We start from the raw sequence: 142,927 nt of genomic DNA, 5'->3' as shown, positions 1-142,927 counted from the left end.
CATTGTAGCACAAAGGAGTTCGGATCAGCTTACCCTTTTATCGAACCCTCAAATCTCCCCTTCCTCCACCCGTTCCCCAAGCTAAGTGACTTTTAGCTTAATGCCCTCCGATGAAAATGGGAATTTTACAGAACAAGTAGGTGGATTTGTTACCAATATTAAAAAAAATAATAATCTTCCACAGATCAGATGGTGCTGAAAACGAGTGTTGAGTGAGTGAATGTTTCTAAGAATGTGAAGCTCTGATATCTTTGATCCTCTGCCAATCACAAAGACCTCCATTACTGTCGATTTGCAGGATTACTTTCTCAATAGCCAAATTAGACGGGGCTGTCAGATCAGATGTGATCCAGTGAGAGAGTTCTCACGTTGGGCCGGGCTACAGTACAGGGTGCTGCTGCCTTCTCCTGGCTGTGGGCTAGAACACGGTGGCCAAAAGGCTTATTGTGGGATCAGAAGAACTGGAAACTGGAGAGGAGCATGTGCACTGGGCACACAGTTACACCTCCGGTCCAAAGTCTTTGGCCAAAACACTCCCCTCAGATCCATCCGATCCCTCTGGCACAGACACATACAAATGAGTTCTGGCTGGCCCAAGGGACAAGACAGACAAGTTAACACTTGCTTGTGAAGCCATTATATAAAAGCTAAGGGCATCAGCGTCAGGTGAAGGTAAATCGGTCAAGTCAGATGGTGTAACAGAGAAGAGAGGAGGACAAAAGGACATGCCACGAACTCCCTAGGTGGGAGGTGAACCCCACAGAAACCCAAACACATTTAACCTCCTTTAAACAGCAGATTTGCTCTTTCTTTCTTTTTTCTCCCGCTCCGCCCCCTCCAGTTACAAATTCTCCAAGAGAATTGTTTTTTTAACTACATCACAGGGTCTTTATGGCTGTCTGCCAGCCCAGAATAGCCTGACTAGCGAAGCAGCCATCGTCTACTGCGTTGGGTCGGGCTCGGGGCGGCATGTTGTGTTATGGGAGTTCCAGCGCTGAGTGTGTCACAAAGTCCACTACTGCTCCACCAGGGGTGGATGAGGGCATTTGCCACCCAACAGGGGGCTAAATGGGTATTATAAACACGCACAAGCACACACACAAACTACTTGGTCGATGGGGGGGATTGGGACTGACACAATGTTTTAGGCAGCAGGTAGACTAGCGGTTAGAGTCTTGGGCCACTAACCGAAAGGTCGCTGGTTTAAATACCTGAGCTGACAAGGTGGAAAAACTGTTGATGTGCGCAAGGCACTTAATCCTAATTTGCTCCAGGGGAACCGTACTACTATGGCTGACCCTGTAAAACAACACACTTGACTGCTCCTATCTGGTGTACAATAAAACGCCATTTTCTTTTACCTAGTTAAGAACAAATTCTTATTTTCAATAACTGCCTTGTTCAGGCACAGAACAACAGATTTTTACCTTGTCATCTTGGGGATTCGAACTTGCAACCTTTTGATTACTAGTCTAACCACTAGGCTACCCTGCCGCCCCATGACTATGTAGCTGGGTACAGCACACCCACTGATCACAGACGTCAATTCAACATCTATTCCATGTTAGTTACACGTCATTTCAAACAACATTTATTCAACCAGTGTGTGCTCAGTGGGCATTGTTTGGTACTGGCAGTCTACACACCCCATCAGTCCTGTTTTTGTCCAGGGACTCCCAAAGGAAGCTGTTCTGGAGCTGTTTTACCTTTGTTTTGTTTATTCACCATCTCTTGTTTCCAAACGGATTAAGTTTCCTCCTTCCTCCTGTGTGAGAAACACATTTTCCACCATGGATTCCAAACACAAAAGAAGAATGAGCCTGAACAGAAGATTGTATTTCAGCCTTTTTGTGTACAGAAAGGTCAACTAAATAAAAATGTACTGTAATGAATATAGACGATCCAAATCTCTATAGCAACCGCATTGCAGTATTTATGCGGTATATAAACGTAGCTTTTCCACGCAATCAAATACAATTTGTGCCTGTCTGGCAGCCTGGTGTTTGGCACAGAAGGTGGGTGTGACTTGGCCATGGCCTGGCCACAGAAGAACAGAGCTGAATGACTAGGTGCTCCTGGAAATAGTGCTCCCTCTGCACTACCACAGTGGTTACCAGTGACACCCACCATCACCAGACACCAGGGCCCTGCCCTGTACGGGCAAACAGGCTGGATGGCAGGGAGACACAGGTGATTCAGCGTTTTCTTTGTGTTGGAACTCTGTGTACATGTCAAATATAGCTACCTTGAAACTTTCACTGACTGACCACTCATGGTGCTGTTGCTGGAATAGCACTATATTTTTGCGTGTAAAGTAGCTAGATTGGCTAGTTACATTGGGCTTCAAGCCCACAACACACCAGAAAACTCAGTTTTAGGTTAAATTGGTTGAACAAACCCATAAATGCTCAAAGTCATGTTTGTAGTCTGTAGAATTTTGACCATTAACAACATGTTTGGCCAAGGCACTGAACACATTAACTAAGAGACCGCCTTGAGGAGGCACAGAAGGGTTTGGAACCCTGTTCATTAATATAGCCACTTCTCGCTGTGTCTGTACAGAGATTGGTTGGTTACCACTTGCATAGTGGCATTCTACAGTAGGCCTACCCTGTTATTTCTCACAATCCAGTCAGCGTTTCACGAGGAGAACGCTGCTCTTTTTATAATTACGCTGTATGCCAACTATCATTACTGCTTCTCCTAAAGAGCAGTTGGAAGCCGGTCAGAACCTGATGCTGTGGAAATGTTTCTGTGTCTCTTTAAAATGGAAAAAGGATACAAAAGGGAGGTTTTTTCTTTCTTGTTCTAACTTTATCATGGGAGGACATTTAACACACAAAAGTCATACTTACTACTTAAAAGAATTGAGGCTTGATATACCCACTGGCGCCATTTTGAGAATTGAATTCCCCGACTCACTGTGGCCGGTGCTTCGTCAATATGACTTCCGCCAGGTGAGCCTCTACGTATTTCTAGCATCTGTAACAAACGAAGACACAGAGACACAAATTCGAACCCTCTGAGCAAACACACCCACAACAGTTCAGAGAAAAGAATCCCCAGTGCCAAGTTTGAGTTGAGCAGCCAGTGTCATCATCAAGAAGAGAACAGATGGCAGGGCCTCCTCCTCCTCAGCACTAAAGCCAGAGTCAATCTGAGATGTGTTTGCTAAACAGGCTGTTCCTGAAACTTGGGGATGTCTCTTTCCTGTGGACACTTGCCACAGTTTGCTCTGTACATTAGCCTTCCCTCTATTGAGTGAGTAGTCAGTAAATCTCCAGAGCCACTCTGTCTGTTTGCTTTAGCTAAGGTGGACATGGAGTCTCAATAGTTTTGACATCCAGTATGTTGATATTACCATAATAAATTAACAGCAGCCAGGTCCCCATGCTGTTTTGTTCCTGTGCTGAAAGGCCATTAGTCTTCTAAAATGCATTAAGACAGGATGGTGACACATCAACCCTCACTATGCCCATTCCATGTGTAACATTCACTGTCAGTGTGTGTTGACATAAAATGCTGTTGGAAGTGTACTTCACATCAGTCTGAGAATAACTAGGCCAGTTCTAAAATGACTTCTCTGATTCAATGGTCAGCATTGACCCAGAGTGGAAAGATACAGACATCAATCTTAACGACACAAGATCTGAACTCTGAACTTTTTCCTGTGTTCCCAGGTTGGAGCTGCTTAAGAAGCTTCATGCGCTGAGAGAGGAGGAGATCTTCACTCCAGAAACTGGCACCGAACTCGCCAGCCCAACAGACTCCAGCCCTCCATCCATCAGATCTCCAAAATGGCTGCCTGGCTACCTCCGCAGAGACACACCACCCACTGTCATGAACACAGCCCATCTTGAACCTCTGGTACGTGTGAGGCTTGAGGAGGGCGTGGAGCCCCAACGGACAGGGTCAAGAGGTCGTCGCCAGGCCCAATCAGGGTCCCGGGGTGGTCACCACCACCCCCAGCTGATGAGAGTGGGGTGCGCCCTGGGAACCTGCCAGGTTCAGAACCTCAGCCACCGGCTCTATCAGCTGATTGGCCAGAGTGGACGGGAAGACTCCTCCCCCATTAACCCCCGGAGTCCGCATAGTTACGGATGAGAGACTGACGGATACTTCTCCCTCTCTTCTCTGAAAACATCAACACCCCAGCAAACTTCTATCTATAGACATGTATCTCTATTTTATGTATCACAGATAGCCTTTGCATTAGTATTAGATGTAGTCCATACCTTTTTTAGATCCTGAAATGACCATTTCTGTACTTTTTGAATTACATTTGCCTTACTCCTCTGTACACCTCAAAAACGCAACATGCTGTTTAAGAAAAGGAATCTGACATGAATGAAAGCCTCTTAGTTGACGCTTCCCACCACCAACCACCACTGGGAACGAATACCTGTCACCCAGAGATGCTCTGGACATTTGGGTCTCGTCAAAGTCTTTGTGTTTCTCCCGGCCTCCTGACTAGTCAAAGAGCTGCAAGGGGCTCAGTTTGACTTCCTAATCCTGTTAATGAAATAATAAATACCCCTGTCCACCGGTCTTTCTACTTAACACAAGCCAACGCAACTGGACGTGTCTTTATAATGCCTGATGACCTCCACAGCAGCAGTTAGCTCTGGCCCCATTGATCAAACACTTAAACCACTAATGTGGATTTCTACCAGGGCTAGGATCAGATCCCTGTCAGAGGGAATATATTCCTGAAGACCCGTCAAAACGACCCCATGAACCCTTTTACCCCACCCTAAACCCTGCCCCCTTAGATCTGCCAGGACAATTTGAGGGACCATGTTTGACATATCTGGGTTAATCCTCTGATTTACAGACCACCAGCAACCATTTGTGGGCAGACACTGACCTTATAGACACAGACACTAACCTTACAAACACAGACACTGACCTTACAGACAAGAACCTACTGTCCTCTCTCATCTGCAGCCAATGATGTTCCCGACAGAAGCGGTCTGTGGTTCTGTGAAGTATATGTTTCAACAGACCACAGCCTTGACAGCCGCATTCAGCCATCATAGTCAAGTTCAGCAGTGGCTGGATGGAGTTCCGCTTCTGGACTCGTCTAGTAGAGACTGTTTATAGAAAGAGAAAGAAGAGAATACACATTTGAATGACTCAGTTCCTACACAAGATGGAGGTTTTCAATGTTTTTATTATGAATCATTGCAGACCTATTTCAGCGGTGAGATCTATTGGTTGGCTCGTGAACACAGTGAACACTCCCGCTGCCCTTATCTCAGGGTCTGAGTGGGGATATTATCCCCTTCATGTGATTCTTAAGTTCTCCCACTAAGTCTCGACTTTATGTTTACGGCAATTTAACCAATCAGACCTAATCTCTTTAGTAGTGCCGCAATGGTGGCGAGATGGTACACCTCGTCTGCTGTATTTATAAACAAAATAAACTTTGACTGTGCCTTGCCTTGCCCATTGGACCGTATAACTACTAGCTAAAGCATCACAAGTTGCCAACCCAAACCCAAAATCTGCCACTAGCAGTACTGCCTAGGAATATTTAGAGGCTTACTTTGGCATTATCAATAATAATCCGGTCAGTTATGATCCTAATACTGCTAGTAGTTTAGTGTGTACACACCAATACATTACGTTGTATGCTTGTAGTGTGTCAAATGAGTCCAAATTAGCACAGAGTCAACAGCAAAGTTCTCTGCTGTTACATTGTGGCTTTGTAATGACAGACCACGGATACCAAAAGTAAGGGAGCCAGAGTGCCACATTTTAAATCTGGATACGAAATACGGTAAAAAAATATATGCCCCTAGATTCCCTTTTTCCCTTGTTATAACTGTCTCTGAAATGGTGGGCGGATGCCCTCACTAAAAATAACCAAAAACAACCTCAACTCAGCAAGCCATCAAAAAACTAGCCCAACCTTCAAAAGGTGCAGAGCCTGTCGATCTGAAAAAAAAACAAGCCACAACATCTCCATGACATCTTTAATACCCATAATAATCATGCAGCCTGGCTCTTTGCAACACATTCAAATGTTTCATTTTCTCAATGTCAGAGGATTAGAATAGTTTAAATCATCCTCAACGTTCAGACTATTAGTTTTCCAATAACTGATCCAAACTTGCTGATGTTGCTGTTAGAAACCAGGTCAGCAATAAGTCATACATTCATGTATTTATGACTATAACTATGTAACTATTAGGTTACTGTGTCGTAATTAAACAGTCACAGGAGTACCCAAAATCAGCTTAGAGTCTTTTAGGGTCCAGGTTTTTACTGTTTTGTTTTGACCACAGTGTTGCCTAAATGAAATCATTCTAGAACTATTTAAGTTAGTTGGGCAAGTGGTTTAAATTCACCAAATATCTGACAATACTTGACTGTCATTTTGTTTTTTTGTGATCTACATCATACTTTAGTGTGGTCTCTATCCATATCCCCCTTTTATTTTGTTTTTATATTTTTGTATTTTTGGACTGAATCACCATAATTAAAACTGGGGTTTTATTTTATTTTAGATTTAGCTCATTTAATCGTGGAGTGATTCTCTGTCTCACTCTCTCTATCTCACCATCTCTCCCTCTCCCACTCTCTCTCCTTCTATCTCAGTGATGACGGCGACACCAGGTTGCAGGTCATAATCAGTGGTTCATTGGTTCTTTAAGTCTAATCTGTTCAAAGGCTTTGTGAAACACACATGCCATTGTCTCTGCTGTAATTGAGCTAATCAATGTCTCGTGACAGACCATTAAAAGGCTTTTCAAACGATAAGAACCTTGGTGAATCTCTCGACTTCTTAACCACCACTGTCACAAGTGTGTGTTTGTGTCTGACCGGCCACATATAGAATCAGGAACCAACCTTGTGTTTGTTGGATTTTTGTTGGGGTCATTTTGTTTTTGCTGTACTTTTTCTTTGTGTTGTGAATCTCATATGACAGTAATTACACGACAGTGTTGTGTCACTGGCGGGTCCGTAGCCTTTCCTAGCAGCATAGCTGAGTGTTTTGTCTGGGTAAACTGCGTACCACCAGATTATTTACGACCTTTGACCACTAATACCTCCCCTTGTGTGTTAAGAGAAACACTCTCCATCAGTCTCACATCAAAACTAACGCTGCCATCGCCTGCCATTGTTAACTTAACCTATGTCGTAAAGAGATGCAAGAGATTGTGTTGGGTGTTCACGTCTGTATGTGAGTGTGTATGTGACTGTATGTGAGTGTGTATGTGACTGTATGTGAGTGTGTATGTGTAGGTACTTATAGTATAGTCGTCCTAACCAGGGATCTGACACATCACAATCCCAGTCTGTTTTTCCTCGTTCAATATGTAATTATACTTAAGGTCAGAAGCCTCTTATAGGGTCACAGCAAACTGAGCAAAGCACTTTAATGTTGTTAGTTCCTCACAACTTGAATTTCAAACATTGCAATGCTATTTTTAATGACAGATGAGTTATTGTATATGTTGCATTTGATAAAGATCTGTATTAATGTCTTTGAAGAGTTGTCAGTGGAGTGGAGTGAAGATGATATCATGCGCACTTGTGCATATTATATATTATTAGCGGTACTATGTAAGAAAAGTAATATATTTAAGTTATCTTTGTATGTTTATATATGTATGTCACCAAAGACACTATTTATCTCGCATTTCCCACGCTTCTAAAAGGTGACCTTTTGTTAGGAAAGAAAAATAAATCCTAAATGTTCATGTCAGACAATGTCTTTCATTCTCTGTAAAAAAATAAACTACTGTAGTGAGATAAAGTCTAGTGTGTGCCTCTAATTTGTGAAAGTGTGCGTGTGTGTTTGTGTGCGCGTGCGTGTGTCTGCATGTTTAAATTCACGTGTGTGTGTGTGTGTGAGTGCAGTATGAGCAACTCTTCACAACAGTTATTGTTAACATCGATGCCATTGTCAAAACAAAAAATCATGAAGTTATAATCAGAATTAAGTCTACTCTCCACAGAATTATACAAACATTATAGAACATGACAGTTGCCAGCGCTCTTCGATATTACTACATCTTAAAATAAATAGAACTAGAGGTACCAAGAACATACATATTACTCAATATTTCCTTAAAGGAACATAAAAAAACACCCCTTCCTGGAATCTGGTAAACCTGGGCAAAGGTGACATCATAGTGGAAAAATAGATGGGTGAAAGTTCTCTTGACCATGATGCATCAGCATTGATCCAATGTCCTTCACTCTACTACTCCTAACAGCTCGTTAATCATTATTCGTCCCAGTAAACTGAGCAAAATTCAACAGACTGTTACGGTTTTCTTCCGTCGATGGAGAGGCGGACCAAAATGCAGCGTGGTTATTTGTATACATCTTTAATAAAGATGAAAACACGAACAATACAAAACAATAAACGTAAAAACCTAAACAGCCTTATCTGGTGCAAACAAACACTGAGACAGGAACAATCACCCACAAAACACTCAAAGAATATGGCTGCCTAAATATGGTTCCCAATCAGAGACAACGATAAACACCTGCCTCTGATTGAGAACCACTCCAGGCATCCATAGACTATTCTAGACAACCCCACTAACCACAATCCTATGACCTACAAAAAACCCAAGACAAAACACACCACATAAATAACCCATGTCACACCCTGGCCTGACCAAAATAATAAATAAAACACAAAATACTAAGACCAGGGCGTGACACAGACAAACAGAGAACACAGGTATAAATACACAGGGAATAATGGAGAAGATGGGAGACACCTGGAGGGGGGGTGGAGACAATCACAAAGACAGATGAAACAGACAGGGTGTGATAGAATGGCTTATAAATGCAAACTGTTTATGGCCTAAATATTGATTGTGATAAGAGTTACATTTTTTTTGTAGAATTCCACCTTCATTTTTTGCAGTGCTTTATTTATACAGATTGGAAACAGGAGGGTCAGTTAGATGGTACATTTCTTTGGAATTGGTACCAAAGGTAAGGTTTCGTCTCCTTCAAGTTGGTGGCAGCTCAATTGCCTCTAGTTTTGGTGTTACAAAGCACTTCATTTTAACAATGTAGTGGAATCTGCGATGGCATCTGACAGTGTCAGTGTGTTGATCTGGTTTTTGTTGTCAGTCTATACAGTATAACACATTAACATTTACACGCCGCAGGACAGGTCAGCGGGAGAGATGTAAAACTGTACTTAGTCCATAGAATACATCTTCCTCTCACTACCATGGTATGCATCTCACAAATACAGCATATATACTTGGTGTAAATCAGCTATGGGCCGGTGTCAACCACTAACACGAGAGAGGTGGAACAAGAGAGATGGAGAGAAGGGGAGGGTTTGGAAGATCTGAGAAAGGGGGAATAAGAGAGGGAGCTGGGAAGATATAGGAGGATGTAGAAAGATGCACATATGGAGAGTATAGACCCCTTTCTGTGTTTGCAAACATTGCCACATGGGGGCGATGCGTGCAGGTGCTCAATGCCAGCAAAAAAAGTAGCAATTTACATGAGTGTATTTCACACTATTTCATAATTGGATTTTAAGGCTTGTATTAATCCTGCTTAATTGCAAATCAACTGCATTATACTTAAAAAACACTTCAACCAGTAAAATGGCTCTTTGGCTAGCGTTTGCTACAGCGTATGTCAATGAGCGTCAGCATTCTAGCTAGCAACTGTTATTTTAGCAAAGATCCCAACCAAATGTCATCTTAGCGACTGTTCAAGCAATAACTAAAACATCATTGTAAGCATATGAGAACCCCCAAAAAGTATTTTGTTTAGAAGTAATACAAATGTAAATCTAGAAATGGGGAGGAAGGTAAGGAGTGAGTGAGACAGATAGAGAGAAATACAGATACATATCGGAAAGATCTATAGTATGTCAAATGCTGCTGGTCAGGTGATAAACTGACAGAATACAGAACTCTTCTTTCCACAAACACCTGACTAGAACCCCACGTGTCAGGGTTCACCCTCTTCCATTGTCATAACATTTACATTCCATTACATAGGAGTTGCGTTGCAACACACACACACGCACACACTATCAGGCTGAAAAGTAATGTGAAAGTGTATAGGTTTACAGGACTCTGTCAGACACTTTCATTGGGGTTTCTCCATGTACATGTTTTTGTGTGTTTAGTCTTTAAAATGCTTGTTGAGCAAAATAAGAAATTCTAAGTAAATCCTAAAACCTGTAGAATCATGCAACCCAGATACAGTGCCTTCTGAAAGTATTTGCAATTTAAAATGTGTTAAATTGAGATTTTGTTTCACTGATCTACACACAATACCTTATAATGTCAAAGTGGAGTTTTGTTTGTAGAACATTTTAGAAATGAATAACAAATGTAAAGCTAAAATGTCTTGAGTCAATAAGTATTCAACCTCTTTGGTATGGCAAGCCTAAATAAGTTCATTAGTAATTTAACAAATCGCATAATAAGTTGCATAGACTCATTACGTTTTCTATAATAATGGTTAACATGATTTTTGAATGACTAACCCATCTCAAGGTCCATCAATCAAGTAGTGAATTTCAAGCACAGATTTAACCACAAAGACCAAGCAGATTTTTCAATGCCTCGCAAAGAAGGGTTCTGGTTTCTAGATGTGTAAAAAAAAAAAATGTGCACAATTTGGGAGAAATAAGCTTTTTGTGTGTATGGAAAATGTCTGGGATCTTTCATTTAAACTCATAAAACATGGGACCATAACTTTACATTATATTTGTGTTCAGTATATACACACAGGCAAAATCCTAGAGGAAAACCTGGTTCAGTGTGCTTTCCAACAGACACTGGGAGACGAATTCACCCTCAGCAGGACAATAGCCTTAGACTGGCCAAATCTACATTGGAGTTGCTTACCAAGATGACATTGAATGTTCCTGAGTGGTCTAGTTACAGTTTTGACTTAAAGCGGCATGAAAATCTATGGCAAGACTTGAAAATGGCTGTCTAGCAATGGTCAACAATCAAGATGACAGAGCTTGAAGAATTTTAAAAGGAATAATGGGCAAATATTGTACAATCCAGGTGTGCAAAGCGCTTAGACACTTACCCCAAAAGACTCACAGCTGTAATCGCTGCCAAAGGTGCTTCTACAAAGTATTGACTCAGGGGTGTGAACATTCATGGAAATGTGCAAAAATGTCTAAAAACATGTTTTCACTTTGTCATTATGGGGTATTGTGTGTAGATGGGAGAAAAAAACAGTTTTAATCCATTTTGAATTCCGGCTGTAACACAACAAAATGTGGAGTAAGTCATGGGCTATGAATACAGAAGACACTGTATAAAACGACAGCCTAAACTCCTTTAGTTGTCTCAGTTTGCTGTTTTGCTTGTTATCTTGTAAAAGACAAAGCTGCTTGTTTTTGGGGGGCCAGGGTAAAAGCCGGGGTAAAGAATGATTATCCACGGACACTGGAACTTTAGATATAGACTCAAGGTTAAATTAGAGCAACCACACAACTTCAGGGGACAAATAAATGATTAAATTCTATGAACAAAGAGCTGGAACCTGCAAAGGCATCAAACTCTTAACTCGAGCTAACCCCTGTTGTTTACACCCCAGAGCCACAGCATCTGGTATCAAAGTAAAAGTCCTCCGATTATGGTCCCACACTATCACAGTACTGCTATGGTTTATTACAGCTTGTGTCTATGTCTATGTTCGTGTGTCTGTGCGTGTGAGAACACACACTTCTTCTCACACTGTCTTCATTGATATGCAGTAGACGTTGTCAATTCTAATCGGTCCGCTGGCAGTAGAGTTTGGTTTCTAACCTTGGTCTCAAGCTCTATTTGAACTCAGCACTACAGATAACCAAGGAACAGAGATTGGTCTCAAGGTTGAAAGTACTGCTTAATTGCCAACCCAATGCAACTTTGTAATGTCAGTGTTTAAACCTTGTGATTCACTCACAGAGGAGTTGTCATGGGTTATTTTCTGGGCAGTCTCGTTACCTTGCAAGGATCACGTAGATCTCTGTGGTCAAGCATTCTTTCACAATGATGAGAGACAGGCCATCGTCTGAGAGGGCAGGGAGGTTCAGACTGTTAAAAAGAGAGAGAGACGGAGAGGGAGAGGTTGAATGAGATGGTAACTCCGGTCAACTGAGATTAAATGGTTACATACACACACATACAGTATCTCACTTCATCCGGCTTGAAGATTACTACAGGTTTTGATTTGGAGTGCCACTGACATGCTTTCAACAACTTTGTTACAGTGGATAGTTGAAGAGAGTGTAACAAGTATAGCGCATGCACACACACACACACACACACACACACACACACACACACACACACACACACACACACACACACACACACACATCAAGACTCATGGTGTCAGATCTCATTTGCCTGAATCTTACTGACAGAAAGCAGGCTATAACTATCATAATAAACACTCATGGGTGGGAGATGGATATATGGCCTGCTTTAAGCCTTAAGTAAAACATAATTTAACTGCTGTAATCACACATAAATATCTGGACTCTAGTGTGGAAACAAATGTGAGACCGAGAGGCTCAAAGGCCCTGGAAAATCAGCAGCTGCGCTTTTCTCACTTGTGGGAAAACTAAAGTATGGTTTAATGTATTCATGTACAGAATCAATAGTGCTGTGAAGTCATTAGGTCTCATGTGATTGGGAAACACCCTTGCATTTCTCTCTGAATGTCTGAAAGCTACAATTCCATGATGCCACATATCTCATGTGTCTGGCCATGTTCACTAACTAATGTAACACCCTCTGGATACCATGCAGTACCACACCCTCTTACACACACACCAGCCATGGAGGTAACTCACTAGATCATAGTTGCCTCAGATTCCTGCAGGACAGAAAGATGATTGACTGTAATGTGTGGGTGGTGTCAATTTAGATGTCCTGTCTCGGCCACTTCATTACATTTAAAACCCATGGAATCGGCCATATTGAAGTTTGCATTACCTGGAAGTATGTTGTCATTCGAATCTGGTGTCATAATTGAACGTAAGTGTTGCCAATTTAGGTCTATTACATTACACACAATAGGCCAGGTTGGGAGAAAATGGGTGAGAAGGTTCATGCTAGCAGCCCTGGGGAATAATATTCTTGACATGTACTGTAACCAATACACTTAAAACTTTTAAGATAGACTAGGAGTGAAATTCAAATAATTGCCATTTCATTATTAATGGATAAACAGTAGTGTGTGTGTGTGTGTGTGTGTTTGTGTGTGTTAAAAAGCAGCTGTCAGGCATTAATAAGTGGGGTAATTTTAACCTCAGTCATAGAGATGAAATAGAGAAGTATGGAGAAGGGCTCAGCTGGTCTGTGAGTTCATTCACTCCACAGGCATCAGCAGCGACAGAGGAGCGTGACTCCGCACCATGCCTCACATTCTCAGTTCTCTCTCACTCTTGCTCTAACACACACACACACACACACATGCACAAACTTGCACGTGCAGACACACACGCTCTCTCACTCTGTCTGTGCTTCAGACCTTACCTCAAAGTGACACAGCATTCTCTATTCTAAAACCACACTGGCTAGACACACAGTCAGTTCCTAAACCCTCCCCTGAACCCGCGATCTCCAAACCTGGGTGTAGTAGCATACGTGTCGTCTCACACATAGTATCTCTCCTCAAGCAACCTCTTCACCCACTGAAAATGGAAAAGATGACCTGAATAATTATAGGCAATGCTATTACTACCCTGCCACACGAGATTATATTTGAACACAGATAAATTATAATCATTATGCAATGTGTATTTGGATTAGCTGGGTTTGACATTGTAAATAGAGGATATGATAAATATCTATCCAGATTTAATTTAATGTCACATGAACCTCTGGCACGACTGATGAGAAATTATTTATTTCCTTTTCTGTTTAAACACTTCAAATACTTGGAATGTACGTGCTTCAACATTATATTGCTCAAATTATGTCAGGAAACATATTGTCATGTTGTCGTTGGCAATATACCAAATTGATGTAACAGTTCAACAATCCAACTACAAATGACTTACCCAAGGACAAGCACCATTGATTGACATGTTCAAAGCAGTGGAGGCTCCTCAGAGGAGTAAGGGGAGGACCATCCTCTCCTCGGTGAATTTCATAAAAATAAAAATAGTGAAACCTTAAAAAAGTTATTATTTTTAGATGAAACTATACTAAATATACGTCAGCAAATCATTTCTTAAAACACACTGTTTTGCAATGAAGGTCTACAGTAGCCTCAGCAGCACTCTGCAGGTTAGCACCATGGTGTACCCGGAGGACAGCTAGCTTCTGTCCTCCTCTTGGTACATTGACATCAATTCAAAACATAGGAGGATAATGGTTCTCACCCACTTCCACAGACTTACACATTAATTATGGCAACTTCCGGATCTATCAGAGCTCTTGTCCACCCAGTCAAAATATCAGAGAATTAATCTAGCACTAAAAGCACAAGCTACAGCTAGCTAGCATTGTAGTGCATTAAATGTGGTGAGTAGTTGACTCAAAGAGAAAGAAAGACAATGGTTGAACAGTTTTTAACTAATACATTTCTTCCAAAATGAAGGATAAGCAAGAGAGCGAGGAAGAGAGAGAGTGCAAGAGACAGTTATATTTGGTTGTATTTTTTTAAACTTTCACTTTCACTTAACTTTAGCTAGAGAATGCAGCTTGCTAGTTTAGCCTACTCAAACACCCTGCTCAAACAGAGAGAGATGCTATGTTAGCTAGCTGACTATGGCTATCCAACACAGGGACTCTTCCAAGTCAAGGTAAGCTTTTGGTTTTATTAATTTATTGCCACCAGGTCCCACCGATGAAACTGCTAAACACCTGCTCGTCCAACATCTCATTCCAAAATCATGGGCATTAATATGGAGATGGTCCCCCCTTTGCTGCTATAACATCCTCTACTCTTCTAGGAAGGATTTCCACTAGATGTTGGAACATTGCTGCAGGGGCTTGCTTCCATTCAGCCACAAGAGCATTACATCACTGATGTTGGCCGATTAGGTGTTCCAATTCATCCCAAAGATGTTCGATGGGGTTGAGGTCATGACTCTGTGCAGGCCAGTCAAGTTCTTCCATACCAAGCTCAACAAACCATTTCTATATAAACCTTGCTTTGTGCACGGGTACTTTGTCATGCTGAAACAGGAAAGTGCCTTCCCAAACTGTTGCCACAAAGTTGGAAGCACAGAATCGTCTAGAATGTCATTGTATGCTGTAGCATTAAGATTTCCCTTCACTGGAATTAAGGGGCTGAGCCTGAACCATGAAAAACAGCCCTAGAACATTATTCCTCCTCCACCAAACTTTACAGTTGGCGCTATGCTTTGGGGCAGGTAGCGTTATCCTGGCACTTTTAACAATGCACATATTTTAATTGAAATGCATTCCAGGTGACTACCTATTGAGAGAATGCCAAGAGTGTGTAAAGCTGTCATCAAGGAAAATGTTGGCTACTTTAAAGAATCTCAATTATAAAATACATTTTGATTTGTTGAATACTTTTTGGGGTTAGTAGATAAAAGTAAGAGTTGTCAAAAATATATATAGTAAAGAGAAATACATACAGACCTCAGATCTCATTACACTAACTCTACATTACACCACATGGTAAAGTCCAAACCAGCTTACTTAGGGGGGAGGTCCTACTTCACAGCATCTGTAACATGTTGCTCAATGAATGCCTTCCCTCACATTGTTGTGTGTGGAGAATTGACAGATATCCATTTACTAGTGCTTACAATGGTGGATAACATCACCCTCTTATGGTTACTAAAAGTACTACAAGTATTGTCTTCTTGGCAGGATCCCATCTACATCTTTCACAACATACAGTACCAGTCAAAGGTTTGGACACACCTACTCATTCAAGGGTTTTTCATTATTTTTACTATTTTCTACATTGTAGAATAAAACTATGAAATAACACATATGGAATCATAGTTTTATTTCAATTTACTACAAAAAAATGACGTTTTCGACTTTTGAGCTTCTAGTCATGAAATCTATGCAGCCTACTCAATCACTTTTTATAGCTACTGTTTACAGGCCTCCTGGGCCATATACAGCGTTCCTAACTGAGTTCCCTGAATTCCTATCGGACCTTGGAGTCATAGCAGATAATATTCTATTTTTTTGTGATTTTAATATTCACATGGAAAAGTCCACAGACCCACTCCAAAAGGCTTTCGGAGCCATCATCGACTCAGTGGGTTTTGTCCAACATGTCTCTGGACCTACTCACTGTCACAGCCATACTCTGGACCTTGTTTTGTCCCATGGAATAAATGTTGTGGATCTTAATGTTTTTCCTCATAATCCTGGACTATCGGACCACCATTTTATTATGTTTGCAATCACAACAAATAATCTGCTCAGACCCCAACCAAGGAGCATCAAAGTCGTGCTATAAATTCTCAGACAACACAAAGATTCCTTGATGCCCTTCCAGACTCCCTCTGCCTACCCAAGGACGTCAGAGGACAGAAATCAATTAACCACCTAACTGAGGAACTAAATTTAACCTTGCGCAATACCCTAGATGCAGTTGCACCCTTAAAAACTAAAAACATTTGTCATAAGAAACTAGCTCCCTGGTATACAGAAAATACTCGAGTTCTGAAGCAAGCTTCCAGAAAATTGGAACGGAAATGGCGCCACACCAAACTGGAAGTCTTCCGACTAGCTTGGAAAGACAGTACCGAAGAGCCCTTACTGCTGCTCGATCGTCCTATTTTTCCAACTTAATTGAGGAAAATAAGGACAATCCGAAATTTCTTTTAGATACTGTCGCAAAGCTAACTAAAAAAGCAGCATTCCCCAAGTGAGGATGGCTTTCACTTCAGCAGTAATAAATTCATGAACTTCTTTGAGGAAAATATCATGATCATTAGAAAGCAAATTACGGACTCCTCTTTAAATCTGCGTATTCCTCCAAAGCTCAGTTGTCCTGAGTCCGCACAACTCTGCCAGGACCTAAGATCAAGAGAGACACTCAAGTGTTTTAGTACTATAGCTCTTGGCACAATTCTGAAAATAATCATGGCCTCTAAACCTTCAAACTGCATACTGGACCGTATTCCAACTACACTACTGAAAGAGCTGCTTCCTGTGCTTGGCCCTCCTATGTTGAACATAATAAATGGCTCTCTATCCACCGGATGTGTACCAAACTCACTAAAACTGTCCGTAATAAAGCCTCTTTTGAAAAAGCCAAACCTTGACCCAGAAAATATAAAAAAACTATTGGCCTATATCGAATCTTCCATTCCTCTCAAAAAAAAAAAAAAAGCTGTGGCACAGCAACTCACTGCCTTCCTGAAGACAAACAATGTATACGAAATGCTTCAGTCTTGTTTTAGACCCCATCATAGCACTGAGACTGCACTTGTGAAGGTGGTAAATTACCTTTTAATGGCGTCAGACCGAGGCTCTGCATCTGTCCTCGTGCTCCTAGACCTTAGTGCTGCTTTTGATACCATCGATCACCACATTCTTTTGGAGAGATTGGAAACCCAAATTGCTCTACACGGACAAGTTCTGGCCTGGTTTAGAGCTTATCTGTCAGAAAGATATCAGTTTGTCTCTGTGAATGGTTTGTCCTCTGACAAATCAACTGTAAATTTCGGTGTTCCTCAAGGTTCCGTTTTAGGACCACTATTGTTTTCACTATATATTTTACCTCTTGGGGATGTTATTCGAAAACATAATGTTAACTTTCACTGCTATGCGGATGACACACAACTGTACATTTCAATGAAACATGGTGAAGCCCCAAAATTGCCCTCGCTAGAAGCCTGTGTTTCAGACATAAGGAAGGGAATGGCTGCAAACGTTCTACTTTTAAACTTTTACAAAACAGAGATGCTTGTTTTAGCTCCCAAGAAACAAAGAGATCTTCTGTTGAATCTGACAATTAATCTTGATGGTTGTACAGAAAAATTAATCCATGCTTTTGTTACTTCTAGGTTAGACTACTACAATGCTCTACTTTCTGGCTACCCGGATAAAGCACTAAATAAACTTCAGTTAGTGCTAAATACGGCTGCTAGAATCTTGACTAGAACCAAAAAATGTGATCATATTACTCCAGTGCTAGCCTCCCTACACCGGCTTCCTGTTAAGGCAAGGGCTGATTTCAAGGTTTTACCGCTAACCTACAAAGCATTACATGGGCTTGCTCCTACCTATCTTTCTGATTTGGTCCTGCCGTACATATCTACACGTACGCTACGGTCACAAGACGCAGGCCTCCTAATTGTCCCTATAATTTTTAAGCAAACAGCTGGAGGCAGGGCTTTCTCCTATAGAGCTCAATTTTTATGGAATGGTCTGCCTACCCATGTGAGAGACGCAGACTCGGTCTCAACCTTTAAGTCTTTTACTGAAGACTCATCTCTTCAGTGGGTCATATGATTGAGTGTAGTTTGGCCCAGGAGTGTGAAGGTGAACGGAAAGGCTCTGGAGCAACGAACCACCCTTGCTGTCTCTGCCTGGCCGGTTCCCCTCTCTCCACTGGGATTCTCTGCCTCTAACCCTATTACAGGGGCTGAGTCACTGGCTTACTGGTGCTCTTTCATGCCGTCCCTAGGAGGGGTGCGTCACTTGAGTGGGTTGAGTCACTGACGTGATCTTCCTGTCTGGGTTGTGCCGTGGTGGAGATCTTTGTGGGCTATGCTTGTCTCAGGATGGTAAGTTGGTGGTTGACGATATCCCTCTAGTGGTGTGGGGGCTGTGCTTTGGCAAAGTCGGTGGGGTTATATCCTTCCTGTTTGGCCCTGCCTGGGGGTATCCTCGGATGGGACCACAGTGTCTCCTGACCCCTCCTGTCTCAGCCTCCGGTATTTATGCTGCAGTAGTTTATGTTTTGGGGGGCTAGGGTCAGTTTGTTATATTTGGAGTACTTCTCCTGTCTTATCCGGTGTCCTGTGTGAATTTAAGTATGCTCTCTCTAATTCTCTATTGCTCTCTTTCTTTCTCTCTCTCGGAGGACCTGAGCCCTAGGACCATGCCTCAGGACTACCTGGCATGATGACTCCTTGCTGTCCCCAGTCCACCTGGCCGTGCTGCTGCTCCAGTTTCAACTGTTCTGCGGCTATGGAATCCTGACCTGTTCACCGGACGCCCTACCTGTCCCAGACCTGCTGTTTTCAACTCTCTAGAGACAGCAGGAGCGGTAGAGATACTCTTAATGATCGGCTATGAAAAGTCAACTGACATTTACTCCTGAGGTGCTGACTTGCTGCACCCTCGACAACTACTGTGATGATTATCATTTGACCATGCTGGTCATTTATGAACATTTGAACATCTTGGCCATGTTCTGTTATAATCTCCACCCGGCACAGCCAGAAGAGGACTGGCCACCCCTCATAGCCTGGTTCCTCTCTAGGTTTCTTCCTAGGTTTTGGCCTTTCTAGGGAATTTTTCCTAGCCACTGTGCTACTACACCTGCATTGCTTGCTGTTTGGGGGTTTAGGCTGGGGTTCTGTACAGCACTTTGAGATATAAGCTGATGTACGAAGGACTATATAAATACATTTGATTTGATGTAGTAACCAAGAAAGTGTTAAACAAATCAAAATATATTTTGTTACTTTGCACACTCTTGGCAGTCTCTCAACCAGCTTCACCCCGAATGCTTTTCCAACAGTCTTGAAGGAGTTCCAATATATGCTGAGCACTTGTTGGCTACTTTTTCTTCACTCTGAGGTCCAACTCACCCCAAACCATCTCAATTGGGTTGAGGTCGGGTGATTGTAGAGGCCAGGTCATCTGATGCAACACTCCTTCACTCTCCTTCTTGGTCAAATACATAACCTGAAGGTGTGTTGGGTCATTGTCCTGTTGAAAAACAAATGATAGTCCCACTAAGCGCACACCAGACGGGATGGCGTCTTCGCTGTAGAATGCTGTGGTAGCCAAGCTGGTTAAGTGTGCCTTGAATTCTAAATATATCACTGACAGTGTCACCAGCAAAGCACCCCCATACCTCCTCCTCCATGCTTCACGGTGGGAACCACACATGTGGAGATCATCCGTTCACCTACTCTGCGTCTCACAAAGACAGCGTTTGGAACCAAAAATTTCAAATTTGGACTCATCAGACCAAAGGAAAAATGTCCACAGGTCTAATGTCCATTGCTCGTGTTTCTTGGCCCAAGCGAGTCTCTTCATCTTACTGGTTCCCTTTAGTAGTGGTTTCTTTGCAGCATTTGACCATGAAGGCCTGATTCACGCAGTCTCCTCTGAACAGTTGATGTTGAGATGTGCCTGTTACTTGAACTCTGTGAAGCATTTATTTGTGCTGCAATTTCTGAGGCTGGTAACTCTAATGAACAAATCCTCTGCAGCAGAGGCAACTCTAGTTTTGATGTCTTCACTATTATTCTACAAAAATTCTACTAAAATAAAGAATATCCCTGGAATGAGTAGGTGTGTCTAAACTTTTGACTGGTACCGTACATTATACCAACGTTTTGATCCAACTATACAGAAAATAAAGGTTTGATTCGATATATTGAATTAATCAATTGTCCGTATAGGGACATTTATCAGAAGAACGTATTGCAAAACATAAATATTTTAATAGATCTCAAACAAAAATAGGGTTATTATCCAAAGTGGTTAAACAATAGCAGTTCAAAGACTACATGAAAAACAGTGGTCACGGTGAGAGTATGGTCTCTAGCGCCAACTGGCGGAATAATACTGTCTCTCCTCCCTGTCCCTGGCCTGTCTGTTTAACCAGTGGTGTGCTTCTCTGTGTGTGCAGAGGGAATCCAATCTCTCTTTTCAATGTTATGACTGTCCGTTCCTCTAGAACGTACCTGCCTGGTCGGAGGCACCAGCCTGCCCTATGCAGCACTCGGGTCCTGTCTATGGAATGAAAGCCCGGTGCTGAAGCAGGTCTAGGTTTGAGTTCTAAGATCAAGTCTCTGATGTCAGTCTGTGGCCCGAACACTGTGGTCTGGAAGACAGGCCAGGGCCTTGAAGAAGACAGATGGTTCTGTCAGTGGTTTTCGTTCTGGTTCTTGGCTGGATCCTGATCTGAATCTGGTTCTGGCTGTGTGTGGAGGGTCTGGTTGGATGGGGCTGACAGGGATCTGTTTACGGCGGGGTCCAGGGGGGTGTGTGGGGTGCCCCTGTACCAGGCCAGGTGGGAGTGGAGGAGTGCGGCTGTGTTGGGTCTGGTCCCACTGCTTAGTCTCCTAGTGGAGAAGTAGGAGAGGGGTCTGGACCTGAAGACACAAGGGATCAAAGGTCACCTGGATTCTGTGTTTAAAACCCTAAAAGGACAAAGTACAACTATTAGTTTAAGATTATTTTCTTGAGGTCCTGGGACACAACAAGCAAATCCAGTCTAGACCCCATGTTTTGCAGTTTGCTGTAGTTTATGTTCAATGAGTACAGTGTTTATCATTTGGCAAGCGATTGCATCGGTCAGATATTCCCTTACCAACCCAGTTGCTGTTTGAGGTGTGGCTGAACTTTCAATCCTGCACTGGGTCTTCCTGTTGTAAGTCTCTGGTCAGTGTGTGATCAGACCCCAGGAAGCATATTTACAGGTCCAGAGCTCTCTGCAGCAGTTCAACAGCCTCTCTACTCTTTGTATTACTGGGGTCCTGACACAGAAGCCTGCCTCCATTGGGATATTTAAATAGACACAATCGCAAGTCCGCAGCACAGAGCAAAAAACACACAATCGCATGGATCCAAAAACACACAGCAAAGAAAGACACAGATGGACAAACAACCTAGTACTGATTTTATCCTGTGGATTAATGCTGAGGGACAAATAACATTTAGAATTAAAGTGTGAAAGGGGGTGGTAGCACTCCTAATTAGAAGCTGAAAGCACAAGAAACTAAACAGTTTTTATGTTTAGTTTCTTGTGCTTTTTACCCTTTTTTCTCCCCAATTGGTAGTTACAGTCTTGTCCCATCGCTGCAACTCCCGTATGGACTCGGGAGAGGCGAAGGTTGAGAGCCATGCGTCCTCTGAAACACAACCCTGCCAAGCCGCACTGCTACTTGACACACTGCTCGCTTAACCCGAAAGCCAGCCGCACCAATGTGTCTTAAGTAACAGCGTACACCTGGCAACCGTGTCAGCGTGCATGCGCCCAGGCCGCCACAGGAGTCGCTAGAGCATGAAGGGACAAGGACATCTGTAGTGATGCCTCAAGCACTGCAGAGCCTTAGACCGCTGCGCCACTCGGGAGGCCGTTATTTTGGAAGTTACCTGTATATCACAGGAGGCTGCTGAGGGGAGGATGGCTCATAATAATGGCTGGAATGGAGTGAATGGAATGGTATCAAACACATGAAAACCATGTGTTTGCTCTGTTCGCTACCATTCAAATTTCTTCTGTTCCAGCCATTACTATGAGCCTGTCCTCCCTAAGTAAGGTGCCACCTGTGCTGTATATACTTTTGAGGAGAGATGGAGGGAGGAAGACAATGCATAGACTGTAAATAACAGGACAAAATTACATCCTCAATTTGAATGGATTCCTATTAGTGGGGTTATGGTAAAGAAGGAGTTAGAAGAACCAGAACCAGAAGCAGAGGAGAGGTAGGAGGACAGGACATCCGTCTCACCCTGCTGTGTCAGCCCAGACGTCTGCCAGGCATTCCTCCACCTCCACCACTAGAGGGTGCTCTTTACAATACCAGCTCCTCCTGGTCTTCAAGGCAACCTGGAGGTGCAGCACCATGCGGTTCTTGCAGGCTACGTCGAACACAGAAGTCACCATGTTCATTTAAGATTGTCTAGGTTGAGGAATAGCATATGTCATTCACATGGGTTTCACATCTTACTGACGGGAAGCAGGCTATGACTACTATAACAAGCAATGATGGGTGGGAGATGGATATGGCCTGCTTTAAGACTTTAGTAAAACATAAATTAACTCATGTAATGACACTTAAATCCCTGGACTGTTGTGAGGAAACAAATGTGGGAGACCTAGAGGCTCAAAGCCTTTGATATTAGGTCTCAAGTGATCGGGAAACACACTTGCATCTCTCTCTGAATGTATGAAAGCTACAGTTCCATGGTGCCACATACCTCGTGTGTCTGGCCATGTTCACTACCCAGCTAGCACATAATGTTCTGAGAACCATTTGCTTTTTACAGCTTGGTGAGAGTATGGTTGTCCTATGGTTATTTTGCATACAACCTTCCCACCTTCCTACACACAATACCCCATAATGTCAAAGTGGAATTCTATTTTTCAAATTTTGGACAAATTCATAAAAAATGAAAAGCTGAAATGTCTTCAGTCAATAAGTATTCAACCCCTTTGTGTTATGGCAAATCATAATAAGTTAATGAGTAAAAACTAATCTCTGTACCCACAGACGCAATTATCTGTACGGTCGAGCAGTGAATTTCTAACAAACATTCAACCACAAAGACCAGGAGGGTTTACCAATGCCTCGCAAAGAAGGGAACCTATTGGTACATGGGGGGAAAAAAAGCATTGAATGAATGTCTTGAGTCAACAAGTATTCAACCCCTTTGTTATCCCATTGAGCATGATGAAGTTATTAATTACACATTGGATGGTGTGGCAATACACCCAGTAACTACACGATACAGGTGTCTTTCCTAACTCAGTTGCCGGAGAGGAAGGAAACCGCTCAGGGATTTCACCATGAGACCAATGGTTACTTTAAAACAGTTTCAACATTGTATTGATGCTAACCTAATTGACAGAGTGAAAAGAAGGAAGCCTGTACAGAATAAAAAATATTCCAAAACATGCATACTGTTTGCAACAAGACACTGAAGTAATACTGCAAAGAATGTGGCAAAACAATTCACTCTTTGTCCCGAAAACAAAGTGTTATGGTTGGGGAAAATCCAATACAACATATTACTGAGTACCACTTCATATTTTCAAGCATAGTGATGGCCGCATCATGTTATGGGTATACTTGTAATCGTTAAGGCCTGGGGTGTTTTTCAGGATAAAAAAGAAACGGAATGGAGTTAAGCACAAGCAAAATCCTAGAGAAAAACCTGGTTAAGTCTACTTTCCACCAGACACTGGGAGATTAATTAACCTTTCAGCAGGACAATAACCGAAAACACAAGGCCATATCTACACTGGAGTTGCTTACCAAGAGGACAGTGAATGTTCCTAAGTCGTCGAGTTACAGTTTAGACTTAAATGTACTTGAATTTCTATGGCAAGACCTGAAAATGGTTGTCTAGCAATGATCAACAACCAGTTTGACAGAACTAGTGCTAGCTGGGTAAGTACTGTAACACTCTCTGGGCCATGTTCACTAACTACTGTAACACCCTCTGGGCCATGTTCACTACCTACTGTAACATCCTCTGGGCCATGTTCACTAACTACTGTAACATCCTCTGGGCCATGTTCACTAACTACTGTAACATCCTCTGGGCCATGTTCACTACCTACTGTAACATCCTCTGGGCCATGTTCACTAACTACTGTAACACCCTTTGGACCATGTTCACTAACTACTGTAACATCCTCTGGGCCATGTTCACTAACTACTGTACCATCCTCTGGGCCATGTTCACTAACTACTGTAACATCCTCTGGGCCATGTTCACTAACTACTGTACCATCCTCTGGGCCATGTTCACTAACTACTGTAACATCCTCTGGGCCCTGTTCACTAACTACTGTAACACCCTCTGGGCCGTGTTCACTAACTACTGTAACACCCTTTGGACCATGTTCACTAACTACTGTAACATCCTCTGGACCATGTTCACTAACTACTGTAACATCCTCTGGGCCGTGTTCAGAGAACACTTTTAGCAAGTGTGTCCTGTCTTCATGGTGCATGTAAACACGAATTTCCAAGACTGTCCCTGTACTAAAACTGATGTTTCTTATTTGTTTTTGAAGTTACAAGCCTGCAACCTTGAACATAGACTGTTGACACCCTGTGGAAGCCATAGGAATTGCATCCAGGGAGCTAATTTTCAGTATGACCTTATACTTGCCATTCTAAGAAGATGGTCTCTCAAAAACAAAGTTCTGGTTGGTTTTTCTTTGGATTTTCTCCTACTATATCTATTGTGTTATATCTCCTACATTATTTTAACATTTCTACAAACATCAAAGCGTTTTTTTCCCAATAGTACCAATTATATGCAGGTCCTCAGGACCTGAGCAACAGTCAGTTTACTTTGGGCAAATCATTCAGGTGGAAATTGAGAAAAAAGGGGTCTAGCCCTAAGTTAACAGCACCTTCTGTACTGAAGCACCCACACCTCCCGCCAGTCCTAACTTAAAAATTGACCATAGAAGTATAAAGAGGGTTTCCTGCAGGTGCAGGAATGCCCACATGCAGCAATCATCCGAAATGCAGGCTGCAATTGCACCCTTCTCACTTGTTTTGGGATAGGAGGAGGATGCAGCAGAAAGGTGGGATAGTAGGCTTTGTAACATGAGTTTCTGAAACATGAGGTTGTTCTTTGCCTTTATGAAGAATAAACTGAATGAAAGAAAGTACAGGGAGGAAAAACCGACAGGAAAAAATTTACTTTGGGCGGTGCTCACATGGTCATTTATATACATTGGATACTGAAGGGCAAAGGGTCGGTGCTGCTCTTGGCTCCTATTTTCAAGACCTGAGCTATTAATGACTTGAGTAAAGTGTGATATTTGTCAGCATAAAGCTGAGTGACTCACTCATACACTGGTTTTGTGGCTTTAGTCCAAAATAAATATGTTGTACTATAATGCAGAGCTACCGACACATTCTTTGTGATCATCTTTAATAAATACAATTGTTGACCAATTTAAACCGCCCATGTTGTGTGTGCGAGAGGTAGATTGATAGCCTATCTAGGCTAGAGAAAAAATTGTATCCTAATGTTGAAAGGCTGCCAATGATTTGACTGTGTAAATCATGGTGGATAGGTATAAGAAATATCAGGACAACTTCTCTCTTCACTTAGGAATCTTTAATTAACTCTCCAGACGGTAGGCTACATGTTCTCTAGTATTCAGACCTGACATCAGACCGAGCACTTTGCGCTGTGGTATGGATTATTATTATCAAATCATTCAAAACCAATCTCCGGCTGTGTAGACTAATACTGTAAAGCATATCTACATTTACTTTAGAACAAAAATATAGGCTATTATAATGAGTTAGACCTGAGTTAGGCATATAGAAATAGCATACCAAAATCTATTTAGCTGTACTACATAAGTAGTTTTTTTTGTTGGTATCTGTACTTTACTTTAATATTTCTATTTTTGACAACTTTTACTTCACTACATTCCTAAAGAAAATATTTTACTCCATACACTTTCCCTGACAACCAAAAGTACTCTGTACATGTTTAATGCTTAGCAGGACAGGAAAATTGTCACATGCTGAAGTTTAACAAAAGAACACGTGCTCATCCCTACTACCTCTGGTCTGAATGACACGCTAACACAAATATATATTTAGTAAATAATGTCTGAATGTTGGAGTGTGCCCGTGGCTAATCGTACATTTAAAAAAAGGAAATTGTGCCATCTGATTTGCATAAGGAATTCTAAATTATTTATAATTTTACTTTTACTTTTGATCCTTAAGTATATTTTAGAAATGACATTTACTTTTGATACTTAAGTGTATTTAAAACCAAATACTTTCAGACTTTTACTTTCACTTTTACTTTAGTGACTTAATATTAAGGTATCTATACTTTTACTCAAGTGTGACAATTGGGTACTTTTTCCACCACTGCATAGCGGGAATACTAATCTAGACCTACAAATTATAATCGTTGGGAATGCAGATGGGAGACTCCTGATCAGAATACCAGGCAGGCAGCCACTGCGAGTGGAGTTTACCAGTCAAATTTCCAGGGTTAGAGGTTCCAAATTCGTTCAAATGTTATATTTCAATAGTACATCCACCACCACAGAGTGGCAGTAGCTAGCTTTTGTCACAGTCACACACAAATTGTTAACTTGCCAATGCCGAAGAAGATATGTACATTTCCGGATTTCCGGCTATGTCGCTTTGGTCGCCAAGGTTCCACTTTCCACACGTGTTCAACCAGGTGCATTTGTTTTTCTTTGCGAGTTTTATCATATTTCATTTACGTAGCCTACTAGCTAGCTCGACTATTTGGATGATATATCACATGTTATGTAGCCGCTAGCCATAGTAGCTAGCTATAGTAGCTAGCTATTTATCCCAACATTGATCACACTTGTGCGCGTATGTACGAAAAAGTCAACTTGTGTTTTTATATGCACGTATTTTGCTAATCGAATTATGGTAACTAGTTAACGTTACATAGCTGCTAGCGGTCATGACTATCCATGATGTCACATTTAGGAAAGAATGGAAAACATTAATATTGTCTTTCTCTTACAGAGAGAGAAAATAGGATATGCTGCAGCCACCATGCTAGGGACTCCAACATCCACCAAACAAGGGACAAGTGAGAATTCCATGTTGTTTGAGATGTCTCGGATATCCCCTCTTCTATTTGAAGACACTCCTGAATTAATCTCATCAGTGGCACCTGATACAGTCGAGGGATGCAAAAAAAACAAAAAGAAGAAGAAGACTAAAGCACTATCTGAACAGGGATCAGAAGAACCGGCAATTGAGCATAATCAAAAGGAAGGTCACCAGTCGACAGTAGAGAAAAGGGGTGAAGAACCTAAACATAAAGAGCAAACAGTGACCGTAGTGGAGAAGGAGAGGAAGAGACTCAAAAAAGGAAAGCAAGAGAAGCAGCTAAATGTTGTTCACGGTGAAATGGAGGTACCAGATCCTGAGGAACAAACTGGTGAGAAAACAAAGAAAAAGTCCAAGAATCTTCAAACACAACCGGTGGGAGCAGAGGGAGTGACTGCTGATGAGAAGAATATGAATAGCCGGAAGAATAAGAGAAAACATGATGACATTGAGCCAGAACGGGTGATAGACAGTGTCCTTTCAAAGGCTGCAGTAGACGTTTCAGCTGTAACTGCACCAGATGAGGCCAGAAAGAGTAAGAAGAAGCACAAGAACAGACAAACAGAACTTGAAGAGGGAGTGGAAAGCTGTCGGACAGTTTCAAGTACAGCAGAGGATCCAGAAATCATAGAACTGCACACTGAAACAGTCAAGAGTGGTGAACGTATGGTAACTGAGGCAGAGGAGAACGTAAAAGAGAAGAGGAAACTAAATAAGAAAAAACACAGAGAGAGTGAACTGAATGATTGTCCAGATAAAGCAGACCTTCCAGGTATAAAAGAACAAACTGAAAGAAAATTGAAGTCAAAGAGGTCGAAAACAGATGGAGAGTCTGCAGCTGTGGAGGGCAGCGGGAGAAAGAAAAAACAACACAGAGAGTCAGACAAGGGAATGGCCAGTGTCCACTCTGCAGCAGATGTTTTGGATTTAGCTGTTCCAAATGACAACAGGACTCATGATGCTGGAGCAAACGGTGAGACAGAGGAGGGCGCTCATTCAGTCATTGTTGAGACGGGGACCCAACAACACAACAAACCCTGCCTAAAGGAAGAAACTCTAGGGTGAGTAGATGGAAACCTGGTTCACTTGTATTGAAGTGTGAATCTAGCGTATTTTGAAAGAGTGATTTCCTAAGTGAACACAACCATTGACAGTAGGGCAATTCCACAATAAGAGTGATGCTGAGACTCAGATTTTTCATTTTAATGTATGCCCAACAAAAAACAATGTATGCAAAGTTAAACGAACCATACAAATCTTGGCACAATGATGACGTTTAACCATTTCCACTGAACCTTTTACGAAACATTTAAGCTACTTGTTGAACAGTGCAGAGGCAAAGATTGGTTACAGAATGAGTGCACCAGCTGCACGAACCCTCATTCTGTTACCAAACTTTGAATCTGCACCGTTGTTCAACTAAATGTGCTTTTGTACAATTTTCTGTAGAACTTTGCAATCATTGGTTTTTGTTTGACATTTTTAAAGTGAAATCAGAGTCCCCGCATCACTTTTACTGTGGAGTCGCCCAGATGCATTTGCTGGTGAAAACCAGACATTTTGTGAATGCAGTGTACCAGAATATAATTTTGAATTTTCTCCCCTCACTATGCTACAGTGTGGACGACTGGCAGGCTCTGAAGGATCTCAAAGAGTTCATTCCCAACGTTGAGTCAAAGTCGGTTGACGAGATCCAGAAGATGATAAAGTATGATCTCGATCGATTCAAGGAATTCCGAAGACAAGGTAAGCTTCTTCTTCAGTCGCTCATGGTTCAATATTTTTGAGTGTTTATCACGGCGTTATGTAACATTGTAGCAATGATATGTAAGATGTTACTGTGTTTAGAGATGAGACTGAAAGTATTATCATATGTTTTATCATTTTAGACCTAACCAGTTGAGCCCATGTGGAATCTTCTGTTGTTCCCAGGCCTTTCCCTGAGAAGTGGAAGATTCAATGGGCAGGAGAACGAACGACTGAGGAGTAACGTCTACGACTTCCTGTCTCTCACTGGGATTCAGAGTGGCTCTCAGCTCTTCCATCCACAGCGCTTCAAAGAGGAAGAAGCAAATATCAAGAAATTGAAGAGGCAGCACAGATTCCATGAAAGAATAGGTGTGTCGTCTTGTAGCCAGGTTAATTAGATTAGAGAGCTTTCTGACACAGCCGGTTTTTATTCACATTACATCCCTGTTCTTCAGCATTGTCTACAGTGGTCAAGAAAATATGCTTAGGAATTTCCCAGAAAACTGAACTCACCTCGTCCTAACCTGTTGTTCCAGGTGAAGGAATACCCAGGTCTTGGCATCAAGTCTATATTCGTGGGAGGAAAATGTTTGATGGCAGCAACTACAAGGGCAGGTAAGACGTGGCTAGTTACTATAAGGAAATGACCCTCACGGTCACTAACAGCTATGACGGCTCACATTATGTTGCCTCTAAATACAGTGTACGAGAGTATTGTAATATTGAATTGACATTTTCTTTAGTGTTCACAACTGTGCTCTTGTTCTAATATGAACCACTTCATGGTTTGCTAACATTTGCAGACACATTGAGGCACTTTGAATCCTTATTTCCTTGATTTCCTTATCTAAGGTTCACCAAAGAAGAGCTTCACTCTTTGAAAAAACTACAGACGTTGCACGGCAACAAGTGGGCGAAGATCTCGCAGTTGACTGGCCGAAGCGAATCGTCCCTAGAGAAACGTTTTGCTCAAATGTGTAAGTCGTTGGGAACTGTTCGCCGCCACCCCCCCCCCCCCCTTAGTTATTGTTATTGTTGATGAAGCGGAAGAGAGGAATATCCAGCATCGTGGCACATTTTCTTTATCACAGTACATATTCTGCAGTTCTATCACGCATGCAATGATGGCCCAAGGAGATAAACTGTGGTGTGTTTCCAGTAACTTCTTTGTTGTTGTTGTTGTAATATCCCAAACAAATGTGTCAGTTCCACCAAGTACAGATTGCAGCTTTAATATATTGACTCTGACATCCTTGCCGGACATCCTGCTCCACTTATCTTTTTGGGGAAATGGTTGTTAGCTTTGTATGACCTGGGGCAATGCTCCCGCCTTGTTTGGTGTGTATTTCTCAGCTGCAAACAGAGGCGCGTGGGCCGAGGAAGAACTGAAAAGACTAATGGAAGCTGTGCGGAAGCACCTGGTGGGACAGGCAGAGCCTGGCAGTGGACCGGCCACCGTCAGGAAAGACCAGCTGTACAACAACATCCCCTGGACAGATGTGTGCCAGGTGGTTGAAACACGCCACTGGTCCCAGTGTCGAATAAAATGGTGGGCAGGGGGTTTAAGGAGTCATGTTACAAAATAAACAATTCCAATTGAATTGTTTACACAAATGTTTAGATTCAGAACTTTTGTCTGACTGTTTAGACTGTGTCTTTGGTCCTGTTTTTCCAGGTTGGCTGTTTTGAAGCACAAAATGGCATGTGGACAACCAGTATTCAGTGGCGGCACACAATCCTTACAGGGCAAAGTGGATTTGATCAAAGCGTAAGTGTGTTCATTTCCATTCAGTCTATGCGATTTATTAGCCCAGTCTAGTGCCGTTGACTTCGACCTTTCTGAACTGTTCTGATACACAGGACAAAAGGTAGACATTTGGTCCTGATATCTGCATGTGAAACTGTTGCATGGTGAATTTTTATCCATGTCATTTTTGACCTTCAAGGTTGAATGCAATGCAGATAGAAGATGCTGCAGATATCGACTGGGAAGAAATTGCTTACACAATTGGGTAAGAGGTTGTTATTAAACACAGATTGTTGTTTTAGACAATGTGTCATGGATGACCTTGTTGTGTTTATAAAGGTGACATTCTCACCAGGGGAGATTTGTATTGGGTTAGCATTCACTTTTAGGATTGTCTAAGTCTCTGAGTACAACACTGCATGACAAACCCTTTACAAATGTTTTCCATCTTCTAGGAGTGTGGAATGCAACAGTGCATGTCAGTGTGATGTACGTGTGTTGTAATGCAGTGCTATGGGCTAACATTTGTATGTATTTAATTTAAGGGATGTCACGCCGCGCTACATTCAGACACACTACTACAGGTTAAAGGTAGCCAACGTTCCGATGTGGCAGAGCATGTCCTTCTGTGGTAGGTGTAAGCTACTGTCATAAACACTATCCTCTTACTTTACAGGGCAGGGGAGAGGACAGAAAGAGTGGGTCAGGTTCGAACCCAGGCTCACAGCAGTAGTACACAGTACCTGGGAGCCCGAGGCAGCGGCTTAGACCACCTCTCTATCGCTAGGTTTTTAACATTTTGTTAGAATTGTTAAGTGTGAATCACTATGATCAGTTGTTTAGTATTTTTAATGTATTTTACCTTTATTTAACTAGGCAAGTCAGTTAACAAATTATTTTCAATGATGGCCTAGGAACAGTGGGTTAACTGCCTTGTTCAGGGGCAGAACGACAGAATTTTACCTTGTCAGTTTGGGGATTCGGTCTTACAACCTTTCGGTTACTGGCCCAACGCTCTGACCACTAGGCTACCTGCCACTCCAGAAATAAAGGGAGAGGAAATGTTGCTATGTCCCCCTTGACTGTACTATTTAAATATAATGATACTTTGGGGAAGAGAGCTTTGATATAGTCCCAAGTCACACTTATTCCCTATAAAGTGCACTCCTTTTGACCATGGGCCCTGGTCAAAAATGGCACACTATATAGGGACTAGAGTGCCGTTTGGCACGCACATGGTTTGCTGCAACCATTTACATATTTTATTTTCTTTTCAGAGATCATCGACTTCCTCAACAGTAGAGTTCTCCCCAATTTTGAAGAGCGCCTCCAAGTTCTGATAAACTCAGGAAAGATGGTGTCCAGAAACGATCCTCAAGAGCTCTTTCTCCTCTCTGAGATCTTTGATAATGAGGACAGCGACTACTACAGTGAGGTTCAGAACAGTTAAAAACAAAGCACATGGACCTTGCTTAAGTTCCCTGTGGGGGTAGCTGTGTGCCCGCTCTTTCATTGTGGTTAATGACGATCAACTTACTTGTAATTAAATGTTAGTTTGGTTTTCTGTAAGACATGTCATCACCCCATAACGATTACTTTGATGTAATGCATTTTGTGGGGGGGGATATGGTGAATACTCCGGTGACCAGCTGTGTAATTGTTTTGTATTGTGTGTTTGCAAAATCTGACTGAGGGGACATTTTTATAGTCCCTTTTCTTTTTTTGAGAATAAATGTCTCCTGGCTTCTAGTTGCTCTGTCTTGATTGGCCGGTCTTCATCCTTTGCGAGCATGTTTATGAAAATCACTAAACCAAAGCCTCTTAGCGATTGACTACAATTAACAGAGCTGACAACTGGTGTTGAGCATCATACATTTTATTTAGTTATGTGAATGTATTTGACTGCTTCCAATTGTGCTTTGTTGAAGCTTTTCTGTCCACTGTCAGCATGTTTGATAGACATGACATACCCTTGGGGTCGTAGTGGAAACCCAGTCTGCACAAGATTCTCAAACAGGAATATCTGAACTCTGCTCAATAGGGCATGGAACAGAAGCAAAGAAACCCATGTATTACACATGTAATGTACTGCTAAAGAAACATGGGCTAACAGTATTAAGTGTGTAAGAAAAGGAAATTACATTAAGATTCCCTCTTCAAGAAACAGCAATAGCGTGAAGACATATTATCCATCGGCAGTCGAACAGTTGAAAGGAATGGGGATATCCAGCTAGTTGCACAATTGAGTCAAGTAAATGCTTTGGGTGAAGTTGCCACTAGGGGAAACCTCACCCTGGAGTGGTTCAGACACGCAGACCAGCCATGGCCCTTTCAAGGGGATCGCTGCTCCAGTACCCATGGTCCCAGCCCAAGAACCAGCCAGTGAATGTGGGAGGCTCATGACCTTGCTTTAACTTCACTATGGGTGTACTGCTATCCCGCTTGGTAGGGTCTGTCTCTATGTAACGAACAGCTGACCACAGAACAGGAAATAGGCAGGAGGAGTGAGGAAAGAGAGAACAGTTAATTTAATGAATCGGCACATTTAAGTTCCCGTCTGCACTTTTATCAGGTAATTATGTGATCTTGTTTTAAACCCACCATTGCTTACCTGAGGCTATACCCTCCGTCTTCTCCTCCTCATGAGCTTCACCTCCGATCCAAACAAAGATCTGATGGGTACATGGAAAATAGCGAATCAACGGGTGCATTATTAGCAAAAACAAGAGTTGGGCACGTTCAGCAGGATGCAACGTTTCTGAACGTTCAGATCTAAATATGCTATGTAGAACAAACAAGCCCCTCACGTGTGGAAAAGGAATCGCTTTGGTTCATGGCATTTTTACAATGTTCGGCTACTGAACGTGGCCCTGGACAATCCCTCTACTAGTCACCTGTTCCCAGGTGTCCAAGAGCATGACATCATCTGGGGCCAGGTCTTCTTGTGTCATCTCCCCAGGCACCTCTTCAATCTGTGGAAATAGTATTGTGGCATTTTGATAACGGGCCAGGTCAGTGCACATTCAGGAGGACAAGAAATGGTTGCCCACAATTATGTATAAAATGTGCATCAAAGGCTATTTCATTCGCAGAGGAAACTGAATTTGTCCAAATGGATATTCAAATCATGTAAAAAAATGTAAACAGGAATGGAGCAAAGTGCTATACTACAGTTATAACAGGGCAGACTCACAACGAACTGGCCAGTTTTGTTGGAGCAGGCAAACAGGCGTGGTGGATGAACGTCCATTTTGTTTTTCAGTCTGGCTGAGGTACGGTAGTCTGCTTTACCTCCTAGAGCATCCCAAAAGTCATCTTGACACACAAACACATACATACAATTGTGGATCTGGAAGAAGATGGAGCTCATGGATAAGCTTTGTCTTATATCCTCATAATCAGTAACATTCTGTGGCTATTGGCTAAACACCATTTCCATGTGAATTCGACTGCTGACAGGGAACGTACCTGCTTCTTCACCCTCGGCCAGCTCTGAGGCTGAGACCCCTAGACGGTCACTTAGCTTTTGAGCTCCATGTTTCTCACTGTCACTTGTCCCCTTTCCCACCCATATGAAGGAGGATGCCGGGGTCACCAGCACAAACACATCGTTGGAGTTCAGATTTGAGGCAGCAGCATCAACCTTGAGTGGAGAGAGGAAGAGGGGAGGCAGTGAAAATACTGTACACTGGAGGTACTAACTACAGTTCTGCCATGGCAAACGGACTGTAGTCATTTTCACCAAGAAACCAACCATACATCACAATAGCTGGCTACTCAACTATCTACTGGGGTGTATTAGTGTAGTTTCGGCTTGTTTGCTTCCGTTTGGATCCTAGTGAATACACCCCAAGAGTAACCAAATAGGTGAACCTACAAAACATCCTTTATTGAGCTCTTCCCACCTCACCTTCCATCTCCTGTTACTCACCTCTATGGCACGTGTGCAGCCAGCAGGGTTGGACCGCACCTGGAACAGCTGTGTGTCTGCAGCCTGGGCCTGGCCACCCTCTCTGGAGGTACCACCCTGGTGCACTACCATCGGCTGCCCCCCGAAAAGACTCATGAGGTGGGCAGGCTCCTTACCCTGGATCACCCGCACCTTCATTACGGTAGAAACAGACAGAAAATCATAGAGTGAGTCAGATACCTGGCTTTAAACCTAACCTTCCCTCATTTCATTTCATTTTACAGACCAATGCTCTGACCCTGTTGATATCCGTGTCTAAATCCTGGCTTAGGCAGGCCACCAAAAATTCTGAAATTTCCATCCCCAGCTACAACATTTTCCATCAAGATATAACCGCCAAAGGGGGCAGAGTTGCAATCTACTGCAAAGATAACCTGCAGAGTTCTGTCATACTGTCCAGGTCTGTGCCCAAACAGTTCGAGCTGCTACTTTTAAAATTCCACCTTTCCTGAAATAATTCTCTCACTGTTGCCGTTTGTTATAGACCCCCCTCAGCCCCCAGCTGTGCATTGGACACCATTATTGAATTGATTGCCACCCATCTATCTTCAGAGTTTGTACTGTTAGGTGACCTAAACTGGGATATGTTTAGCACCCCGGCCGTCCTACAATCTAAGCTAGATGCCCTCAATCTCACAAAAATTATCAATGAGCCTACCAGGTACAACCCTAAATCCGTAAACATGGGCACCCTCATAGATATCATCCTGACCAACTTGCCCTCAAAATACACCTCTGCTGTCTTCAACCAGGATCTCAGCGATCACTGCCTCATTGCATGTGTCCGTAATGGGCCCGCACTCAAACGACCACCCCCCATCACTGTCAAACACTCTCTAAAACACTACAGCGAGCAGGCCTTTCTAATCGACCTGGCCCGGGTATCCTGGAAGGATATTGACCTCATCCTGTCAGTAGAGGAAGCCTGGTTGTTCTTTAAAAGGGCTTTCCTCACCATCTTAAATAAGCATGTGCCATTCAAAAAATGTAGAACTAAGAACAGATATAGCCCTTGGTTCACTCCAGACTTGACTTCCCTTGACCAGCACAAAAACATCCTGTGGCGTACTGCATTAGCATCGAATAGCCCCCGAAATATGCAACTTTTCAGGGAAGTCAGGAACCAATATACACAGTCAGTTAGGAAAGCTAACTTTTCAAACAAAAATTTGCATCCTGTAGCACTAATTCTTAAAGGTTTTGGGACACCGTAAAGTCCATGGAGAATAAGATCACCTCCTCCCAGCTGTATGAGGCTGAAGAAATACTGTCACCACTGATAAATACCACTGATAATTGAGAATTTCAACAAGCATTTAAAAAAAAATTGTACCCCCTTTTTCTCCCCAATTTCGTGGTATCCAATAGTAGCTACTATCTTGTCTCATCGCTACAACTCCCGTACGGGCTCGGGAGTAATGAAGGTTGAAAGTCATGCGTCCTCCGATACACAACCCAACCAAGCCGCACTGCTTCTTAACACAGCGCGCATCCAACCCGGAAGCCAGCCGCACCAATGTGTCGGAGGAAACACTGTGCACCTGGAAACTTTGGTTAGCGCGATGAGACAAGGATATCCCTACCGGCCAAACCCTCCCTAACCCGGACGACACTATGCCAATTGTGCGTCGCCCCACGGGCCGGTTACGACAGAGCCTGGGCGCGAACCCAGAGTCTCTGGTGGCACAGCTAGCGCTGCAGAACAGCGCCCTTAACCACTGCGCCACCCGGGAGGCCCAAAAAGCTAGTATAATGCAAGTAAAACGAATTGCTTGCTCTTCAACCGATTGCTGCCCGGCCGCCCGCCCGCCCCGGTTACGACAGAGCCTGGGTGTGAACCCAGAGTCTCTGGTGGCACAGCTAGCGCTGCAGAACAGCGCCCTTAACCACTGCGCCACCCGGGAGGCCCAATAAGCTAGTATAATGCAAGTAAAACTAAATGCATGCTCTTCAACCGATTGCTGCCCGCACCTGCCCGCCCGCCTAGCATCACTACTCTGGACGGTTCTGACTTAGAATATGTGGACAACAACAAATACCTAGGTGTCTGGTTAGACTGTAAACTCTCCTTCCAGACTCACATTAAGCATCTCCAATCCAAAATTAAATTTAGAGTCAGCTTCCTATTTCACAACAAGGCCTCCTTCACTCATGCTGCCAAACATACCCTCGTAAAATGGACTATCCTACCGATCCTTGACTTCAGCGATGTCATTTACAAAATAGCCTCCAATACTCTACTCAGCAAATTGGATGTAGTCTATCACAGTGCCGTCCATTTTGCCACCAAAGCCCAATATACTACCCACCACTGCGACCTGTATGCTCTTGTTGGCTGGCCTTCGCTACATATTCGTCGCCAAACCAACTGGCTCCAGGTCATCTAAGTCTTTGCTACGTAAAGCCCCGCCTTATCTCAGCTCACTGGTCACCATCGCAATACCCACCCATTGCACGTGCTCCAGCAGGTATATTTCACTGGTCATCCCCAAAGCCAACACCTCCTTTGGCGGCCTTTCCTTCCAGTTCTCTGCTGCCAATGACTGGAACGAATTGCAAAAATCTCTGAAGCTGGAGACTTATATCTCCCTCACTAACTTTAAGCATCAGCTGTCAGAGCAGCTTACCGATCACTGTACCTGTACACAGCCCATCTGTAAATAGCACACCCAACTACCTCATCCCCATTTTGTTATTTATTTATTTTTACTATTTTGCACCCCAGTATCTCTACTTGCACATCATCATCTGCACATCTATCACTTCAGTGTTAATGCTTAATTGTAATTATTTTTGCCACATTGGCCTATTTATTGCCTTACTACATTTGCACACACTATACATAGATTTTTCTTTTGTGTTTTTGACTGTACGTTTGTTAATCCCATGTGTAACTCTGTGTTGTTGTTTTTGTTGCACTGCTTTGCTTGATCTTGGCCAGGTCGCAGTTGTAAATGAGAACTTGTTCTCAACTGGCCTACCTGGTTAAATAAAAGGTGAAAAAAACATTATAACAATCCGTGACCATGGAAACGTATTCCTATAGATCCAGCGTCTGCAGACAAAACAACTGACTAATATTGTTAAATTCTGTAATCCAGTGCATCTTGATTAAAAATGATCTGGACCGTATTATCGGGGCCAGACAGCGACAAATCAAACGATCCAGTCACCTGTACTGCCCCTCCTCCCAACTCGTCATCTAGCTGAGCAGCCAAGATGGCCGAGGCACCAATTTCATCCTGGCTAGAATCCACTCCTTGCCTGTGAAAAAGGAGTAATTTTCAAGTGCTATTCACATACATTTATGCTTAGGTTATATCATACAGTATATAGTTGGTTTAGATGTGTCTGATACAGTATGTAACAAAAGCCCTGGTGCACATAAATGATGAAGATACAGTAACGATAGAAGGACAATAGCAGTTTTTGCTGTAAGACTATGTAATAACACATAAAGCTTCCAGAAGGATAATCTCCATTGTTTTACCATATGTAGATGACCTGTCCGTTACGCCCTCCATGCTGGTAGTTGTAGAGGATGATGTAGCTGTCTCCCCCATAGAATCGTCCGTAAGTGGAGGGCTCCACAGGCACCTTGTCAGCTCCCTCAATACGCCAGATCTATGGATGTTAACAGGTAAACACAGCTCTTACTAGTAGTCGTCCATGAATGGAAAAAAGGTAACACCCCTTGCAGTTCTTTTCTCAAGGCTTGTTTGTGAGATTGTGACACCTTTTTGGTAGGTGTGCAGGCCCATAGTCATAACCCTTAGGGGCTGTAAGTATCCCTTTTCTGAGGACACAACTATCCTAAACCTTGAAACACAATATTTAAGGTTAACTACCATCGTACTATATGGTGTTTACTCAGGAAACCCCAGTGTCCCCGGGAAAAAATGTTTTCCTTACCTGCTTCTCTCCATTTCCCTCGTCCACCATCCCATGCTGAGCCGCCATGGCATCCGAGTGATGGAGAGTGGAGGCATCGAAGGGCACCTTCTTGATCTTGGCGATTTTGTTGGACACGTAGGCGGTTCCCAACCCCACTGTATGGTCCGCGTCACGCCAGATTTTGAAGAACTGCTTGAACAGAGGGGTCTCCCCATTCTCAGGTAGGATCTGGATCTGGGTGTGTTTCGGGTAGCCCATCTTTGTGATAAACTGTTCGGCAGCACTCATCGCCGCACTTCTCTCCTCTTTGTTAGCGTCCTTACCTGTTTTTATTCCAAATAAACTCATGATTAAACTGCAAAGGCAGAATAACTAAGTGACTTCCAGGCACAACAGTATTCAAAAGTAGTTTCTAATCTAAGAGAACATTAAAGCTTGGGGTTTTACAGTCAAAAGAAGTCATAGAGACCAGCTGCTGAGAAGAAACCAATACCTTTCCAGACAAAGATCATGCCATTGGGGCCATTGTCCAAGATAAAGCAGTCACTTGACTCCAGGGCATTCTGTGAAAACGGGTTCTCCGATGCTACCATATCAATGCCCATATCCCCACTGGCATTAGACACCTTTTGGAAAAACATTTCAATGTAATATTGGTATTTGAAGGTCTGCTCAAAAACTGCTTATTACATAATAATTAACGATTCAATTGTTTAATTCGAAAATGGATCTGACCTTGTATAATTTTGCCAGCTTCCTATTGGACACGTCTGTATTTGTGTCATCTGCTTTTGCCTCAGGCAAATCGGGTTTGGGTCCAAGAATCTGGAATAAGACTACGAGAGTCAGGCATCTCACAGCAAATTATCACAATTATGTTAAAAAGTAACTAACTATAGATGTTTATTGGAAGCATATAAACAGTTGCATGATTTGAAGTGTATAGAAATGAACAAATTTTTTCCGTCCCTTTCTCCTTATTGAAAGACTCACCTCCAGCATCTTCTCACATTCTGCCCCCTCGTCACATATGTACAACTCAGCCCGCCCACATCGTTCATTGTCACGGATATCCTTTGACACCTGAGTGGCCTTCAGCTTCTCAAAGTTATTGGCCTTGGAACCACACCATTGATAGACCTCCTGTAATAGAGACGAGTGAAGATTATCAGTACAGTGGATCAAGTGTAATAGTGTAGCTCCTCTGCCTGTTGACTATGTTAAAGCATACCGCAACGTGTACAAATTATATTTTACATTATTCATGACCAAAACTGTATTGATTTCAAAGTGGATTACTTACAATAACAGCTTACTAACATGGGCAATGACTATACAGTCTTAGCCTACAGTGTACAAATACATTTCCACTAAAATCTGCAAATAATTTCACTAAATTAAATCAGTATATGTTTCCTTGATTTGTACATAATGTAGATAGTTTGCTGTAGAAACTCTTATAGATTTCAGTGAACTCACGTTGCCCAAGTCGAGGATAAAGATGTCTCCCTGGTTGAAGCTGTCCCAACTGACTGCTACCTCTGTGGCTCGGACCACACGCCGACCCCTGACCTGGAGCATACGCTGCACCTTAACCTCATTGGACACCACATGCTTGAACCCTGAAGCCACACCCCCTTTCTAAGGTAAATATTGGGAAGATAATCAGTAAGGTAAGTGGATGAGTTCTTGAGATAAGTAAATACATTTAACAAACTTATTGAAAGTCTTTCAACATTGCCAGTAAAAAGCACGAGCTGACACGCACCCCAAAACGATGGTGGAGGTGCTAACTAACGGAATAGTAAACTGTGTAAAAATAAATACATTATCGCATACTCTATATATACCATATGCTTCCAACAATTTAACAGGTAAACCAACATTTTGGCCCACAGTACCTTCTACCCAGCACACAGTTCCTTCTTGGGTAGAAGGTACTGTGAACACTGTAGAAGAGACTGTGCCAAAACGTTGGTTTACACATTCAATTGTTAGTAGCACACGTAGACTGTGCAACTTCCTTTGTTTCTCTTTACACGCTTTTGAACATTACCATGTACTTCAGTCCAGTTTTGAAGTAGCCTGAAAATGTTCTTGACTCGTAACCCTGCACCTCACGGTACTGAATAGGTTTGCCACCCAGGTAGTCATCTATTTGGATGGTAAAAATGGCTGCTGCTCCACTCTCATCTTGTGTACAGTCATCTCCTGCAGGACCAGAGAAATAGTGAATGGTCACATTTCAAACATTATTTTCACAAATAATGGAATGGATTTCAATTGTAAAAGTGCATAAGCACACATCAGTGGACTGAAATGTACACACACTGTACAGCATTTCAAGAAATACAGTCATTTCCACCTTATCAAGTTTTACCTTGCCAGAAGTGAAGGTCATACTGTAGATGCCCAGAACGTTGCTTGATGGTATTAAGAACAAGGTATGCGTCCCCTGAGTAGAACCCGCCATACAGACTCTCTGGCACGGCCACCAGGTCCAGACTCTCAACTCTCCACACCTGGAGCCCAGGCTTCTTCCCGGCCCTCTTAAACTCAGGATGGTACGCCATGCTATATGGGGCAGGAAAAACTTCCCATTCAACTTTGATACCTGTCCCTAGGATAGCCTGGAATCCAGACCTGTTTTGTGATAACATTCCACTCCGAACTGATAGTTAGGGAACTAGAGTTAGGGATCATGTGCCAGTTAAGAGTTCAAATAAGGTCTGTGGAGAGACACAGCAGTTAAACCAGAGATGTTCTCTAATGTTGATACAAATAACTTGTCTGAGCAGAGAAAGAGATGAGGGAGTGCTCTCATATCTCTAGCCAATCAGTAGCATTAGTCTCATCTTGCCCAAGGGCTTTCTCCATTATCCTCCCCCACACACGATACACTAGGCTAGTCCCATCCCAAAAACAAAGAGGGGTGAGTGAGTTCATTTTGCATGGCCTGGTGCCCCGGGTGGGCGGAGTTTAAACATTTTAGACCATTCCATTGGTCCTTAAGTGAAATCTCCACCCAACCGGGGCACCCTGCCATGCTAAACACTGGCCATTGTTCCAGCTGCCAACATTATTTTTCTTGCCTGGCTACCAATCCGCATCACTCCGGCCAAATGCCTCACCCACTAACATTTCTTCTCCATTATGACCAATAGAGCAGTCATATTAAATTCCGTATGAGTTATCAGGCAATATTTTGTCCCCCCTACAATAAAACCACCTTCTGCATGGATGATGTCATCATGTCAGCTGATAAAACATTATTTTGCCCTGGTTTAATTAACAGATACTAGTTATAGCCTTTGTGGGTTAACCTAAAACTAATGGACACAGATTAAACTTGGTCCTGGACTGAAAAACACTTTAAAATTGAGAATCTCCATTGAAGACCCTTCTTAGTCCAGGACTAAGCTTAATCTTTGTCCAGGAAACTGGCCCTATATCATGCCTAAGGCTTCTCTTACAGTTTATAAACTGCCCAAGAAACCTCTCACGATCATTGTGCAAGGGAGTCATTAATCACGAGATAAGGTACTACTTGAGGGAGTGCCTCATGACTACCCAACATCTCATAAATTAACATTTGAGAAGATAAGGAATTCAATTAAGAAATATTTTCTAATGTAGAAAACAACTGTATACAATTTAAATTGTAACATTTATTCAACATCCTACTGGATGGAACATCTTAACTTTGTTTTAACAAAAACAAAAATCCACAACGACATTTCATTGTTGTTTCTGACTTTCAATGAGGAAGGCAATCAAGAGAAATGGAGAACATAATAAGCTATTCTAAAGTTGTCAACTTTTAATGTCAAAACAAATCTTCATTCAAAACAAAGTAGCCTACCTGGTGTGCAATAATACATAAACGATTATGCGTGTCGTTAGCGGCTGGTATCAAGAGGTTGCTCAGCGATAAAGTGACACGGCGCTTCCGTAGATTGTGCGGGATAAAATGACTGTATGGGCGACTCCCTTCTGCACCAGGTACAGGTAACTGCCAAAATAAAGGAAACATCAACAAACATCGTCTTAATAGATCGTTAGGCCATCATGGATGGCTACGTTTAGACAGCCCAGTTCTGATATTTTTCCAAGTAACATAATCACAAAATATGTTTTTCAAACCTGATCTGATTGGTCAAAATGTGTGAAATAAAGATCAGAATTGGGCTGCCGATGACCCAACAGCTTCAATGCACATTGGCATACATTCTACAAGCGTCTGGAACTATATTGGAGGGATGCTACACCATTCTTCCACAATTTGGTGTTTTGTTGATGGTGGAGGAAAACGCTTTCTCCACCATCAATTCTGGAGGAAAACGCTCCAGAATCTCCCATAAGTGTTTAATTGGGTTGAGATCTGGTGACTGAGACGGCTATCCACAGTAAAAAAAAAATATATATAGTATTCCAATAAAACTATTCTATTAGGATCCAGAAGAAAGATCTATCAGATCAGATTGTATCTTTTAGGAGTCCAATAGGACTGGTTCCAAAATCTGATCGGATTTTCTTTTGGATTCAGGATTTTTTATTGGAATCCTATAGTGTAGTACCCCGTATAATCGGCATATTCAACAGCGTTTAAGAAATATATTACCTTCAACAGTGTTATCTTGTGATCAATCCATCAATGTTTTTGAATTATTGGTGTCGTCAAAAATGTTGCTAACGGGTTAGCAATTATAATGTTTGACATTTCAGTGAAAATACTACTAGGTCTACGATCAGCTTTTGATAAGCGTTTTAACAAAAAAATTGGTCCCGTATTATCGGCATACGGTCCGCAGTTATTGGCCACCTTACTATTTTGTTCAATTACAAGATATATCAGTTTAATTTTGTTCAAAAAAGAGACACCAACCCCGTATCCGAAATGTTTACTAGATATCTGGCTAGCCTTTCAGTAAAAAAATAAATGTCTTGCCCGTCAACTTTTCATTGCGTAGCCCGGTGCGCCTTTCTGTAGACTCTTAACAACGGTTCTTCACCAACATTTTCTTCAGTGTTGTAAACAAACAATGTCTCATTATTTGTTTTACAGATGAATCTTATGTAGATAAAAGTAGATAACAGTTTAATACTAACATATGAGTATGAAAAATTTAGGTAAAAAGTTTGATATTAAATGGTGCGGTCTGTCGCGCAGTCGAATTTTACAATATACAGCGTGTCCCACAAAATGTGTGTATATATAAAATATATTACTGAAAACTCTCAAAACCTAACTTACAGAAATTGCAATGAAAATCGGTGGTCAGCTAGCTAGAAGGGTGTATTTATTCGTAAGACGTACCGTTATTTTCCAGGTCATTTAAATGTTGAGATCGAATTGATTTAATCCAACCGCTAGTGTCCGAAGTGAGTTTTTTTTTTACTAGGGTAAAATGTTTTTTTTTATGGGAATCAGAGTTATGTTATAGTTTTTTTTCCAGCAGGACATATAGATATAGAGACGGATACAGAAAGTGGTTAATTAATGGCACAGACAATTGGCTGAGCTTTGGCTCAAACAGCGGTCACCGAGGGGGCATATCTGTTCCGGAGCCAGGAGTTTAGACCACTACACCAGAATCCACCACACTGCTGTGATTTTTCTATTAGATTATTGTATATACAATCCAATAGGATACGCATAATCCTATTGGATTTGAATTGCATCCTTGTATTGGAATCCTATAGGAGTTTAATGTCCGTGTGCGTGTACGTGTTTGTGTACGTGTGTGCAAGCGAGAGAGAGAGAGAGAGAGACCAAAACATGGATGCAGAGCAGAATTAGGCCGATACCAGCTAATTATCAAAATACAGATGTGTCATGTAAACAAGATTATTAGGGAAATCGTTATTATTGCAAAGCATGTAAACGTTTAAATCAAACTACTACATTCACGTGAATTGTATTATTGCGCGCATACTCAGTACCGGTGTTGAGCCGAAAGTCTACCCCTGCCAGAATTCTCCCTCCCTTCGGGTGAACGCGCACACACGCAATTCTTCATTGCTGCGACTTGCTTGCTAGTTAAGATTTCAGAAGTAATGTCTGCAGTTTAGGTTTTGCTATTTGTTTGAAGTGTATTAGTCTATAAATATATCTCTTTTCCATAATTTGTCATCTCTCCCATGTCTTATTCGACTAGTAGTTGTTCTGAAATGTTTATTGCTTGCTAACATTTTACTCCCTCCTCTATGTTTAATATAACATACATACATTAATTATTCATTTCGGATGCCTACGTGAAGTATTTGACTCTCGTTGAAAGTATTTGACTCTCGTAACAAAATTAAGGAAATTAGAAGGGGGGGCGAAATCCACCCCCCTTAAATCTTGGGACTGCAAGGCCTGGCACACTTCAGAATCATTTTGGTGATCTATCATGCCCTCTGATGTGTACCACAGGAAGTATTAGACTCTAGTCACAAAAGGAAGTGGTTATTTCAGCAATAATAGTTTTCAGAGCCCTGTACTGTTCCCTCAATCCCCCATCCCATCTGCTTTTTCCTCTTATGACTTTTCCTACATTTTTTAAAACTCTTTTTCTGTTTTAGTTATGAAGAATGTAGGTACAGTAGTAAAAATCCAATAATAATAAATAAAAAAGTTGTACTCTGGGTGAAAAAGAAAGTTCAAATATATAAGTCAACATGAGTGCATATCCATAATCACAGTAAACTGTTATAATAATATAAAAAAATACAAATAAAATAAATCAATGTATAATAATATAATAAACAAAACTATGACTGAATGTGCCTCCATGAAGAATCCCTTCCCCAATCGGTCCCTTCGCCCTCAATAGGACACCCCAAGCACGTTCACCATCTCCATCAACCCTCAATAGGACAACCCCAGCACCTTCACCATCCCCATCAACCCTCAATAGGACACCCCCAGCACCTTCACCATACCCATCAACCCGCAATAGGACACCCCCAGCACCTTCACCATACCCATCAACCCTCAATAGGACACCCTCAGCACCTTCACCATCAACCTCCCCCACAAAACACAATAATGATAAAATAATATATATATATATTTTTACACACACACACACACACACACACACACACACACACACACACACACACACACACACACACACACACACACACACACACACACACACACACACACACACACACACACACACACACAGCGATGCCCCCAAGATGCTAAGTCAGAGCCTTGTCAGCTCCATATTTGACTACTTCAACTCACACCCTGCTGGACTCCCTGCATTCTCAGATTCCCCTCCACTGATTTGCACCCTGGACGGGCTCCCTATTGCAGCTCACATTATGTTCAGGATTTTAATTCTAGCCTACAGGGCCAGAAAATGACCAGCTCCTTAATACCTCTCGGCCTGGATAAAGTGATGTACTGTTGTTCTTTCTCTGTGATCTACAATTGTGTCATTCTTGAAGTTGCCTTCTCTTTAAGGATTCAGTGGACATTCACCAAGACTTCGCTGTGTACTGTTGCCTAATTGGTTGAATGAGTTGAGCTGCAGGCATCATAACTGCACAGTCTCTTGCTGTTTGTAAACGCTGATTCAAAAAGCACTTTGATACTGATTTACTTTTGTACTAGGAATACCTGTTGCTGTCACGGTTGTGTGGAGAGACGAACCAAGGCGCAGCGTGATTAAAGTTCCACATATTTATTTACGCGAAACTTCCAAACAAAAAGAAACAAACAACGAACCGTGACATCAGAGGTGCCAGATGCACTAACTCAAAACAAGATCCCACAAATCACAGTGGGGGAAATAGCTGCCTAAATATGATTCCCAATCAGAGACAATGATAAACAGCTGCCTCTGATTGGGAACCATACCAGGCCAACATAGAAATAAAACAACCTAGATTACCCACCCTAGTCACACCCCGACCTAACCAAAATAGAGAATAAAAAGGCTCTCTATGGTCAGGGTGTGACAGTACCCCCCCAAGGTGCGGATTCCGGCTGCAAAACCTGACTCTATAGGGGAAGGTCCGGGTGGGCATCTAGCGTCGGTGGCGGCTCTGGTGCGGGACGAAGAACCCGCTCATCCCGCGGATCCAGCATCGGTGGCGGCTCTGGCGCTGGACTTTGCCCCCGCCCAGACCACGGGTCCGGCCATGGAGCTGGGTAGAACGCCGTGCCCGGACTGGACCTCGGCGCAGAGGAGGACCCCAGGCCATGGAGCTGGGTAGAACGCCGTGCCCGGACTGGACCTCGGCGCAGAGGAGGACCCCAGGCCATGGAGCTGGGTAGAACGCCGTGCCCGGACTGGACCTCGGCGCAGAGGAGGACCCCAGGCCATGGAGCTGGGTTGAACGCCGTGCCTGGACTTGACCTCGGCGCAGAGGAAGGCTCCTGCCATGGAGCGGGACTGGACGCCGTGCCTGGACCGGGCTACGGCGCAGAGGAAGGCTCCGGCCTTGGAGCGGGACTGGACGCTGTGCCTGGACCTCGGCGCAGAGGAAGGCTCCGGCCTTGGAGCGGGACTGGATGCCGTGCCTGGACTGGACATCGGCGCAGAGGAAGGCTCCTGCCATGGAGCGGGACTGGACGCTGTGCCTGGACATCGGCGCAGAGGAAGGCTCCTGCCATGGAGCGGGACTGAACGCCATGCCTGGACTGGGCACCGGCGCAGAGGGAGTCTCCTGCCATGGAGCAGGAATGGACGCCGTGCCTGGACTGGGCACCGGCGCAGAGGGAGTCTCCTGCCATGGAGCGGGACTGGACGCCGTGCCGTGCCTGGACTGGGCACCGGCGCAGAGGGAGTCTCCTGCCATGGAGCGTGACTGGACGGCGTGCCTGGACTGGGCACCGGCGCAGAGAGAGTCTCCTGCCATGGAGCGGGACTGGACGCCGTGCCTGGACTGGGCACCGGTGCAGAGGGAGTCTCCTGCCATGGAGCGGGACTGGACGCCGTGCCTGGACTGGGCACCGGCGCAGAGGGAGTCTCCTGCCATGGAGCGGGACTGGACAGCATGCCTGGAAGCTCCGGAACGTTGACCGTCGCAGGAAGTTCCGGACTGTGGACCGTCGTAGGAGGTTCCGGACTGTGAACCATCGCCGAAAGCTCTGGACTGTGAACCGTCGCCGGAAGCTCTGGACTGTGAACCGTAGCCGGAAGCTCTGGACTGTGAACCGTAGCCGGAAGCTCTGGACTGTGAACCGTAGCCGGAAGCTCTGGACTGTGAACCGTAGCCGGAAGCTCTGGACTGTGAACCGTAGCCGGAAGCTCTGGACTGTGAACCGTCGCCGAAAGCTCTGGACTGTGGACTGTCGCCGGAAGCCTGGTGCGTGGAGCCGGCACAGGTGGCGCCGGACCGGTGACACCCACTTCAGGGTGAGTGCGGGGAGCAGGCACAGGACGTACCAGACTGGGGAGGCACACTGGAGACCTGGTGCGTGGAGCCGGCGCAGATGGTACCGGGCTGAGATGGTGCTCCTCAGCACGCCTGCGCTGCAGCATACTCCTTGCCAAAATCTCTCTCCGATATCTCTCATTACCTTCCTCTATCGACTCTCACACAGGCTCTGGCACTCTCCGCTGCTTGACCGCTAGCTCCGCCGACCACCCATCGTGCCCCCCCGCTCCCCCCCCAAAAAATCTTGGGGTTGTCCTTGGGCTTTCTGTGGGTGCGAACCCTGGCGTCGTCGCGGTCCTCCCTTTTTTCCTTCCGTCTGCCTCCAAGGAAGGATTTCACATCCTCTCAAGTCCAAAACCTCCTCACCTCATGTTCACGCTGCTCGGTCCTTTGTTGGTGGGATCTTCTGTCACGGTTGTGCGGAGAAACGGACCAAGGCGCAGCGTGATTAAAGTTCCACATATTTATTTACGCAAAACTTCCAGTGCCAGATGCACTAACTCAAAACAAGATCCCACAAAACACAGTGGGGCTGCCTAAATATGATCCCCAATCAGAGACAACGATAAACAGCTGCCTCTGATTGGGAACCATACCAGGCCAACATAGAAATAAAACAACCTAGATTACCCACCCTAGTCACACCCCGACCTAACCAAAATAGAGAATAAAAAGGCTCTCTATGGTCAGGGCGTGACAGTTGCTCTATGTTTATAATAAAAACAGTGTTTGTTGTGCTTTACTCTAGCATTGAACAGGTGAGGTAGCCACACTTCTATGAAAAACATACTGTATATTATCTGCATCTCAGTTGTGGATTATAAAGATTGTAATGATACGCTTGTATTTACATGTGTTATTGTGTGATAGTATTTGTGTATTATCTTTATTTGCTTAAACATTACAAAATGCTTCTAAAATAAAATGTTTGCTTCTTTATACTCTAATTTTACTTTCTGTGGCACACACTACTGGTCAACATGAGCTACCAAAATGATTATGAAGTGTGCCAGGCCTTGCAGTCCCAAGATAGAAGGGGGGGGAGAATTTCGTCAGGCAAGAAAATGGCCTTGTCAAACCCCCCAACTCCCTTCTAATTTCCAGAATTGTCACTAGAGTCAAATACTTTCTGGTGCACACATCAGAGTCAAATACTTTCTATAGAACCAACTTCACGTCAGGATAGGCAACTGAAATGAATAATTAATGTATGTGTGTTATATTAAACAGAGGAGGGAGTAAAATGTAGGCAAGCAATAAACATTTCAGAACAACTACTAGTCGAATAAGACATGGGAGAGATGAATTTTGGCAGAGATTTATTTATTGACTAATTCACTTGAAACAAATAGGCAAACTGAAAACTGGATAACTAGTGAAATCTCAACTAGGAAGCAAGTCGCAGCAATGAAGAATTGAGTTTGTACGCATTCACCCGAAGGGGGGGAGATTTTCAGCACAACACCTGTAGGGTTCCTATTGGTCAGTTACCCCGCTGCCTGCCCGCAGCATTTCCGATCGTATTGATGTATTTGAGACCACTCCACTAATTCCGCTTCAGCCACTACCACGAGCCCGCCCTCCCCTATTAAAGGTGACACACACACACTCAATTCTACACAAACACACACCTTTGAACTCATGACCCAAACTCTACATTACATGGAAAGGTCCAAACCGGCGTTGTCCTACTTCACAGCATCTGTAACATGTTGCTCAATTAATGCTTTCACTCACATCGTTTACTAGTGCTTACAATGGTTGAGTACATCACCCACTTTTGGGTCCTAGAAATACTATAAGTATTGCCTTCTGAGAGAAAAGGTCAACGTTGTTTCACAACAGGATGAGAAGCTAAACCATCTTACAAAACATTTGATCAATATTTAGATGCAACCCTACAGAAAACTAAAAAGGATTGATTCATTTGACGAAGTGAAGTCAAATCATTTATTTTCTATACAAAATAGGAGCCATTTCACTCCATTTAAACATGCAAAAATTATATTTGAATTTATATGGAAAAAAATGTAATTTTGACAAATTTCAATATTGAAAAGAAAATAGCTGATTGGTATCAAAAGTGGTAAAAGATTAAACACTCAAACAGTTCAGTGGTCACCATGAGAGCAGTCTTCTTTAGATCTTTCTCTTCTCTCTATTGCTTCCTGGCAGAATAAGACACTCTGTCTCTCCAGCTCTGTTCTCCTCCCTGTCCCTGGCCTGTCTGTCTGACCAGAGGTGTGCATCTCTGTGTGTGCAAAGGGTATCCAATCTCTCTGTTCAACGCTGTTACTGTCCGTTCCTCTAGAACGTACCTGCCTGGTAGGTGGCACCAGCCTGCCCTATGCAGCACCCGGGTCCTGTCTATGGAACGAAAGCCCGGTTCTGAAGCAGGACTGGGTTTGAGTTCTGAGATCAGATTTCTGATGTCACTCTGTGGCCCGAACACTGTGGTCTGGAAGGCAGACCAGGTCCTGGGAGAAGAAGACCGTCGGTTCCGCCTGTTGTTGTGGTTCTGGTACTCCACTGGTTCTGGTTTCAATTCTGGCTGTGTATTGCGGGACTTGTTGGATGGGGCTGACAGGGATCTGTTTACGGAAGGGTCCAGAGGGGTGTGTGTGGTGCCCCTGTACCAGGCCAGGTGGGAGTGGAGGGGTGCAGCTGTATTGGGTCTGGTCCCACTGCTTAGTCTCCTAGTGGAGAGGTGGGAGAGGGGTCTGGACCTGGGGACCTGAGGGGTCAGAGGTCTCCTGGATTCTGTGTTTAAAACCCTAAAAGGACAAAGTTAAACTCTGTTAGGTCCAATGACCTGTAACTTTCTCTTAGATCCTATGAATATACAAGAAGAAAATGTTAGCATTTTATTTTGTGTAGGAGCTGAAGACGGCTTACTGTTGTAAGTCCCTGGTCAGTGTGTGATCAGACCCCAGGAAGTAGATATACAGGTCCAGAGCTCTCTGCAGCAGTTCAACAGCCTCTCTACTCTCTGTCTTACCGGAGCCATGAAATATCTGCCTGCCTGCCATGACACACACAAGCTCAACATATCACACTCTGCGTAGTTGCTAACAGTCGAGAAAAAAAGTGTAAGAATGATTGAGAGTTGTGGTGCTTCTGTTTGAAAAATGAAACAATTACCAAGTTTGACCAAGGTGCCTGCGAGGCTGCATCCCTTTGCCTGAAGACACGGCGATGCGGGGGAACAAAGCTTCATGTCCTGGTCTTTGACGTGCACCGTGTGTTGATACAGCTCCACTGCTAGCCTCTGCCTCAACCTGAACACGTCACATCTTCACCACACTGTGACATTCATATACTGTGACTGACTGAGTAAACTACTGAGGATCGGATGGGAGGAGGAAGAGAAAGAAGAGGGAGAACAATGACAGAGAAGAAACTACTGAGGAGGCAATGGAGGACACAATTAATGACGAAAAAGAGGAGAAGAAAAACCAGAAGAACACTAGAAGAGTAGTCTCACCCTGCTGTGTCAGCGCAGGTGTCGGCCAAGATGTCTGCCAGGCATTCCTCCACCTCCACCACTAGAGGGTGCTCTTTACCATACCAGCGCCTTCTGGTCTCCAAGGCAACCTGGAGGTGCTTCTCAGCACCATGTGGGTCTTGCAGGCTGAGTCTGTCACATATACATTTTTTAAAAATCATGACATTAATCTAAGCTTGCCTAAATTGAGACATACAGTACCAAAAGTCATTCACATGTGTTTAGGTCTAACAACAGCAAAAGACATAGAAACCCCTGTAGATGAACCTATGAAGTATAGAAGTGTCACGCATGAGACTATACCTATTTATGCTATTTAATACACACCTGTGTATCCCACAGAGCAGTGATACAGTGGCCTGAGCACACAGGTGGAGTTTGTGGTGTCCCATATTGATGATGTCACTGAGTATCTGAGAGGCCTCAATGGTTTGGACGTCTGCAAACAGCAGCTGGCAGAGCACACAAAGCAACTGACCTGATAGGGGTGAAACATGAAATACATATCATTTCAGCACACTAAAATAATTTACTTACTTTGTGAATGAAACAATACATCATCAGGTTGATTATTTAAAAACATGAGACCCATAGTGCACCAACTCCCTGGACCCTTTCCAACAGTGATCCTCTCATGTCTCTCAAGGCAGGTAGCGGTGAGAGTCTGGGCGGTCACCAGAGCTGATCTACAGTATGTCTCTGCCTCTCTGTGCTGGTCTGTCTCCACATAGAGCTCAGCCAAAGTCTGCCGTACTGTCAGCAGTAACATCACACTCTCCCCGTCTCTGTCCTGCTCACCAGCCTGAAATGACAGGAAATTGGGAAGCAGAGCGATCATTTCAGCAGGCTGTATGAAAGCCTTTCATAATTGAGTGTGAGTCTATACACTAAGAACATAAAATTGTATTAATAGAGAAATTACAGTGTTAAAGCAAAGTCTTAGCATCGTGGCTAGGATTTAAAGGGACAATCCACTCAAAACTATCTTCTTGTATTTTTTAAATTAGTCCACTGTTGATATAGTCCCGAAATGTTTTGCATGTCAGCAGTTAAGTTTTATTTTGCATCATCATGATGATGATAGCCAGTAGCCAGTATCGACAGTGGACTAATGAAAACTAAAGAAAATAAACGAAAGAAAATAAAGTTTCCCTTTAAGAGTGAGTGGTGGGTCTAACTAACCTGTGTGAGGTTGTTCTCAGCCTGCAGTAGGATCTGCTCTGCTTCCCCCTTCCTGTTCAGACAGAGCAGCAACTCAGAGACCAACAACTCCACTCTCCCTTTCACACCTGGATCCCACTGACAACCATCTTCTACAGGTGGGGAACAAACAACAAAAACAGTCATAATCATCACTGGTCACATAGGATCACTGATGATGACTGGTAGCACATCACTAAGACATCCTCAATAATCAATTTGTTATCAGTGATGAATAATTATCTTTGCCGTTACTTTGGGACTCAGTCATGAAGGCCATGTTGCTGTGTACCTCTCTCTGCTCTGGATTGAATGGAGACAATAGCTACATTACTTACGGATGGTATATCTACAGTTTTAGGACGTTATAACTGATCGCCACTGAATGGTTGTTGAAATATGTAACCATGATGATTTTACCTGTATGTGTAGCAGGAGGGAATGCCCATCGCCCTGATTGGATAAAAGTAGGAGGTTGGCTTCCCTTACCCAGCAGGCTCTGGTACGAGGTGTTGGGGTCATAACCTCTGAGGATCAGGACAGTCCAGTACCTGACAACATCCATTCTCAGCTGAGGAGACTGGCTCCAAGTTGTAGAGAGGTGCTCTACAGTCCTAGGGTCAGATAGTATGTGGATACCGTTATGTAAATAAATGATGGATAAACATGTGAATCTGTAATCTGATAAAAAAGGCTCACCCAGTTTTAAAGTGTTAAATTAAATATATGATGACAGTTAATCTGTGGCTAAACTATTTTACCCAACAGTAACTGTGTGTGCCCCTAGTGTCCTTATGTGTGAAGTATATGTCCATGCTCTTACTGTGGATCTATGAAGAAGGTGTGTAGCTCCCTCCAGGCCTCACTCTGCTCCAGGTGCCAGGGGAGCTCTTCCAGGATCTGAGGCCAGCTACAGAGCTCCCTGCCCTGCCTCTGGAAGAACTGGGCCAGGCTGAGATGGTAGCCCCGTCTGGTCCTCCTCAAGCCCCCTGAACCTTTACCGGGACGGACCCCTACAGATCAAAAAGTAGAAGTCTAAGGAGAAGTGGAAATGAAATGATTGGTCAGTTGGACTCCTTAGTGCAGAAGAGTTCCACTTACATGCAGATACTTCACTTTCATTGTTAGACAAAGATGATCAACCAAGTAAAAAGCACCACCATGTTGGAAGGACCAACAAATGAAGGCCATTGTAAAATGTCCATTCTATGCTTTCTATTTCTATGTTTGTAACTTCCGCTCCCATCTGCCACTCACTCAGCAGGAGGAGGTCCATGGCTTGGCCCATTGATTGATGGGTGAGGCTCAGTGTTCCATTGGGTCTCTCCTGTACCCAGGGCCCAGCAGCAGTGCGGAACCGGGCCCACTCCAGAGGTAGAACCCGTATGGACCCAGGATAACCAAGAACCTCCAGCAGGACCAGGACCTGCTCCTCAGTCAGCCCAGCATGGGAGAGGTGAACCAGGCATAGAGTGTCCCATACCCAGCCTCTGAGATCTGGAGAGAAGGAAGCAGTAAGGTTAGATACAACAATTCATCATAGAGTGCCACAGCTAACAATGTTAATTCTTCACCCTTATTGATAAAACATTAGTGGTTATTCTTGCTGTACGGCACTTTAAAAAAAAAATCACAACTGAATAACTAGAGAGGGTAAAGATGATCCCACCTATCTTGGACACCTGAGAACTAGGCCCTCCCGTTCCTTTGGCTTGACTGGCCGTACCCTCACTGACCCCACCATAGTCATTGATCCAGCGCTGAATCACCCTGGCCCACAGCTCCGCCATAGAATCCACTTCCACATACTCCTCTATCAACTCCTCCTCCTCCTCCTTTCCCCTCAGGATGCGGCACGTCTGCAGCTCACTAGCCACCACCGCCAGGAACAGCGGCAGGCGGCCCATTCCCGGCCTGGTAGTGGTTCCCAAGATGAATTGCAGTAGGGTCCTGTGCGGCTCCTGGCAGGGCAGGGTAAGGTGTTGGAGCAGGACGCTGCGGCGGACCCAGGGGTCTGACAGGCCGGGCCAGGGGAGGGTGTGAACGTCTGGGCGGAGGGTCAGCCTCTGGTAGGTGACGTCTGTGGAGGTCGCTGTGATGAGGATCTTACACTGGGGAGGCAGAGGGTCAGGGAGCCAGCATAGGTCCTTCACCTGTCAATGAATGAATAAACGTTATGAATTCATGTTCACTATATGAAATAATATGCTTTGTTTTTAGTCTTGATTTATTTGAATGCTATCAATATAAAATACACTGTACAAGAACCACCACTGGTAGTGCTCTGGGCAAAGTAAGGCATTACCTCCTGCATTGAGAGCCCGAGGGTCCCGGTAAGTCTGTCTAGTCCGTCCAGAACTAGAACACAGGGTCCCAGAGCAGCCGCAGCAGAGAAGGCCTGAACCACAACATGATCTGGCTTTACATGGTGCTGCAACCCCTCACTCCACTCAGCCTGGGGCCCTAGTACAGAGACACAATAACAACTCCTCACTCCAGTCAGCCTGGGGCCCTAGTACAGAGACACAATAACAACCTCTCACTCCACTCAGCCTGGGGCCCTAGTACAGAGACACAATAACAACCCCTCACTCCAGTCAGCCTGGGGCCCTAGTACAGAGACAGAATAACAACCCCTCACTCCAGTCAGCCTGGGGCCCTAGTACAGAGACAGAATAACAACCCCTCACTCCACTCAGCCTGGGGCCCTAGTACAGAGACACAATAACAACCCCTCACTCCACTCAGCCTGGGGCCCTAATACAGAGACAGAATAACAACCCCTCACTCCACTCAACCTGGGGCCCTAGTACAGAGACACAATAACAACCCCTCACTCCACTCAGCCCTAAAACAGAGACACAATAACAACCCCTCACTCCACTCAGACCTGGGGCCCTAGTACAGAGACACAATAACAACCCCTCACTCCACTCAGCCTGGGGCCCTAGTACAGAGACACAATAACAACCCCTCACTCCACTCAGCCTGGGTCCCTAGTACAGAGACACAATAACAACCCCTCACTCCACTCAGCCTGGGTCCCTAGTACAGAGACACAATAACAACCCCTCACTCCACTCAGCCTGGGGCCCTAAAACAGAGACACAATAACAACCCCTCACTCCAGTCAGCCTGGGGCCCTAATACAGAGACACAATAACAACCCCTCACTCCACTCAGCCTGGGGCCCTAATACAGAGACACAATAACAACCCCTCACTCCACTCAGCCTGGGGCCCTAATACAGAGACACAATAACAACCCCTCACTCCACTCAGCCTGGGGCCCTAATACAGAGACAGAATAACAACCCCTCACTCCACTCAGCCTGGGGGCAGAGACACAATAACAGCCCCTCACTCCACTCAACCTGGGCCCCTAATACAGAGACAGAATAACAACCCCTCACTCCACTCAGCCTGGGGCCCTAATACAGAGACAGAATAACAACCCCTCACTCCACTCAGCCTGGGGCCCTAGTACAGAGACAGAATAACAGTAAATGTGTAGCCTTAACAACGAGTTGAAGAGAAATACCACTCAAAAACGATATTTTGGTATTGGTTTCATTAGCACACTGTTGATACAGTCCCAAAATGTTTTGCACGTCATCAATCAAGTTTTTAAGATATAGAACTTTCAAAATATGTGTCACAGTTTGATTCGTGCACTAATTAAATAAATACCAAAATATTGTTTTTTTTGTAAAAAAAATATTTGAACAGTTTTCCTCCTGGGCTGCACTAAAAAATAAATAGTAAAAGCACTAATAGCCTCTGTCTATGGCCATCTGCCATGGCCATGTGTGTCACTGAACCACAATGCATCTACATGTATGACATGGTTGTTATATCTTCTAGTTTCTTTTTTGCTGTTTTATTGTATTACCATGTTGATTTGTTTATTGTTTGTTCTCAGGACACCATTGAGAATGAGACCCTGGTTTCAATTAGGTTCCCCTGAATAAATCAAATGTATATATCAAAAATAGAAATACCACACTAGTTACTTAGAAGAGTGAGATGAGAGGGAACCATCGGTTTGTCTCACTGGTCTAGACCAGACAAGTGGTATGACACTGTTGACCTTGTTTCTTTCTTAAGATCAAGGTCAGTGTTTGGTTTCTCACAAAGTAAAGACATCTTTTTTTTTTTTAAAGTCAGTATTGAAGTACATCTTATCTAGCAGTAAAGGTTATATTCACCGGAAAAGTAATTGAGTGTAAACAAATTTCTGAATAAAATGTCAAATTGGGAATACAACAGTGCTATAACGGGTTACATTTGGAATTGATGGGTTAGATGACAAAGAAGTGAATCGGTTGATGTCATTGTAGTCGTTTCTATCCCTCACAGACATAGGCAATAACACTCCGGAGTGTTTACCATAATGGGCCAGGCGTAGCTCAGTGGTGATGCGTCTCAGTACAGATCTGATATCCACACTGGAGCTGCTGATTCCACAGAAGTGAGGGATGGCCGGAATTCTAGGATTCTTCTTCCGGAACTCCTGAAGCCACCGGGCGGCCAGTGAAGACTTCCCACAACCCCTTTCACCACAGAGCAGAAAAATAGACCCCTCTGAAGCATGTTTGTCATAGGCTCTGAGGGCAAAAGGAAATAGGAAGGACAGTCAAAATATGTTTTCCATTGATAAAAAAAATATCTGAACACTATGAATGCATGACTCCATCTACTATTAAGTATGGCAAATCTCACAGTAATTCATCACTGATTCCAGCTTAATGTGGACACCAAAATTCTTACCCTGTTAACTTAATGGTTGAATTCCTTGAGGTTGCTAGACTCTGAGACGTGTCAGAATGAGTGAGAGAGGCAGTAAATGTGTTGAGTGCCTCCGTGACAGCAGTGGTCTGGGTGGAGGGGGCAAACCAGCGACACAGAGCCTGGACAGCACCTTCGTGATAACATCTATCAAGGGAGTCCAGGAGGCCTAAAGCGCAGGGGAGAAAGCACTGCTTTAGGGCTTGCAAGATCAGGCAGACCACTGAAAAACACAAATATGAACCAGACTGAGCTACGTTAGTCATCTTCGCCGTCTTTTCAAAGCTGGTTGAACTAAATGGAATTAAACAAAGTAGATGTAAACAGAACTAGCTCAACTAACAGAACTGAGCTGCACTGGTTCACTTACCTGAACAGGTTGGCTGCAGGTCCAGGGACCCATAGAGCTGTTCCATGAGGCACTTCCAGTCCCTCTTCACTAGGTCCCCCAGATCCTGCAGCGTTCTGAAGAACCTTACAGGTTGCAGGCTGTCCACTACCCTGTTCTTCAGCTCCCTGGCTCTGTGTCTCTCCTCCGCTGTCAGTTTGGAGAACACGCTCAGCAACGACCTCTGACCTTTATCTGTGTACCTGTCTTCATCCTCCTCTTCCCCATGGAAAGAGTAGTCTCTGAAGTAGAAGAAGCAGTGTCTGGTGTCACCCATCAGGGCTGCCTGGGTGATCTGCAGCTCTGTCAGGGAGCACTTCTGGTTCCTCCCTGTGAGGACCCAGGGGTAGCCTCCATCTGCTGCAACATGCAGGTTCCTCTCCACCACAGAGAGGGCTTCTCGTTCTGGACCAGCAGCTGGGAGAGGTGTGGGGTCCTGCTGCAGCCTGAAGGGGCCGTATCGGTGGCCCAGGAGGCAGAGGAAGGAGGAGGAGCGGGTGATAAGGTCTAGGCTGATCTTCAACTGCTGGGAGGAGAGGGAGGTACTATTGTCAGGGAGGTCAGAGGGACGATGGCTCTCCCGGTCAACCCACTGGGTGTCCAATGGTCTGAAGCAGGTGCCTCTGGCCTGGCAGAGGGCATCCAGGTGGGGGAAAACCTGTGTTCTCAGGTAGTGCCACTCCTGAGACAGATCTCCAGGTACGGAGCACAGCACGGGCTGGAGAGGAGCAGTAACAGGAGGGGCGGTGGAGTACGACCCTCCCCGGCCTCCCTCCTGTGGGTCCATCTCAGGCCGTTGTAGCTGTGATCTGCTGTGCCCGTCTGAACAAAATAATGAAAAACAAGCATATCGGGAATAATCATCAACTAGATATCTAGCCACAGTGTTTGGCAAGTACATGGTATTATTGGTGTAAATATTAGAGGTTGACCGATTAATTAGGGCCGATTTCAAGTTTTCATAACAATCAGTAATCGTCATTTTTGGATTCCGATTATGGCCGATTACATTGCATTTCACGAGTAAACTGCATGGCAGGCTGACCACCTGTTATGCGAGAGCAGCAAGGAGCCAAGGTAAGTTGCTAGCTAGCATTAAACTGATTGTTTTTTTTTATAAGATAAATCTTCACATAATCACTAGTTAACTACACATGGCTGATGATATTACTGGTCATCCTGGACTTTCGGAAGAAAGCTGAATGTTTCACTCTCTTATGGAGGCGGATGTAGGATGTTAGTCGGAGGGAGACAGGTAATACTAATCCAAGTATCGAAATCATCCAAACCTCCCTGTTTATTATAAGAGATGTTAACACAATAGAGATTGTCCTCCCCCTCCACCATGTTTTTTTTAATTTATTTTTTATTTTTACCCCTTTTTCGTGGTATCCAATTGTTCGGGAGAGACAAAGGTTGAAAGTCATGCGTCCTCCGATACACAACCCAACCAGCCGCACTGCTTCTTTACACAAGCGCGCCTCCAACCCGGAAGCCAGCCGCACCAATGTGTCGGAGGATACACCGGTGCACCTGGCAACCTTGGTTAGCGCGCACTGCGCCCGGCCCGCCACAGGAGTCGCTGGTGCGCGATGAGACAAGGACATCCCTACCGACCAAGCCCTTCCTAACCCGGGCGACGCTAGGCCAATTGTGCGTCGCCCCACGGACCTCCCGGTCGCGGCCGGTTACGACAGAGCCTGGGCGCGAACCCAGGGACTCTGATGGCACCTTAACCACTGCGCTACCCGGGAGGCCCCCCCTCCACCATGTTGACTGTCAGGAACGGTGAAGATATTACAACCACAACACCTCACAGCATGGGAAACAACCACCTCCCCAAACTCCCCTCACGCCACCTGACCCAGCACTGGGGTGCAGAACTTGGTAGTAGCGCTGGACACTCATCAACAGGATGGTCAGCAGGCTGGAGAATGTACAGCAGTAGGCAACGAAGACAAAGAGCTTGCAGAGACTGTAGCCCAAGTCCCAGCTGAAGAGTATTGCATAGACCAATAGCGGCACGCATATTAGCAGGCTGAGCATATCTGACACGCCAGGCTCAAGAACAGTTTCATACTCAATTTGTATTAGTACAGATGCCAACAGCTGATCACAGCTATGTTATGCCCAGAAGATAGCAGAGAGCCAGGACCACTCCAGTCATCATGGTGCCAGTCGGTGGAATCAGGGATTCCAGAGGTGCAGTTGAAGTTGGAAGAGTTACAGGTGGAGGAGTTGAAACTGTCAATCATTGTGAGACTGAAGATGAGGGAGAATGAGTTCAATTGAATGTAGACGAGCAGCTGAATATTGTAAGCAGTTGAGAGGTGGGTTGGTAGTGTCTGCAACTGAGTCGCTGACATGGTTTCAAAACGAGGAAGGAGAAAAGCTCTGATCACATGAAAAAGAAAGGGGAGGGTCTATTCCATACCAAATATGTTGTTTTGAGATCTACAGCCTGTGACAATTGCACAAGCAAGTGAATGCTGGCATTTTAAATAGATGAGTAGCTATTCCAAATAGACTAATTTCATAAATCAAAGATGCACACGCACGCACCTGGACACACACACAGACTAAGCCACGTGTGAATGGACAATAGTTGACAAACAAAATTCCATAAAAATTTTGATACCTGTACTAGCGGGCCAATAGTTCGTTCCAGAGATGGTTGCCAGATCACAAGGCCAATAGTTCGTTCCAGAGATGGTTGCCAGATCACAAGGCTGTCTGTGTGATCCCGATTAAAATGGCTCACGTTACAAATAAATCTGAAAGCTATCTGTAGAGTATATGTTTTTCCTTGCAAAATATATGCATTTGGCAAACTAAAAGCATGTTTGTAGGTAGTCTGAGGTGCTTGATCGTTTTAGTACAGCGTCGATGTCAATGCATGCCTGGTACTTCGCTGAGAAGTTGTGCATGACAAGCCATAGCAACAGTGGTAGTCAAGGTGAACGTATGGGCTTCCGGATGAGCCTATCATAAATTGTTACACTGTAAATGTGCTGATGAATGTATATATTTCTAATGACGTGTTGCAATGTATCAGACATGATCTTATCGCTTTTTATGATAACAAAATCTTTGTTAAACGTGTTATTCGGCCAATGGAAACTAGCCACGCTTTGAACATGTACAATCGGCCATGTAATACTACGATTGGAAGATTGAAGCGGCGAAAGCTTCTGCCATTGGTTATTGTTGCGCGTGGGGAGCAAGTATAAATGCACTTCATCAATCCACCGCCTCTAAAGGGGGATCAGATAAAGTAGTCTACAACCCTGGACGCAGTTTCAAGCCTATGCCGGGGTGTAGGAATAAAGTACAATATAGTAAAATACGGGACTAGGACTATGGTGGATTGTATGCCTCCTTTGTGCTCTTCTCGCTTTCAGTAAGTATGAGTTATAAATTGCATAATAGAATAGAATTTCAACTTCTTTGCTGCTACTTGACAAGTCATGATATTTTCTTGGTTGCAAGATAAGCAGCAGGAAATGTGCTAAAATGCTATCTTTTGATTGCAGTGCAATGTTTTGTTGACCGATGCATGTGTTAAATGGGGTAACATCGTAGAAGACCTAGGACTGAATTGCAGGTTTCTGGTACTTTCTCTTCATCTGATTTCTGTGGAGCCAGACTAACATTGATATGCCTAATGCTTCTCTTTTTTCATTCATCATATAAGGACGTTATTGTTGTTTGCTTTATGGGCACGTTATTCAGAGTTTTACTGAACATTTTGTACATATTGACACTGCAATGTCATACCTAAGACCTCTGCTTCCACAACCACACCGACTAAACAAAAGCAGGATTCTAAAACACCCTGATCCCACACAGTTATACTCTATTTGTACCAGTTATCAACAACGAATTACCAGTGGTGGAAAAAGTACCCAATTGTCATACTTGAGTAAAAGTCTAAAAGTATTTGGTTTTAAATATACCTAAATATCAAACCTAAAAATATAAATCATTTCAAATTCCCAGACAGCACCATTTCTTTTTTTAATTTACGTTATAAACAGAGTTTAATGAGTCTGCCAGATCAGAGGCAGTAGGAATTACCAGGGATGTTCTCTTGATAAATATGTGAATTAGACCATTTTCCTCTCCTGCTAAGCATTAAAAGTATAACGAGCACTTTTGGGTGAAGAGGGAAAATGTATGGAGTACAAAGTACATTATTTTATTTCGGAATGTAGTGAAGTAAAAGTATAAAGTTGTCAAAAATATAAATAGTAAAGTACAGATACCCCCCAAAAATTACTTAAGTAGTACTTTCAAGTATTTTTACTTAAGTACTTTACACCACTGCTAACTACCCATATAATAGTCTGTTTGCTTTGCACAGTGCAATCAGTTTGCTATGTGGGTATAAAGATGGAAACTGCAAAGGTATCAAATCTTTATCAGCAGTGAAAGTGAACTTATTCCCGGAGCTTATCAGTTTATTAGTACAGTATCGGTCCGTTCTGAGAAGGAAAAGTGCCATGCCCTGTATGGAAGGAGTCAATGAGATGTAGTAGTGTGACTGTTATGCTTCCAGATAGGGGGAAAGACTGGCTACCAGATGAATTTAGACCCTCAGTAGTGAATTTATGGCCCCGTGGTTGCTCTGTCACATGACATGGGTCAATTTAAGGTAATACAAATTAGTTGTATTTTTACTGGGTATAAGTTTTTATTGTTTAAACCCTCAGATCTATAATGTTTAATTTGATTTTATCTACAGGTTCTGTCAGAGCAGAGGATGAGGCTGACATTGTAACGGCTGTTGTTGGTGGAAGACCAAGGTGCAGCGTGGTACGTGTCCATATTTATTAGAATGAACACGGAAATAACAAAGAGAAACGATCAAAAACAGTTCTGGCTGGTGCAGACACACAACAGACAACAATCACCCACGAAACACAATAGAAAACAGGCTCCCTAAATATGGTTCTCAATTAGGGACAACAATTGACAGCTGCCTCTGAGAACCATACCAGACCAAACACAGAAATAGCAAATCATAGAAAAACTAACATAGACAACTCACACCCTGACCATACTAAAACAAAGACATAACAAAAGAACTAAGGACAGAACGTGACAGACATTGATGGGACAGTGGAGGAGGACTTGGGCAAAAGTAGAGACGGCTCCCGGACAGATGACGAGGTCGTCCAGAGGTAAGTGTGTTTAAATATTTCAGCAAAGAAGAGTGTCCTGTCATGCAGTAAGTCTCGAGACTAACTGGTGACAAGAGCGCCCCATTAGACTTCTCTACTTCCTCCCTCTTTTCCAAAACACAAGCCTTTATACTGACCTCACATGAACCATGGAAACCACTTGCCTTCTCCTTTCGGCTTGCTATTTTCAGTAAAAGATAAGAGGATGGTACATGGGTTTTATTTGCACAAAGGCTGAGTGGAGATTTGTTGATGTACTATTTCATTTTTGGCTTGACACCCGTTCCTATTTAGACCGTAGAAGAACACCTGATCATTCTTCAGTTCATTAGAGAGCAACACACAACATTTTAGAAGGGTTTTCCCTATTTCTAGTCACACAGATGAGGCCTCTATAAATATTATTTTTGGGAAAATCTTGAGTCTATGTATCTTGTTTGTGCTGATCTCTGATTACACTTCTGTTCTTCCAGGGAAGAGGAGGCTATCCAGCTTGATGGCCTGAACGCAGCGTAGATAAAGGAAATCTGGGGGAAAAAAATCAGAAAAGCATGTCTTCAAGGCTGAGGTGAACAAAATGATGAAGCTCATCATCAACTCCCTGTACAATAACAAAGAGGTTAGTGTCTGCCCTGATCTATGTAGACAATGGCGTTTTGAACATTTACACTTATAGAAATAATAAGGCAATACAATAAATATTAGTTTCCTTAACCCTCGTGAAGCAATATTTACAGTCATTTGTTTAATTAGAAATTAGATCACAACGAGTCCATCTGGCTATCTATCATAGCATAAACCTGAGAGGTTCAGCGAGGTAACTTAAGGTCATTGAATAAGGATTGAGACAGTTAGGAATGTCATTTGGGGGTGGTGCTTCGCCCTGCCGGCACCTCTGGGTAGGTGGGGGCGAGCGCACTAACTGACTAGTGCACCCACTGATGGGAGCGGCCATTAGTATCGTCTTTGTATTGTAGTTTTAATCAAATAAAAATATACACAATTTTCAAAATAATCATTTGGTGAGGTTTCTTTTTGTCTGTGTCCAGATCTTCCTGAGGGAACTGATCTCCAATGCTTCCGATGCCCTGGATAAGATCCGGTTGCTGTCCCTGACCAATGACGAGGCACTCACTGGTAATGAGGAGCTGACAGTGAAAATCAAGGTATGTTGAGTTACCTCAGCGTTAGCTTTCTGTGTGACGCAACCTTTCAGTCCTCCGACTGTAGGCTAATTAGCAACCCTTCACTGAGCTATCTGGAGTGAAACCTGAGACCGAGAGAGTAGTTAGGATAACATCTCTAAATATACATCTCAGTCGGGGACACCCTCGTCCCCGGTAGGGGCACCACCATCACATGAGTTAGCATGGCAACTGTCAGCAAGTAGCAACCATTCAGTCAATCTAGCATTAGTGTAGGTAGATGATTTGTACTTACTATGGCAATTTTAGGCTGGATATGGACAGCTCTGTTAACAGTCTATGATGAAGTAGAATATGGTTAGTTGTTGTTTAGCAATGTAAACCCTCATAACAATAATACATGTTATGATGTAGTTATTGACATTACTGGCTGTGGAACATTCAATCAAAAGGCTGTCTAAATTAGACAGAGACCCAAATGTCAAACCAAAGCTGAACTAATAAATGCTCCAAATTTGGATTTCACTGTAATGGAAATTTGTTTCATTACTGTGCCTTTTTTTTTTAAAGGTCAAGAAGTCTGTAGTCTTGCTCAGGCGGTGCAGCCAGAGGAATCTAGTTATGTTTGGAAAGGTTCACAACTGTAATTACTAACATGAAGCTCTTCACTGCAGTGCATTATTTGTCTCCCCTAGTTTGGTGATGAAGGAGGAGGCAACAGACTACTTGGAGCTGGAGACCATCAAGAACCTTGTGAGGAAATACTCCCAGTTCATCAACTTCCCCATCTACGTATGGAGTAGCAAGACTGAGACTGTAGAGGAGCCTATTGATGAGGATGAGACAGAAGCAGATAAGGATGAAGACCACGATGAGGTTGAGGTGGAGGAAGAGGACAAACTAAAGAAGGTAAAACATTGTTTCAAAGACCAACTACTGTCTGTAGCAGCAATAGATCCCATTGAAGCGAATCTCAATGGAAGTGAATCTCAATGGAAGTGTATTTTTCAATTTTAATGACTGTCCATTCTCCTTTTCTTTTTTTTCCCTCATGTGGCGAAGACAGTGTGGGAGTGGGAGCTGATGAATGACATCAAGCCCATCTGGCAGAGGCCTGCCAAGGAGGTGGAGGAGGATGAGTACAAGACCTTCTCCAGGGTGGGTGTCTGTCTACAGTTTATTCAGACTCGCTCTCCTAGCAGACACTAATCAATTTAGTGGTTACACAGAAGTCTGTATTCCCATTTAGCAGTCACTGGTCTCAATGGGTGATCTTAGGTCAGATATGACTCATCTGACTGGACATGAACTGAAGTTGTCTTGTCAGGCAAATCTTCAGTTGCCAGGCAACTGGTTTAATGACAGATAGAGGTTGTCTATGTAAATAACTTCTCACTCTATTCTGTTCTTGCAGGACACAGACGAGCCCATCTCCCACATCCACTTCACAGCAGAGGGGGAGGTCACCTTCAAGTCCATCCTCTTTGTGCCTGCCGCAGCTCCCCGGGGACTCTTCGAGTACGGTTCTAAGAAGAACAACTTCATTAAGGTGCCACAGCAATGATTAGGTTACAAAGCAACTATGGATTGGCATACAAGCGGTTCTCAGTGCAGTATTGATGTGTCGTAATAGTTCTCTGTCAGTAGCAATCTTCCATCTCTCTCAGCTTTTTTGCGTAGAGTTTACATCCCTGATGACTTCCATGACATGATGCCTAAGTACTTGAACTTTGTGAAAGGAGTGGTAAGTATTATTCCTTAGTAGATGCATAAACTAATCCAAAGTGCACCGACAGGGTTAAGTCTGGATACCAGTCTGTTTAGCCATCATTCCACTCCTTGCCACTCCTGTCATGCAAAACATTGGCATATGACAGGGGTACAAGGAGTAAAATGTTAGCTTATCAGACTGGTACCCAGGCTATTACCCACGTGCAAACAGGATCTGAATACTAACTGCTACTTTACCAATATAATAAACACTGACTATGCAAAGTGTGTTATAATGCAGTACATTATGGCTGGATTCTGTATGCAAGAACTGATTTGGGGAATGGGCACGAAGAGATGAGGTATATCTTCGCTTATCTTAACTTCCTTACCTGTCACAGCCAGGGGAGGAGCCAGAGGAGGAGGTTAAAGCACAGCAATATATATAAGACAATGGATAGTGATGGTCCTTTTTGCTTCATGTACGGATGTGTTTTTCACTTTGCTCTTTCCAGGGAGCCACAGGAAGGGATGAACTGTGAGACGGACTGAGCGAGGGGGTGGGAGGGAAGGGTGAAGAAGCGAACTGGGGGAGAGAGCTTTGACTGGAACTAGGTCCATTTTCTCTGCTGAAAAGGATCAGGTGGGTGTTTGGATTTTAGTAGCTTCTGTTGATTATTTTCTTCATTCCTACATGACTGTAAATGTGTTACTATTTAACTGAGGCGGTTATGGAGTGTTGACTTCCTGTCACGAGAACCATTAAATGTTTCCGAAAAGGTAATCTCTCACCTGTGGTGTCTTCTTTTTACCGGTCATTTCTGTTCTTTTTTAGCCAATAGTCAGCCAATTCAGAATTTCCACAGTCAAATCTCCAGCTTTTTATTTAGGAAAAGGCTTTAAGAGATTGTTGAGTTTCAAGTCAAAAGAACCAATACAATTATGCTCACTCATCTCACAATGACCATATACCTTTTTGATTCTGTACATGTCTAGCTTGGAGTTCTTGAAGACGGTTTGAGAGGAACCCTCAAAGAAATACCATCTCAAAAGATGTTAAAACAGCAATAGGACTTATTATCAGACAGAGGCCTCCACAATATTTATTGTTCACAGTCTGAAATGACCCTACACAACCTCTGTTCAACATCCCTCAGATTTTACCCTCAGGCCGTACCAACAAGAATTTCCTGGTGGGGTCTGGGATGAACCACTTCTCCCACCGGTCCAGGTGGACACAAGGGTAGTTCCAGGGCTTGAAGCGGCTGTTCCAATGCAACAGGTGTGCCCCCTGGAGGAAGGTCTCAGAGTTGCGGGCGTCTGGGCTCCAGCCTAAAGGAAAAGAGAACAGAATACACAGTAAATCATCCTCTCGAGGTAGCTCTATCCTACATTATGACACCCAAGCCTGTGTACCAGACCCATATCTCTGTACATGGCTCTGCTGTGCTACGTATGAGGTGTGGTGATGTCATCAAGGTGAGGTGATCTCACCCAGGTGTCGGACGTGCCACAGAGGATCGATGATTGCGTATTTGTCATGGAACACGGTCAGCATAGGAGGAGTCGCCACGCCCCCTGCCATGGCACTGCTGTATATGTTTTCCCTAGGGGAGGAGGGCATCAAAGTAGAACATTTTATATTTCATTTTCCTTATGATATTCAAATGAAACAGAAGTAATACGTTTTCATAGGAATATCTGTTTATTATTTATTGTTATAGACAGCAGGGTTAATTACTTATGGATTCACCTGGTCTTAGGTCAGTTTGGTGGTTATGTGGAAAGATATGATCACAAGTCAAACATACTTCTCTACTCACTTTAAGTTCTCCTGCAACTATTTCTCCAGCTGTTTGGTGATCTTCTGTTTCTTCCACTCTCCAATGTCGGCCACAAACACCCCAGGGTTAAAGGAGCAGTCGCTGGGGTTGATCCCCAGGTCTCTCACTTCCTGTAGTCCAGGAAGCCCATGTACGCTGTCTGGTAGACAGGGTCATTAGAAAAGGAATTTGATTTGGATTCAGATTCGGAGACAAACTGATCAAGTTTATTCAGCATTGAGATCTATGAGACTGCTTGTCGGGTTGTTATTTCAGAAGATAATTAGAGTATCTTCTAGGCTAGGTGTAGGATAAACTCAAGTTCAATATATTGTCCTTTACCAAGATTGATTGTAATAGAGGTACCGCCGATCTTATTTTGGCAAAAAATGCAAAAAGACATTACCCTGCATGCCCATGCTGCGCACCATCTTGTGGGTGGAGGGCAGGTCACAGTCTGTGGCGAAGGCAGCAGCACAGCCTTTCTCCAGCTTGGTATGGTACAAGTCCTTGATGTCACTTGTCGTTACTGAATGCAAGTACTGAAATTGCAAACACCCATTTATCTCAACTACAGCTCAAGACAAAACTGGACTGAATGGCACAAAGATAAGGACACATCTGTACCTTGCACAATGACATCGTCGTCTAAGTAGATCACCCTCTGGTGGCTGATATCAAGGAGCGGCAAGTAAAAGCGTACAAAGTTCAGCTGCAAAACAATCAAAACAGGGACTTTAGGAACAGTGACTGTGGTTAGGTTCTAATTAGTTCCTAATTAGTTCCTATGTGGGTGCTTGTGTGAGTATGTGTGTACTCACTGGGTGCAGCATATCTGGTCGGGAGGAGTCTGGTTTCACCTTCCCTTTCAGAAGCATGGGGTTGAACTCCAGAAGCTTATACTTGATGCCCTTCAGCGTGGTCTTCTCTATGTACTGTCTATGAAAACACACATGAATATAATGACAGTTCAACTCACTCCATTTTAAAGTAATTTTTCAGTTGTCCTTTGAGGCCTTTATTGAAACAATTCAGATAATCAATTCATTAAAACATCCTGGGTTGGTACTAGGAACTGAAATTGCTACAAATCACGCAGTGACAATGGAAGGGGGAGAGATTAGTGTGAAACACCGTGTCAGCTTGATGGAATCACGAAGAGTGACAATGTAGAAAAACACGCTGGCATCTGTGTTGCTATAGATGCTGTTGATGGTTGCCATGGCACCGCCCATTTCGTTCCTCCGCAGCACAGATGACCACTGGGATGTCATCCTCTCCCTCCGCAGCCTTCTCCACAGGAACTTTTGGCGCACGCTCTGGGTCCTTCCTGGTTTCTGTGAGGGAAGTACAACCAGTTTGGGCTTGGTCAAGTTTGACCTAGATAGTTTGTGTATGCATTGACATGTGTGCCTTTAAAAATATATATATATATTATGTAGTTCTGTCCTTGAGCTGTTGTCTATTGATATTCTGCATTATGTCATTCTCTATTATGTGTCATGTTTTGTGTGGACCCCAGGAACAGTACTGTAGCTGCTGCTTTTGTAACAGCTAATGGGGATCCTAATAAAATACCAAAAGTAGTCTATTTTTCTATCTATTTTTAAAAGCTATTACAATTATTTAAATTGCTAAGTAATTTGCCCCCTAAAAGCTATCCCATAAGGGGCAAAGGAAATGCTTATTTTTTTTAAATCAACAAGCATTCATAGCCTCATGCCAACTGCTGTTCTTGGCAGGTTCTAGTGCTGCCAAGTCCTAGTTCCCTTCTCGAGCCGAGACGGGCCTCTGAACAGCTTACTGTACAGGAGTAGACACACTATGAGAACCAGCATCATGAGCAGGATATGGTTTACTGTGACACAGCAGAGAGAGAGGGGGAGGAAGGGACCATTCAATAAAGTCAGATGCAAGGGAACTGAAGCAGAAGTACTTCCAAACTGGATCAGTTTTACTTAAGCACAGTTTCCACTGTAATCCTGTCACCTCTTATCCAATCATGGCAGATCACATATTGCTGAGATACTCAAACATGGCTCTCATTGTCTTTTACGACTCATCCTCCAGGTGGCATGACTAATTCTACCTAGTAAAATAGTTATACCTGCCCTTCTCTTCCTATCCACCCACCTCAACCATGTGTCAGCTGTAGTCAACCTGAGTGGCATAAATCTTGTGCTGACACGTTCACCCCTGGATGACCTAAACTGTCTGCCTCAACAATAACAAATAAATAGTCATTAAAATATTGCTTCACTTCTGGCAATGTTTAAAAACCAGGCTACCCGCTGTACTCTGTGCCAAAAATCAACTGTTTGTGTTGTTTGAGTAAAGGCATCTGTTAAAGTAAAGAATAGACTGTATAAAATAAGGGTGTAGAACAAGGCACAACTATTGTGGAAACTAATTAAAAATCCTTTAATGGTTGCATCATGTATTGAATGTGAAGAACAGATGACTGAGATGATGAAATGGGAGAGAGAGAGACTCAAACATCATTTATGGAGGTGTTGGAAGCGTTACAACTCAGCTGAGGCAAAGTATACTCCAGAGGAATCTGGGGAGGGTTGTGCTTTACCATCTCCGCCACAGCCACCATGTTTACAAGAGCATTTACATGCAACAATGTTTTATTACTCATTTAATATGAAAAAGTCATGATGTCAAAACTTAATTACAGGGGCAATCCTGTGGTCACTCACTTTTCCTCAAAAGAGCCATTGTTCATGTTTCTTCCAGCCACATCTGAAAAGACAGAGAGAACCCCAGAGAGCAGTGAGATTCAAAGGCAGACAGACACGAAGACAAATAGACTAAGAGTAAGCGAGGGAGGGACTGCAATATTCCTTGGCATTGGTGCACAGTTGAGGATCCAGAAGGGTGTCTTCACAGACATAAATCCTTCCCAGAGGTGCTCCAGAACTAGATCTGGCAGTCCTCTAAGATAGTCACAGTCCTCACCACAGCTGTTAAACACAGGAAAACCCCCCTGACAAACATACCTCCAAATCAACACTAATAGTTTAATATTGGGCTTCACATGAGCCTGAGTAGGCGAGGTACCCTAATGGGTACTGGTAAACAAACCAGTACCCATCAGGGTACCTCGCCTATCCACAGGAGGCACTTAGGAAGAGTCATGAATATAATGAATATAAGAACATAGGCCTAATGATTGGCTGCAGATGAGGGGGCAAAAGACAGAGTGAAATGTGATTGGGGGTACAGTTAACAAAAACAAATGTTGAGACCAACTGGTTTATAATATTACATCATTTAGTGGGTGCTTATATTGTCCTATTTCACACATGTAAGAGTGTTTATTATACGCATGTGTGTATTGGAGATTAGAGAGGTTTTTTGCATATCCCAACTCCCCCTGAGATGCCCTTAAAGAGTGGGGGTCACTATTGTCCACTGCCCCTGGAACAATTAGGGTTAAGTGCCTTGCTCAACAGCACATGGACCAATTTTTCACCTTGTCGGCTCAGAGATTTGAACAAGCAACCTTTCGTTTACTGGCTCAACGCTCCTAATCGCTAGGCTACCTGCACCCTAGTCTGTTCCCACTGAAACATTTGCTGATGGAAATAAAGATCCTGCAACATTATCATGTTTATGCTATGAGGATCACATACACTACACGGTGTGATTGTCCACACACCGCAACTGCAGAACTGAACAGACATGAGAATTGCATGTCATGACTTTTGTACCTGGTCACTCTCTATATTACTTTATCAGCATGGTAAATGTATACTGTAGCCCAAGGTGTTGGCTAATACAGTTATATCTAATGTAGTATGCAGTACATATTGCACTGTTTCTCTGTGTGATATACATGGCACACTAAGGGCCTGGTGAATCAGCACGCATGTGGATCTGGTTTTCAAGAGACTCTTGGTGCTCCTTCCTAGTGGCATTTTTCAGTAAGCTTTAGTCAGCCTCTAGAGAGAGACACTCTCTCTATCCCTCTATTTGTTATGCTTAAATTCTAACTCTCTCGACATTGATGTCTCTCCGTCTCTCTCACCCACTGTCTCTTTTTGATGTAATGTGTAAGTAAACAGTAGAGAGGTGTAAACTACTCTATAAACAATCAATAAAAGTGACATGTGTTGTTTTTGGTGCTGGATAAACTAACAAAAACTAGTTCAGCTGTGAGATCATCATACTGTACTCTTCTGCCCATTTTCAGAGAAAATACTTCCACTCCATTGATGTCAGATAGAAATAATAATATCTGTATTAGTTCAGACTTTTCACACACTGCAGACAGATTCTCTGGGCAAATTCTCCTCCATAGAAAGCATTACTATCCAAGACTGAGCCAGTATAAACGACTTGGTAATGTTTTTTAGTGGTTGTAAAATATCTATTAGGTGAAGTGTTTTGCACCCCTTATACAACATTATCATAAAAATGGTGACAGAGTTGGGATTGTGTTCATTTGTTTTTTAGGGGTTCCAGACTCTTTTCAGTGTTCTCTACACACATGCTCTTTGGGTCAACTTTCTCTAAATTAATCCAAACCAGTCTCAATAATAATAATAATGTACAGAGATGGATAGTCATAAATATGGCTTAATCAGGAGTTTACAAGATGAAGTTGTTTTTAATAGCCTCCTGTATGTGAAATTTAAAACATGTAGAAGAACTAGGGAACCCTCATTAAACAAATATTTTACTATCTGTTCAGGTAAATGAAATGCACAGTTTCTTCACAAAAGTGAACCGTAATTCAAGGTGTCAAAGAAGTCAGTGCCAACTCTTATTTTGCACTCGGCCTCTGCTACCGCCACATGAAGAAAACCATAGTCTGGCTTCATAACCACACAGGCTACCTGAACTATGATAATGGAACACCAAGTAGACTCCTAAGTAGCCTAGTTGCTGCCATGTGGCACACCTTTTTCATGGAAAGCCTATGTTGTTTTTTTCATTATGGGCAACTACTTAGCGGATATCTAACCTAGGAAATACAGTAGCCTTACATTGGTTTATGTAACAATTGCACAAATGAAATTAAAAAAATATCAGATGAACCTATAGCAATCTACTCAATGCATCACACGTAGATTATGATAATGCTAAAAACAAATATATGAATATTACCTTCTTAAAAAGGGGTGTGTCTCCTTTTCTAGCTTTAGAGCAATGCAAGCAATGTACAACAACGCACACAATCAAAGCAAAACTCTAAATTCAACAATGTGTCATAAAATAAATTAACTTACCGGGGAAAGGTGCCACAATTATTCTCAACGCTTAACTATCCACCGGTCTCTGCACATGGTCTTGAATAAATGCTACAAAGAGAAGCTACTTCACCCACTCAACTTTACATATTTTTTTCTTCTTCAGGAAGTTCTTTCCAGATGTGTCTAATCTTGTTCACCCATGGAAAGCTCCGCGGGTGCCACATGCCTTCTTGTAGATAATTATTGAGATTGCGTTACACTCTACAATAGCAACTGTGCTTCCTAAATTATTTGTCATAGGATGCATGTTTTTTTATATAACTTACCTTTACATGTTTTAGCCTATCGTAAAAAGAAAAGTAGATTTTTGGCCTACAATTTAATAACTTTACTATATAGGCCTACATAATTTGTGGCACCTACCATTGCAAGCAGAAGTTATTATTTACAAAGTCTAAATCAGTTAAATGTAATACAACTGAACCTATGCATTATCATTCAATATAAGTTATTTTGAGAGTAATGAATATCAAAAACTACAACCCCCAGTGCACAATTCTGCTACAGCCTACTGGACGATCAGAGTGTATTACCGAATTTCTTGCAGGAACATAATGCAAGCTATTTTAGCCCATAGCCTATGGTAGAACAGTGTTGTCCATTGCTTTAACGTATTATTGTCAGGTATTAAGATCACATTTCCTGTCTTTTACGTTTTTAAGGTAAAGAGTAGAGTAGAACTCAACTGAAATGTGTAGGTTTTTGGTTGACCAACAACTTAACCTACTTTTCACCATTTAAGGTACTTGTCACCGAAGCTTCTGATCAGAAACAGCACCAAGCTAATTTAGCAGTTTAAACGGTGTCAAATAGTTAATTTTATTACATGTATATGTTCAATGGATGCTGAGAACGCATTGAAATATTTAATCAAGCTTACGCAGAATGGCGAATTGTGCACACTTAAAAAAGAACTTGGAGGCAATATTGTTGCACATTATGTCAACAAAAAACATTTCGGGAAATCGGGTGATACATTGTTGCATTATGCCGCCCGTCATGGCCACTTGGACATTGTGCAATTTTTAGTAAAAGAGATTGGGATGGACATAGAGCTTTACAATACCGACTACAAAAGAGCTCTGCATGAAGCTGCATCCATGGGACAGCGGGAGTGTTTGAGCTATCTGCTCACTGAAGGAGCCAAAGTAGACTGCTTAAAAAAGGCTGATTGGTGAGACATACATTAACACGCAAGCCATGTGTAAACATTAAGACAACATTATTCTATATATGTCTCTTTTTAGAAAAAGATGTATTTAAAAACACATTTATTTCGACGCATTTTATCCCCTTCGATAGCTCAGTTGGTAGAGCGGAGGACTGTAGAGGCTAAATGCTGAAATCCTTAGGTCGCTGGTTCAAATCCGGCTCGAAGGAAAATATTTTCGTCGGCCCATGTCATATCAATTCGAAGTTTTTTCGTTATCTGCATAAATGCTTACTCGCTAACTCTCCTCAACAATGCATTACAATATCAATCAAGAATCAAATGCCAAGTCCAAAAATAACAATACAAAGTAATACAACTCCTTGTGAGATGTATACAATAGAATAAATAGTATGATTTATAAAATAATATATGTCCAATTATGATGACTGTTATATAAGTAGTAAAGTGAGATGTAACTTGGTATAGCAGTTTAAATAGAGTAATAATAACTAGTAACAGCAGTGGTGACCTTGTGTGCCTGTGTGTCATGTATACCAAATAACAAATAAGTTGTTCTAAGATTCAATTAAAGTTCTGGTTTCAATTGATTATATAGGTACTGATTAATTGAATGACCAGAGTCAAATTCATTAGAGACCAAATGGAAGCAACTGGACGAAACGGGGAAGGACTACCAGAATTTGGAGAGGCTTGTTTTTTTTCAGTTGCTAAACGTTTTGCTACCTTGTGCACTAACGAATACGGTCCTGCTTTTTCTGAATACGTATATCTCCCTTCGATAGCTCAGTTGGTAGAGCGGAGGACTGTAGATGCTAAATACTGAAATCAAATGGAAGCAACCGGCCGAAACGGGGAAGGACTACCATAATTTAGAGAGGCTTGTTTTTTTTCAGTTGCTAAACGTTTTGCTACCTTGTGCACTAACGAATACGATCCTGCTTTTTCTGAATACGTATATCTATCTCCCTTCGATAGCTCAGTTGGTAGAGTGGAGGACTGTAGATGCTAAATACTGAAATCAAATGGAAGCAACCGGCCGAAACGGGGAAGGACTACCATAATTTGGAGAGGCTTGTTTTTTTTCAGTTGCTAAACGTTTTGCTACCTTGTGTACTAACGAATACGATCCTGCTTTTTCTGAATACGTACATCTCCCTTCGATAGCTCAGTTGGTAGAGCGGAGGACTGTAGAGGCTAAATGCTGAAATCCTTAGGTCGCTGGTTCAAATCCGGCTCGAAGGAAAATATTTTCGTCGGCCCATGTCATATCAATTCGAAGTTTTTTCGTTATCTGCATAAATGCTTACTCGCTAACTCTCCTCAACAATGCATTACAATATCAATCAAGAATCAAATGCCAAGTCCAAAAATAACAATACAAAGTAATACAACTCCTTGTGAGATGTATACAATAGAATAAATAGTATGATTTATAAAATAATATATGTCCAATTATGATGACTGTTATATAAGTAGTAAAGTGAGATGTAACTTGGTATAGCAGTTTAAATAGAGTAATAATAACTAGTAACAGCAGTGGTGACCTTGTGTGCCTGTGTGTCATGTATACCAAATAACAAATAAGTTGTTCTAAGATTCAATTAAAGTTCTGGTTTCAATTGATTATATAGGTACTGATTAATTGAATGACCAGAGTCAAATTCATTAGAGACCAAATGGAAGCAACTGGACGAAACGGGGAAGGACTACCAGAATTTGGAGAGGCTTGTTTTTTTTCAGTTGCTAAACGTTTTGCTACCTTGTGCACTAACGAATACGGTCCTGCTTTTTCTGAATACGTATATCTCCCTTCGATAGCTCAGTTGGTAGAGCGGAGGACTGTAGATGCTAAATACTGAAATCAAATGGAAGCAACCGGCCGAAACGGGGAAGGACTACCATAATTTAGAGAGGCTTGTTTTTTTTCAGTTGCTAAACGTTTTGCTACCTTGTGCACTAACGAATACGATCCTGCTTTTTCTGAATACGTATATCTATCTCCCTTCGATAGCTCAGTTGGTAGAGTGGAGGACTGTAGATGCTAAATACTGAAATCAAATGGAAGCAACCGGCCGAAACGGGGAAGGACTACCATAATTTGGAGAGGCTTGTTTTTTTTCAGTTGCTAAACGTTTTGCTACCTTGTGTACTAACGAATACGATCCTGCTTTTTCTGAATACGTACATCTCCCTTCGATAGCTCAGTTGGTAGAGCGGAGGACTGTAGAGGCTAAATGCTGAAATCCTTAGGTCGCTGGTTCAAATCCGGCTCGAAGGAAAATATTTTCGTCGGCCCATGTCATATCAATTCGAAGTTTTTTCGTTATCTGCATAAATGCTTACTCGCTAACTCTCCTCAACAATGCATTACAATATCAATCAAGAATCAAATGCCAAGTCCAAAAATAACAATACAAAGTAATACAACTCCTTGTGAGATGTATACAATAGAATAAATAGTATGATTTATAAAATAATATATGTCCAATTATGATGACTGTTATATAAGTAGTAAAGTGAGATGTAACTTGGTATAGCAGTTTAAATAGAGTAATAATAACTAGTAACAGCAGTGGTGACCTTGTGTGCCTGTGTGTCATGTATACCAAATAACAAATAAGTTGTTCTAAGATTCAATTAAAGTTCTGGTTTCAATTGATTATATAGGTACTGATTAATTGAATGACCAGAGTCAAATTCATTAGAGACCAAATGGAAGCAACTGGACGAAACGGGGAAGGACTACCAGAATTTGGAGAGGCTTGTTTTTTTTCAGTTGCTAAACGTTTTGCTACCTTGTGCACTAACGAATACGGTCCTGCTTTTTCTGAATACGTATATCTCCCTTCGATAGCTCAGTTGGTAGAGCGGAGGACTGTAGATGCTAAATACTGAAATCAAATGGAAGCAACCGGCCGAAACGGGGAAGGACTACCATAATTTAGAGAGGCTTGTTTTTTTTCAGTTGCTAAACGTTTTGCTACCTTGTGCACTAACGAATACGATCCTGCTTTTTCTGAATACGTATATCTATCTCCCTTCGATAGCTCAGTTGGTAGAGTGGAGGACTGTAGATGCTAAATACTGAAATCAAATGGAAGCAACCGGCCGAAACGGGGAAGGACTACCATAATTTGGAGAGGCTTGTTTTTTTTCAGTTGCTAAACGTTTTGCTACCTTGTGTACTAACGAATACGATCCTGCTTTTTCTGAATACGTACATCTCCCTTCGATAGCTCAGTTGGTAGAGCGGAGGACTGTAGAGGCTAAATGCTGAAATCCTTAGGTCGCTGGTTCAAATCCGGCTCGAAGGAAAATATTTTCGTCGGCCCATGTCATATCAATTCGAAGTTTTTTCGTTATCTGCATAAATGCTTACTCGCTAACTCTCCTCAACAATGCATTACAATATCAATCAAGAATCAAATGCCAAGTCCAAAAATAACAATACAAAGTAATACAACTCCTTGTGAGATGTATACAATAGAATAAATAGTATGATTTATAAAATAATATATGTCCAATTATGATGACTGTTATATAAGTAGTAAAGTGAGATGTAACTTGGTATAGCAGTTTAAATAGAGTAATAATAACTAGTAACAGCAGTGGTGACCTTGTGTGCCTGTGTGTCATGTATACCAAATAACAAATAAGTTGTTCTAAGATTCAATTAAAGTTCTGGTTTCAATTGATTATATAGGTACTGATTAATTGAATGACCAGAGTCAAATTCATTAGAGACCAAATGGAAGCAACTGGACGAAACGGGGAAGGACTACCAGAATTTGGAGAGGCTTGTTTTTTTTCAGTTGCTAAACGTTTTGCTACCTTGTGCACTAACGAATACGGTCCTGCTTTTTCTGAATACGTATATCTCCCTTCGATAGCTCAGTTGGTAGAGCGGAGGACTGTAGATGCTAAATACTGAAATCAAATGGAAGCAACCGGCCGAAACGGGGAAGGACTACCATAATTTAGAGAGGCTTGTTTTTTTTCAGTTGCTAAACGTTTTGCTACCTTGTGCACTAACGAATACGATCCTGCTTTTTCTGAATACGTATATCTATCTCCCTTCGATAGCTCAGTTGGTAGAGTGGAGGACTGTAGATGCTAAATACTGAAATCAAATGGAAGCAACCGGCCGAAACGGGGAAGGACTACCATAATTTGGAGAGGCTTGTTTTTTTTCAGTTGCTAAACGTTTTGCTACCTTGTGTACTAACGAATACGATCCTGCTTTTTCTGAATACGTACATCTCCCTTCGATAGCTCAGTTGGTAGAGCGGAGGACTGTAGAGGCTAAATGCTGAAATCCTTAGGTCGCTGGTTCAAATCCGGCTCGAAGGAAAATATTTTCGTCGGCCCATGTCATATCAATTCGAAGTTTTTTCGTTATCTGCATAAATGCTTACTCGCTAACTCTCCTCAACAATGCATTACAATATCAATCAAGAATCAAATGCCAAGTCCAAAAATAACAATACAAAGTAATACAACTCCTTGTGAGATGTATACAATAGAATAAATAGTATGATTTATAAAATAATATATGTCCAATTATGATGACTGTTATATAAGTAGTAAAGTGAGATGTAACTTGGTATAGCAGTTTAAATAGAGTAATAATAACTAGTAACAGCAGTGGTGACCTTGTGTGCCTGTGTGTCATGTATACCAAATAACAAATAAGTTGTTCTAAGATTCAATTAAAGTTCTGGTTTCAATTGATTATATAGGTACTGATTAATTGAATGACCAGAGTCAAATTCATTAGAGACCAAATGGAAGCAACTGGACGAAACGGGGAAGGACTACCAGAATTTGGAGAGGCTTGTTTTTTTTCAGTTGCTAAACGTTTTGCTACCTTGTGCACTAACGAATACGGTCCTGCTTTTTCTGAATACGTATATCTCCCTTCGATAGCTCAGTTGGTAGAGCGGAGGACTGTAGATGCTAAATACTGAAATCAAATGGAAGCAACCGGCCGAAACGGGGAAGGACTACCATAATTTAGAGAGGCTTGTTTTTTTTCAGTTGCTAAACGTTTTGCTACCTTGTGCACTAACGAATACGATCCTGCTTTTTCTGAATACGTATATCTATCTCCCTTCGATAGCTCAGTTGGTAGAGTGGAGGACTGTAGATGCTAAATACTGAAATCAAATGGAAGCAACCGGCCGAAACGGGGAAGGACTACCATAATTTGGAGAGGCTTGTTTTTTTTCAGTTGCTAAACGTTTTGCTACCTTGTGTACTAACGAATACGATCCTGCTTTTTCTGAATACGTACATCTCCCTTCGATAGCTCAGTTGGTAGAGCGGAGGACTGTAGAGGCTAAATGCTGAAATCCTTAGGTCGCTGGTTCAAATCCGGCTCGAAGGAAAATATTTTCGTCGGCCCATGTCATATCAATTCGAAGTTTTTTCGTTATCTGCATAAATGCTTACTCGCTAACTCTCCTCAACAATGCATTACAATATCAATCAAGAATCAAATGCCAAGTCCAAAAATAACAATACAAAGTAATACAACTCCTTGTGAGATGTATACAATAGAATAAATAGTATGATTTATAAAATAATATATGTCCAATTATGATGACTGTTATATAAGTAGTAAAGTGAGATGTAACTTGGTATAGCAGTTTAAATAGAGTAATAATAACTAGTAACAGCAGTGGTGACCTTGTGTGCCTGTGTGTCATGTATACCAAATAACAAATAAGTTGTTCTAAGATTCAATTAAAGTTCTGGTTTCAATTGATTATATAGGTACTGATTAATTGAATGACCAGAGTCAAATTCATTAGAGACCAAATGGAAGCAACTGGACGAAACGGGGAAGGACTACCAGAATTTGGAGAGGCTTGTTTTTTTTCAGTTGCTAAACGTTTTGCTACCTTGTGCACTAACGAATACGGTCCTGCTTTTTCTGAATACGTATATCTCCCTTCGATAGCTCAGTTGGTAGAGCGGAGGACTGTAGATGCTAAATACTGAAATCAAATGGAAGCAACCGGCCGAAACGGGGAAGGACTACCATAATTTAGAGAGGCTTGTTTTTTTTCAGTTGCTAAACGTTTTGCTACCTTGTGCACTAACGAATACGATCCTGCTTTTTCTGAATACGTATATCTATCTCCCTTCGATAGCTCAGTTGGTAGAGTGGAGGACTGTAGATGCTAAATACTGAAATCAAATGGAAGCAACCGGCCGAAACGGGGAAGGACTACCATAATTTGGAGAGGCTTGTTTTTTTTCAGTTGCTAAACATTTTGCTACCTTGTGTACTAACGAATACGATCCTGCTTTTTCTGAATACGTACATCTCCCTTCGATAGCTCAGTTGGTAGAGCGGAGGACTGTAGAGGCTAAATGCTGAAATCCTTAGGTCGCTGGTTCAAATCCGGCTCGAAGGAAAATATTTTCGTCGGCCCATGTCATATCAATTCGAAGTTTTTTCGTTATCTGCATAAATGCTTACTCGCTAACTCTCCTCAACAATGCATTACAATATCAATCAAGAATCAAATGCCAAGTCCAAAAATAACAATACAAAGTAATACAACTCCTTGTGAGATGTATACAATAGAATAAATAGTATGATTTATAAAATAATATATGTCCAATTATGATGACTGTTATATAAGTAGTAAAGTGAGATGTAACTTGGTATAGCAGTTTAAATAGAGTAATAATAACTAGTAACAGCAGTGGTGACCTTGTGTGCCTGTGTGTCATGTATACCAAATAACAAATAAGTTGTTCTAAGATTCAATTAAAGTTCTGGTTTCAATTGATTATATAGGTACTGATTAATTGAATGACCAGAGTCAAATTCATTAGAGACCAAATGGAAGCAACTGGACGAAACGGGGAAGGACTACCAGAATTTGGAGAGGCTTGTTTTTTTTCAGTTGCTAAACGTTTTGCTACCTTGTGCACTAACGAATACGATCCTGCTTTTTCTGAATACGTATATCTATCTCCCTTCGATAGCTCAGTTGGTAGAGTGGAGGACTGTAGATGCTAAATACTGAAATCAAATGGAAGCAACCGGCCGAAACGGGGAAGGACTACCATAATTTGGAGAGGCTTGTTTTTTTTCAGTTGCTAAACGTTTTGCTACCTTGTGTACTAACGAATACGATCCTGCTTTTTCTGAGTACGTACGTCTCCCTTCGATAGCTCAGTTGGTAGAGCGGAGGACTGTAGAGGCTAAATGCTGAAATCCTTAGGTCGCTGGTTCAAATCCGGCTCGAAGGAAAATATTTTCGTCGGCCCATGTCATATCAATTCAAAGTTTTTTCGTTATCTGCATAAATGCTTACTCGCTAACTCTCCTCAACAATGCATTACAATATCAATCAAGAATCAAATGCCAAGTCCAAAAATAACAATACAAAGTAATACAACTCCTTGTGAGATGTATACAATAGAATAAATAGTATGATTTATAAAATAATATATGTCCAATTATGAGGACTGTTATATAAGTAGTAAAGTGAGATGTAACTTGGTATAGCAGTTTAAATAGAGTAATAATAACTAGTAACAGCAGTGGTGACCTTGTGTGCCTGTGTGTCATGTATACCAAATAACAAATAAGTTGTTCTAAGATTCAATTATAGTTCTGGTTTCAATTGATTATATAGGTACTGATTAATTGAATGACCAGAGTCAAATTCATTAGAGACCAAATGGAAGCAACTGGACGAAACGGGGAAGGACTACCAGAATTTGGAGAGGCTTGTTTTTTTTCAGTTGCTAAACGTTTTGCTACCTTGTGCACTAACGAATACGATCCTGCTTTTTCTGAATACGTATATCTCCCTTCGATAGCTCAGTTGGTAGAGCGGAGGACTGTAGATGCTAAATACTGAAATCAAATGGAAGCAACCGGCCGAAACGGGGAAGGACTACCATAATTTGGAGAGGCTTGTTTTTTTTCAGTTGCTAAACGTTTTGCTACCTTGTGCACTAACGAATACGATCCTGCTTTTTCTGAATACGTATATCTATATCCCTTCGATAGCTCAGTTGGTAGAGTGGAGGACTGTAGATGCTAAATACTGAAATCAAATGGAAGCAACCGGCCGAAACGGGGAAGGACTACCATAATTTGGAGAGGCTTGTTTTTTTTCAGTTGCTAAACGTTTTGCTACCTTGTGTACTAACGAATACGATCCTGCTTTTTCTGAGTACGTACGTCTCCCTTCGATAGCTCAGTTGGTAGAGCGGAGGACTGTAGAGGCTAAATGCTGAAATCCTTAGGTCGCTGGTTCAAATCCGGCTCGAAGGAAAATATTTTCGTCGGCCCATGTCATATCAATTAGAAGTTTTTTCGTTATCTGCATAAATGCTTACTCGCTAACTCTCCTCAACAATGCATTACAATATCAATCAAGAATCAAATGCCAAGTCCAAAAATAACAATACAAAGTAATACAACTCCTTGTGAGATGTATTCAATAGAATAAATAGTATGATTTATAAAATAATATATGTCCAATTATGATGACTGTTATATAAGTAGTAAAGTGAGATGTAACTTGGTATAGCAGTTTAAATAGAGTAATAATAACTAGTAACAGCAGTGGTGACCTTGTGTGCCTGTGTGTCATGTATACCAAATAACAAATAAGTTGTTCTAAGATTCAATTAAAGTTCTGGTTTCAATTGATTATATAGGTACTGATTAATTGAATGACCAGAGTCAAATTCATCAGAGACCAAATGGAAGCAACCGGCCGAAACGGGGAAGGACTACCAGAATTTGGAGAGGCTTGTTTTTTTTCAGTTGCTAAACGTTTTGCTACCTTGTGCACTAACGAATACGATCCTGCTTTTTCTGAATACGTATATCTCCCTTCGATAGCTCAGTTGGTAGAGCGGAGGACTGTAGAGGCTTACTGCTGAGATCCTTAGGTCGCTGGTTCAAATCTGGCATGAAGGAAATATTTTTACTAGGTCCATGTAATATCACCGTGCCTGCATTGTATACCATTATCAACACACTACTATGAATATAACAAATCATTAAATACTACACAAAATTGGGGTGGGAGGGTGAGTAAAAATAAAATAAATATTCATTGTAATTGCCTTTGTGAGAAAAAAACATTTGTTCACCGAAAAATGACCTCACAAAATGCAAGATATGTGCAACTCTGGTCCAACATCGTGACCCACCTTTACTTTCAGGACCCCTCTGATGATGGCCTGCACCCGGAGGAACCTGGATGTGATCCAGGAACTGCTGTCCCACAAGGCCGATCCCACGCTGAAGAACAAGGACGGCTGGAACTCCTTCCACATCGCCTGCAGGGAGGGAGACCCAGCAGTCGTACAGCACCTCCTACTGGCCAACCCAGAAGTCTGGAGTACAGAGAGCAAGACGCTGAGGACTCCTCTACACACTGCAGGTAATCACTGTGCTAACAAATCAGACATGTCACAGGTCTGGACATATTCACAGGTGTTTTGAACAATATGCATAAAATATTTTTTTCTGGTTCATTACCCCTTCTCTGTCTATTCTCTGTTCCTACAGCAATGCACGGCTGTGAAGAAGTGGTCAGCATCTTGGTACAGAGGTGTGTTTGTCTATGTTTGTCTGTGTGTGAGAGGAGGTATGAATTAGGATAGTCTCTCAGAGGATTTGCATACTTGTGAGAAGGCATGTTAGAGTGTCAGTGTTGTTACTCTGTGTTAATGTGATCATGTGTAAGTGTGTGTGGGTGTAGTGCTAACTGACCCTCACTTCTCTGTTTGCAGTTGTGGTTATGTTCCGGATGGCAGGGACAGCTGTGGGGTCACTCCCTTTATGGACGCAGTGAGGAACGGACACATATCTGTGGCCAAGCTACTGCTGGAGAAGCACCAGGTACACTGGAGACTGGAGGAAAATAACATTTCCATCTATCAAAACATATCTGAGATAACTGAAATTTGCACCAAAATATCAACTTGCCTGTATCTCACTTAAATTCCACCATAGTCCCCTTGGGAAAATTAATCCACCTCAACAACTCCAGTACTGCTGGACATTGAATAAGATACTGACCTGTATATACTTGCATTCTCGTGTGTCACACAGGCCTCTCCGACTGCAGCAGACATCCTCGGGGCCCAGCCGGTGCACCAGGTTGCAGTCACAGCCCAGGAGGAGGCGCTAGAGTTCCTAGTGAGGGACCTCGGAGTGGACGTGAACCAGACAGCCACTGACATGCAGCTCACTTCCCTGCACTACGCTGCCAAGGTTAGCTCTATTCTGTAAACATCTATTATCAGGCCTATCCTGTAGATAAAGGCAAATTGTGTGCATAATAATATATCATGCCTGATATTTTATATTTTCAGGAGGGCCACACAGGCACAATCAAAACACTCCTCACATTAGGAGCAGATCTTCACGTCAGGGACAAAAAGGGAAGAACAGGTACTGTAGAGAAATGGTTCCCAAACTGTGGGGCGAGGGGTCGGCACGGGTACCCCCCCCCCCCCCCAAAATGATATTTTTACCTTTTTTTTATTTAAAGGAACTCAATCCGGCTTTAAACTGAAACTTTTAATAGTAGAATGCACAAGATGCAATTTCAAAATTGGGTAGTGCATCATCAGTTCCTCTTGTCATGTTAGTCTTCGCATACCTTAGGGAGCTATTTGTAACTTGTCAAAATGTCCAAATCAACTAGCACATGTCAGCAAACGTTTTTTAAATGTATTTGTCACATGAATACACATTAAACATGGGAAAATGTACAGAATTGCAAGACAATTTGCTTTAAGACTGCAAAGTTCCTATGCACCCCATGACAAAATGTGTAGAATTGCACGAAATAAGCTTTAAACCTGCAAAATTCTCTCCACCAACAAGAGGGGTGTGAACAGTTTGTATCATGAACAGTGCTTGTGCAGGGGTGGCGCATCCCAATGCTTCCCAATGCTGGAAGAGTGAAAAAGTTTGGGAACCCCTGTGTAGAGGCTAAATGCTGTATAATTCTACATTATGATAATTGCACTTTGCTTGTAGCAATACACTTTAATAAAAACAACTGCTTGCAGGCCAAATCTTAATTTGTGCAACAAGAAAAACTGGAAATGTAAGTTTACTTAATACAGGGAACAGGATGCGTTCTAATGACAACTTCTGTCTAGCGTATGTAAGTAGTTCTGGCATTAGACCCAATTCTCAAACCACTCTATTTAAAAAAAATGTTTACCTTTATTTAAATAAGCAAGTCAGTTAAGAACAAATTCTTATTTCAATGACAGCCTAGGAACAGTGGATTAACTGCCTTGTACAGGAGTAGAACGACAGATTTTTACCTTATCAGCTTGGGGATTTGCTCTTGCAACCTTTCGGTTATTGGTCAAACGCTCCAACCACTAGGCTACCTGCCGCCTCATATAGTACCTGCCGCCCCAAGTACAGTTGATCTTGAATGCAGGTCATTGAATCCTGTCCTCGGGCACCCTGTGTTAGGGGTCATCACAGGTCCAAAAAGTTGGACCCGTTCCAAAATGGATCTGGGGCTTTCCCACCCGACCTGATATGCATAAAGTAATTTTCAAAAAACCTGTTCAGATCAGAGAGTAGAAAGAGCGGGAGAAAGAAACCTCAGACTGGGCGCTGCCAGCTCCATCAATAAACAAGTGATATTGGCAAAATGATCCACATTTAGGCCCTCGTGTCCTTAAAAACTGCCTATAACAAATTACAAAAAAATATGTGTTGTGTTTCGAAGGGTAGCATATTCAAAACTTCATAGCCTATTGTTTCATTGGTTTTTACTGTCCTCAAACATTAACTGTCCAACTCACCATTTAACTGTTGGAGATTTGAGCGCTAAATGCATCAGGGCATTGCATGCATACAGGCCTAGACGTCCACTATATGATATTATAAAAAATATATATACAGGAAGAAAAGCTTGGGCCTAGCCCAAGAGAGAAAGATAGAGATATGCTGGTGCCATGTTCCCAACACCGACATGCATTTCTTTATACTCGTCAGGTGGAACTTAATTTGGCAACAAAAAAAACACTTGTGTCATATTTAAAGAACTGGTTTAAACCTTTACAAACGTTTTGAACAGACTAGGCCTATATTGTAGCAACTACCCATCAAATGACAGCAATAGGCTAAAGCTATTTATTTTACAACAGGCCTACAAAAATAATGATATACAATAATAATAATAAATATGAAAATAAATAAAAAAACCTGAATAGCGAGTTGCACTCCAACTCACTTCTCATCTTTGTCCACTACAATATTAAAACTTGTCCCTGAGACAAAAATGTGGGTCCTGGGTTGGGTCTCTGAATTTTGGGTCAAGACCTCTATCCTGTGTGTGCAATGTGCAGATCTCTGCGCCAGCAAGTATCTGACATTGATTAATTAATCTACTGCCTGTGTCTCTCTGTGCTTCCCCCAGCTCTTCATATGGCGTGTATAGGGCAGCATGCAGAAGCGGTCAGGACACTCCTACAGCTGGGGCTAGTAGACGTGGTGGATGCCTCGGGCTCCACTGCTCAACAGCTTGCCAAAAAAAACGATGTGCTCAGAGTGTTTGAATGTGATTTGACATAAACTTCTGTCTGAATGGAGAATGAATAAATTATGGACATTAATGGTATTCTGGATGGCAGAATAATAACTTCATATACTTTCTTTCTGTGTGGATTTTGTTGATGGGGATTAAACAATACAGTGCCTTCAGAAAGTATTCACACTATTTTACTTTTTCCACATTTTGTCGTGTTAAAACGTGGGATTAATACAAATAAAAAACAATGAATATATCTTGAGTAGATAAGTAATCAACTCCCTGAGTCAATACATGTTAGAATCACATTTGTCACCAATTACAGCTGTGAGTCATTCTGGGTACGTTTCTAAGAGCTTTGCACACCTGGATTGTACAATATTTGCACATTATTATTTTTTAAATTCTCTGTCAAGTTGATTGTTGATCATTGCTGGACAGCCATTTTCAAGTCTTGCCATAGATTTCCAAGCCGATTTAAGTCAAAACTGTAACCAGGCCACTCAGGAACATTAAATGTTGTCTTGGTAAGCAACTCCAGTGTATATTTGGCCTTGTATTTTAGGTTATTATCCTGCTGAAAGTTGAATTAGTCTCCAAGTGTCTGTTGGAAAGCAGACTGAACCAGGTTTTCCTCTAGGATTTTTCCTGTGCTTAGCTCTATTCCGTTTCTTTTTATCCTAAAAAAACTAGCATACCCATAACATGATGCAACCACCACCATGGTTGAAAATATGAAGAGTGGTAGTAAGTGATGTGTTGTGTTGGATTTGCCCCAAACATAACACTTTTTATTCAGGACAAAAAGTGAATTGCTTTTGTTGTCGAAATTCTTTACAGGGACACTCAAATTCATTCTTAAATTAATCATTCTTTATTATCAGCATTCTGAAGAGGTTCCAACCAACTCAATTCACCAAGTACACATGCCGATCAGGAGCTCTACCTGGGGCAGTCCCGGTAGTTCTCTTATATACATACAAGTTATATTTGCATGATTTAGCTTATTCATCTTTCATAATTTATTCATCATTAACGTTTGCTTCATTCACGTGACCAACCAATACTGGGTCATGCATGTGACAGACTAATACCTCACGAGGCTTCTTCTCTCGAAGCTGAGACCTTGAAACTGAGATATCCCTTGTTCAAAACAAGGGTCTGGGCGTACTGCCAAATTGCAGATACTAACAGTGAGGATTCATTCAATCACTTGCATGAACACAGAAATTGGTTATTAGAAAAGCACATGAATAGAACACAGAACTTGGTTATTAGAAAAGCACAAACATAAAATGTTCCATCACACTTTGCCAAATGTTTTGCACATTCACTTTAGTGCCTCTTGCCCGCACGTCCAACAACACTTCTTGCAGCATCTGGTCTCCCATCCAGGGACTGACCAGAACTAAGCTTGGTTAACTTCAGAGGCAAGCCAGCAGCAGAATGCAGGGTGGTATGCTGCTGGCTCTTTGTAATGACTGGGTGTATTGATACACCATCCACAGTTTAATTAATATGCTCAAAGGGAAATTCAATGACTGTTTTATTTGTTTTCTCACCTACCAATAGGTGTCCTTCTTTGCAAGGCATTGGAAAACATCCCTGGTCTTTGTGGTTGAATCTGTGTTTGAAATTCACTGATTGACTGAGGGACAGAGATTAAGTAGTCATTCAAAAAATATTGTTAAACAATATTATTGCACACAGAGTGAGTTCTTGCAACTTATTATGTGACTTGTTAAGCACATTTTAACTCCTGAAATGATTTAGGCTTGCCATAACAAAGGGGTTGAATACTTATAGACTCAAGACATTTGAACTTTTCATTTTTTATTCATTAGTAAAATGTTTGGTAGTGTGTAGGCCAGTGACAAAAAAATCTACATTTAATCCCCTTTAAATTCAAGCTGTAACACAACAAAATGTTGGAAAAGTAAAGGGGTGTGAATACTTTTTGAAGGCACTGCATGTGGCAGTTTGGAATATGAAGGATTAAAGAAAGGATTAGGGGAGTTTTTATGTTGTTATGATTGTGTGAGTTTGTCACCTGACCTACTGACTCATCAAAGCAAACTGAGGATGCAATGTGGACTGGATCCTGTCCATCCGGGAAAGACTTGCTAAGTGAACCAAGGTGATCTATGCATAGCAAACGCACACACATATATACACGCACACACATATATACACACACACATGGGAGAAAACATACACAAACCGTATAATGGGGCTAAAGACAATGTCAAAGAGGACACACCTCTGACAAAATAAATACTCAGCATAGGTAGGTGGTGGAGTACGGTAGCTACAGTAGACTTTTACAAATTACAAGACGAATAAAAGCACGATTCTTATGAAAAATATATGTAGGGGAATGTCCATTGATAAGTATATAATCGATTCATTATCAGTACCCAGAAATTTGAGAAATGTTACCGTTATTGACAGACTATAGGCTCCTCCCCTACAGTGAAGCAGAATCGCTTGACGTTGAACCGCAGCCCCTTTCGTTTCCAGCTTTGCAGATCTCCATTTTCTTCGGGCCACTATTCAGGAAAAGAGGAGAAAACACCTGGGAAAATGAATGAAGAATACGACGTTATCGTGCTGGGTACCGGACTGACGGTGAGCATAATTGTACCATGCCAGTTCGTTCCTTGAATAATCTAAGCGATGCTCAGAGGCAATATGTTCCTTCAATTGCCACTTTGTCGAGCTTTGCTAACCCGCTACGGCGCTAGCTAGCGTAGTTCAACTATCGGCTGGGCCTAATAAGCTAGCTAGCTAGCTAGCTAACTACTGTCAGTGGTCACGTCTGTCAATGTTTGCATTCACAAATATTTTTCTCAATGAACTTAACTTTCGGTAGTTAGCTAGGTAACTACTAATACGTTTAACGTCATTTTAAGGTGGTGCCTCGGTCTCATATTCATGCATGCTGTTTATAAAGCAAGTGTGAAAATCTAGCTGGCATTGGTAGCTAATTGGTTAGCATGATAGCTATTGTAGCTAATGCCAGCTTTGTTTAGGCTAACGTGTCCCAGTTTGACAGTGTATTGTCCTTTTTTAGTTTGGAAAAGTGTGCATATGCTCTCATGTTGAGTGTGCTACAACGGTAGTGTAATTTTCGAGTTGGATATTAATTTATGTAACGTTACCATCACCATGCGATGAAGCTTTATTCATGAGTGCTTGGATTTTTCAACAGGCGGTGGTTTTGGTTTGTTTTGGGGAGGAGATTGTCCCGCGAGTATTAGTTTAGCTACTGTAGTTAAATTGTAACTAGTTAGTTAATCTAACTGGTGTACCTATGGTACACTGAACAGAAATATAAACGCAACATTTTCAAAGATTTTACTGGAGTTACAGTTCATATAGGAAATCAGTCAATTGAAATAAATTAGGCCCTAATCTATGGATTTCACATGACCTAGAGTACAGATATGTATCTGTTGGTCTGGTTTGACCACCATTTGCATAATGCAACGTGACAAATCGCCTTCACATAGAGTTGATTGTGGCCAGATGAATGTTGTCCCACTCCTCTTTAATGGCTGCTCAAAGTTTTGGGATATTGGCGGGAACTGGAACACGTTGTCCTACACGTCGATCCAGAGCATCCCAAACATGCTCAATGGGTGAGATGTCTGAGTATGCAGGCGATGGTAGAACTGGGACATGTTCAGCTTCCAGAAATTGTGTACAGATCCCTGCGAAATGTGTGCATTATGCTTAAACATGAGGTGATGGCGGTGGATGAATGGAACTAAAATGGGCCTCAGGATCTTGTCACTGTATCGCTGTGCATTCAAATTGCCATCAATAAAATTACATTGTGTTCATTGTCCATAGCTTATGCCTGCCTACCATAACCCCACTGCCATCTCAGGGTTTCCCAAACTCTGTCCTGCACTGCACGGCTTACTCAAGTAATCAAAGCAAAAACCAAAACGTGCACCCAGGGGGAGCCCAAGGTTTGCCCGAGTTTTGGAAACCCTGATTTCGCTAGCTAGTTTCTCAAGTTGATTCAGCAGTACTAGTTAATTACTTTGTATCCACTAGCCAGCCAGCAAATTATATTTTTATCAACGGATATTCTGTCACGGATATTAGTTCTCGTACATTTTGTAGCTAGCTCACATGAACATACATGGAATCATTGAGAGAATCAAAATGACCGATAGTATGTTGTTCCCACTCCTTTACTCAGCTGTGAAACACTCGGTTGAGGCATGACAGGAAAAACTTGATAGAATTTACTGTACTCTGAGGCCTCACTCAGATGATCTATTTACAGTTTCCTGTCTGTCTCGCATGTCTGACTCAGGTGGGGGTGTGTGTTGTTAAAAATAACAGTTCAGCAATAGAACACACACACACAAGAAGACAATCATACTGTTACATTGGGAAACAATCCATTGCCAAGGTTTGAAACCAATACTTTCACTGATATAGGTCCAGCTAGTTCCTTTGCTGTCAGTCACACTGACTGTCACATTCCATGATTACATAACTTAGGAATTCCATATTCCATCCAGGAATTGTGTGAAATCGTTCAGAATCCTGTGCAGCCACGTTTTGTGTAGTCCACTCCAACAGGATGTGGCAGTCAGGAAGGCATTTTGGCTTGTCAGCGTAGGGGTAGGCAGCCTGGTTGAGAGTGTTGGCTTTTGGGTTGGTGACTCCTGTGTTGTTTTAGACTGCAGATGGGTGTGGTTCGGTCGCAGAGGAACTGAGAGTACAGGGCAAGTTTAAGTTCTACAAAAGCCAGACAGACCGTTGTCAGAGCTCTGAGGCATCACGTAGACCTAACTGGCGCCATATACTATGATACAGTGGTACAAAACGAGAGATAGGCTTAGTTCCAACTGATGCAGGTCAACCCTAGCAAGTATCCAGTTCTGTTTGGCATTTATTCAAGCATCTCCCTGCCCGACACACACTCCATACTGATTGTGGTACATGTGGTTCCTCTTTGTGGTTGAGAAAGACATGGTGGGGAAAGGAGAACTGTCTGTTCTGGGATATGCCTTTATTGTATGTATCCTCCTCCCTCTGCAGCTGGGGCCTAGCAAACATCTACCTCTAGTCTCCCCAGCATCTGGGACTTGGCTGGGGTGGATTGTGGTGTCCTTGTCTGTTTGTCCCCATACTTAATGGATGGGGGTGGCAGGTAGCCTAGTGGTTAGAGAGTTGGGCCAATAACCAAAAGGTTGCTAGATCGAATCCCCGAGCTGACGAGGTAAAAATCTGTCGTTCTGCCCCTGAACAAGGCAGTTAACCCACTGTTCCTAGTCCGCCATTGTAAATAAGAATTTGTTCTTAACTGACTTGCTTATTTAAATAAAGGTTAAATAAAAAAAGAGGCCCAGGAGGGCATGGTCATCAATATTATAAGCCCCTCTTTCACACCACCACTTGATACTGTTGGTTGTCATGTGATGCCATTGGCCAGAATGAAATCAGATTAATCACCTTTTTCCTGATAGAAGGATATAAGGCTGCAGTAGCGGATGAAACATGGAGGCTAGATTTAGGTAATAACTTTGAGTGTCATTCAATTAGAGCAAGGGAAGAAAATGTGATGGTTCTTGTACTGTGTGTGGATCCTGAGAGTGTGCAATGACATTACAGATGCAGTCCAGATATTGGATCCCAACCTTTTGGAGCCACACATGAAGGAGTTGTGGGGAAATGTCAGCCAGGGTGGCACTAGCACACAGTCACTCTTGTTCCTAGCGTGACTCACACTGTGGCCTTTTGAACTTCAGAGAGCCGCCCAACACTTTACCATCTTCAGAGTGGGCCTCAGTCAATCACTCGTCATAAAAATCCACCTGCTTTTTATAGGGCTGCTGTGTTAAAGATTTAACTGTGACTTCAATGTGTTTTATTGGTTGTTTGACTCTTCTTGCATTGAGGATTGGTTTCTTCCCATCTCTCAGCCCGAGGTTGTGATGCCTAGGCTACCCCCAGCAGAATGTCAGAGCCTACAGACAGCAGGGCTGCCTGAGTCACATGCCACTCAAAATTGTGTCTGGAAGGCATCCATTTACTGCCATATATTCTGGAAGTTACAGCACCAAAAAACAAACACCAGATAGTGAAATGTGTTGTTTAACAAGGTCAACCATTGTAGAACGGTGCCCCTGGAGCAAATTGGGCTTAACTGCCTTGACACGTCGACAGGTTTTTCACCTTGACGGCTCGGGTAATCAAACCAGCAACCTTTTTTCCTTACTGGCCCAACACTCTAACCACTTGGCTACCTGCCACCCTCCATGTATATTTAATGGATTTACAAAACCGTGATGAGAAACGAGGACAATTTTACGCCACACAACCAAATTGAGCATAGATCTCCAGCCTTTCTCTGATTGTCTTCCTAAATGAATAGGGAAATATGAACAGCTTGACTTACCACATGGTGGAGTTTAGACATTTGCTGAGGTATTTTTCTCTAACCTGAAATCCCCAAGACACGTTTGGACTTTCAGTTGCACCTTTTATGGTGCCCTTTTCCCACGAAAGAAATGCATCTGTAATAGTTGGTACTAAAATGGTAATTTGGTCATTATGGATGGAACATCAAAGGCATTACCTGCACCTTTTTCTAAGATGCCTTTTATGAAAAAGACATTCCTCATGTACTTGTGGTAGACTACCAGTCAGTGAGATGAGCACATGCTTCCACTGCGGATCTGCAGCACAGGCAGTCCTGCATCTCTTTAATCTCACGTTGAGTGACATCAATGCTTCTCTCTGAGAGTGGACATAGATTTTTTTTTTTCCCCTGAGAGACCTGACCGGTCAGTGTTTTTTTTATTTAGCTCAGTAAAAGTCCTTGTTTGTCTAACGTTAAGGCCCATGGTCTGAAAATGCAGTGGTGAGGAAATGATACTATCCTTACTTTAAACTTGCCCAGCTCCAGACAGAGGGGTTGGCTAGGGCTATAGCATGGGGCAGGCAAGTGGGTCAGGGACCCTGTATCCCCACGATGATGGGAACAGCAGAGGTGGGGTGCTGTTTTTGTACACCGGAGCCCTGTCCTAAGTTGCCCTGATCTGAATGCTGCTGACTCTAGGGAGATGGAAACTAAAACAATAGCCACACCAGAGTCACTTCCTGTGACATAATGCATTGTGTAAGACCTGGCAGCAGTGTACACCAGGAGTCTGGAATCATGATGCTGTGATGTCCTGTTTGTTGTATTATTAGTCATTGTCAACACAGTGTAGCCTATAAAATATGCCTCTCCCACAAACACAACCTGTCACCTCTTCTCCCCCCCATTATATTAAATCTGAGTCATTCCACGGCCTTATCTAGGGTGATTTGTTACAGTAAGATCAGATATTGCGGATTCAATATGCAGGCAGAAGCTACTGGATGAGGTAACCCTCTGTCAGCACAGTGTTCTGAATCGGGCCGCATTTCAGTTGAACTTTTTTTCTGAAGAAAGTCCACGGAATCAAATGACGCAGAGTGTTTTGCTTCTTCTACAAACCAGCTGCCGTGATCTTAAGGCCTTTTGAAAGACGGTGGGAATTCGAGAGTCAGTCACACGCGAGCACGGTTTCCTCTGGCTGGCCGGCCGTACTGTACCAGGCAGCCCGTGATTCTTGACTAACTTTTGCCTTGACAGAGGAACTCGAATCACAGCCTAGCACTGCTAAGAGAGAAACAGAAAGCTGCTGATCGGCAGCTTGGTTGTACTATCTAGCCTAAATTCCGTCTTTTAAATGGAGCGTGAGTTGAATTGGACGCTCAAACCTACTCCCCTCTCTGCATAGCTCCCCTCTTCAGCGACCATTGCTAAAACCCTTTATTTTGTGGCGACACTGTCACTACAGACTGCCTCTACTCTAGAATGACAGAGAATGTTGAATAGAGTTCTGTGTTGTAGATTCTGGAATCTCCTTCTCTACTGTTAACCAAACTGGAGCTCATACTGAATTAATTCTGTGACTCTGGTCCCACCCACGCCCCCCCTCTCCTCCACTGCCCTCTTATCAAAAGTGGCGAACACACACACCAGAACTGAGGCCATCTTCAGTCAAAGCCTTAGCGGGTCATGGTAGTTGCTCTACATAAGTCTACTCTCCCAGAAGATTCAACAGTACATTTAATGTTTGTCTGTTGTGTCATATCAATCCTATTTTTATGAAATACCTGCTTATTAGGCTAAATGATTGCTTACACTATATAATCAGTGTTAATCCATCTTAAGTACACACACGGCAAGCAGAGGGGAAGCATGGGTAGACCACTAGCATAAGCTATCATTATAGAGACCCTGCCAGCTGGACTGATCCACTGTTGCCAGCCACACAGTCAGTTATCAGATTGGAGCATGAAAAGACAGGGGAAAACCAGACAGGGACCACATTCATTACTTTGACTACATCTGCGACAAAGCCTCAAATGTTTCCTTGTCTAGTTGAATCTGGGCTGTGTGAAATGTGAGGCTTTTAGTGCATTTTCTGGCGTAACGAGACCGTGACTGTCTGTGCATCTGCCATTATGAAACACAATCCTATCTGGAGAAGAGAGCTGATACCAGCAATATTCATACACAATACAATCTCAAACATGAAAATCAATATCTAGGATTCAATTATCATTCCAAATGTTTGACCTGTGTGATATTGGCAACTATCCAGGTTTAAGTGATTTGCGTGATGCTCAAACCCCCTCTCCTTCCTGTCTCTCGTCCAATAGGAATGCATCCTGTCAGGAATCATGTCGGTGAAGGGGAAGAAGGTCTTGCACATGGACCGGAACTCCTACTACGGGGCAGAGAGTGCCTCCATCACTCCCCTGGAGGATGTAAGTCGACCTCTGTCCTCTGAGGCACTGATCCATAAGACCAACCTCAACAGGCCACACAAGACACAAACTAAGACTGCACCATTCTCTTACACAAGATAAGTCAGGATGCCTACTCACCCATTTCCCATAAATTTTTGTAACCGTATGAATCTGAATGAGGAGGCATAAGAAAGAGAACAAGGAACTAGTCATACTAATCTGAATATCCTTAAAAATGGGTGACAGCACATGATCATTATAGTCAGTTGCTGCTTATATATGCACTCTGTTGTATTCCTCTTGGCTAAATTGCTGCTTCAACAAAATGGCAAATGATTCTCTCTTTTAGCTGTATAAACGCTTCAGTCTCCCAGGCGCCCCACCGGAGTCCATGGGAAAAGGCCGGGACTGGAATGTGGACCTCATCCCGAAGTTCCTCATGGCCAACGGTAAACACTAATCACCACCTTTTATTATGTATTATATTAACTAGGGCCAGGAGTTTTCCTGACCATGTCACCAGACAAGGAAAAACTCTGGGCCTTAGATATAACACTTCATCCTTGGTCTCAGGGGGAAAGAAGGGATGAATACCAAATGTGATTCTGGAATATTCAGTAGTTGGGTCGTGGCCATATTTGATAGTGCGACTGATCTTGTTGCCTAGCAATGATTGGATGTGGTTGACAGGATGAGGTAACAGAGAGAACTTTCAATTTGAAGACTAATGAAGCTGTCTGTATATGTAAAAGTGATTTTGAATTGGATTGAACTTTATTCTCCCAACCTGTCTGGGAAAGGTAACACTGATTTGTCTGTCTCACCTGTGCAGGTCAGTTGGTCCGCATGCTGCTGATCACACAGGTGACGCGCTACCTGGACTTCAAGGTGATCGAAGGCAGCTTCGTCTACAAAAAGGGCAGCATCTACAAAGTGCCCTCCACCGAGACCGAGGCCCTGGCATCCAGTGAGTGGTACAGGGGGACTATGGGAAATAGAGGAGAGGTTGGGTTTTGTAGTTTATGTCTGATAAGCTCAGGTTAACTCTGCATACAGTAAACGTTTAATCAAGTCTAATATCCATCCAGCTTACAGCAGTCTAAAACGGTGAATTGTTGACATGTCATACATCAAAATGTCTTACTGTCCCCACAGCTCCTCACAAATAACCTCTTCCTGGTTCTGTATTGTCTTGCTTTTCAGCTCTCAATCATGTAGATAATTAGCTACCCCTGAATAGCACAACTCTCTCCCCTACAGGTCTGATGGGGCTGTTTGAGAAACGGCGCTTCAGGAAGTTCCTGGTTTTCGTGGCTAACTTTGATGAAAACGACCCCAAGACCATGGAGGGCGTGGACCCCAACAAGACAACGATGAGGGACGTGTTCAAGAAGTTTGACCTGGGCCAGGACGTCATCGACTTCACAGGACACTCCCTCGCCCTATACCGGACAGACGAGTGAGTCACCTGCATCTTCTTATTGGCTGAGCCAGAGATGGAAGGTGTTTGTGTATTTTGGGGTTAACTAAAAAGCAAGAAGAACTACAGGTAGTCTTGTTTGCACGTTGATTATCAGATTTCAGGATATAGCAATATTCTGAGACTGTGATAAAGGTGACCTGGAATGTCACCGTTATGATATACCGTTTAGATGACATGGTAGCCTCACAAGCACAGGGTGTCAAAGGTAGACGTTATATTTTCCATTCTTTCAAGAAACTTGGTTATATATTCAAAGAAAGCACTGTATTCATTCTTGTCTCTCTCCTCTCGCTCAGGTACCTGGACCTGCCTTGCATGGACTCGCTAAACAGGATCAAGCTGTACAGTGAGTCTCTGGCCAGATATGGCAAGAGTCCGTACCTCTACCCCCTCTACGGCCTGGGGGAGCTGCCCCAAGGGTTCGCCAGGTAAGGCTCAACTCTGACTTCTAACCTCTATCATTTTCCGTCTAGCTGCCTTTTTGTTTCATCCGTGTTTTGGCTTGTTGACTTTCACTATGCAAATAAAAGTTTGACTCATTTGAATCTAAATACAATGTTCAGCAGTATGCCCAATGATTTCTTCTTATTTTGCTGTTGGACTGTTCAAATTTAGATGGGTCTTTTTCAAAGTGTGCTATTTCTTGAAAGTGTACAATAGTATTCTGAACCGTGTGCTTCTAGTTAAAATTGACATTGTCAGAGAATTGAACATGCCTTACAGAATCTCTCCCTCTCGTTCCCTGTCTCCTTCCTGTAGATTAAGTGCTATCTACGGAGGAACCTACATGCTGAACAAGCCCATTGAGGAGATTGTCATGGAGGATGGAAAAGTAGTGGGAGTCAAGTCTGAGGGAGAGGTAAAAATCGTATTTCTTCCCGGCTTATATAGAGGCCATACTCTGAGGACTAGAGGAAGGCATGTGTAATCTTGGCGCTAATACTTATCCCCCCCACCTCAGATCGCCCGCTGTAAGCAGCTGATCTGCGATCCCAGCTATCTAATGGACCGCACAACCAAGGTCGGTCAGGTGATCCGGGTCATCTGCATCATGAGCCACCCCATCAAGAACACCAGCGACGCTAACTCCTGCCAGATCATCATCCCCCAGAACCAGGTCAACAGGAAGCACGGTGAGCCACACTGCAGGAAGTGATGTCACCACGCAAGGCCCCTATGGAAACAACGCATGAGATTTATAAATCAAACATGAGAGACCATCTTCATGCTCAATTACCCAAATATATTGAGTACTCTACTTAAGACTAACATCACGTAGCAGGTGTAAAATAAATGCCTGAGGGGGGTCCCCACATCCGGGTTTAAGGGAAGCTAGTTTGAAGACACTGTATCCCTGAAAACTGTCTTCCCTGACCCCGCTGAGGGTGAGATGATGGTGAATCAAATGAATATTTGAAGGATGGCATGGACTTAACCATATCACTGCCCCAAATCGCACCCAACTCGGACAAGGAGCGAAATATTGAATTTACTAATCTTTTTTTTTCTTCCCAGATATCTACGTGTGCATGATCTCCTATACCCATAATGTGGCAGCACAGGGGAAGTATGTGGCCATCGTCAGCACCACAGTGGAGACGGACAACCCTGAGATGGAGGTCAAACCAGCCATGGACCTGCTGGAGCCTGTCGAGCAGAAGTACGAGCCTCATCACTAAACTGTTGGCGTTCTCCCACTAGTCTTTGCTACGGTCATGTTGACGTTGTCATTTCTCTCTGCAGGTTTGTGAGCATCAGTGACCAGTACGCACCAACTGACATGGGTGCTGAAAGCCAGGTGGGTCCATTACTTCTGTTTGTTTCTGCTTACCCCAGTCAAATCCAGTGACCTTGTGTTAACAAAAATACAATTACTGCTGGTCTGGTTTGCCTGTGTTTAACCATCTGTTGTTTTCTTATTGTTGGCGTAGATCTTCATGTCCCGTACCTACGACGCTACCACCCACTTCGAGACCACCTGCGACGACATCAAGGACATCTACAAGCGGATGACGGGAACCGAATTTGACTTTGCCGAGATGGAGCGCAAGAAGAACGACATCTTCGGCGACGCAGCTGACCAGTAGAGAAACGAGCGAGTCTGCAACACTCGTGAATATCAGATATTTGCCACCGACAACTGAAATCTTTAAAAAAATAAGGAAAACTATCCAAAAATATAGATAAATGGGCTGGCTGACGATCCAAGTACATGTTTTGTCCGTTATGGAAGTTCACCCTATATATGAAGTTACAATAAAGCATCACTGGAAAAGGGGGCCAGGTGGGAGTTATGCATTTTACATTCAGACAGTTGTTGCACTGAACATTGGTATACATACGCCCTACATTCTTTTTCATAATGTAACTGATCATTTTCTCTCCTGGATGAGGGCGTTTAGTCCAAATATGTCAAATCAATTGATCAATCAAAAGAAAACAGTACCACGGTGTGGGAGGGTCAAATCCATTTGGTTCAAATACTAAAAATAAATAATGCAATGTATGCATGTAAAAGCATAAGTGTTTTGAGGAAGTGAATCATGAAATGTGATCAGATCAGTTGTATTTTTCTTGTCAGGTGTTTTCGTTGTTGTGAGGGAGGTAAGTGAGTGGCTTGGCTTGTTCCAGTTACAATGAAGCACTATTCCTAACAGGCCGTAACCAAAAAAGGGTTTGGCCAGCAAAGCTTAATTTGACCACCAAAACCTTGTGAGAGAGAGAGAGGAAGCTTTTAATTGTTTCCTGTTACCAGCTAATATAAATACTCCCATCGATTGTGATTGGGGGGGGGGACCTTGTTTTTTGTTTTCATTTATCAGCTCCCTTGTCCTGGTGGCTCATCTCCAGCCTCTAGCAGACAGCCCTGGGCAAGGCATCTTACTGTACCTAGGCCAAGCCACTGAACGAGCAAGTGTAGTCCAACTACCTGGACCTGTTTGCAGCAGCTTGAGTAACCATAATGTAATAGAATACTATTCTTTCCTTTACTATTAAAAATGAACAGACCCAAGCAGACTGAAGCAGGTTGGGGATTTGTGGTGATGTTGACTAATTGCTTTAAAAGGACCAAATGTCTACTATGGCAGTATTGATATGACAAGGGCCCTGTTTAAATTTCATCAATATATAAAAAATTAAAAAAAGATTACAAAAAGACGGTGCTCAAATGATTTCTGTACTGCAAAGTAAAAATTAACTTGTGAAGAAACAAAAGTATTTGTTGTCCTTATTCAGTTGTGAGTCGATGCGAGTATTGCTGTCTGGGCTTTTGTGTGGTCATTTGAGTATTGGAAGCTTTGCCTTTGACACTTCCTCTACTATTTTATGATATCATCAACCTAAACTGTCTGCTAAAGCATCTATAAACTTTGCACTGAAGAGGATCTTTGAGTTATTTATTGATGCAGGACTAAAAACAGACACGAACAGTCTGATTCTTATGACAAAGACCATCCTTTAATGAAGTGCAAAGATTACTCTGGATTTGGTGAAATTCTGTATTGGCTGGTTGGTATTAATATGGCAGCCTATTTGTAACCGTTTTAATGTGTAATGGTAAAACGCACTTAACATGGCATGTCCACAGAATCAAAAAGCTGTTACATGTTTGGTACTTCAAAGCCCCAAGTAAATCTCAAGCTTAGAACTACAACTCCCAGAAGCCTCTGCGGCTTTCCTGTCCCAATCGTCACAAGGACCCTGTTCTGATAAATAAACCCAGTAGTAGTAAATCATGTTGATTTTGTTTCTGTCACGCTAATATTTCTCAATGGAAAATCCTGCAATAATGGAAATGACAGCGCCACAGCGTTCTAGCTTTGGAAATACTGGTGAGCCTTAGATTTGGGCAAACAGACTATCCATTTTTAAATCTGAACTACATAAATTCCAATTATTGATGGAAAGGTGGTGAATGTAAATATTTTTTCGTTTTTATCACTGCCCAACAATGTTTATTGGATGAACTCATAATTAACCAACCAAAGTGTAAATACGCAGGAGGTCGCGTTTGTGCCAGAGCCTCTCCCCTTCCTACTAGGGTTTTGGGCAGACCGAACTGCTTTTCATGAGGCAGGGCCCTCCAGGTGAAACAGCTGATTGAAGGTGGAGCACCTGTAAACATGGTGACAGTAGACAACATCACTCCTCTCCATGACGCATGCATCCAGGGACATCCAAACTTTGCCCGACTGCTACTCGATGCAGGGGCTCAGGTGAGGCAGCTCTACAGTAGGGCTAAATATATAGAGCTGTGGCAAGAGACACCAATACACCTGGAGCATGTGTAGCAGTAGTGGTCTCCTCTCTTCATCCTTTCCTCTTTACCCCCTCTCCCCCAGGTGGACGTGAGGACCATCCATGGTAGCGCTCCTCTCTGTAACGCCTGTGCTGCGGGAAGCCTGGAGTGTGCAAAGATGCTGCTGGAACATGGAACCAAAGTCAACCCCTCCCTCACAGCACTCAACTGCCTCCCCTGCACGAGGCCTGCATAAAGGGTAAGACTGGGGAAATAGTGATAAGGCAGGGTCAGGTGGACTGGAGGAGGGAGAAAACAGGGCAGGAGAGGGAAGACTGACCAGGATAGGAGGGAAGAGACTGGTGGAATAGGTGTTAAGTAGAAGGAAAGGTAAGAGGACTGGAGGAAGAGGTAAGGAGATAAGGGGCAGCACTAGGGTGAGTGAAGTAGGAGTGCAAGAGAAGGGGTGGGTGTGAGGAGGATGCACCGTATGTGTATAGATATGTGTGAGAACTTCATATCTAATGAAACTGTTTAGTATCCATCTATATACTGTAGGTAATGCAGATATAGTGAGGCTAATGATAGCGCATGGAGTCTTGCTAGAGGCCTTTGACCTCCAGTTCAGTACCCCTCTACATGCTGCCTGTGCCAGGAGCATGTGGACTGTGCCAGGGTGCAGCTCAAAGCAGATGAGGATGGGGACAAAGAGGAAAACATTGTCTCAGGCGACTGCTGTATTCATATCAATGGCTCTGTATCATACAGTGTTTATGTATACATTTTACATACAAGTATTTGTTATGCTGGGCGGACACTGGAAATTCAATCACAAATCTGCCACAAAGCCACATTTTCCTGAGAAAATGTAAGTATCGACTGTGAACAGAATGTATTTTCTGTTCAGGTGCCAAGGTGAATGCAGATAAGTTCCATGAGACGACTTTCCACATATCTGCCAGAGTAGAGATGGTGGACATGATTGAGTTACTGGTGGACTTTGGCGGCAACGTGTATGTCACAGACAACAACAACAAAAAGCCCATAGACTACACCAAGCCTGGCTCCCACTGAACAATGCTTACAGTATTATAAAGTAAGTCTAGAGGCAATAATATTTTCCATTTGTGATTCTCCATCCCTAATGTGACTTGTCATTGTGGCTGTCTGGTTATTTCTATCTCTATCTCCTCTGAGTCTGCAGCAACTTAGCAGAGTGGCTCTGAGGACATTGCTGGGTGCCAGAGCTCTGGAGGTTGTTGCTGGGTACTAGATCTGGAGATCGTAGGTCAACTGGACATACAGTGCCTTGCGAAAGTATTCGGCCCCCTTGAACTTTGCGACCTTTTGCCACATTTCAGGCTTCAAACGTAAAGATATAAAACTGTATTTTTTTGTGAAGAATCAACAACAAGTGGGACACAATCATGAAGTGGAACGACATTTATTGGATATTTCAAACTTTTTTAACAAATCAAAAACTGAAAAATTGGGCGTGCAAAATTATTCAGCCCCCTTAAGTTAATACTTTGTAGCGCCACCTTTTGCTGCGATTACAGCTGTAAGTCGCTTGGGGTATGTCTCTATCAGTTTTGCACATCGAGAGACTGAAATTTTTTCCCATTCCTCCTTGCAAAACAGCTCGAGCTCAGTGAGGTTGGATGGAGAGCATTTGTGAACAGCAGTTTTCAGTTCTTTCCACAGATTCTCGATTGGATTCAGGTCTGGACTTTGACTTGGCCATTCTAACACCTGGATACGTTTATTTTTGAACCATTCCATTGTAGATTTTGCTTTATGTTTTGGATCATTGTCTTGTTGGAAGACAAATCTCCGTCCCAGTCTCAGGTCTTTTGCAGACTCCATCAGGTTTTCTTCCAGAATGGTCCTGTATTTGGCTCCATCCATCTTCCCATCAATTTTAACCATCTTCCCTGTCCCTGCTGAAGAAAAGCAGGCCCAAACCATGATGCTGCCACCACCATGTTTGACAGTGGGGACGGTGTGTTCAGCTGTGTTGCTTTTACGCCAAACATAACGTTTTGCATTGTTGCCAAAAAGTTCAATTTTGGTTTCATCTGACCAGAGCACCTTCTTCCACATGTTTGGTGTGTCTCCCAGGTGGCTTGTGGCAAACTTTAAACGACACTTTTTATGGATATCTTTAAGAAATGGCTTTCTTCTTGCCACTCTTCCATAAAGGCCAGATTTGTGCAATATACGACTGATTGTTGTCCTATGGACAGAGTCTCCCACCTCAGCTGTAGATCTCTGCAGTTCATCCAGAGTGATCATGGGCCTCTTGGCTGCATCTCTGATCAGTCTTCTCCTTGTATGAGCTGAAAGTTTAGAGGGACGGCCAGGTCTTGGTAGATTTGCAGTGGTCTGATACTCCTTCCATTTCAATATTATCGCTTGCACAGTGCTCCTTGGGATGTTTAAAGCTTGGGAAATCTTTTTGTATCCAAATCCGGCTTTAAACTTCTTCACAACAGTATCTCGGACCTGCCTGGTGTGTTCCTTGTTCTTCATGATGCTCTCTGCGCTTTTAACGGACCTCTGAGACTATCACAGTGCAGGTGCATTTATACGTAGACTTGATTACACACAGGTGGATTGTATTTATCATCATTAGTCATTTAGGTCAACATTGGATCATTCAGAGATCCTCACTGAACTTCTGGAGAGAGTTTGCTGCACTGAAAGTAAAGGGGCTGAATAATTTTGCACGCCCAATTTTTCAGTTTTTGATTTGTTAAAAAAGTTTGAAATATCCAATAAATGTCGTTCCACTTCATGATTGTGTCCCACTTGTTGTTGATTCTTCACAAAAAAATACAGTTTTATATATTTATGTTTGAAGCCTGAAATGTGGCCAAAGGTCGCAAAGGTCAAGGGGGACGAATACTTTCGCAAGGCACTGTATCTCAACGTACCATCAGCTACATTTTCTGAGACATGAGGGGTGCTGATGCTGCCTTATGAACTGACTCATGGATGGATTCCCAAAGGAATATCAGGAACAGGAAAAAGCTTGAATACTATGTTTGGACACATCTCATCTTCTGTATATGTTTTGTTTACTGTGGGACACACATACAATATGATGTGATGTATTACTATAAGCAGTAACAATACATTGTAAAATACATTTCAAGAAGGCCTGCAACAATGATGTTATAATATTTGTTAGAGATGAAAGCTTGTTTTAGCATGGTTAGGGAAAATAAAGCCAAACAACTACAAGTTCTCTACTCTTGCAGTAATATGTACATTTGTACTACAACTCCCAGCATGCCCTTAAATCCAGCAAAGGACATGTCAAAACCAGTCACGTGATGTGTCAGTGCCGCAGCTCAGATGTGTTTGTTTACTTCTCGCGGGACGTAATTTACAGTTTTTCAACATAAAACGGGATTTGACCAAATGATGGAGGTTGAAACTGCCAGACCATACTTTTTTGGAGACATAGGTGCGTATAAAAACATTTCGGCTCCTTGAAATTGTATGCCAGCTAGCTAGCATTCATTTGGTTACTGCATGTCATAGCTAGCAAGCATGTGTTCATGCTATAACAGCAACGTAAATCAGCTACATATGTGCCATGTTGTGTTTTAGTCCATATAGATTGTCAAGTAAAGGTTTACGATGGCAAAATGTGATGTCAACACCAGAGATGATCTAGCATGCACTCACCTAGCGCCGACTGATTATGTAGCAATAGGTATTCTCTTGCTATTTGCTCTCTGGCTGGTGACTGTGTGGCTTGCCCCAGGCTGCTGGTCGGAGAGGACCGAGGTGCACAAAGCGGCCTCCGAGGGACATGCTGCCCAGCTGCAGCAACTCATCCAGAGCGGAGCCTCCGTCAACATAGTGGCTGTGGACTCTATCACCCCCCTCCATGAGGCATGTGAAAGGGGGCAGACCCAGTGTGTCAGGCTGCTACTGGATGCTGGAGCACAGGTGAGACTGTCACTAGGTTGAGAGAGATAAGAGAAATAACTTCAATAAATGAGGTAGGTTAGCCATAGAAGAATACAGGATTGTCAACAAACACTCTAGTCATATCACAGGAGAAAAGTGTGTCCCAGATTCAACACAGGTTAAAGATCAACAGAAGAGAAAGTTAAGTTATTTATAAGTAATCAGGATATATATTTACATAATGGCTGTGTTGTCCTGTAGGTGGATGCCCGTAACACGGACGGTAGCACCCCTCTGTGTGAGGCCTGCTCGGTCGGGAGCTTTGACTGTGTGCGGATGCTGCTGGAGCATGGAGCCAAGGTGAACCCCACCCTCTCTTCCCGGACCACCTCACCCCTACACGAAGCCTGCATGGGGGGTAAGTGTGTGGCAGGTGTAGGATGAGCGTGCATCACGATGGTTTGAGAACTTGTGACGGTCTGTTCTTGTGTCCCAGGTAATGCTGACGTTGTGAAGATCATGATCGCTAAAGGTGCCAGTCTGGAGGCATATGACCTGTACTATGGGACCCCACTGCATGTGGCGTGTGCCAACGACCACACAGACTGTGTCAAGGCACTACTCAACGCAGGTTAGCATTAGAGAAGAGCACTAACAACAAATTATTTGATTTTGAAGAAGAAGAACACAATGAAGATAGTCCTGAATAGAGAATAAAACCCTGGATTTGAGTTCTCAACTCTGAGGTGAATCTTTATTAACAACCTCTGTGTCATTTGCTTCCTCAGGTGCCAAAGTGAATTATGCTCGGCTGCACAAGACGGCCCTGCACCATGCTGCTAAAGTGAAGAGTGTAGACATGATCGACATGCTGGTGGAGTTTGGGGCGAACATCTACGCCAAAGACAAAAACGATAAGAAGCCCATTGACTACATCGATCCCGGTTCTCCCGCTGCACTCTGCTTAGAGTTTTATGAAAGTAAGTCAGTGTGAGAGAGGTTTTTATACTACAGTTACCAGTTATAAGCAATAGACGTGTACTGTACCCATATGTTTTTTTGTGGATTTCTAAGCAATGTCACAGTGCCACCAGTAGGTGGTGCCCATTGCTAATTTTTCAGGATCAAAAAGTTACAGGTAGTGGAAAAGTAATTTAAAAAATAACTTGATAATGTTGAACCCATCAAAAACAGCTGTTTGAATACTTCTTAATTGGTACACAATACTCGGGTCGAGGTAGATTTAATTTCTTCCTGGTACGGGGCCTCTTTTTTTTTTATGGGCCTAATTATAGAATGACATATAAAGTAGCATCCATATTAATTTCAAATCGAATTAAACTTTATTTGCTAAATGCGCCTGGTACAACAAGTATAGACCTTACCATGAAATGCTTACTTAGAAGCCCTTAACCATCAGTGCAGTTCAACAAGAGTTAAGAAAATATTTACCAAATAAAAAGTAACACAATAACATAACAATAACAAGACTATATACAGGGGGTACCGAGTCAGTGTGCGGGGGTACAGGTTAGTTGAGGTAATTTGTACATGTACATATAAACAGCGAGTAGCAGCAGTGTACAAAATAAATGGAGCGGGGGGGGGGGGGGGGGGTCGTCAATGTAATTGTCAGGTGGCCATTTGATTAATTGTTCAGTAGTCTTATGCTTGGGGGTAGAAACTGTTAATGAGCCTTTTGGTCCTAGACTTGGCACTCTGGCACTGCTTGCTGTGCGTTAGAAGAGAAAACCATCTATGACTTAGGTGACTGGAGTCTCTGATAATTTTATGGGCTTTCCTCTGACACCACCTATTATATAGATCCTTTGCCATACACACTACCCTGTGTAGTGCCTTACAGTCAGAAGCATTTGCCGTACCAGGCGGTCTTGGTGTGTTTGGACCATGATAGTTTTGTTGGTGATGTGGACACAAAGGAACTTGAAACTCTCGACCCGCTCCCATTGATGTTAATGGGGGCATGTTTGGCCCACCTTTTCCTGTAGTCCATGATCAGCTCCTTTGTCTTTCTCACATTGAGGGAGAGGTTGTTGTCCTGGCACCACACTGCCAGTTCTCTGACCTGCTCCCTATAGGTTGTCTCATCGTTGTCGGTGATCAGGCCTACCACTGTTGTGTTGTCAGCAAACTTAATGATGGTGTTGGAGTCGCGTTTGGCCACGCAGTCGTGGGTGAACAGGGAATACAGGAGGGGACTAAGCATGCACCCCTGAGGGACCCCAGTGTTGAGGATCAGCGTGGCAGCCGTGTTGTTGCCTACCCTTACCACCTGGGGTCGGCCCTTCAGGAAGTCCACGATCCAGTTGCAGAGGGAGGTGTTTAGTTCCAGGGTCCTTAGCTTAATTGAAAAGGATCTCTGTGGTTCTAGTAGTGAAGATTTGTAACTTAACTCAAATGTATTACCTTTCAATGTGGCATAAACACAACCAGTCATGATGTTTTCATCTGATGTCAAACCATAAAAGGCTCATGTAGGCTACACGTGCACATTTGTCCACTCACAAATTAATTCCAACAGCCAAACAGTGCTCTGTATTTTTTTAGGACGCAATACCGGACCGTACTATCTTACTTTAACCCCTGACAATACGCAGTCTTACGTCAGAAAGATATTTTGAACATAGGCTCCAGTCCATCTGTCCTGTCCCTCAAGTTAATGTCTATCCTACTCATGTTCCAGGAGGCTGATTTAAATTAGTACCGGTCTATAACATTCAGCTTAGCTACCTGTCAGTAACTGACGATGAGACCCAAACCCAGACAGATTCCTCTGCCTCAGAGCCACTCGTGGAATGTGAGACCAGGTCTGTGTGAGAAGCCACACAGCAACAGTATCCTAGGCATCAGACACAGACACCTCTTGTAAGGAAAAATATTAACTTTATTTAATGAAGTGCAAGGACATTGTGACATACTGTTTTAAACATTTGCTCAACTCATTGAGTCCTATTGTTGGGTTATGCAAGCAAACAACAACATAATATCCCTGCTCAAAAGCTCCATTCTTTAAAAATACAAAATTAGGACCCATATCTCTGACTGTGTATTGACACTTGAGTACTCTGTTCCTGTGTTCTATATATTGTGGCTAGAGACTACATCTCCCATAAACCTTTGTGGTTGTCTACCTGTAGGTACTCCATTGAGTCTGCAGCAGCTGAGCAGAGTGACCCTAAGGACGATGCTGGGTATCAGAGCTCTGGAGGTCGTAGTTCAACTGGACATACCAAAGCAAATCATTAGCTTCCTCTGTTACCACTGACACCATTATCTTACTAAGGAGAAGGAAGGAAGCTCAGACATTGAAACCTTTCTATAAAACATCACAATTATCAAAATGCTACAGTCTGAACCTTAGATACCACTAGATTAGATGCATAAAAATAATATGCATACAGCAAAGCACAGGTTTCCAAACAGTATTTTTAAGCAGAGCACTTTCTTCTTTGTCTTCAGAATGTGTGCCATATTAACATATTAGATACATATTTAAAGAACAGAAGCATAGGAGGTTTTAATGGGGACTTTTTACATACAGTTTATTCTTAGAACTCCCATATCTTGTAAACCTACATGAAAGACAAATGGAGGCCCTCAGGGAAAATGAGGGGGAGAGGAGAAAAGAAATGGAGGAGAGGAAGTGATTTTGGCAGCTGATCCTGTCCACTCTGCAATACCATCTGTGGACACTACACCAGCATTTTAGTCGCCATGACAATGCGGCAGCAACACATCCCAGATCTCCGGTACATCCTCAGGAAGGAGAAACGGTGTTGCAGCAGGAGGATGAGCGGCGTTCCCGTTGACACGCTCCAGATGTCACTGTGTATCCCAGATTCCTCCCTGACATCGGAACAGAAACCACACCTGACAACTGGATGTGTTTGAGGCGGACGTGGAATCCAGGCAACAGAGAAACACCATGGAAAACAATCCTGCTTTTACTGTTAGCTTCTCTGATCTGTTGCGTCCGCTATAGCTGAGACGGCCCAGGCCTGAATACGGTGTCTGTTTGATGAGGGTGTATGGATTCCTCGGAGTTGTCTCTCTGGTCACTGTATTGGTACTGTTATTTGACATAACCCATCTTAATAATGAGAACAGAGGAATATGTCTATTATCAACATGTCTATGTAAGGCAATTAGCATTAATCAAAAAATGTGTTTCTAAAAGATTATGACCTATTTAATCTCTCCCCACTGGCCACACTACCTCATTTCAGTGTGGATAATTGGGTAATATTTGGTTGAGACGTTAATGAGATTACAACCTATATTAACCCACTCAAATTAAATTCCAATAGAAAACAATGTTGATTTTTGGTTTAGTTGTCACCCAAAATGTTTATCACTGCACTTTCAACCATTTTAAAGCACAGCTAAGCTCAAGTGGGAATACAATGTCAGTTATTGATAAATCCCTGTGCTTAATCTAATAGCAGAAACAAATGACCTGGATTGCAGTTGAGATTACATTAAAAGTACATGGGTGCAAGGAATCAATGCCGTTTTGAGGTTCTGTGCAGATTATTACAGCAGTTGTGGTGATCTCCGCAGACCTGTGATCTATGCACGCTATCTTGCACATGCACCCTTTATATGATTACAGTAACCTCAAAATGTGGTCATGAATGTGTTACTCTTTTTTAAGTTTGAATGTTACTTTAGTTTTTTAAGATAGTCTAAAGTTAAGGCTATTTACTGTATTGCAAAGTAATATTGTATTTTGTTGACAACACAACCAAATATCAACATTTTAAGGAGATTTATCTTCTGCTTGGATAGGTCCATCTGTGCCACTGGCTCAGTCTGGCTTTAATTCCAATTAGTCTACAAATGAATAATTGCTATGTTGGATTCACGACTCCATCTAACCGAAAACCAATGTATTTTCCATATAGATTCCACGTCACAATATGTTGACAAATTGTTGAAACAACGTTTATAGTACCAAGTACAGCGCAAGTGACAATCCTCTCAGATAATCCATCTGTTTAACCCGTTTTGGGAACGGTCAAGTTTTTGAATGCACTCGAAAAGCAAAATATGCCCTCAAAAAGCAATTTAAGTCTGTATCATCAATAAGCTCAAGCAGCTTTCTCCCCCCTCATTTAGCCTCTTCCAAATCTGTGCTGAGACAGCATGTCTGCTGGACTATTGAGTAAATGACATGTCTGTGTCAAGTGTGAAGGTTGTTAGATCATCGCTTGCGGCATTCGATTGCTTTTTACCAGGACAGGAACCTATTTGGAACTGTTTTCTGTGGTTACAACGCGGCCTCGTCCATTACCGTCGGCCTCGTCCATTACTGTCTTAACCGTTCAGAACACATCCAGAAATAAGCTCAGGAGCAGAAATAGCTGGAGCCCTCCCTGTTCACATGAGGGAACAAGGATAAATGCCCTCTTTAAAATAGCTTGTTAAAATAACTGACCCCGGTTCAGAAGGGATCTGCTACTGCTCAGTCTTAAAATAGGCTCACCATGTAGATGATGGTTTAAATAGCATTTTTCTCAGTCTTAACATTCAGATGGAGGAGACGAGAACAGGCATGAGAAGAATGTCCAGTTATAAAACATATTTGAACAACAAAAAAAGTGCAATTTGGGGATTTTGGATCAGCTTTTATTAAAAGGAATGATACACCTGTTTCAAAGGCACTTTCTCTGGCTGTTCAGACAAGGCAAAACCAGTCAAAGGTATCTGCACAGGGATTTCAAACATCAGGTATTTGGTGCTGTGCAGCCAACAGAGGTTATTTTTCAATCAAGCAATGTAACATCAAAGTAGGCTGGATCTAGCATGCTGCTTGCACACTTGATACAGTATATTCATGAATCAGTATTGGGTACTAAGAATGCTACAAATACCTATTTATTATGATACATGTTTGTGTAACTGTTTAAATCTGTCAGTCAAATACTATTGTAAATAATATGTCCTCCACATAAATGTATGTTGCTCTGTATACTGTAAGACTGGCATTGTGTGTTAATGAACGGCATTGTTGACATGCTCGCTGCCTTTTGGATTTTATTATGATAAGCTCGATTCATTCATCTAAATTGGGTCAACTGTTAGAGTAGGCCGATATCATGATGAACAGAAATTAAAATGAGCAACAAGATGGATCTCCAGCCATGATTATGTCCAGTGTCCATTAGGATGTGCCATAGATTAGGAATTTGTTTAACAACAATCAATCTCGCTCACTCGTCAAAGCAAAGCAGCTGCACTGCTCCAGCACTAGTAGACAAGAGGCTCTGAGTACATCTATTTTCCTGAGTTGTCTGAGCTGATATGGAGATATAGTGAACCTTGAACTGTCCATTTGAAGAAATTGATCTATAGGCTAGCATTTGAGATAACTAAATAAAAGGCTTAAAACGTGCTCATTCTTGAGGGAGGCGAGAATACTGTCACTCACCCACCCTCTTAGATTACAGAATAAAAGGCTAAGGGGTTAGTTAGATTGAAATGGATGGGACTACGGTATTCCCCTGTGCTTCCTCTGTTGCTCTCCTAACGCAAAAACAACCGGTCACGTTGATGTGCTTTCCTAGATTACATCTGTTTGTACTATCTCAGAGATATGCCAAGGTTTATACGTGGAATGAAGTTACTCGTTAGCTTTCAACCTTTGAACTCCAACCTCTCAGTAGATATATGCCAATGTGTATTATCCTCACATCTTTGTTAGCTATAAGAAACAACTCTTCACCTCTTTGTAGAAACTTCCTCGGGGAGGGGAATTAAGGATGGATGTAGATAGATCAGGCAGGAATCTGAGAGGCTCAGTGTCTTTTAGAGGAGAGATAGACTTGATGCTGTGATGGTCTGCTAGGCTTCACTGGGCGAGCTCTTCAACTCCAGTTAGGAATCCTTCCCCCACTCAACGAGGATCAGATGTGAGGAAGTGTTTGTGCCAAGCTGGGACTCTGATAGTTACTTTCAACTATGAGCAACTGATTTAGGACCAGCCTGTCCTGCACTCAGTCTTCACCTTAACCATAATGGGACTAACAACAAAATTGGCCCCGGACCAGTTATTAAAAGCTTGGTGTAATTATAGCTTCTCCACTCCCATATAATTATAGCAATGGGTTAGAAGTTCATATTAAGGACAATCTCTACCACACCATAACTCAGAACTGGTCAGGCACTACAACACACAGCACACACAGCCTCTGTCTGCTTGTTAGAGTAAGAGGCAGTTAAGGGTGACTGGTGGGATTGAGTTATTCCACTGCACTGGTATATAAAGCACGGTGAATGGGAGGAGAATACTGGCTTGAAAGCAGCTCTTCTTTGAAGTGATCCTAATCTGTATGACTGAATGGACGTGTGTTTGACTGGAAACATCATCAAACACATAGGCACACCTGTTTGTGGCCTTGGTCTGAAATCACGTGGGACCTCTTCAGCGGTTCACTGCAGTATAACTACAACAGATTGGTACTCAAAACATGGTTAGAATGATCAACTGTTTAGCTTTAATACATTTTTAGCACCATCAAGCAAGTCCACCTAGCTAGTCCATCTAACACGTAATAAATTAAAAGTCACTAAGTCAGTATTCCAGAGGATTTATCCAAAAGGCCTCTGGCTGGGCGTCGTCATTCAGACTTACTGTAAAACAGCCTGGTCTCCTCCAGTCTGAGAACATATGCACATCTGTCTAGTCAGCCACACACCCACACACACACACATGTGGACGTCCCAGAAGCACAGCGAGCGGCCAGATGACCCAACCAACATTTTATATTTCCTAAAGGGAGTCCCCAGGCCAGTTCTACCCCACCCTGCTTCCTAGTCTTACACAGCACTACTCCAGTTCAGCCAGTGGGGGTGAAGTCAGCAGTTTCTTCTTCCCAGACAAAGTCTCTCTCTTTCTCTCTCCAATGACACATACGTCTGGTCAACAGTAGTCAACTGGCCCACACCTCAGACAGACAGACAGACAGACTGTCCTGGGCTAGCCCGGGGAGCACAGGAGGGCCCAGACGGACAGACTGTCCTGGGCTAGCCCAGGGAGCCCAGACTGGCACTATGACTAGAAATGCAGGCAAAAAAGCACACATGCATGCACACACCACTTTTCTCACAAACACTTTGGCAGACTGATTGTGTATGAGTCTGTCATATTCTTACACACACTCTTTCCCCATCTCTCCAATATCCACATTTTCTTTGTAAGCAAGTCTCAGCTTCTCGTGCTTCAAGCCTGCACTCTATTGAAGTATAACGAAGAAAAGCTAAATGCTGATTGGATTGGTTTGAGACCTCGGGGGCCTTTGGCAACAACAGTACAACAGACATTTAAGAAAGAACTGTTGGCTTTTTCAAGAAGACAAAGCAGCAAATTTGGAACCGGTTATTTCCCTCAGAGGCCTTCATCTGCATCTGCATTTGCTTTCACATGGTGCCTTTTGTCAATGGGTATTTGACACCTTAGTTGCAAAATTCACATGCGCACCCGACATATATGAACACACACAGACACACAACTACCCCCTTCTCACAAAATCACATTAAATATCCACACATTCTCAGAAGTCGAGTATTTAAACTTTGCGCACCACAAGAAAAGGAACAATGTTCTTTGTGAGCAGTCAAACATATTTGGGTGAAGGATAAAAATGCTAACACTTTGTTCAGTGCCTTGCAAAAGTATTCATCCCCCTTGGTGTTTTTCCTATTTTGTTGCATTACAACCTGTAATTTAAATGGATTATTATTTGGATTTCATGTAATGGGCATACACACAATATTCCAAATTGGTGATGTGAAATGAAAAAAATAACTTGTTTAAAAAAATAATAAAACATTAAAAATTGAAAAGTGGTGCATGCATGTGTATTCACCCCTTTGCTATGAAGCACCTAAATAAGATCTGGTGCAACCAATTACCTTCAAAAGTCACAATTAGTTAGATTGCACACAGGTGGACTTTATTTAAGTTTTGCATGATCTGTCACATGATCTGTCACATGATCTCAGTATATATATACACCTGTTCTGAAAGGCCCCAGAGTCTGCAACACCACTAAGCAAGGGGCACCATGAAGACCAAGGAGCTCTCCAAACAGGTCAGGGACAAAATTGCGGAGAAGTACAGATCAGGGTTGGGTTATAAAAAAATATCCAAAACTTTGAACATCCCACGGAGCGCTATTAAATCCATTATTAAAAAATGGTAAGAATATGGCACCACAACAAACCTGCCAAGAGAGGGCCATCCACCAAAACTCCCGGACCAGGCAAGGAGGGCATTAAAGAGACCAAAGATAACCCTGAAAAAGCTGCAAAGCTCCACAGCGGCAATCTGAGTATCTGTCCATAGGACCACTTTAAGCCGTACACTCCACAGAGGTGGGCTTTATGGAAATGTGTACAGAACAAAAGCCATTGCTTGAAGAAAAAAATAAGCGAACACGTTTGGTGTTCGCCAAAAGGCATGTGGAAGACTCCCCAAACATATGGAGAAGGTACTCTGGTCCGATGAGACAAAAATTGAGCTCTTTGGCCATCAAAAAAAACGCTATGTTTCGCTCAAACCCAACACTACTCATCACCCCGAGAACACCATCCAATGTTTTTCATCAGCAGGGTCTGGGAAACTGGTCAGAATTGAAGGAATGATGGATGTTGCTAAATACAGGGAAATTCTTGAGGGAAACCTGTTTCAGTCTTCCAGAGATTTGAAACTGGGATGGAGGTTCACCTTCCAGCAGGGCAATAACCCTAAGCATACTGCTAAAGCAACACTCAAGTGGTTTAAGAGGAAACATTTAAATGTCTTTGAATGGCCTAGTCAAAGCCCAGACCTCAATCCAATTGAGAATCTTTGGTATGCCTTGAAGATTGCTCTACACCAGCGGAACCCATCCAACTTGAAGGAGCTGGAGCAGTTTTGCCTTGAAGAATGCAAAAATCCCAGTGGCTAGATGTGCCAAGCTTATAGATACATACCCCAAGAGACTTGCAGCTGTAATTGCTGCCAAAGGTGGCTCTACAAAGTATTGACTTTACGGGGGTGAATAGTTATGTCCGCTCAATTATTCTATTTTGTCTTATTTCTTGTTTGTTTCACAAAAAATATTTTGCAAGTGGTAGGCATGTTGTGTAAATCAAATGATACACCCCCCCCCCCCCCCCCAAAAAAAAAATCCATTTTAATTCCAGGTTGTAAGGCAACAAAATAGAAAAAAATGCCAAGGGGGTGAATACTTTCCCAAGCCACTGTATGTAACCCAAATATCCCTGTATCTATCAATCAATCAAATGTATTTATAAAGGCCTTTTTACATCAGCATTTATAAGGAAACGATGGGTCTGGTTGTATGGCTGTAGAATAAGGTCCTGAAGCTACTGTTTCCTGCGATGGTTGGTGGAGCTGGCCAGAGAAACAATGTGATCCAGAACAGAATGTACTCCAGGTTGTTTCCCTGTTGCTAATAGGCCTGTTCTCTTTCTCACAACCATCAATTTGGCATTTTATCGCCCCCAATAATGACATAATGACATGTGTCTCATATGTATATACTGTACTCGATACAATCTACTGTATCTGCCTATGCTGCTCTGTACCATCACTCATTCATATATCCTTATGTACATATTCTTTATCCCCTCACACTGTGTACAAGACAGTAGTTTTGGAATTGTTAGTTAGATTACTTGTTGGTTATTACTGCATTGTCGGAACTAGAAGCACAAGCATTTCGCTACACTCGCATTAACATCTGCTAACCATGTGTATGTGACAAATAAAATTTGATTTGATTTGGTGTGACAGGCTACCCAACCTGGATTTACTACTACTTTTTACGTTATGTAACACTTACTGCGTGTTCCTCTCTGGCAGTTTGACCTTATTTCGACTAGGAAAGCAGTGTCAACTAGACAGGTTGTTCTCGGTACAGGTGTAATAAGTATGTTAGTGGGGGGAACGGGAGGACGAGGAGGAGGGAGATGTGTCTTTTTGGCTGTAGAAGAGACTGCACAGTCAGACATTGTGTAGACCGTTATGTTATCTTGTAAGGTCTTGCTTATTACCTGCTGATTTAATGCAGATGATAAATAGTTTTTGGGGAAAATCTCTTGCTCAAACAGAACAGGTACTATATTACCCTGTCCTTCTTCACTGACCTAACTAAATACCTTAGTGATCAAGGACAGTACAATGACATGATCCTATCATTTCCACAGTAGTATGTATCAATGAGCCAAGCTAGTGAATAACAACAGAGGTAGGAGGGTAATAATCAAGTTTGAATCTGAACTTTCCCACTCTGTGATTTACAACCAGTTTGTTATTTTGTGCGAATAGGTAGATTATAACACGATCATGCCTTAGTGCCTCGGTGTCTAGTTTGTTTTCATACCAGTGTGTGAGTGTTTTGGTCCATTGCGTGGCGACGACAGTAAAGAAGAATTCAAGGTTTGATTCAACACAGCATTTTTCAGTAGCCTTAATTCACGGCTGTTGCTTTTTAAGGCTTGTTATTATGGAGATAAGATTAGCCACTAAATAACAGTGTGGCACCTGAAAAGTGCTGAGGGGAAATATTTACACCTGTGACTGAGTTTGTGTCTCAGTTTAGTGGTATCACATAGTTCTTCTATTTTGGGCTTAGTGCCGTGACTGGTGCTGCCGCCACTTCATTCAGGGTCTGGTCTGTTTATTTTGAGGTGATTGTGTTGGTTAGTGCTCAGATATTCAGGCATTGGAATTCCTGACGTTCTTCAGGCACGTATCTCTCCTCTCAGCTCACCTTCCCTAGCTAATTCAGTGGCATGTGGCTTATTTCAAGAGTGATAGGAGGGAAATGGCTTTGTTTGTGTGTCCTTGCTAAACGTGGGTCTGTCTGATTTAACATGATGCCTCCCATGGGCTAACTGCACCATACATCCTCCTAACTGAGTTTTATGGCGTGGGTCTTGTGCTATGTCCTCAGAGCCTTGACCTTTGATCTGGAGACCACAGAGACCAGCTCATATCTTCTACCCTGGTACTGCTCAACCATGACCCCCAAGACAGGACAACCATTACCTCATCTCTACTCCATCTGTGTGTCTCCGCACCATTTCTCTCTGACTCACACTTGTTACCGTACTAGAGACATTTGAACAAATCAGTTGAAGATGCCCCATTTTCTGATTTTCCATTTGGAAAGTTTACCTCATAACGTCTCTCTGAAAAAGTGGTTCTGATGAGAATAGATGAGGGGCTGATTCCTGGAACTGACTCTACCTCCCCAGACCGTAATCCAATTTCTGCCACAGTGACCCCCCTTTATGACCTCCAGAAGAGCTGTGTCCTAGGAGCCAGAGGTGAGGGGTGAGTACGGGTTGCCTGTCATGTGAGGCGGCCTTAGTGAGAGGGTCACCCAGCTGCTCTAATCAGTTGAGTCCAGGATGACCCTATGGGACATCTGCCGCATGCCTCACATTTCGATATACTAGTTGAATAGTTTTTTGGGGTATCTGTACTTTACTTAACTATTTATATTTTGGACAACTTTTACTTCACCTCATTCCTGAAGAAAATAATGTACTTTTTACGCTTACATTTTCCTGAACCTCAAAAGTACTTCATAGATTTTGAATGCTTAGCAGGACAGGCAAATGGTATCAAGAGAACTTCCCTGGTCATCCCTACTGCCTCTGATCAGGTGGACCCACTAAACACACATGCTTCATTTGTAAATGATGTCTGAGTGTTAGAGTATGCCCGTGGCTATAAATACAAGAAAATGGTGCCATCTGGTTTGCTTAAAATAAGGAATTTGTATATTTTAAACCAAATACTTTTCGACTTTTGCTCAAGTAGTGTTTTACTGGGTGACTTTCACTTTTACTTGAGTCATTTTCTATAAAGGCATCTTTACTTTTACAATTTAGTACTTTTTATACTACTGTGTATATACACTGCAAAAAAAAAAAGGGAACACTAAAACAACACATCCTAGATCTAAATGAATGAAATATTCTTATTAAATACTTTTTTCTTTACATAGTTGAATGTGCTGACAACAAAATCACACAAAAATTCAAAATTAAAGTGGAAAACCACACTACAGGCTGATCCAACTTTGTAATGTCCTTAAAACAAGTCAAAATGAGGCTCAGTAGTGTGTGTGGCCTCCACGTGCCTGTATGACCTCCCTACAACGCCTGGGCATGCTCCTGATGAGGTGGCGGATGGTCTCCTGAGGGATCTCCTCCCAGACCTGGACTAAAGCATCCGAGACATGGAGCGAGACATGATGTCCCAGATGTGCTCAATTGGATTAAGGTCTGGGGAACTGGCGGGCCAGTCCATAGCATCAATGCCTTTCTCTTGCAGGAACTGCTGACACACTCCAGCCACATGAGGTCTAGCATTGTCTTGCATTAGGAGGAACCCAGGGCCAACCGCACCAGCATATGGTCTCACAAGGGGTCTGAGGATCTCATCTTGGTACCCAATGGCAGTCAGGCTACCTCTGGCGAGCACATGGAGGGCTGAGCGGCCCCCCAAAGAAATGCCACCCCACACCATGACTGACCCACCGCCAAACCGGTCATGCTGGAGGATGTTTCAGGCAGCAGAATGTTCTCCACGGCGTCTCCAGACTGTCAAGTCTGTCACATGTGCTCAGTGTGAACCTGCTTTCATCTGTGAAGAGCACAGGGCGCCAGTGGCGAATTTGCCAATCTTGGTGTTCTCTGGCAAATGCCAAATGTCCTGCACGGTGTTGGGCTGTAAGCACAACCCCCACCTGTGGATGTCGGGCCCTCATTCCACCCTCAAGGAGTCTGTTTCTGACCGTTTGAGCAGACACATGCACATTTGTGGCCTGCTGGAGGTCATTTTGCAGGGCTCTGGCAGTGCTCCTCCTGCTCCTCCTTGCACAAATGCGGTGTTAGCGGTCCTGCTGCTGGGTTGTTGCCCTCCTACTGGCCTGTCTCCTAGTAGCGCCTCCATGCTCTGGACACTACGCTGACAGGCACAGCAAACCTTCTTGCCACAGCACGCATTGATGTGCCATCCTGGATGAGCTGCACTACCTGAGCCACTTGTGTGGGTTGTAGACTCCGTCTCATGCTACCACTAGAGTGAAAGCACCGCCAGCATTCAAAAGTGACCAAAACATCAGCCAGGAAGCATAGGAACTGAGAAGTGGTCTGTGGTTATCACCTGCAGAACCACTCCTTTATTGGGGGTGTCATGCCAATTGCCTATAATTTCCACCTGTTGTCTATTCCATTTGCACAACAGCATGTGAAATGTATTGTCAATCAGTGTTGCTTCCTAAGTGGACAGTTTGATTTCACAGAAGTGTGATTGACTTGGAGTTGCATTGTATTGTTTAAGTGTTCCCTTAAATTTTTTGAGCAGTGTATATATACACACACACACGAACTGCAATACATTGTGAGAATCTCAATAAATATCGTATTGGTATTGTGATAATGTCGTATCATGAGGTCTCTAGCAATTCCCAGCCTTAGTTTGTGTTTCTTCATTCCTACACACTACAGGCAACCTCGGACCATGAGAAGCCAACATCACATGTATACCACAACCCCACACACACATGTATCAAACAAGCAAAGTGTCAATACAGGATTAAGATTGAATCCTACTACACCCGCTCCGATGCTCGTCGGATGTGACAAGGTTTGAAAACTGTTACGGGCTACAAAGGGAAACCCAGACACGCGCTGCACAGTGATGGGAGCCTACCAGATGAGCTAAATGCCTTTTATGCTCGCTTTGAGGCAAGCAACACTGAAGAATGCACGAGAGCACCAGCTGTTCTGGATGACTATGTGATAACGCTCTCGGTAGCCGATGTGAGCAAGACCTTTAAACAGGTCAACATTCACAAAGCCGCGGGGCCAGACGGATTACCAGGACGTGTACTCAAAGTATGCTCGGACCAACTGGCAAGTGTCTTCACTGACATTTTCAAACTCTCCCTGACCGAGTCTGTAATACCTACATGTTTCAAGCAGACCACCATAGTCCCTGTGCCCAAGGAAGCGAAGGTAACCTGCCTAAATTATTACCGCCCCGTAGCACTCACGTCACTAGCCATGAAGTGTTTTGGTGGTCATGGATCATCCAAGACCTATATAATAGGCGGTGTCAGAGAAAAGACCATAAAATTATCAGAGACTCCAGTCACCCAAGTCATAGACGGTTTTCTCTTCTACCGCACAGAAAGTGGTACCAGAGCGCCAAGTCTAGGACCAAAAGGCTCCTTAACAGCTTCTACCCCCAAGCCATAAAACTGCTGAACAATTAATCAAATGGCCACCTGACTGTTACATTTGTTTTGTACACTGCTGCTACTCACTGTTTATTATCTATGCATAGTCACTTCACCCCTACCTACATGTACAAATGACCTTTAACCCGCACACTGAATCTGTACCGGTGCCCCCTGTATATAGCCTTGTTATTGTTATGTTATTGTGTTACTTTTATTCTTTTTTACTTTTGTTTATTTGGTAAATATTTTCTTAACTCTTCTTGAAATGCACTGTTGGGTTAAGGGCTTGTAACTAAGCACTTCACGGTAAAGTCTACACTTGTTGTATTCGGCGCATGTGACAAATCAAGTTTGATTTGATCAGAGCGAAACTGTTACCTTCCTCACATAAATATTGACTAAAGTCTGGTCTGCTACATCACACGTATAGGATCGATAAGCACTCCTCCACACCTCCCCTGGAGGTTTTAAAACCCCTATGACCTTCACTCTAAGAAAACGAGGTGCTATCTAGAACATCAAAGGGTTATCCTACGGAGACAGCTGAAGAACCCTTTTGGAACCTTTTTGTCTCCGAGTGTAGACCTGTCGGACTCACACAGAGTATCAGCATGTCTGCTAATCTACAACATGTAGTCCCCAGGAACCATACAAGGTATTGGGTAATGTCTGGATTCTTACATGGTGGTTGACTAGAAAAAATGCAACCATGTAGTATAGGTTGTCTCAGTCTGGTAAGGCAATAGTCTTGGAAATGAGAGATATTGGCATCCTAGCCACCAAAAATATTAAATAATAATAACTTAACCGTCCACAGTTTTCCGTTAAAGGCAACTTGCCTAATGTCTACTGCGGGTGTCTGAAAGCTCCAACACCAAGCAAGTGAAATAAGAGACTCTGCTGTAAGTGTGTTTGTGTGTGTGATCATTTTAACTTTTCAGCACGGCCAGCTGGCAGTCCTAAATGTTATTGTGATTATATTGCTCAGTCTCAGTTTTCGGGAGGAAAACCCACAATGAATATTTTACAAGACTGTTAAAATACTTTAGACAGATCACAATGGTCATAGCAGAGTGAGTTTGATGCCGGACACATGCATACACACAGACGGCCATGCACACATTCACCAATTCACACAGACAGACACACACACAAACACACACTCAAACTGTTGAGAGATGTTCTGGAGCATGTATGTGTGTGCCATGTTGAGGTGTAGGGCCCAGGGCTCTTGGAAGGGCAGGTGTGGGTCTTCAGGCTTTGAACCCAACGAACAAAAGGTCAAAAGTTAAATTCTTAAAAAGGTCAGTAGCAGTTAGTTTCAACAGCTTGTCCAAGAGCTACAAACATGGTACATTTTCATAGATCATGCAAGTCGAGTGGTTTGTGTCAAAGGACTTAAAACAAGACTATCAATAACATGGATTGTTCAACACTACCTGCTTAAAACTCCCTCAGAAGGTAATGTGTCTGAAAATATAGTGCTGATTGAAAGTGCTTTTTGGTTCTCAACAATATTTCTTGCGCTTTCCAACTATCTTTACATAACATAGACTTTTTTGACACTGTGAATTTGAGATAAACGATGGAAAAACCTCTGGCTGTTATTGGACTGTTTTACATATGAAACGACCACAGATAAGATCCACAGTAAGAGCTCCCTTTCTCTGTAGTTAGTCCATTATGTTTTTTTAGAAGTGCTGCTATCAGTTTATGCCAGATCTTGGAATGACATACTTTGCTTTTTCCCTCCAACATCTCTTTTGTTACTGTGGTTATATAACCCCTTTCCAGGCAATCAGATGAAGCAACTCTCCAATGGTTTCAGTAAGACAAGACCTTGGAGAGTGAGAGAGTGTGTGGTGGGAGGAGCTAGGAGGACTGGCTCATTGTAATGGATGTAATGGAATAAATGGAACAGGATCAAACACATGGAAACCACATGTCAGACTCCGTTCAATATATTCCATTCCAGCCATTACAATGAGCCAGTCCTCCTAGCTCCTCCCATCAGCCTCCTCTGACACACTCCAAGGTCTTATTTTACTGATTGCTTTGTCTAAGTGTCTGGAAAAGGGTTATACAATAGAGATGTAGGGGATTAGTCTACCCATATGTGACTTTCTCTTTTCATCACCCTATCCTTAGGATTTAAATGGAAAACATCTGCCCAACTAATGGGTCTTTCCAATCCAGGCCTCCTTTGCAAGACTCCCTTGTCTGTGGCTACACCTGCTGCTTGTTTAATAGACCTTACCGTCTTGATGGAAACAGTGACACCAACACACATATACCCACTACTGTTCTCCTGGAGCTTTTGATCTGACGCCTGGACCAACGCTTTCCCAGGTCTCCCAACACCTATCATACATTGACATTGTACGTTCCCAGTCCTTTACTTCTTCCAGGCAGCCGTCCACCTCCATCCTCTCCCTCTCCCTCTCCCTGCCCCCTCCAACCTGTGTCTCACATCTGCTTTGCTGGCTAGACGTGTAATTTCACCTGTTACGTCATACTCTTACACTCAGGCACTCCAGACACACATACAGACAAAGCTATTAGAACCGTATGCTCAACAGGGTCCTGGCACTACCAGACAAAGAGCCTTTTCATACAAAACGTCAGCCTCTCCAGTCCTTCCCAATACCAGCAAGGTCATCTCTAATTTATTGCTTGTTAATGTGTATGGTGTATGGGGAGACTATTGAAAACAGGGGAAAATGCACACATGCAATTTGGAGCACAAGATCTGGACAGAAGATGAAACACATAATCCACGATCAAAATGTATTTTAATTTTTTTACATGAGACATTTCTTATTATATTGGGACTAGTCCTCATTCACTCAAACAGCTGCGCTGTTGCTGCCCTCTAAGAGGTGAGTCACCTACTTTAGACTACATTGGCTTTGAAAGGGAACCTGACACCTGCTTAGGAAGTAAATTAACACCAGAGCAGGATGACAGTAAACCCTCTCAGAGGAACGAATGAGAGCCCTTCCTTAGTTCCTGCTGGTTCAGGTTGCTGCTGAAGGAATGGATCTGGAGAAGTTGTGACCGTCCATGACTCACCAGTGACAAGACCGTTGATTCATCACCTGTGCTGATCACAAGTACTGACTGCTACTATTCTGTTGTACTTCTACAATGGCCATAAAGACAAACATTCACTTTTATTAGGACTTTTGGATCCAAAACAATGACTTCTCTTATTTGATATTCTTATGAGAAATAGATTGGGTAAGTACAACGTCAAACAAATCAAGTGCGAAATGAGCGTTCCAGTTGAGTAAAACACATTTTCATTACAGATTGGCATCGCGTGAGGAAAATACCCTGCATGGTTTAACTGATTTCATGGAGTGGACACACCTTGTTGCTGGGGCACGTGAGACCCAGCGGGCCAGAACATCTGTGGGGCTCAAAGGGACAGACAGACTGGGGTCAGACGTCCTGGGCTAAACGCTTCTGGGAAAGAGTAAGAGATTTAGGGAGGGGAAAGCGGTTAGGGGGGGGGGGCAGAGGAAGGATGGAGAGAGAATGTACATTAAGTACACTCTTAGAAAAAAGGGTCCCAAAAGGGTATTTGGCTGTCCCTGTAGGATAAACTTTTTTTTGTTCCATGTAGACCCCAGTACCTGGAACTAAAAGGGTTCTACCTGCAACCGCAAATGGTTCTCCTATGGGGACAGCCGAATAACCCCTTAAGGTTCTAGATAGCACCTTTTTTCTAAGAGCATACCACCAAACCAAAGGGAGATAAATGTAATTGGTGAGAGAAAAGGATGGAAGATAAAGAAAGGGAGGAGGGGAGAGAAAAATGGCATAAAGGACCGGGGGAGGAAGAAGGGAGGAGGGGAGAGAAAGAGGGCAGAAAGGACAGGGGGAGGAAGAAGGGAGGAGGGGAGAGAAAGCGGGCAGAAAGGTATGGGGAGGAAGAAGGGAGGAGGGGGGAGAAAGAGGGCAGAAAGGACAGGGGGAGGAAGAAGGGAGGAGGGGAGAGAAAGAGGGCAGAAAGGACAGGGGGAGGAAGAAGGGAGGAGGGGAGAGAAAGAGGGCAGAAAGGTATGGGGAGGAAGAAGGGAGGAGGGGAGAGAAAGAGGGCAGAAAGGTATGGGGAGGAAGAAGGGAGGAGGGGAGAGAAAGAGGGCAGAAAGGTATGGGGAGGAAGAAGGGAGGAGGGGAGAGAAAAAGGGCAGAAAGGTATGGGGAGGAAGAAGGGAGGAGGGGAGAGAAAGAGGGCAGAAAGGACCGGGGGAGGAAGAAGGGAGGAGGGGAGAGAAAGCAGGCAGAAAGGACAGGGGGAGGAGGGGAGAGAAAGCGGGCAGAAAGGTATGGGGAGGAAGAAGGGAGGAGGGGAGAGAAAGTGGGCAGAAAGGTATGGGGAGGAAGAAAGGGAAAGGAAAGTCATCACCAACTAGGATGGCAGGGAGTGAGCTGGCTGGTGTGTTTGAACTGCCAGAACCCTGGGCCCATTAGCTGTACTAATGCAGTGTTTGGAGGGAGGGAAGCTGAGCCCCCAGAAAACCTTTTAATGTCTGCCATAACTCCTTTACCATGTGGAACATCCAGAGCCTTTTAACATGTCTGCTGTATGCATTTGGAACTGGGCCAGATAAGTGTGCCACCCCACCCCTCTCCTACTAGACCTGCTATTAGAAGGCATTTGTGTGTGTGTGTGTACCGGCATACGTGCATGTGAGCACGCTTTAGGAAATGAGGCCCAATTAAACTGGGCAGTGTCTGCCTTATTAGAAAAACGGTGTTTGTACAGGGAGCACTGGAGAGAAATAAAAACAGCCAGCTCTGTGAAAAAAGTGCACTGATCAGCAGCACAGACACACACACCCACACAAAGACATGACAGAGTCAATCATTTAGGGAAACTCCCAGCCTCCCACACCTACAGCTATAGGAACTTAATTTGACCAACAGTATCAGTCAAAAGTTTGGACACACCTACTCATTCAAGGGTTTTTGTTCATTTGTACTATTTTCTAAATTGTAGAATAATAGTGAAGACATCAAAACTATGAAATAACACATAAGTGTAGTAACCAAAAAAGTGTTTTATATTTGAGATTCTTCAAAGTAACCACCCTTTGCCTTCGACAACAGCTTTGCACACACTTGGCATTCTCTCAACCAGCTTCATGAGGTAGTCACCTGGAATGCATTTCAATTAACAGGTGTGCCTTGTTAATTTGTGGAATTTCTTTCCCTCTTAATGCGTTTGACCCAATCAGTTGTGTTGTGACAAGGTAGTGGGGGTATACAGAATATAGCTCTATTTGGTAAAAGACTGAGTCCATACTATGGCAAAAACAGCTCAAATAAGCAAAGAGAAACGACAGTCCATCATTACTTTAAGACATGACGGTCAGTCAATTCGGAAAATTTCAAGAACTTTGAAAGCTTCTTTAAGTGCAGTCGCAAAAAAACATCAAGTGCTATGATGAAACTGGCTCTCATGACGACCGCCACAGGAAAGAAAGACCCAGAGTTATCTCTGCTGCAGAGGATAAGTTCCTTAGCGTTAACGGCACCTCAGATTGCAGCCCAAATATACGCTTCACACACATCTCAACATCAAATGTTCAGAGGAGACTGTGTGAATCAGGCCTTCATGGTCAAATTGCTGTAAAGAAACCACTACTAAAGGTCACCAATAGTAATGAGACTTGCTTGGGCCAAGAAACACGAGCAATGGACATTAGACCGGTGGAAATCTGTCCTTTGGTCTGATGAGTCCAAATTTGAGATTTTTGGTTCCAACTGCCGTGTCTTTGTGAGATGTAGAGTAGGTGAACGGATGAGGAGGTGGTGTGGGGGTACTTTGCTGGTGACACTGTCAGTGATTTATTTAGAATTCAAGGCACACTTAACCAGCATGGCCATTCTGCAACCATACGCCATCCCATCTGGTTTGCGTTTAGTGGGACTATCATTTGTTCTTCAGCAGGACAATGAGGCTGGTTAAGGGATAGGGATGGAGTGCTGCAACATGACCTGGCCTCCACAATCACCTGACCTCAACCCAATTGAGATAGTTTGGGATGAGTTGGACCACATAGTGAAGGAAAAGCAGCCAACAAGTGCTCATCATATGTGGGAACTCCTTCAAGACTGTTAGAAAAGCCTTCCTCATGAAGCTGGTTGAGAGAATGCCAAGAGTGTGCAAAGTTGTCATCAAGGCAAAGGGTGGCTACTTTGAAGAATCTCGAATATAAAATATATTTTGATTTGTTTAACCCTTTTTTGGTTACTACATGATTCCATATGTTTTATTTGATAGTTTTGATGTCTTCACAATTTTTCTACAATGTAGAAAATAGTAAAAAATAAAGAAAAACCCTTGAATGAGTAGGTGTGTCCAAACTTTTGACTGGTACTGAATATTGTCACAGAAAAATAATCCTGCAGCAACAGGATTTTAACGGTTAGTCCACAATGTTGGTGGATCGGTGGTTAGGCTATGAGCTGGCCACAAGTAGGCTACGTGAAAAGTGCAATACTGTTAAAGGGATACTTTAGGATTTTGGCAGAGAAGCCCTTTATCTACTTCCCCAGAGTTAGATGAATTCATGGATACCATTTTTATGTCTCTGCATCCAGTATGATGGAAGCAAGAGGTAGTTTTGTGAGCCAATTCTAGCTAGCATTAGCGCAATGACTGGACATCTATAGTATCTACTAGCATGCTAGCAGATACCATAGACTTCCAGTCATTGCATTAACTCAAGTTAGCAAGTGCATTAACGCTAGTTGGGTCATTCCTACTCTGCGATACCTTTTCTGTCCCCAGCCAATATAATTTCTTATTTAGTGCAAAAAAAAAGGTTAAAATGTGGACTCCGAAAGGCTTTAAGTATAAGGTCAGGTGTTCTTTACCTTAAAATCACAAAAATATGGATCTTGAAAGGGGATTTTATGTATTCTGATAATTTTTTTTCAGTGGATGTAGGCGTTTTTGTTATTCATCAACTTCTAAGATAAATATATGCCATAAAATTATAACTTATTTAAAATGTTTCTTTATTATTTTATAGTCCTAGTTAAAATCTCTCATCAAAAATGTTTTGTTCATGATTATTGTATTAGTATTGTGTTTATAATTTTCTGTGCTCCCTGATTTAGCTTTCCTCCTGTTACCTTGTAGTGATTCCCCTTAAAAAATAAATAAACAGCCCCTTCCCACAATTACATCACATTCAGCTAAGTGTCATCATTTTTTGGGTGGGAGAACAACGGTGCAAAACTGAGTAAATATAAACACTCGGTTGTATCTATTTTTCCATGTTTCACGCTGTTAGTCTGTTTGTATCCACCCTGTTAGGCTAAATTATAGAGAAAATAAATTGCATTTCAAAATGTCAAAATACGTTTGATATAGAAGTTAAAATCCTCTTCAAGTGTCACAATTATGCTAGCTCATTCTCATTTACCCACAGAGCTATGGCTAATTAGGTTCCACCCTGTTAGGATTATGCAGCTAACAGTGGTGAATTGTAGTGTTTTTTTAGGTGCCTGAGCTTGACCAATATGTTGTTCTGAAAGTCAACGATGTCCTTTTTGTTGTTGTTGTTTTGTTATGAGGTCCAGAAAGCACCGGACCGTAGGAATGACCCATCTAGGAACTTCCTTCAAACTGCACGCAGAGAGATACAAATGGTATCCACAAGTTCATCTGACTCTGGAGAAGAATAGAAATGGCTTCATTGCCAAAATCCTGAAGTATCCTTTTAGTTTACATTTGTGTTTGTGTGTGTTTTCAGTGAATTTACGTAAATCACGAAGGTCATCTGCAGGAAAATTCTCAGCAACAAAAGAATGAAGATCCTAAGAGCAGGGTTTAACAAGATGAGCTGATAAACAGGAAATATAATGGAAAAGGTATGAAAATGGGTGTGGGGTTTTTTGAGAGCGAGAGCGAGAGAGGCAAAAAAAGATGAAGGTAAGTAATGAGAGAGGGTTACGCAGAAAGAAAAGACATAGAAAAGAGATAAAAATTGGCTGTCCAGGCCTCCCGGGTGGTGCAGTGGTCTAGGGCACTGCATCGCAGTGCTAGCTGTGCCACCAGAGACTCTGTGTTCGCGCCCAGGATCTGTCGCAGCCGGCCGCGACCGGGAGGTCCGTGGGGCGATGCACAATTGGCCTAGCGTCGTCCGGGTTAGCGAGGGTTTGACCGGTAGGGATATCCTTGTCTCATCGCGCACTAGCTACTCCTGTGGCGGGCCGGGCGCAGTACACGCTAACCAGGTCGCCAAGTGCACGGTGTTTCCTCCGACACATTGGTGCGGCTGGCTTCCGGGTTGGATGCGCGCTGTGTTAATTAAGAAGCAGTGCGGCTTGGTTGGGTTGTGTATCGGAGGATGCATGGCTTTCGACCTTCGTCTCTCCCGAGCCCGTACGGAAGTTGTAGCGATGAGACAATATCGTAACTACTAACAATACCACGAAAAGGGGGTCAAATATAAAATAATGCAACTTTTGTATTTTTTATTGGCTATCCAAAAGGTACAAATTATTAATGTGATGATGGTTGATGTCTTCTTGTTTGAATGGCACGCTCCTCATCCACTCGTATAATAACCAAACCCTGGGTTGTCTGTTTCCACTCCACACACACTCCAACACACTTAAACACCCAGACTCCAATCTCCTCTGCTGTTAATAACGACTACTGTTAGACAAGCCCGTGGACAGGGGAGACCATAAATTCCAGGCCAGCGAGGTCATTTGTGAGGTTGTTCGCATTCACGACACACGTTGACCTCAAGCTGCAGCAATGAAACCCACTCAGCCATCCCCGCAGTAGGAACTAGGAACTATGGGATACTATAGAGCAGGTACATGGGGTTTCTTTCTCCAATCCACCTGGCCTGCACCCCTCATACAGTACATACCCCTGTAACTGAGCCACCATGTTTAATCTAGACTTTTTCCTCCAGTTCAGTCCCAATCTGAAGGAGGCCATTGTTGCAGAGAAGCACAGAGGTATTTTTGGCAGGTTCCTATCTCTCCAGACAAATTGTACCTTTGGCTGCCCTGGTTCATATACACAAAGAGAGGATTTAAAGTTCAGTTGATTGCTTGGTTTACTGCCCACAATGAGAAGGAGAGAGAGAGAGAATAGGAGAGACTATGGGGAAATGAAGCTCTATCTCATCTGTTAAGTCATCTAGCCTACACCTTGAGCATGTCAAGCCCTTATACAACAGGCTGGCAGACACACACCACATGCAGGCACGCACGTCTTACAGAACTTTTGCATTCTTTCGGTGAGAACAGAAGAGAGAACATATCTGTAGTAATAGCTATATTTAAACATCCGCAATGTCCTACGTCAAGTCAAGGTCGGCCATAGAAATGGAATTACTAATTTATAGTTCAATGAGGTCAACATTCTTGCTAGGTTGTGACTTTTTCACCTCAGACACACCTTGTTTACTTACTCTAATCCACCAGAGAAGACAGGCAGAGTTAGACAGAGAGATCCCCCGGCATCAAATGTCAGATAATAATTACACTATTACTCAACAGAGAGTAGCCCAGCCAGCGTGCTACAGTACTTCTACCTCAACTCTGCCCAGCTACTGCCTGTTCTGCAGTCCTGTTTAGCAGGTATGATTAGGGCAAGGTGAAGGGGCAGCTCAGCAGCAGGGTTGCATGCTAGCTGTAAATCTAACCTAATTGGCCATTATTAGACTATCTCACACTTCATCACCCAGTCACTGAGAGGTGAATCAGGGTGCCAGGAGACCTGAATCTGGGCCAACGACCTGTCACATACACCCCTGGAAGCTCATTGGATGACACGGGAGCCTGAAGTACACACAACGAGTGGTCACGACCCCTGATGAGAGAACAATGGACACACGAGAGGTTGTGACCCTGTTGGGTAGAGTAAAGGAAAAACACGCATGGGGGTTTGAGTGACACGAGGTGTCCATTAAGTTTAATGATGAGCACATCCCAGACAGTCCCTTTATAGTCCCCATCACCACTCTGTCTGATAACGCACGCCGCCTTACTGTCACCAGTCTACAGGTTAGAACACACACATCAAATATAGAGCGAGGCAGATCTGGAGATCAAAACAAAGTGATGAAATATGAGCGTGAGATGAATAAGACAAACAAAAGAGTGATCAAAGTGGGAGAGGAGAAGAGAGAGAGAGAGGGTCTGGAGAACATCAGTGTAGTGGACAGGGTACAACCCAGTAAGCACCGCAGAGCACTGCCAGAAGAACAAAGGAGCGCTGTGAGGGTGTCTGCGTATCTCAAAGTGTGTAAATATGTCTGTATGTGTGTGTGTGTTGAGTGTGTGTCAGCAACTTGTTCCTACAATGTGTTAACGTTAGATGTTCTGGCGCCTGGAGAAACATCAGACTGTGGAGAAACAGAGCAATAACCACACAGAGAGATATATAGATAGAGGGGACAGACAGATACAGAGAGGGGAAGTTAGAGGCTGAGAAAGATGTGAGTAGTGGGGTAATTTCTGCCACGTGAATACTGTACAGTCTGTAGCCTCAGTCTCAGATAAACACATGAGCTCTTTGGCTGCAGGGAGAGACAAAGGCTGAACTTCTGAGTCAGCCAAATACAGTATTTGGAGGAGAGGAGAGCCAGAGCAATTAGAGAAAAGGAGAGAGTCAAAACTGAGAGAGAGAGAGAAAATTTGAGAAAAGGAGAGAAGTACAGCAGTTTGGCCAGTAGCAGTATCCACTGTCTGGAGCTGGGGAACCTGAGAAGGTCCTCAAGCTCTGCTGGCCAGATCTGGGTCGACAGTGTACCAGACAGGAAAGGAGAGGAAAGACCCAAACCATTGGTCTGCACACTCTTCTCACTTCAGCATTTCCTCAGGAAACATCAGAGGAGAGGGGGGGGGGGGGGGGGGGGGGGGGGCTGGTCAACTAGCCAAGATGAGGTGCTAATTGAGTTCATGGTAGATGAGTTTCAAAAGTAGAGGTCCCTCACTTTTTCAAAGTGTCTTTTCAAAGGCTTCCTGGTCCTATGTGTCAGCAGAGCGTGCACGTTGTCAAAGCAGTGGCTGGTGGTACTGAGTTGAAAGGTTGTACAGCAGCTTTCGAGGTTCGGGGTGGGGACGGAGCCAGGGAGGTTTTAAAGTCTAAGCGATGGAAAAATGCTGAGGGAGAGATTTTCCTAAATCCCTTGGTTGAACTAGTTCCAAATTCAGCAAGATAATAATTTATTTCACTTGTGTAAGCTGTTATACCACCGGGCCAGCAGTATCCAAGGTCTAGGATTACTGCATAAGGATAAGGTGAGGTACAAGACAAGCCATTGGATTTTAATGATACACTGCAACGCTTTTATAATGTTGCAATAGACTGCAAAAGCAACACAAAGTTCCCTTGAGTTAGTGTTATTTTAGTGAACGATACAGCAGCAATCCTTTCAAGACAGGATCTGTAAAATCCATTCACACCATCGTGCTGGTCATTTCAAATGTGTCGCACGTGCAGCTCTCTTTTCCTCTGCAAACAGAGGTACACCAGAGGTATACAACTGAAAAAATACAACCCCTTGTATTCCCATTCCCACTAATTGAGGACATTTGTTAACCTGAAAGCGTGTGTTTAAAATCCGCCGTGTTTGCTGTGGGCCTTTAGAAGGCACCGTATTAAAAGCTTTAAAGAGCCCATCTTTCTCCACTCTGTTTATATCTCTCTGATGTGTGTTTGCAGGCGGATAAAGAATGACCTCTGGAGCAGGTCTATAAGCAGGGCTTACAGATCTGATTGCTGCCTGCCTGGGTGGCTCTATCTATGTTTGACTGGCTCACACGGGTGTTTGAACGGCCTTCACAACAACCCGGGTTTGATGAGTTTCAGAAGAGAACTTCTGGCCCGGGTTAAGAGCTCTGTGGCACGCAGGTCTGTTGTTTGGTGAGTATTAGATTTCAGCATCAAGCTTTTAGCTAGCTACTCCTCTCTTCCCTTCTCTCCATCACTCCCACCTTCCTTACCCTATGTTACTCTCTTATAATAAAAAAAGGTGCTATATGGAACCGAAAAGGGTTATTTGGCTTTCCCCATAGGAAACAACCCTTCTTCCCACAGAGGGTTCTACACAGAACCCTAAAGAGTTCTAGCTGGAAACAAAAAGGTTCTACCAGGAACCAAAAAGTGTACTCAGTATTCCCCGGAGTTTGTTTTCTACCAAAACTGTGCAACCCCTCCTAACCCTCCCGCTCTCCCTTCATCTTGCCTTTTGACCCGTTTTGACTGGGGAATCAAAGGCAGGCTTTGCTGGGTAAACAACAGGAGCAGGGAGGCTGGAGGATCATTTAAGAGGAGAGTGGACATGGAAAGAGTGAGTGAGTGTGATAAAAGAAGGGATCCTGTATCACGGCCATCAGTTTAAAGAGAAAGACAGTCAGTCTGGTGATTAAGAGCTTCACGGATCACAGACCTTACTGGAGCTCCTCATTACAGACAACTGCTTGGCCAGGAGTTGTTTCACAAAGCCTGACTTACAGCTCATCACATAGAATTGGCAAAGGAGTTTTTTCTTGAATCTTGACCTAAATGCGTTTGCGTACGAGTGATTATGTGTTAGTAACAGTACACATAACTTACTGGTCGGGCTTATCACATAGAGAACTGGCAGAGGGGTTGGCCCTTGATTTTAAAGGTGCTTGTATGCCAGCATGTGACTATGCTTTAATGCTTTTCACCAACTCTCAAAATACAATGCATGCATTGTATGATATTCTATACACTGACTGCACCTCACACTGCTGTACATGTGTTGTACAAAATAATCATATTAATTCATAATAATTAATATATTTCTGCTACTGTACTGCAAAGGAAAACAAGGTTAATGAATGACTCTTTCACTCATGCCTTTCATTCTACCCTTCTCTGCCTCCCACTCTACCTTTCTCTCTCTCCCTCTCTCTCTCTCCCTCTCTCTATCCCACTCTCTGTCGCATACTCTCTCTCTCTCCCAGTCCTCTCTTTCTCCCTCTCTCTCTATCCCACTCTGTCACTTTCTCTCCCAGTCCTCTCTTTCTCCCTCTCTCTCTCTATCCCACTCTCTGTCACGTTCTCTCTCTCCCAGTCCTCTCTCTCTCTGTCCTTTCTCCCCTTCACGCTGAGGTAATGGGGGTCCTAGCTGTGGCGATCTCCTCTGGATTAGGCAGGAATGCAGCTTCACACGGAGGCTTCAACTGGACTGTTCTTTTCTAAAGCGTCTCCACCTCTATCAATAGCTGACTGCGACGGACCCCATGTCTGAAAACAAACTCTGACAGTCTAGGTTTATCACTGCAGTGGCTGGCTAGTGTATTTAGAAACCTCACCTACAACCCAGTTGGCCAGTAAAGTCCACACGTACATATTCACACAGAACCACAAAGGCAGATAGTTCTGTGGTGCCAGACTTAGAATACGATCTATCACCCTATTTATCACACGTATCACACGACTAATGCAATTATGACATCATTTGGCCTCCTTTTAAATCCAGGTTCCCAAACTAAGCAGTGCAGCTATACTTATTAGTGGTATTGTGAAGCCTAAGGCCTCAGTGCAGCACTACACTGACATTCAGTGGGGTGATCGTCACTCAATTGTCATCACTCAAACATTTTATCATTCCACCCGCCATCTCACTTCACAGCAGTAGGACACCCTTCATTAAGCCAATCAATTCTGTCAGTCTCAGCTGTATTCTTTAGCTGTCTGCTAGAGAGTTGGTTATCGCTTCTGACAATTCCAGCTACCCCACGAGGGTCGAAACCATAATGTTACATCACTACATCGGAGGGCCAAGGTGTTGTCCTGAAGCACACATCCATCAAACCTCCATTGGCAGCCTATGTATTCTCTTCCTCAGGGAGAATTAGAATCGCCTCTCTCTGTTGACTCTCCTGCTCTGTCAGACCAATTACCCTTTAACCCAATGAGATAAGACTAGAACTGAGTTTCTCGAGGACACAGTCAGTTTGCCTAAGAGAATTAACCATTTCCTCATTCTTCACCAGGGCAACTTCATGTTTCAAAAAATGCTTTGGTCTTTATCAGAGTCACAGGAAGAGAGTCATGTTCACACAACCACTTGTAATCCACTTTCAGGTAGAAATGGCTGTTGACTCTGTTCTTCTTGACCTCACCTTTCCCACTCCGGTTTAACCCATAAGAGTCTAAGCCCTGTCTAAGCCGGGGAAGTGGGTTGGGGGGGGGGGTTCTTCTAAGCTATATGGAGTTGTTTTAAGGTCATACCAAGTATCCATTTGCTGTTTGATTTTGGATTTTAAGACCACTTGAAGTATAAAAATTAAAAACAAATATTTGATGATCATTTCTATTTGGCCTTAGTGCTATTAGCCCATACAAATGCATTGAGTAACATATTTACCACATCGAACAACAGATAGTCCCAAAATGTAACATGTATTTAACCCCTTATTTTTGTCACTTAACAGTCTCCATATAAACTGTACTTCCATAAATGTTTTCAACTGGTACAGAGGGACCGTCAGACGAGTCTTGTGAGGCCTGTGGGCGTTCCTAGACTTTTTTCTTTCCACTGCAAGAGTCTAGGAACTCTGGTAAATTAGCATAATACAAAATAAATGGGTCAGTTTAAGCTCGAGATATCTGTTGTTTATGCATTGGATGCTTCTCAATCCACTGGACTCTTGTAGTCCAGTCTTTTTTGTTGTGCACAGCCCATCTCTTGTAGTCCAGTCTTTTTTGTTGTGCACAGCCCATCTCTTGTAGTCCAGTCTTTTTTTGTTGTGCACAGCCCATCTCTTGCAGTCCAGTCTTTTTTGTTGTGCACAGCCCATCTCTTGCAGTTCAGTCTTTTTTTGTTGTGCACAGCCCATCTCTTGCAGTCCAGTCTTTTTTTGTTGTGCACAGCCCATCTCTTGTAGTCCAGTCTTTTTTGTTGTGCACAGCCCATCTCTTGCAGTCCAGTCTTTTTTGTTGTGCACAGCCCATCTCTTGCAGTCCAGTCTTTTTTTGTTGTGCACAGCCCATCTCTTGCAGTCCAGTCTTTTTTGTTGTGCACAGCCCATCTCTTTTTTTGTTGTGTAGTCCAGTCTTTTTTTGTTGTGCACAGCCCATCTCTTGTAGTCCAGTCTTTTTTGTTGTGCACAGCCCATCTCTTGCAGTCCAGTCTTTTTTGTTGTGCACAGCCCATCTCTTGCAGTCCAGTCTTTTTTGTTGTGCACAGCCCATCTCTTGTAGTCCAGTCTTTTTTGTTGTGCACAGCCCATCTCTTGCAGTCCAGTCTTTTTTGTTGTGCACAGCCCATCTCTTGTAGTCCAGTCTTTTTTGTTGTGCACAGCCCATCTCTTGTAGTCCAGTCTTTTTTGTTGTGCACAGCCCATCTCTTGCAGTCCAGTCTTTTTTTGTTGTGCACAGCCCATCTCTTGTAGTCCAGTCTTTTTTGTTGTGCACAGCCCATCTCTTGCAGTCCAGTCTTTTTTGTTGTGCACAGCCCATCTCTTGCAGTCCAGTCTTTTTTGTTGTGCACAGCCCATCTCTTGCAGTCCAGTCTTTTTTGTTGTGCACAGCCCAACAAAAAAGAAACAACAACCAATGAATGAGCTCATATCCAAGGATAGTGTAGTGACATCAGCAGGGTATCATCAAGGTGTAAAAAAGGGCCATTAAACTTTCTGTGACAGACAGACCGTACTTTGGTCAAAACACTACTGTCACACTATAAAACTCTAGCCTTCTCCTTCATGGGAAAGCTTTAATTCACACAGATCATACCTCTCTAAAAAAAGGTAAGATGAGCTCTGGGGCTATCAGTGTTGGCATTAGTCCACTAGCCCGTTACTCCGCCTCTCCTGTCTCCAGTCCCCCGCCCATGTGTAATGTACAGCATGTGGCAGATTTGGAGTTTACATGAGAGCATAGCTGAGCTCTGGGACGCTTGGCTTGTGAGGAGTCACTGTAGGCCGACTTATTGCACCATCAGGCAGTACAGTCTCCTCAAACACCCACCCTGCCTCAACTCTGAACCTCAGCTCTCAACGGACCAGTGCAGGGCCCCAATGCTAAAAGCTAACAGGCAGGCCTGACGTCAACCCTCCAGATTAAAGTTAATGACCACTGACACATTATGGGAATGTAATATGTTACTTTGGATGCTCAGCGTTTCTTTATTGGTGGAATATTATATAGATGTTTTTGTGTTTTAATTTAATTGTGTTGTAGTTGTAAAGATATCATTCAATAACACTGTAAAAATAACTTAATAGAACAACTTCTGGCTTTGGTCCATGAGTTCATTGCAGGTTCAAGACACTGGTGACTAGTCCAATATTCAATATGGCAAAGAAACATGCTATCAAAAAATGTATTCAGAAAATAGCATTCCAAAGGCCTCATTCTTCTTCCAGTTAGCTACCTGTACTAAGTGAGAGGAGACTTCTTGACATAAAACACGGTTCTTCTTTCTTCAGCGATTCACACAGGTTCACATGGGATCAATGGTTGATGACGAATGGGACAGATAATGAATGATAAATGCCCCGGTTCGCTTAGCTATGGGAAACCACGTGTGCTCTCTCTCTCTGTCCCTCACTTGAGCCAGAGAAAATAAAAAAATGTGTGTGTGTTTTCAGAAGCACAAAAGGGTTCTTTGTTGTCAACCTAGCAACCACAGGTGAATGACATCATCCCCCCTCTCTGTGACTGCGGCAAATTGGAATTAAGCGGTCCGGTATGTGTGACTGTGAGTGTGTGACCTTGGTGATTGAAGACATAGCTCAGTGTGTGTGTGTGATTGTGTGTCTCGGTATCAGTTTTCCCATGAGAGAGAGAAACAGGGAAAACCCACGCATTACCAGGTAGCTACTGACTCCCTACCACCAGCCATTGGCCCAGCTACATTCAAATATTTTACCTAGAGCTAAAACAGGACAGTTAATGTTAAAACACAGACACAGACCTCTAATGGAGATGAGGAGACGTGAATATACCACATACATTAATGACATTTTGCATACAGCTACCAACATGTGGTTGGGTTACACACTGCAACCATAGCCAACACACCGTTCTCACAATGTCACCAGGATTCTTGAACACACAAGCTACACACATGATAAACACACTGCACGGAAGCACTGGGGTTAAGTTAGCATGTTAGCTACACACATTATAAACACACCACACAGAAGCACTGGGGTTAAGTTAGCATGTTAGCTACACACATTATAAACACACCACACAGAAGAACTGGGGTTAAGTTAGCATATTAGCTACCCTCAAAGACTGACAGAGGAGTGTGAGAGAGACTGTTGGCAGCGGTGGAGGGATATAGGGTTACTCCCGCCAACAGAAGCCAGTGTTTGCATGTCCCTTTGTGTCCCTTCTCTCTACAACACGTGACACAGAGACATATGTATATCGTTCATACACACACACATAAATTACTTTTGTGTTTGTCACAAAAGTCATTTGAGAGGTGGAAGCAGAATATCTTTGCATGATACAGATTTCAATCATGTAAATGCATTGGTTGGTAGAGTGTGTTGATGTACAGGTGAGGATGCTTTTTGCAGTCCTTTATACTGTATATGGGAAAGACAGAGAGAGTCAGATTCACAGATTCAACCACAAAGACCAGGGGGGTTTCCATACCTTGCAAAGGAGGGCACCTATTGGCAGATGGGTAAAAAAAAATCAGACATTGAATGTCCCTTTGAGCATGGTGAAGTTATTAATTACACTTTGGATGGTGTATCATTACACCCAGTCACTACAAAGATACAGGCGTCCTTCCTAACTCAGTTGCCAGAGAGAAAGGAAACCGCTGAGGCCAATTGTGACTTTATAACAGTTACAGTTCAATGGCTGTGATAGGAGAATACTGAGGATGGATCAACAACATTGTAGTTTCTCCACAATACTAACCTAATTGACAGAGTGAAAATATAGAAAGCCTGTAGAGAATACAAATATTTCAAAACATGCATCCTGTTTTCAACAAGCCTCTAAAGTAATATTGCAATTCACATGGGAGGTGAAAACATGGTTTTCTCCTCACATGAGAAAAAGTGGCGTTAACATGTGAACTCTAACTCGAATATGTGACATTTTAGCTCAACATGTAAAAACGTGAAACTGCAAATGTAATTTTGTTTTTTTTGTAAGAGTGATGCCACCAGCCGAGATTGTATTTGAACTACTATTGGCGGAAAGCCAATGCAGCAGAAATCAGATTACAGTCAACTGCACAGCGCTGCATCAAAGGAGAATTTCTCAGTGGGTCTGAGGTCAAGATTATTGCAGGTGACAAACAACAGTTCTTCATTCATTATCTCCACTCAGACTGGGACTATTTTTCATAATCTACCACTGCCTGGAGGCTGAAAGTCAAAGCTATGAGGGAGGGAAGGCAGTGACAGTTTCAACCATGGCAGAATGGTATGTTTAGAAGTACACAAACAGAAGAGGGTTAATTGTAGTCTGCCAGACAGCAGAGAGATGAGAGGAAACGATAAGAGTCGACAGACAGAGTCAACACTGATGTCATGTTAGGGCTGTTTGTGTCTGAAATGGCATCCTATTCTAGTCTATAAAGTACACTACTTTTGACCAGGGCCCATACGGCCTGGTAGTAGTGCACTATATAGAGAATAGGGTGCCATAGGGCTCTGGTCAAAGGTAGTGCACTAGAATGCTATTTTGGACTCTCCTTTGGGACTCGAAACACAATTCTAATATAATTGGAGGGGTTCTGAAGATAGAATGGAAGTACTTTTCATTGTGATATATCTACTTTTGTCAATGTGCCCCTTGCTGACATCGCTAAAACAGGTTTATGAGGCATATGCTCTATTTTGAAGAGACATATTTTGGATTCATCCCGTGTCACGCTGAGCTGAGGGAATGATTCCAGAATAATGCTGTAACTTTTGTTTCAGGGCACTCGTAATACAAAAACTGAAAAGAGCTGCTGGGCTCGACTACAAATAGTCACACAAGGTACAGTATCAAAAGCTTCACTCCGTAACAGAGGAATAAAAATATCAATATATACTTTAATATCTGCTCCAGCAGTGTTCAATATATCACTGGGCTCTCTCTCTCTCTGTCTCTCTCTCCGCAGGGCATATTGAAATGGCATAAACAGATGCAGGTAGGCATTTATTATCAATCTTTCCCTGAGGCAGATCTGCAGAATGGTCACTAGCTGGCACAGCCACAAAGTCATAAAATATGAATTTTAAACCACACCGCTAACCATAATGCCTAACCCTAACCTTAAGACCAAAAAGCAAATTTTTGTTTTCATGAATTTTTACGATATAGAATATTTTTACTTTGCTGCTGGCCCTCTAGTGGAAATCGCTCAGTTCTGCCTCGAGGACAATAAACGTCAACGTGCTAAACAGACGGCCAATCTGGCAACCTGCTGAGCCAATCTGACTATGAGGTTAGAACAGTACGCAGCAGTGCTCTTGGGGAGAATCCATTGTCTAACCACAGATGGAGTAATACCATCAGTAAATATCACTAATAATAATCATGTATGAAAGGCTGTGGGCTCTTGGACACACAGGCGGTGTTGTTCTTTCTGAGGAAACAGACACAACCTAAAATAAAGTCAATATTTAGGTTGGCTGTGTTTTCTCTGTCACCCACCTCACCATTCCTCCCTGCTGCTATAGAGGCTAATTATGGGATAAGTCATAGAGAGAGAGTGAGACAAGGTGGTGTAGAGTACAGCGCATCACTCTAGGGGACCAATGCTTTCCCTTGTGTTGCCACGGCTCGCACACACACACGCACACACACGCACACAGACACGCGCACACACACACACACACACACCCCTTGAGCAAGGCTGACAGAGGTTGGTGGACACAGAGACACAGACAGAGCTCCCTGGTCTGTAGACAGCAGACCTCCTCAGTAGAGGGAGTACTGGTGAGTAAAGGGAGTACTGGTGACCCTCTCATACGACTCAGACTTAATGAGTGAAAGTACATTTATACCCAGACTAACTACTATACATACTAACTACTACACATACTAACTACTACCCAGACTAACTACTACACATACTAACTACTACCCAGACTAACTACTACATATACTAATCACTCACAGTGACCCTCCTCCACATAGATTAAAAGGCAATGATGGAAACAAGTCAAATACTCAATAAAATTAACTGGCTGAATGAATTTTGACTAGAAAATGAAAAATGTACATATATTATGTGATAAACCAATGACAAAATACAATTTTCCCAAAAATTTGAATCTAACTAATGCATTACAGCAATATATGGCCCCATCAGTATTTTTCACCATCAGTGTAGCTAAACCAAATCCACAATGTGTATGATGTATGCATGGAGTATCACATCTGGGGAGTATTAATTACCTCATGATACCTATTATTATATAGGATGATAGGATCACACAGAAACTGATACGCAGCACACGTGACTTAAGCAGACAGGCTGCTGATAGACACAGATAGAGACACAGCTTCCTGTTTAGTAGACTCTCAGAGGGAGTATACTGATGTCCCCCTCCGATGAATCACAGTGTTTAGAGAGAGAGAGAGCCAGAGGAATACAAACCCAGACTTTTGCAGTCTCATCCTATCCCCGCCAGTCACCCAGACAGTGACAAACAGTCTCAACATCATCCTACCACCCCTCCGCATACTTGAATGAAAACAGCAGTTCAATAAAGATTGACACAGCTGTTACACAACAGTTCCATAAGCTGCTATAACTAATGAGCTAACTGGAGACACGACCGTCCCATTAAAACCTAATTGTGACTAATGTGGAAAAGAGAAGGGGACGAACATTAGACAACCGTATTCAAATGATAAAGTGCATACGAAGACAAATGATAAAACTAACATACGAAGACCTCACCCTCATATCAAGTTAAACAAGAGATGAATAAAGCGCGATATCCAAGTCAAGTAAAAGTCTGATTTTTCTATATGGGTCCAGTTTATCTCAATGTACACCCAAAAACCCTCAGCTGTAGGGAGTTAAGTAACATAGAGAACCAGTTCCACCTCCCACCCGTTTCCTTGCACTCCTTCCCTCGTCCCCCTGTCCCTCCTTGTACACAACCTTCCCTGTATTCCTTGATTAACAGAGCTCTGCCGTCGACAGCGGCTTCTCATATTTCGGTAATAAACTTCATCAAGAGGTAATCAGGCGAACTCGCTCGGTGCAGCAGGGAGTAAAATAATACTGCGACCGCCACCTCGCTCCTGGCAAGCAGTCAGACAGGAAGTGCTTTAATCAGGGCTTCCTGCGCAGCTCGCTGTGAGAGGGCCTTGTTTTGTCTGAGAAAGGGAGAGTAATGCATCCACCAGGTGTTGCTAGGGCCCATGGCTGCAGCTGGAGGCTTAGGGCTTAGGGCCCGGGAGAAACACTGAGTGAGATGTTCAGCACTGGCGAATAAGGGGAGCATCAGAAGCGATATACTACTTTTTATGAGCCAAAATCCCGTCATATATCATTTCCAAGTAGTGGGCCTAGTCAATCTTCAGCGTTATGTTGACATGGGTTAACACTACACAGTTTGTCATGTTTGCGTGTGGCCTCATTTTGATTCTCCCATCCTCTTTCTGTAGCCTCATTCAGTGTGCTGGTTGGCCATACTGCAACCCTTAACACTCACACAACAACAACATAACAAGAAAGTCATGTATGAGTAACTTGGCATTCCCAGCTGGACAAAAGATGCATTGAGGACGAAACACAAGCTCACTAACAGTCACATCTATGTATACAAACCGGTTTTCAGGCACAAAAGGTTCTGTAAATGTCCCTGGAACAATAAAGGAACCATTCTGGAATGTGATGCGTCACCTTGTCTTCAATGTCCATCAGGCATGAATATCGATAGCAACCGTCAGGAGCTGTTTTTTTCGGTAACACAAAACAAACCGTTTAAGGACAGCCGAAAGGACAGATTAGACAGTTCAGCATTGTTTCAGCGTGAACCAAGTGATACTCAGACAGGGTATGAACTCACCACAGGAAGGCCACTGTTTGTTCTGTCTCTCTCTGTGTGTTGATACCAAACCTCACGCCTTTAGGGGTCTTTATCTTATCATCTGATGAGGTGGCCATGTCCTTGTCATTTCTTGCTCCCTCTCTCGCTCAATCTCTCTCCCTTTCTCTGCATCCTGAGTCACAGTCGAAGGTTGTCCAGAAATTGTCCCGCTGCAAG

General features: G+C 42.9%; 7 protein-coding genes, 9 non-coding genes and 3 pseudogenes across 21 annotated transcripts in view; 16 read left to right on the top strand and 3 right to left on the bottom strand.

Annotated features, from left to right (window-relative positions):
- The window catches only part of LOC139392763 (protein ADM2-like), a 17,563-nt gene extending 9,798 nt beyond the window's left edge, over positions 1–7,765 (top strand). For 2 of the 4 annotated variants that reach the window (XR_011629726.1, XR_011629725.1), the window contains 2 exons: positions 3,681–7,207; positions 7,252–7,765. Coding sequence is in view for 2 of the 4 variants with exons in the window: in XM_071141009.1 (XP_070997110.1) it covers positions 3,681–4,104 (424 nt within the window). In the remaining 2 variants the exon portion in view is untranslated. Of the gene's footprint in view, positions 1–3,680 lie in introns of all 4 variants that reach the window. The other 2 variants (XM_071141009.1, XM_071141010.1) reach the window with 1 other exon arrangement.
- Positions 7,766–26,984: 19,219 nt separating this feature from the next.
- Positions 26,985–32,720, top strand: LOC139393092 (transcription termination factor 1-like). Its single transcript, XM_071141440.1, has 11 exons — positions 26,985–27,065; positions 27,386–28,536; positions 29,094–29,221; positions 29,408–29,593; positions 29,761–29,839; positions 30,077–30,201; positions 30,578–30,773; positions 30,900–30,992; positions 31,171–31,236; positions 31,517–31,602; positions 32,249–32,720. The coding sequence occupies exons 1-11, from the start codon at positions 26,994–26,996 to the stop codon at positions 32,419–32,421; spliced, it is 2,355 nt and encodes a 784-aa protein (XP_070997541.1). The 5' UTR covers positions 26,985–26,993; the 3' UTR covers positions 32,422–32,720.
- Positions 32,721–33,274: 554 nt separating this feature from the next.
- Positions 33,275–41,408, bottom strand: LOC139392666 (gelsolin-like). Its single transcript, XM_071140815.1, has 15 exons — positions 41,216–41,408; positions 40,892–41,046; positions 40,315–40,476; positions 39,829–39,978; positions 39,571–39,660; positions 39,329–39,461; positions 38,854–39,158; positions 38,432–38,565; positions 38,115–38,205; positions 34,903–35,073; positions 34,440–34,614; positions 34,165–34,286; positions 33,866–33,943; positions 33,583–33,643; positions 33,275–33,444 (listed from the first exon to the last, which is right to left on the bottom strand). The coding sequence occupies exons 1-15, from the start codon at positions 41,406–41,408 to the stop codon at positions 33,275–33,277; spliced, it is 2,190 nt and encodes a 729-aa protein (XP_070996916.1).
- Positions 41,409–50,377: 8,969 nt separating this feature from the next.
- Positions 50,378–59,000, bottom strand: LOC139392929 (putative tetratricopeptide repeat protein 41). Its single transcript, XM_071141250.1, has 16 exons — positions 58,088–59,000; positions 57,694–57,880; positions 57,313–57,530; positions 55,230–55,387; positions 54,594–55,077; positions 54,182–54,421; positions 53,748–53,937; positions 53,345–53,538; positions 53,174–53,227; positions 52,907–53,037; positions 52,337–52,514; positions 52,052–52,202; positions 51,704–51,856; positions 51,361–51,497; positions 51,115–51,241; positions 50,378–50,993 (listed from the first exon to the last, which is right to left on the bottom strand). The coding sequence occupies exons 1-16, from the start codon at positions 58,998–59,000 to the stop codon at positions 50,378–50,380; spliced, it is 4,131 nt and encodes a 1,376-aa protein (XP_070997351.1).
- A 152-nt stretch (positions 59,001–59,152) lies between these two features.
- Positions 59,153–65,558, top strand: LOC139392928 (endoplasmin-like; annotated as a pseudogene).
- A 1,500-nt stretch (positions 65,559–67,058) lies between these two features.
- LOC139392927 (glycosyltransferase 8 domain-containing protein 2-like) lies at positions 67,059–69,195 on the bottom strand (annotated as a pseudogene).
- A 4,582-nt stretch (positions 69,196–73,777) lies between these two features.
- LOC139393102 (ankyrin repeat domain-containing protein 16-like) lies at positions 73,778–87,487 on the top strand. Its single transcript, XM_071141453.1, has 7 exons — positions 73,778–74,398; positions 83,606–83,826; positions 83,955–83,997; positions 84,179–84,287; positions 84,501–84,662; positions 84,764–84,842; positions 86,845–87,487. The coding sequence occupies exons 1-7, from the start codon at positions 74,064–74,066 to the stop codon at positions 86,997–86,999; spliced, it is 1,104 nt and encodes a 367-aa protein (XP_070997554.1). The 5' UTR covers positions 73,778–74,063; the 3' UTR covers positions 87,000–87,487.
- trnay-gua (transfer RNA tyrosine (anticodon GUA)) lies at positions 74,517–74,604 on the top strand. Its single transcript is given in 2 exon segments — positions 74,517–74,553; positions 74,569–74,604. It is a non-coding gene; the product is annotated as a tRNA-Tyr (tRNA).
- trnay-gua (transfer RNA tyrosine (anticodon GUA)) lies at positions 75,553–75,640 on the top strand. The gene is given in 2 exon segments: positions 75,553–75,589; positions 75,605–75,640. It is a non-coding gene; the product is annotated as a tRNA-Tyr (tRNA).
- Positions 76,589–76,676, top strand: trnay-gua (transfer RNA tyrosine (anticodon GUA)). Its single transcript is given in 2 exon segments — positions 76,589–76,625; positions 76,641–76,676. It is a non-coding gene; the product is annotated as a tRNA-Tyr (tRNA).
- On the top strand, positions 77,625–77,712 carry trnay-gua (transfer RNA tyrosine (anticodon GUA)). The gene is given in 2 exon segments: positions 77,625–77,661; positions 77,677–77,712. It is a non-coding gene; the product is annotated as a tRNA-Tyr (tRNA).
- trnay-gua (transfer RNA tyrosine (anticodon GUA)) lies at positions 78,661–78,748 on the top strand. Its single transcript is given in 2 exon segments — positions 78,661–78,697; positions 78,713–78,748. It is a non-coding gene; the product is annotated as a tRNA-Tyr (tRNA).
- Positions 79,697–79,784, top strand: trnay-gua (transfer RNA tyrosine (anticodon GUA)). The gene is given in 2 exon segments: positions 79,697–79,733; positions 79,749–79,784. It is a non-coding gene; the product is annotated as a tRNA-Tyr (tRNA).
- trnay-gua (transfer RNA tyrosine (anticodon GUA)) lies at positions 80,733–80,820 on the top strand. Its single transcript is given in 2 exon segments — positions 80,733–80,769; positions 80,785–80,820. It is a non-coding gene; the product is annotated as a tRNA-Tyr (tRNA).
- Positions 81,580–81,667, top strand: trnay-gua (transfer RNA tyrosine (anticodon GUA)). The gene is given in 2 exon segments: positions 81,580–81,616; positions 81,632–81,667. It is a non-coding gene; the product is annotated as a tRNA-Tyr (tRNA).
- On the top strand, positions 82,616–82,703 carry trnay-gua (transfer RNA tyrosine (anticodon GUA)). Its single transcript is given in 2 exon segments — positions 82,616–82,652; positions 82,668–82,703. It is a non-coding gene; the product is annotated as a tRNA-Tyr (tRNA).
- Positions 87,488–89,231: 1,744 nt separating the features above from the next.
- On the top strand, positions 89,232–100,629 carry LOC139393113 (rab GDP dissociation inhibitor beta-like). The gene is made up of 11 exons (XM_071141472.1): positions 89,232–89,583; positions 95,680–95,787; positions 96,119–96,218; positions 96,602–96,736; positions 97,030–97,228; positions 97,549–97,680; positions 98,012–98,111; positions 98,214–98,385; positions 98,768–98,912; positions 98,996–99,050; positions 99,184–100,629. Exons 1-11 carry the CDS (start codon positions 89,539–89,541, stop codon positions 99,337–99,339), a joined length of 1,347 nt encoding a protein of 448 aa, XP_070997573.1. The 5' UTR covers positions 89,232–89,538; the 3' UTR covers positions 99,340–100,629.
- A 395-nt stretch (positions 100,630–101,024) lies between these two features.
- LOC139392926 (ankyrin repeat and SOCS box protein 13-like) lies at positions 101,025–102,765 on the top strand (annotated as a pseudogene).
- Positions 102,766–104,810: 2,045 nt separating this feature from the next.
- On the top strand, positions 104,811–111,455 carry LOC139393114 (ankyrin repeat and SOCS box containing 13a, tandem duplicate 2). Of its 3 annotated transcripts, XR_011629750.1 has the most exons (7): positions 104,822–104,964; positions 105,268–105,455; positions 105,678–105,834; positions 105,913–106,047; positions 106,205–106,396; positions 108,575–109,030; positions 110,536–111,455. XR_011629750.1 is itself a non-coding variant. In XM_071141475.1 (6 exons), the coding sequence occupies exons 1-6, from the start codon at positions 104,919–104,921 to the stop codon at positions 108,700–108,702; spliced, it is 846 nt and encodes a 281-aa protein (XP_070997576.1). In that variant the 5' UTR covers positions 104,811–104,918; the 3' UTR covers positions 108,703–111,455. The 3 variants fall into 3 exon arrangements, 2 of the variants coding, with proteins under 2 accessions (XP_070997576.1, XP_070997575.1); XM_071141475.1 differs by having other exon boundaries at positions 104,811–104,964; positions 108,575–111,455; XM_071141474.1 differs by lacking the exon at positions 104,822–104,964 and having other exon boundaries at positions 104,996–105,455; positions 108,575–111,455.
- The last annotated feature ends 31,472 nt before the right edge of the window (positions 111,456–142,927 follow it).

This window comes from Oncorhynchus clarkii, chromosome 33, assembly GCF_045791955.1.
Source record: "Oncorhynchus clarkii lewisi isolate Uvic-CL-2024 chromosome 33, UVic_Ocla_1.0, whole genome shotgun sequence".
Taxonomy (NCBI): Eukaryota; Metazoa; Chordata; class Actinopteri; order Salmoniformes; family Salmonidae; genus Oncorhynchus; species Oncorhynchus clarkii.
The sequence above is the reverse complement of the archived record's forward strand: the minus strand, read 5'-3'. Positions and strand labels throughout refer to the sequence as shown.

Bases quoted from the DNA above. Each gene is read 5' to 3' on its own strand.
- LOC139393092 (XM_071141440.1), top strand. From the start codon at position 26,994: ATGTACATTTCCGGATTTCCGGCTATGTCGCTTTGGTCGCCAAGGTTC. The intron at 30,774-30,899 runs GTGGGCAGGGGG...CTGTTTTTCCAG, and splicing joins TCCCAGTGTCGAATAAAATG to GTTGGCTGTTTTGAAGCACA. The intron at 31,603-32,248 runs GTAGGTGTAAGC...TTTTCTTTTCAG, and splicing joins GCAGAGCATGTCCTTCTGTG to AGATCATCGACTTCCTCAAC.
- LOC139392666 (XM_071140815.1), bottom strand. From the start codon at position 41,408: ATGGCGTACCATCCTGAGTTTAAGAGGGCCGGGAAGAAGCCTGGGCTC. The intron at 39,159-39,328 runs GTATTGGTTTCT...GAATAAAAACAG, and splicing joins CATGATCTTTGTCTGGAAAG to GTAAGGACGCTAACAAAGAG. The intron at 33,644-33,865 runs GTGACTAGTAGA...TGTACCCATCAG, and splicing joins TCTTGGACACCTGGGAACAG to ATCTTTGTTTGGATCGGAGG.
- LOC139392929 (XM_071141250.1), bottom strand. From the start codon at position 59,000: ATGTACTTGCCAAACACTGTGGCTAGATATCTAGTTGATGATTATTCC. The intron at 57,531-57,693 runs GTAAGAATTTTG...TTTTGCCCTCAG, and splicing joins TCAACCATTAAGTTAACAGG to AGCCTATGACAAACATGCTT. The intron at 55,388-57,312 runs GTAAACACTCCG...TCTCTGTACTAG, and splicing joins GCTACGCCTGGCCCATTATG to GGCCCCAGGCTGAGTGGAGT.
- LOC139393102 (XM_071141453.1), top strand. From the start codon at position 74,064: ATGGATGCTGAGAACGCATTGAAATATTTAATCAAGCTTACGCAGAAT. The intron at 83,998-84,178 runs GTGTGTTTGTCT...CTCTGTTTGCAG, and splicing joins GTCAGCATCTTGGTACAGAG to TTGTGGTTATGTTCCGGATG. The intron at 84,663-84,763 runs GTTAGCTCTATT...TTATATTTTCAG, and splicing joins CCCTGCACTACGCTGCCAAG to GAGGGCCACACAGGCACAAT.
- LOC139393113 (XM_071141472.1), top strand. From the start codon at position 89,539: ATGAATGAAGAATACGACGTTATCGTGCTGGGTACCGGACTGACG. The intron at 95,788-96,118 runs GTAAGTCGACCT...TCTCTCTTTTAG, and splicing joins CCATCACTCCCCTGGAGGAT to CTGTATAAACGCTTCAGTCT. The intron at 98,112-98,213 runs GTAAAAATCGTA...CCCCCACCTCAG, and splicing joins GAGTCAAGTCTGAGGGAGAG to ATCGCCCGCTGTAAGCAGCT.
- LOC139393114 (XM_071141474.1), top strand. From the start codon at position 105,141: ATGGCAAAATGTGATGTCAACACCAGAGATGATCTAGCATGCACTCAC. The intron at 105,835-105,912 runs GTAAGTGTGTGG...CTTGTGTCCCAG, and splicing joins ACACGAAGCCTGCATGGGGG to GTAATGCTGACGTTGTGAAG. The intron at 106,397-108,574 runs GTAAGTCAGTGT...GTCTACCTGTAG, and splicing joins CTGCTTAGAGTTTTATGAAA to GTACTCCATTGAGTCTGCAG.